This window comes from Ostrinia nubilalis, chromosome 9 (genome assembly GCF_963855985.1).
Source record: "Ostrinia nubilalis chromosome 9, ilOstNubi1.1, whole genome shotgun sequence".
Lineage (NCBI taxonomy): Eukaryota > Metazoa > Arthropoda > Insecta > Lepidoptera > Crambidae > Ostrinia > Ostrinia nubilalis.
In genome coordinates, this window is record NC_087096.1 from 8,084,048 (window position 1) to 8,194,604 (window position 110,557).

Consider the following 110,557-nt stretch of genomic DNA (forward strand, 5'->3'; position numbering starts at 1 on the left):
ATGGTAAGTGTCCATTAGGAATCATTGTTCTTACACACAGAATCGTATTATTTCGCTTTCGGGTAGTAATATGTCAAAATTGTTGGTTTTTAGGCGAACAATGTATGGAGAACGAACATTGTCCTTTGTAGATTATTCAGAAATATAAATTCAATATTTTAAATATGGTGCAAAAGGTATTATTACTAACCTGGTAAGTTATACCACCTCTCTTTATGGGAGATAATTGTAATAAAGGTTTTGAATTTTCAATAGCTTTATGTAAAACTCTTTTAGGATCCAACTCAATTTTATTTTTTTCTTCAGCTGTTGAAGCCAAATGATACCGCTCAATTTGTGTTCTTTTTATATTTTCAAAAGCTTTCTCAACAAGGCTGCGAGCCAATTGTTTTTTGCCCATTTCCATTACATGATTTATCACCTTGCTGAAAATAAAAATAAATTTACATAGTTAAAAAAACTGTTTTACTCAACATTTTAAATTAAGTTCTTGATATAGCATGATATATCATTTAGAGGATAATTATTATTATTAATTATTATTATTATGAATTTAACTCATTAAATCCAACAAGCTGACATGCCACAGGTCACAATGGAAGAGTAGGTAATCTGATTAAAATGTCAAACATTCAAGAAACAAATAAGTACGACTTGTAGAAATTCGATAATAAAACAGGATGTATCTGAAACTAACTTCACAAGTGGATCATGGTAGGCTGAACTAGTTTCATATACAGCTGGCGGCTTTACAGGAACAGCGGCCAACTTGGATAGGTCAGTACTCTCTATCAGTTTTGCTTGGTCTTCTTTTCTAAACACCGGATTTTGGAAGAAGTCTGGGAAGCTGGTGGGTCTTGAATAGAACCTGTGGTGTGATACAGCCACTCTGGAAACGTATAAAAACACTAGCGTAAAATATCAGTCCAATAATAATAACTACTTAACACAATTTTTAGGTTATCTTATTATACCTGGATAAATCTTGACTTATTTTGAAGCTATATTTTAGTATAACACGTAAGTTGTTCATTTTGCTCAATTACTTCGTATATTTACAAAAGAATTCCAAATAAATTATGAAATGTACAAAAATTCGTACATCGGCAGTTTTGACGTTGTTGACATAAGATTCTTCTTCTTCTTTTTTGTTCTTGGCAATACTCGTCGAGGCCGACTTGATTTGTGCCATTTTCATGTGAGTGTGGGACGAGTTAAGAAGAGGGACCAAGTGGGATGGGACTTGGGCTTGGGCTTGGGATATTAGGTGCGGTTGAGGTCGTATAAAATACATAAATTTAATATATAAAATAAAAGTTTAAAGTTTTATAGAGTGGTGCTTAATGAATTTAACAAGGGAATGTACATATTTTTTATTAGTAATACTTAAAATAGATGAAAGATTGCAAGGAAGGGGGGCTTTGTTTTTAATTAATATACTATGTAGGGGCAGAGAATTATATAGAGTACAGTTAAATAGAATATGTTCTATACTACCTTCCTCCAGGCCACAATCACAAATTGAGGAATCTAAAATGTGAAGTTTCGCCAAATGCGCTGGAATAGAGCAATGACCAAACCGTAAACGGGATAGAGTGGAAGTGATATCCTTGCTTAAACGGAATTTTGAGAACCAAGGCTTCAGAGAGACACTTGGTTGAAATTGGTGAAAAAATTTACCTTTGTGTTGGGAAGAACTTTCCCAATCCTGACTCCAGTCTTGTAGCATAATATAGCGCGGAATCGAAGCCAGATCCTGACAGTAAACACTCTTATTATTATAGCCTTGTCTTGAAGCAAGCTTTGCCAGTTTATCAACTGATTCATTACCTTTAATACCCGAATGACCAGGAATCCAGGCCAACTTCACACTTAACATCTGGTCACGGCATTCTCTTAATTTACATTTCACCACTAATGATAAAGGGTTATACAAATTTTTATTGAAAGGGTTTTTTTTCTATCAACCAAACTACAGCTGACTTGAGCTTTGGAGAATTTGGAATCGAGGCACAAGATAAGGTCATAGCGTACTTATTTTTTTCTTAATTTTATTAATTTTCTCTCTTTCTCTGTTACTGTTTCGCTTAGCCTCCACCTTTCGAATTTTAATGAGCGACCTATAAATTCACAATCATTCAGCAAAATTCGTTTTTAAAGAGCTAAAGGTTTCAAGAGAGATCAGCCCGGTCAGCCCCCCTGTAGGCCTAAGATGCACCCCGTGATAGGCGATTATCACGCCATTTTATCGATTTTGCCCATAAAAATTGACGTCGATAAAAGTCATCACGGCGCGCATCTTAGGCCGACTGGACAGTCTGGACAAAATGCAAAATGTAACAGTTTTTATGTAGAAAGGTGGTCGGGAAGCCTTTTTGTATGGAGTTTCAAAGTGCCATTTGTCTAGACCCACAGATTACGATTAGAAATGACGCAATGTGCATACATCTTTATAATGTGCCTAAATTACAAAACTCGGGGCTGTGATTTAACTGTCAGTAGCGCGGAAAAAAAAAATAAAAAACAAAATGTGATCAAGCAAATGTCAAAATCACTCGCGAAACAATTTAATTTCTGAGAATGCTATTGTTTATTTTGTTATTCAGTACCCATTTTATCTAAATTAAAGTTATCGATGCATTTAACAATATGTCGACAATCATAAAATTTGATCTCAAAGAATTAAGAAAACTAGCAAGTGACAAAAACTCTTGTGTTGTAGAAAAGAAAGTAACGCAGAACCTAGCATTACAACCATGGTGTCTTGGAAATCTGAAGGAATCTGTTAAGAATTTATTAGATTACAAAATTGGAAAATTTGATAAAGAGTGAGTAACTGACTATCTTTGGTATTGCGAAATGTACCACGCTGCTCAATATCTTTTAAAACCCTCTTCACATAATAACACTTTTCAATTTTTCAGATTCAATGGGATCCTGTTGAGCTATAAAAACCTACGGATATTACAAAATGTCGGATCTATTCGAAATGATAACGCTGACATACATTTTCAAGTACAAGCAGACTATTTCATATTTCGACCTCATGTTGGTGCAACATTAAAAGGTGTAGTTAACAAGAAGAGTCCTACTCATCTAGGAATTCTTGTCCACAGGTACTGTTTTATTTAATTTCTACCTCAATATTATATGTAATAGTAATGAGTAACGTGATTTATTTCTAAAGTATTTCTGTTGAATTAATTTAATTTGTTTTATTTTTTAGAGTATTTAATGTTGTTATCCCTCGTCCAACTGAAGAGCCAGGAAATAAATGGATTGGATCAAGTGTTGAAGAAGGACAACAAGTTGTTTTTCGGATAGTGGTTTTAGATTTGTATGGAGCATTGCCTTACATCAGAGGAGAATTGGATGAAAGGTAAAAAAATATTTGTGTAGTCATTGAATATGATGTCAGTATTTATAAGTTTATGTTCAATTGATTATTACCTTTAAGGTACAAGATTTGTCTGTAATATTAGTGTATCTAGAATTCTAGATACTTGACTTCTAGCAAGTATTAGGAAGTGATAAAAATAATATCTCATTATCGTTTGTTGAATTTCAGATGGCTGAAACTTGGTCCTGATGGTGATGATGAAGAAGATGAACCAACTTCTAGTCAACCAATGAATGTGTCTTACATCAACTTTGATAAAACCAAGCCGCATGTACCAAAACAAATTGGGGATGGATTACCTAACACCACTTCCAAGTCTAATAAAACGCACTCTAAATTGAATATGTCCAAGAATCAGACCAAAAGCAATTCCATGAATCCAGATAATCAACCACAAGAAAGTAAACAGAGTCCTGCCAGAACCAAAAAAGTTGAAAGTGAGATTAGTGTTGTTACAGAAAAAACGAAAAGCAAAAGACAAAGCAAAGCATTAGAACCAGATTCAAAGCAATCAGCAGACATCAATACAAGACCATCAAAGAAACATAGAAGAGAAAGTTAGAATACAATTATTTATTTGGAAAATTCACTATTTTACATTTACAAACTACTATAGTAAAGTTTACAATGTACTTTGATTTAATAAAATAATAAACTTTTATTTTCTGTTATTGACTTACTAAAACTATACATGATCAAGAAGAATCAAATATCTAACGCGTGCTCGGTACTTGCATACTAATTTGGGAAAGGAACAAAGCCGCAAAAATTAAGCTATACTCAACATCAAATAAATCGCACCTTCCGCGACGGGAACTTTAAAGATTTTCTTCTGACACAATCATGGTGGGGTCCGTGGCCGAGTCCCCCAGTGTTCGACGCACCCGTGGTCGACGCCCCCGGTCAGTTAAATTCGATTTGAAGCAATTTTTAATCAAATGTACAGTCAGGCACAAAAATGTTTATAAACAAATATTTATTAATGAAATGAAAATAATTCCTACAAAAGCTTTTTGGTTCTTACCATGAAGCTAAAGATAAAAATGGAGGGCAAAGTTGGAACAAAAACTTGAGTCAAATACCTACTTATATCTATCTCGCTCTCTGCGGCCCTACCTCTCTTTTTAGTGTGAACTGTAGTATTGCTATCTTCTGATTTAAATCTCCTTGTAAATTCTTCGAAATAGCCAATTCACTAACCAAATAAATATTTAATATTTGAAACTAAGATTACCTAGTTAAATAAAAAATCACAAAATTGTCGGCCATTTAGGCTTAATGTGTTGGCGAATCAGGGAATTACAATCCCAATGAGGATCATTTCGATTTTTAGCTGTGAATGCAGATTTATAGGGCTAAGAAATCCTTAATACACAGTCCAAAAATTTTTGTTCTACGACAAAAATTGACGAAGTTATGGCCAAATTACTAAAAAAGTTCACTGACCGCCCGGCGCGGGGACGATGACGTCATTATATCCGATCCGAACGCTGTCGGCGTACTGCGTGGATAGAAAATATTTTTTTCTAGCCAAACTATCAGTTTTAGAGAAAAACTTGTAATGACATTTATTCATTAGAATAAAGTAAGCTATCGATAGGTAATTTTTAAAAATAGAAATTGTGAAAAATTGCGCAAAAAATCCATACGCTCATACGATTCAATGGAACGCAGAGACGCGATTGGGGTCTCCGCGGTGGTATAATTATTTGGCGATTTATTCAAATAAAGTGTTCATAAGTGTTGTCTTCTTCCAAGTAAAATATAAAAATGTATAAGTATTAATTTATTTACTTCTAACAATAAGGTATAGCTGAGGCAGATACACTCTGCCTAGGCTACAAGACATTGCTATGAAGATCATTTCGATGTACACGCAATACCTACAATGAGTTAAACCTACGTATACTATTCGCCGTGCCCATGGGCGGGCCAGCTGCTGCAGGAAAGGACAGCTGCTCCCTCCTGGAAATCTATTTAATCTTAGCCTAGAAGCTGGGTATGACTCCCCCGCCCCCCCCCCCCCCCCTCTCCCCAGGTCATAAGCTGGCATGACTTCCCCCTCGGCCAGAAGTTGGGTATGATTTACCCCCCCCCCCCCCCCCAGGCCCGAAACTAAGTATGACTTGACCCCTCCCCCTCCCCCAAGGCCAGAAGCTGGGTAAGGCTTGCCCCTCCCCCAGGCCATAAGCATAAGCTGGATATGACTCCCCTTCGGCCAGAAGCTGGGTATGACACCCCCCCCCCCCATGCCAGAAATGCCGTATGACATGACCCCCCCCCCCCCCCCAGGCCAGAAGCTGGGTAAGGCTAGCCCCTCCCCCCAGCACATAAGCATAAGTTGGGTATGACTCCCCCTCGGCCAGAAGCTGGGTATTACATACCCCCCCCCCCCCCAGGCCAGAAACTGGGTATGACTTGCCCCCCCTCCTCCCAGGCCAGAAGCTGCGTAAGGCTAGCCCCTCCCCCCCGCCCATAGAAACTGGTTATGACTTGACCCCCCCTCTCCCCCAGGCCAGAAGCTGGGTAAGGCTAGCCCCTTCCCCCAGTCCATAAGCATAAGCTAGGTATGACTCCCCCTCGGCCAGAAGCTGGGTATGACTTACCCCCCCCCCCCCTGCAGGCCAGAAACTGGGTATGACTTGCCTCTCCCCCCCTCCCACCAAGGCCAGAAGCTGGGTAAGGCTTGCCCCTCCCCCCAGGCTATAAGCTGGGTATGACTTATCCCCCCCCCCCCCCCCCAGGCCAGAAACTGGGTATTATTAGCATCATTTATGTATTATTATGTTCAATACAAACAATCATTAAGTTACACTCACCCCAACCGCGTCTCCGCATTGCATCGAATCCTATGAAAATGTGGTTTTTGGACATAGCGATACTTATTTTTCACAATTTTTATTTTTAAAAATTACTGGTCGATAGGTTACTTTATTTTGATGAATAAATGTTATTAAAATTTTTTTCTAAAACTGATAGTTTAGCTGGAAAAAAATATTTTCCATCCCAATAGTACGCCGGCTGCGCTCGATTCGGATATAATGACGTCACGCGGCCCTGCGTACGTTGACTTTTAGCGGCAAAAACGGCCTATGTTTATTACTTAATATCTTCGTAAGTAATGGTCCGATTTGGATAATTCAAAAGATATATCTTTCTTCAGTCTTAAAGATTAACGTAGATACTAGTTTTATTGAATTTTCTACAACAGTACTGATCCTCATTCCTGGGTAATCGGTACCATGTGGCAACATCGGCCCAATCCGGCCCATCATGGCGGTTGTTTACTATTTTGTTTATTAAGCAGTTAATTTCGTTTGAGATTGTTTACAGGAAATAATCATTGTTTTATCACAAGAATTGGTGCAAAATTTTGTAGTGCGTGGTTGCGGTAGTACGTGGTGTCCTGGAAGTGACATAAGATTCCACGCGTAAGTGTTTATTTCGTGATTTCCGACATTGGATCATTGTAAACATTTTTCACATTTTTTACAGTAATTTCTTCCTAAAACGTTTTACCACTAATTACACTTATCATTTTTAATGATACCTATGTCAAGAAATAAAGATTTTACATTGGTTTCATCTTAGATTAATAAAACCTAGATGGATAGTCTTCATACAAACGCTTCGTCAAGAGTGAGGCAAAAATCTTATGTCATTAGTGTCAATTTTGTTGGGGAGTGTAGACAGTGAAGGCGATTTTCCCGAAAGTAGGGAAATTTTTAATACGTTTTTAATTATTTTATAATTAACAAAAACAAAACGCATCATGTACTTACTTATTTATTGAATTCAAAGAACCTACTTAATTACAATAACATAAATCGACTTAAAAGTCTCGATTTCATAAAAAAGGAAGTGTATTTGTAGGGCGAACAATTGGGAAATAAATTTTCTTGTTACTGGTATCATTCCCGTATTTAATTTTTAAAAGCCAAATTCAAGCAAAATACGCGTCGAATTGTAGTACTTACTTATGAAATGTAACACTGGTCACTTTCTTTCCTTTTTCTGATGTATTTAGACACCCTTTCACAGCCCAAACCGTCTTATTTAATTAAAATTCGTCGGACGTGTTTACCAATTTTTCACTTTGACAGTTCATGTGACGTTTACGGGTAAGCCATTCTGGCTTACTAAAAGCTGCCTCACCTTTCGTGCACTGACTATCTATCTAGGTTTTATTAATCTAAGGGTTTCATTGAATTTGAGCAATTTTATATTTTTTGTTTATTTAGAAAGAGCGAGTCTGCCCACAGAGAGCGAGATAGTGATACTTAGTTTGTGCTTCAAGTAGGTATTCGGAGTGTGGCCTCCATTTTTATCTGTAGCTTCATGGTTCTTACTACTGCTGGTTTTGGGTTAAAATTTTGCTCCCAGATTGTATAATTAGCGTCAAACATGCATAGTTCAGTATAATAATTAGCTTGTGAAACTTTTTTCGTTGACTGTACTTAGTGCAAAAGCCGAAAAAAATATGATTTAAATTTATTTAAATCGGGGGCGTTCACCACGGTGCCGCGGTGCGTCGAACACTAGGGGAATCGGCCACGGACCCTCATGGTGCCCCAACAATATTGTTGTTATTTTAAAAGCCCAAATAAATAAACTTAAAGAAAAACACACTTAATTTCTTAATAAACCATTGACATTGTAATATACCATATACAGGGTGTTAGGTAAATGGGTATATGAGTCGTCACTAGCCCATGTTAACATGGTCATATAAATGGTATGGTGAAGTCAGAAATTTGATATCATCATTTTATTTTTTTTAATTTTCATACAAAATAAATTTTATAAAATCCGATTTGTATGAAAATTAAAAAAATTAAAATGATGATATCAAATTTCTGACTTCACCATACCATTTATATGACCATGTTAACATGAGCTAGTGACGGCTCATATACCCATTTACCTAACATGATCTCACGTGTCCTCTAAAACAGATGGATAGCGAGCGTAACTAAGTATTTTTTGAAGAAGTGACTCTGGCTGGATCCTCCTAGACACATTTTTGGGGTAAAAACCTTTCCTTTAATGAAATGAAGTTTAGAACTAGGCATTTAAATGGTGCCAATATTAGTAGGAAGCATACGTTTGAAAATGCTTGTCGCGGGAGGCACATCTGTGGCGGGAGGTGAGTTTATTTATTTGATGTTCATAGTTATATTTCGGCCATGTTCCTTTCCCAAATTGTGTAGTACCAAGCTCGTTTATTCTATAGGTATGTATGGTCAATAACATAATACGTCAATGGGCCAACCATGAAGCTATAGATAACACCGGTCAACAAAAAAAAAAATTTTTTTTGCGCATGGATTTTACTTATTATATTCTGATTATATAAGCAAATGTATATAAAAAGTGCGATTACAAATCGAAAATATTTGCTTTTTAAAAAGTTATAGCGATTTGAATTTTCCATCTTCATAGTAGAATGTCTTTATAGATGCACGTCACATTCTCATTGGGATATATTTATAAATAATTATGGGGGCTTATTCGCAAGAACAAGGGGCACGCTTTCATCAAAATATAGTGGGATTTGAGAAACGACGTTACCAAGGCCAGTATACTGAAAGCATGATAGGGTTAGATTTTTATGAAAAAAATCTTCTATGGAACATGACAGGAAATTAGAACTTTTCATTTTTAATAAATATTTGGACTCTATTTTAATTTTTCTCTTGTGAGAATGAATCTTAAATGGATGTTTGTTATGTTTTAATATAATTAGAAAGAATGAATGAAAGAAAGAAAAAAAATATTTGGCAACAAATTAAATCATCTCTATGTTCATGTTTCATACATTCATTGATATGAATTTTTCTATTTTTTACACAAAAAAGCAAATTCAGAACAATTTTTTGTTGTTATTCTTGTTTCTAGGTTATAAAGCAATAAAAATAAGCTATGCATAACCCGTGCGCAAAAATACTGTAGACAGTTGTAATAATTAACTTTTAAAAAAAATAAAACCGACTTCAAATGCGTGAACACAAAAAAAAACTATAGTAGCAGAATCGTGGGACTTCACGGTATTTAAATAAAAATTAAAGTGGTTGCGTTTAGAAACGCCACAAATATTTGAGCCTTTGGAAACAAGTTCGTTACTTGTATGCAGTGGGTAGACACTTCTCATACAAAGACTAGTCTCTATATGTAGCAATTGATATACAACCTTATCCCTTAGCAATAAAGTGCATTTTGGATTGATTTCACTATAGCAGGGGAACCCGCGGATCAATACCACCATACTAAAAATAATTGTTTAGTGTCCTTATGTTGGTAGTATTGTTAGTTTGACAAATGAAAAAAAATGTCTGTCAATTGAGTTTGAGTTTTTAACCGGCGAATTGATTCGTGTGAAGTTATTTTCTCAGATTTGGTGCAATATTACTGTAAATAAACTTTTCTGTCGTTTACGTTGAGTTGATTAAGTTCCTCCGTATCGGGCGTGATAAAGTTTGCTGTTCAGTGTTATGTTTTTTGTGAGATAGAGACTCTTTTAAATAAGCTGTGTTTCAACTTCTACAGAAGTTTAAACTCTTATTTACTTTTCTGTTTAATGGGTATGTTATCTACTTACTTGAAATATTAGATCTATTACAAATCTATTTTTCATTAAAAACAACCCTATGTGATGAAAATGTAAATGTACTTTCAAAACTGGTAAATGCATGAACCAGGGCATTGACACTGGTTGGAGAGAAATTATAGGCTTTGTTTAATTAATACCTATTTCATTTTAGGCTTCTACTGATAATGGAGAGTAGAAACAACAAGAAGTGCGTTATTTGTAATAAGAGGCGAAGTCGTGGTGGATCACCCTTACTTTTGAGTAGGTTTCCTCTGGATTCTGACCGGTAAGTTTCTAATAACACTCATTTATTACAAGATAATTTTACTGATTGTGTAAACTTAAAGGCTGGGATTAATATTTTTAATCATACAGTAAATAACCATAACCAATTTTTAATTTCAGTATTTTGTTTCGTACTCTGTAAATGAATTGCATAACAATACTAAAAGAAATTAGTTGATGAATAAATTTCAGTTTGTTATTCTTTTTCTTTTCTAATAGGTATTTCTTATTTCAGTTGTCGAAGGTGGGTTAAAAATGCTGGCATAGAAGACTTAGCATATGTACCTATTGAAAAGTTACACCAACTTAAGTTTGTTTGTGGTGGGCACTTCACTCCTGAATCCTTCAATGCCAAAGGAACTCGGCTGAAGAACTCAGCTATTCCAACACTGGAATTGAGCAATCCCATCTTGCCAGATGAAGTTTTGACAGAGTTTCCTCTTCATGTAAAAGACTCCAATAAAGAAAACCTCAAGACAGGTATGATGATGACTTCAATTATTTTTTTAAATTTAATTTACTATCTATCATTTTTTCTGAATTATTTAGATGTCTTAATTAATTTTCTTTGGTTTCCAAAACAAACCAACCGAATGCAATTTAACAAGGTTCTTTCTTTGTAACCACAAACATGTGTTGTATGCTTATCAATAAATAATATATAATTTCAATTATTAATTATATCTATACTTTGTTACAGTTCTTTATGATCATTCATATTGCATTCCAAAGAAGTCAAATCCAGTTGAACGAGGTATGTTTATCTAAAATTATACTAATAATATAAAAAGGAAATATTTAATTGTTTGTTTGTATTTGATCGGCTCCGTAACTCGAAGCCAAGATAGCCTAAAGTGCGGGTTAGAACCCCACAGCTTGAATATTGTAGTAAACCCACTCGTAACACAATTTAGCTTAGAATGAGGTGTTGAGTTAGAGGGACTTTAGTAATTTGTGTAATACAAATTCTTCAAAAAAAGTACCGGACCAATTTGAAAAATTTTAGGCAATCTACATTAATTAGCCAGGTCAGCTAGTTTAATAATATTTATAAGCTAGTAATTTTTAATGTGAGCAAGACATGTACCTAGACTGATTGTACCCTAAAGTTGGGTAAGAACATGACATTTTATTACCCAATTCACATTTCATTATCTGCTTTCAGTTCCCCTTACAACCAAACAACTAAATTCAACATGTTTGGGAACTGTGGATATACCAGATTCTGGTATTTCTGCGAAAACAACTTTTGAACCTCTTCCTTCTACTTCCAATGCACCAGAACATATGACCTATAAACCCATTGCTCATGGTAAGTGTACAAACTAATTATTTACCTTCTAAAATATGCCTTCCCTCAAACTAAAGAATGCCACCCTGGATGCGTTCTGCAGTCTGCAGTCAGGTCAAAATGAACTTATATGTACAACATTCTAGGTTTCTGTACATTTTATATTAATGCGATTTGACCGTGCGGATACGAACAAAGAACGCAAAGCACACGTGACTGATTGCCTTATCACGACCACTTACAGATTGTCTTGACATACCCGCAGAACGCATCCAGAATGCAGAACATTAAAACCTCTAAATGCCTTTAATTTAATATTATGTCATTGTTATTGAAGGTGGGCCCACGCTTCATATTTTATGAGAAGAGCTATCATTATCCTGTCTTTGCATTTTTTTAAAACTTGATAATGATTGATTGATTTGGAAATAATATGTTTCATAAAACAACTAATTTGCATATTTATAATATTTCAGATGATAAAAACATTTGCCATCAAGATGCACAGGCAGAAATATTAGTCCACAGTTATAAAAGACCTAAGAAAAACATTGAAATGAAAGGTAAGATAAAACATACCTAATTTAAAAAACTAAGTAAAATTGCTGATTAATTAACCAATATTCAATTCAATTTGCTTTAATGTTGTTTTTTTACTAATGGAAATGTTTTTATTATTATTACAGACACTTCATCAACATTTACAATTAAAGAGAAGAGGCTTTGGCGACAGTTACAAAATGCAAAAAAAACAATAAGGAATATAGCGAAGTCAAGAGTGAATTTAGACAAGTTAGATTCGGAAGTGCTGACATCGTTAGTAAAGGATGTAGTGCAGAATAACAAAAAAAAGTCACAAGGAAAAAGGTGGACTTTAGCCAACAAAATATATGCTTTGGCTATATTTAAACGGTCCCCTAAAGCATACCGCTATATGCAAAAGCTGTTTACGCTACCAAGCACTAAAACGCTCCAAAGGATTTTAAAAAATATACCAATGGAGCCTGGTATAAATAAAAATATAATTGATATGTTAGAGGCAAAAGCATCAAGTATGCCAAAGGAAAATAAATATTGCTCGTTAATATTTGACGAGATGGCGTTAAAGAAACGGATAATTTATAACGAAATTGCTGATAAAGTGGATGGCTACGTGGATTATGGAGAGGGCGAGAACATGGGACGAGAAAAGAAAATTGCAGACCATGCGTTAGTGTTATGATACAGGGTGCTAAACATAAATACAAACAATATATTGCGCACTATTTTGTGGAAGGCACAATATCAACAGCAAAACTGGCAAAAATTATATCGGACATCATCAAAAAATTAAAAGAAATCGGATTTGTGGTTCTAACAACAGTTTGTGATCAGGGATCTACAAATATAGGAGCTCTTAACATGTTAAAAAGAAACTGTGGACAAGGCATAGATAGCAACTTTTTCTCTGTAAATAATGACAAAATTTTTATAATCTATGACATCCCTCACTTGTTCAAATCATTACGAAACAATTTCTTTAAAAGTGGAAATATGTCTTTCGATGGAAAAATTGCACAATGGAGGCATTTGGTAGTTGCAGAAGAACACAACAGAAATTTTTTAAATTTTAAAAAACTGAATAGTACCATTGTAAATCCAACATTCAAAACTAAGATGAGGGTGAAGTATGCTGCGCATGCTCTGAGTAATACCGTGGCAGCTATTTTAAAAATGATGGCATGGAAAGAAGTTTCTGATTGCAATGATACAGCATTTGTGATTGAACAGTTAGATAAACTATTTGATTGTACAAATGGTCCATCATCTTTAAATGACGTAAAGAAAGGGATCCGGGAAAATGTTTCCACATCAAGTAATCACATTGAGTCTTGGACCTTTTATACTGATAAGTTAAAAACCATAAAATTTATAACAGCAGAAAACACGATACTAAAAAATGTTAAATGCGTAAAGGGATATCAAATATCTATCAAATCCTTAAACGATATTTGGGAAAAGTTAAAGAATGAAGGGTTTAAATATATGAACCTTAGACAGTTTAACCAAGACTCTCTGGAAAACTTATTTGGAATCATTAGGCAACACAGTGTAACCAATAGAAATCCCACTATCACGCACTTTACTGCAGCGCTTAAAACAAGCATGGTTACTGGGCTGAAAGTGCCTCATAGCAGAAGTGCTAATTGTGAAGCAGACAACAATAAACATATGCTGGAATATAAAGACATTTTAAAAACTAATTTAAAAACAACAGAAATAAAAATTAATGTTCAAGATTCCACAGACACTGAATTTTATCCTGTGTTGTCTATCCCGGACCCTGAAAACTTAGCCCATTGAAAATTTGTGTAGCCTTGAAAACCAACCAGTAGTATATGTAAGCGGGTATTTAGCTGCCAAACTATTACAGAACAGTTCTTGTTTAATTTGTGAAGAGTGTTTGAGCGTGAAAACTCCTGTTGACAATGATTTGTATGCATATATATCTCTTCGCGAATGGTGGCATGATAAAAAAAGTCTCGTTTATCCAACAATTCAATTATGTACCACCGTAAATGAAGCTAAACAATTTTATCATGACCATATTGCCGACCAGATATATATGGAAAATGTTGGAAAATTCATTTTCTTAATGTTGAGTACAAATTGTAATTTTAGTTGGTTTAAATGTCAACAACATAATAAAGAAATTTATGATAAGATGTTTAAAATATTAAGTTACCTTTTTCTAAGAAAAAGTTGTAAAATCATTAATGACAGCTTCATAAAAAGTGAAAACAATTTTGCTGACAAAAGTAAAAAAGCACAGCAACAAAGCATTGAAAAGTAATCTTGAGGCTGAGGTTCGATCAGCTGATAAGAAAATTAAAGATGTTTATAAATAAAAATCCTATTTTTTCTTAGAAAAAGTTGTGAAAATAAAAGTTTACAAAATTATCATTTCTGTACTTTGTTATAATATTCAATAATTCCTCATGCCTACAACTGCTATGTCATGTTCAATACTTATTGTAATATACCTATTTTATTTCGAAATAAATAATTTACGTTACAAAACTTCGTTTTACTTACACATAGTATAAAATAAAAATAGTAATCATTAAAATATTGAAGGTTCCTATACTAGATATCGATATGCAATTACAACCCTAGCAAAGTATCGATAATCGATAAGTTATTACGAACGTCACTAATACTGTCAGAAAATAAGGCATTATGTTGGTAGCTCCGCCTGCAGTTTGTGCGGTTGGTAAAGATTTGCGGGTCGTTCTCTAAAATGCATATGTGTGCGTGAGCTCAAAAAATATCTATGGAGTGCCGTCTCTTACTCTTTTATGCTCTTTGCTTGTATGGGTCATTCCACAAAAATATGTCAACTCTTAGTCCGCGCCACATTTCACATGGAATATTTGTTAATATTTTATTCCAAAATTGTTAAATAACAGCTCGCAATGTGTTTTATTCATCACCCATTTATATTTTTTAAAACTATTTTTAAAACATCTTAAATTCCTTTTAAATTACCCATAACGTCATTCCCTAGACATGTCCGTACTCCAAAAGTTTGTGTTTTGGAACCCATATTTATGGAAACATCAACTTGATCCTTTGTTTTAATTAACGAATAATCTATTTAAACGTATATTACACCAAATTCTATTAATATTTAACGGTTTCAATAAACAATAATTCGATTTTATAAAGTTGAAAAAGAGTCCACAGCTTTTAACGTCATTCCCTCGCCACGCACAGATTTTATAATTTTGCGCCTTAATAAGTATTTAGAGTGAATGACATTTAGTTGAATTTAAAGTACGATACGAAGTTATCTTCAGACCATACTGACTTTGCGGCAACCGTTTTTTGAATTAGTGCAAACGTGCCAATTGTTGCGGAAACATGGTGTTGATCCAGTCACTGCGTCAGTCCCTAGTTGAGTAGCTTTATTGATTACAATAGGAAATTGTATATAAATTATTAGTATTTACGTGTGGTTTTTTGGGTATTTTCGGCACATCGTATTAAGCATCTTATAATATAAAGTTAATCTGCATTTGTCTTAAGTTTTACTCCAAATCGTCAGTCCCTAGACCGTCAGGCCCTAGCTTTTAATGGCGCTAGGGACTAAGTTACTAGTTAGGGAATGACGTTTTTTATATAGTGATAATAACAAAACAACTACATTAAGTATATTAACTTATCTATACATGTTAAGGTTATAAGTTTTATACTTTATTAAGTCATATAGGAGTAATGTAGTATGAAAAAATTGAAAGTTATAATTTCTCGAAAAGTAAAGCATAAAGTGACTGGCCCTTTTAGACACAACGTAATTAATAAATAAACTATAATTTACACTAATAAAGTATTCAAAAGCATCTTAAAAAAGTTTAGGACAAAATGACGTCGAAAATATACAGATTTTCATGGAATGACCCGTATATTAAAATATAATTTTGTTTTACCTAGCTTTTTCTTATAATAAAATATAGGTTATTAGGTACTCAATACACAAATCAGCCGGCTCCTAGTCTAAAATTCTTATAATCGAAATTAAATGATTTAAACTACAAATAAAAATGATTCAAACGCTACTAGTTTTTAGGTTCAAATTCGACTGCTCTAGTGGACGCACGGAACGGCAACGTCGCAGTCGACCCACATTATTTGAATTATTTGGCGGGAAAATAGTTTTTGGCTTTTAATTCTGAAACTAAGAGGCCTAGAGATTTGAAATTATGTCTCGTGTGTACTTTAATTATAACGAATTATTTGATCTTTAAAACGCAACTCTAACTTATACGGTTTTAATAATCCACCGTGTGTTACGTGTCACCAGCTTACACATACATATCGGTTCGTAGTTCGAAAACGGTTCGAGATAAAGCTTTGAAAGATTTGAAGTCGGGTTTTTTTATTCGACTTTAATTTATGAGATATAAAACATTGATGTAGCTTAAATATTTACGAAGATACAGATGTGTAAGCTGGAGACACGGTACTCCAGCTCGCACATAGTTTTTTGATCGTGGTTTTAACAGTATTTGAGCTAAAGTCTTGAAAATTGGAAAGCCTACTATTTGGATTCGACTGTAATTTTTGAGGTATAATACATTATCGTAGCATAAATATTTACGAAGATACAGATGTGTCAGCTGGGGACACGTGTCCTCAGCTTACACACAGAAAACAACTCATAGTTATGAAGTTCTAATGGCTCTAATTGAATGACTGAGAGGTTTGATGACTCTAATTAGGCTTTTATTGATGGTATACTTGGAATTGCTCTAGGGCCAATGAGGAAGTTGGAGACATTCAGGTTTTTATCTTTAGCTTCATGGGGCCAACCACAGATGTGTGTAGTTCCCTGTCTCATCTGTGGTGTAGTTCCAACAACTGACAGTCGGCAAAATAAATTGACTTGAGTTTACGAAATTACAAATGTCAAAAAGAAAATATTTTTGGTTATATGTTTGTGTCTAATGTGAAGAGAAGTTCCAAATAAATATAAATAATGGCTTATTTAAGATCTTTACGAAACCAATTTAAATATTTTACATACCAAAAAATGAACTTTTCACAAGAAATAACTGAACCTAAGTTTGAAACGGTATTTTCATTTCCTTCAATAAAGTATATTGCCATCATAAACAGACTTAAAATGTATCACATCTTCGGAACTTCTATTGGTATACCTGGTTGTGGAGTTTTAGAAATGGCCAATGCAGTGCCTCCTACCACTTTTTTATCTGCATCATATATTGGTAATTTGAAACCCAAAATCAATTATTTTTCTTGAATATTTGCAATAAATCATTAATAACTACGTTTCTTTAATGTTACAGGTTTGACTGGAGCAGCTCTATTGTGTTTAGCAACTTTACCATTTCGTAATATTATTGGATTCTTGTACATAAGTGAAGATAATAAATATATTAAAATATCATCTGTAAACTATTGGGGAAAAAGAGTAGACAAAGTCATACCTGCTGATGACTGGATGCCACTTCTTGATATGTCCTCAAAACCTATGGATCCAATTTACCTTTCACCGCAACTTACAGATGGAAGTACATATAAATTATTAGTCAAATTTGGCAATGTATTAAATGCAAAAAAAATGGGACAAGTTTTAGAATAATTTTAAAAGATACTTATGTAGTCATTTGTAAATATTTTTAATTAATTAAACTTAGTATGATCAAAGCTTTTGTTTCATTTTTAAAGTAAACTAACTTTGATAGTGTAGTAACTGGGGATACTATTTTAAAGCCATAAGATAGAAAGCAGCCAGACACAATGTTTGAGACTGTATATTAATTTCCACTTCAATAGACTGCATGTGTTATTGAATCTAAATCAACTTATAAAATCCGGCCCACCATCCAGTGCAAGTTGAACCTAATACATTTGTATTCATTACATTGTTTCCTTTTACAACTCTTTATTGTTAAAATAAAGCTGTGTATCATAACACAACCAGTGTGTTAAGCAAGGGCAATAAAAATCAGGATTTGTTAATGAAAAGTAAAACCATAAGATTTACTAATGTATTATTCTATTTCTTATATTATTTTTCGGAACCAAATCTTATAAATAGTAATTTTGAATAAATACAGTGAAAATTAATTGCTATAAGTCATAATAATAATTAATAAAATGGTTTGCAAACATAGTGTATTGCATCCATAAAAAAATGGTCACTATATGAAATGTAATAATATTGTTAATATTCTTATTTATTTATTTATTATCTGTTTGTATATACAAATTTATAAAACTATTAACTACATTATGTGTTTTTGCATGCTAAAATTCATTTCTGACTAATTCTGGCAGCTGGATAAAATTTACTACAAGCAAGTTTCATTCCTATTTACCCGACTGCAGAATGGAGGGTAATTTTTTTAAACTTTACATACACAAATGAACATTATTATAATTAGGTACTTCTGTTCCCAAAACAAAGTTTATATAGGTTTTATACAGAAATCAAAATAAGCAGCTTATCTTAATGGTAAATGGAACTATTTATACTTACATAAACATTATTTGAAACTTATTTTTTAATCTAGTTTCAGGACAAATATACTTGCTGAAAATAATTATCTACTTTGGGAACTTAGTATACATATAACATTTATTATTTAGGGTGTATGTATAAAATACTTCTTTTTACTGTACCTCACGGTATTAATTCAAAGAATTGTCCTACTTGTCCTAACAAATACTACTTCATTTCATTCATACAGAAATACTTAATTTTAATATTAAAATTACATTTCTAACAACATAAACTGTCATCATGGCAGGTATTTTAAATGAGGCAAGCCAGTCAACATAGATTTAAGAACTGTCAAACATTATTATTCTCTATTTTAATGATCAAGTACCTGATTTAAAAGGGTGTTTAAACTTTCTAAATTTTGATATAACAGTTAATCAACCCATGCTTGAGCAGGCTGATCTGTTGTGAATGGACTTACGCCATTACGCTCCATAGCGTCCAGAACTTCACATACATACGCAGCGACATCAGCTCGGCTCTGTTCGATACCTTTGATGAATGGGTGTTCCAACAGTCTGTTGTATTTAGGACGCTGAGTCTCTTCTTTGATCAAGCTGGAAATAAAATCATTTAATACTCAACACAAATGGCTTAACGACATTATTAAAAACACGTATAATGGCCTTGGACTTACCATGTGTTGACAAAGTTTACGAAGTTGTTGGAAAATGCATTATTAGTGTTTGTAAGACGTGGAGGATCACCCTGGACTACTTGTTGCAGCTGTTCGAAAACAGAGCCCCAACGTGGATAGGGGAAGGCACCCGTTGCCACTTCCATTAGTGTGATCCCAAGAGACCACACATCTGAACGAACATCATAACCTCGTGCTCTACCTGGGTCAATCCGCTCCGGCTGAAAATAGAAATCAATTTAATAAAAATATGTATGGTTTTAAAATGTATTAATTCAAATAAAATTTAGTAATAAGTCAATATAAGAATGCAAAGGCAAAAATGTACAAGACAAGTATGTATTTTGTAAATACAGATGACCTATTTGTTGAACGCAGAGATATTTTTAATTATCAAATAAACTTGATGTTTACTGATTAAAAGAAACAGTACTAATACAGCCAGTCTGTCAGAGCGAGTATTAACGCGCCCGCATGCCTTCCATAAACTAATCGTGTGCTACATAATAAACGAATGCTAGTAATTTCTATTATACTTACAGCCATATATGGTCTGCAACCAGCGTCGCGTGTACGCGCTATTGAATCCACCAATTTTCCTGATATTCCAAAATCACATAACTTTATATTACCCCTTCGGTCTAACAGTATGTTGGATGGTTTCACATCTCTATAATGACAGAAAAGTTTTAATTCTTACAGAATAAAAATGTATAAAAAAACATCAAGTAAACATGCAACAAATAACTAATTATTATTGTGATCGACATGTGATTAAAGGCCTAAAATAATATACTAATACATACCTATGAATAATTTTTAGCTTTTCCTTTAAATAATTTAGAGCTTTGACTGTTGCAAGTGTTATTTTAGCTAAAATGTTTTCTGGTATTCGAGTTTGCATCCGCTCACAAATGAACTTATAAAATTTGTCTAATGAAGTGTCCATTAATTCCATGCAAATCCAGCAATCACCCTAAGAAAAAAGTTTATTTTAGTAAAATGACTTTTGATGTGGATGTCATACAATATTGTTCCTTAGTACTTACTTCTTTAAACAAGGCTCCATAAAACTCTACAATGTATAAGCAATCATTACTTTTCATTACCACTTCAAGATCCATGAGTAATTGCTTTTGCTCTTTTTCGTCCACTGTGGAACGTATGCGTTTCACAGCCATTACACGGTTGGTTCTATGATAAGAAAAACATCACTTATATCTAATAATAATAATAAATACAATTTATTGCACACCAAAAAAAATAACAAAGAAAAGGAACACACAAGGTACAACTAGGCGGTCTAATGTCTAATGTGATATAACTTTATATTATTATGTATATTAGAATATGCTAACTAAATCAAATCAGCTGACTAATGGTTGAGCTTTGGTTAATTTTGTCTGTGGTTAATGAATAAATTGTTATAGGCATATTATTATGAATATGTGTATTTTATAAAATATAAATATTGCTAGATTTTATGATAAGATACATAAAAAAAAACTTACTTTCTGTGTTCCATTTTATTTACAGCCCCAAATGCTCCTCTTCCTATCTCACCCAGATCCTGCAGGTCGTCGGCTGTGAAATCATAGACTTCTGTTGCTGATAGCTGCAACTTGCCTGATGACTGCATGGACGGATAAATCCTGCATCTGTCTCTGTATACAATAGGCACAACATGAACTTATTTTATTATATTCTCATTTGATTCTGAGATTTTAAGTCTAAAAATCAATGAATACATTTACATCATTATTAATTAAAAAAAACAATAATAGAGTGTACAACAAACAACAGAACTATGTGATCTACTGATTCAATTAATAAAAAATTGACGAATATTGAGTTGCACCTATAGATTTAAGGTAATCTTTACATCATGACACTATTCTCTTAATAAATAAAAATAAATAGGTAAAATAGATAAAACAAATTGAAACACTGAACTTTATCAATAAGGAATGTTTGAAGTGTGATCTAAATTTGGATGGACAACATTACCTAGTATTTTCGGGCAACACATCTCGTATGGTACGTGAGGGCACTCGAGGTCGTTGAACTACTGCTGGATTTGCAGTAAATGGCGTAAACACAGGACTACCCCCAGCTGATGGACCACCACTTATTTGAAGATCTAACGCTTTGCGTCTTTCTGTACCAAAAAGATTCAAATCTGGTCTCGGTAATGACGGTCTACTGGAGCCTAAAATAAATTACGATTTGAATAATTAAACACAAAAGTAACACTAAAATGTAAAACATCATCATACACATCTTAGTAATATTTACTTCACGGAAGCATTACCTACCTTGATTCGATGTCACTTCGCCATTCTTCGACATTTTTAGCTCGCTAAGAAATACTCGTTTAAAATGTTTCCAACTACTCTTTGGTGTCGATAACAACTTCCAAATTATCCATTTGATATTGGTAACTAAAAATTGGTCACGTTTTCATACTAAGACACGAAATTTTATTGTAAAATCTATTCATTGTATTTATCGACAACACTTACAAAATTGACATTTTGTTTTTTTTTTCACCTCAACACTTTTTTTTCTATGTCACGGAATGTGGCAATGGGCTAATTGGGCATGACGACAACTACTAGTTAAGTGTTTCTCAGTCGCTAGTTAACCTTTTTACCGCCACGGTAATATTTTCAAGGGACACACACACAGTACAGCAATGAAGAAAAAAATGTTTCTGTTTGAGGAAATGACGCGCGAGTAGGAAGATGATATGGTTACGAACGATCCCTTTTAAGTTGGCGTGCTACGGCCTTTATGGTGATACTCGATGCTTGATACACCTCTATCTTAACTGTCAAATGACAGTGTCCCAAGCACAGTTCCAAGGCTAAAAAAATGTTTACGTCAATGTCATTTTTGTCAAACGTGTCAAAAATCAGCAGAAAGAAAAGAAACGTCAAATACACGTGTTGCATTATTTTAAAGCCGTGTTATTTTTTGTAATTTGTTCAATTTAATGACGCTGTGAAGACAACATGGGAAGCTTATTAAAGGAAGAGTAAGTATCTCATGTAATATGCTTAATTTATTAGACTAATATTTTGGACACCATTTTGATATACGAAACTGTAACAACCTATAAACTTGACCGGCCTTTCTTTCAGGTATGAGAAAACTGCCGAGTATACAGCCTTCTACACAGGAGGAGAAATAGAGTGGACTACCGATGGCGCGCACCTACTTTGCCTGTGTGATGATGTTATCAAAATTATCGATGTCAATACCCTGTCTGTGGTACTTGTAATAGGAAATGTCGAAGAAAATGTTGAGAGTGATCAAATATACACATTCAAAATGTCACATAGTAACGATACAATTATCACAGCACATAAGAGCGGTTTAATGAAGTTATGGGATAAATGTACTGGAAGTCAACTGAAAATGTGGAGATCTAGTCATAAGGGTCCTGTTGCTCGAATCGCATTTGACTGTACGGATGAAAATGTTGCATCAGGTGGTTCTGATGGCAATATAAGACTCTGGAATCTTGCCCATAATACTTGCACAAGCAGTTTAAGAGGAGCAATGGGGGTGTTTTCTGTCCTGAAATATCATCCGGACCATTCAAAACAACTTATTTTCGGAGCAGCTGATGATACCAAAATAAGATCTTGGGATTGCAAATCAGGTAAAGAACTTGTAACATATGCAGGTCATTTTAGTAAAATTACTTCCATAAATTTTACTAACGATGGAGAATATATGGTTAGTTCAGGAAGAGATCGAGTATTAATCCTTTGGAAGCTCAGTGAAAGTAAAGCTGTCAAAGTTATCCCAGTCTATGAGAGCATCGAGGCCTGTGTGATTTTGCCTCTCTCATTCAAAATACCTAACTTCAAGAAAAAGTTGGAAACTGAAGGAATTTATGTGGCTTGTGTGGGAGAAAAGGGAATAATTAAAGTTTGGAATATGCAAATGAGTCGTCTGATGTATGAGCAGTCCAACAGCCTTGTGTCCCCGGCCTCAGAGGAGGGTGGGCTAGCTGCTACCCATCTCCTATTTAATGACGCCCGCAATATGCTTTCAGTTGTAACTGCTGATCATAACATCATTATTCATGATTTAGAGTCATTTGCTTGCATGAAACAAATGGTTGGATTTACTGATGAAGTCTTAGACATCATATTTGTGGGAAAATCTGAAACACACATAGTAGTTGCTACAAACAGTAAGGATTTGAAGTATTATGAGTTGGAAAGTATGAACTGTGAAATAATAAAAGGCCATACAGACATAGTTTTGTCATTGGCATGTTTTCCAACCAGACCAGAATTATTCATTTCTTCAGCCAAAGATAATAGTGTAAGAATTTGGCTACAAATGGAAAACAAAAGCATACAATGCATTGGTGTTGGAGCAAGACATACAGCTTCTGTTGGATCTGTTTTTACTTCCCAGTCATCTGCAGAATTCTTTGCTTCTGTCAGTCAAGACAATTGTTTAAAAGTTTGGTCAGTTCCTAAAGAAACTGATAATTTAAATCAAAAAATTAAATCAACTCATACAGAAATAGCCCACCAAATGGATATTAATTGTGTCACAGTTTCACCCAATGACAAAATGATAGCAACAGGTTCTCAAGATAAAACAACAAAATTATGGACAGAAAATTTGACATTACTTGGAGTATTAAAGGGACACAGGCGGGGAGTGTGGTGTGTTCGGTTTTCACCTGTTGATCAGGTTATTTTAACTTCCTCAGCAGATTGCTCACTCAAACTGTGGTCTATACAATACTTAAGTTGTTTGAAAACTTTTGAAGGTCATGAGAGCTCAGTTTTGAAGATTGAATTTCTCACCAGAGGTCAGCAAATTCTGTCATGTGGTGCAGATGGTCTCTTAAAGCTTTGGAATATTAAAACATCAGAATGTAAAATGTCTTTGGATAATCATGATGGAAAAGTATGGTCTTTGGCTCTTAATAAAAATGAGTCCCTTGTGATCACTGGAGGGTCTGATTCCAAACTAGTCACTCTAAAAGATGTAACAGCAGAACGTCGCGAAAAAACAGCTAAAGAGAGAGAACAACTAGTTATACAAGAGCAAGAGCTTTTGAATCTATTGCATGACAAAAAAATGGTAAAGGCTTTGAAGCTCGCATTGCGAATGGAAAGACCTCTGAATGTCTTAAAAATTGTTAATGAAGTACTGAAACAGGGGAATGATAAACTTTTTGAAACACTTAAGGAAATTAATAACACTCAAAAAGAAACTTTACTTAAGTTTGCTGCTGAATGGAACACTAATAATAAAAATTGTCATGCAGCTCAACTTGTATTCAATATATTAGCACCAGAAATAATTGCTGGTAATCTTAAAGTGCCTTCACTTGCGAGTTTTATTGAAGGCTCATTGCCATATACAGAACGCCACTTTGAGCGACTTACTAGTTTATTACAAGATTTGAATTTCATTTCTTATACAGTGAACTGTATGCAACCACATTCAATAAAAAATAATTAAATACGTTCAAAGGCTTTAATTATTTACCTACTTTTAGTAATTAATATAAGACATCCCACCATCTTGGTTCATCAGTTTTAGTTGGCCGATAGTTGGGCCCGATTATAATTTGTATGAAGGATCGGCCGATACCAAATCGGTGTAATGTGCGCACTTTCATACACGTCCATACTGATTAACAGCCCGACCTAACTAAAAATCGGTGGTCTGCGCTAGGCTTAGACATATACCAGTACCCTAATTGTTTTTCGTACAAAAAAAAAGAATTAGGAATTAATGACAATGATATATACAGGGTGACTGCTATCAGTATCCAAAATAAATAAACTTATAGAATAATTTAACAATACAACTTAATCTTAATTATTTATAATCGTGGTATTTTTCGCAAAAAAAAATATTGTACTTAAATCTAATTCCATATCTTATTTTTTAAAGGTTAAGGCTTATTTTCGCGCACCATTATGTCTGTTAAGATTTGCAGTTAACTGTGTGTACTATTTTTCTATGAACGAAGCAAATTATCCACGTGTGCCAAATTTAAAACTTTAAAAATATTTATTTTCTTTAATTACGTAAATCAATTAAGTTACTGATTCTGAGTCGCTCCTAAAAATTTGGACACTGATAACAAAATCATCCTGTATATTCGTGCTCAGGTTACTGCTTAGTATATTAAATAATGTAAAGGCAGTTAGTAGTTAATTTCACTGCAAGATACATATTTAGGCACCGTCTACATTTAAAAAAAATTATAACTTGAAAAAATCGAATCGTCAAAGGTCCAAAGGTTGACTGGAAGAGAATACCACAATTATGGCATTGTGTTCACCTTTTGTGCTCTGTTACATAAAGTTTTAAATAAAAATAATCAAACCATTTTCACTATCACATAGCAAAAATATTATGCGAATAATGTTTACTAAACGAATGTAGTTCCTTAGTAAACGGTGTGATATTCAGCGAGAGGCAGGATTGTATCTAAATCTAAAACCCTATCCTTTTTCTGGAGTCACCAACTTACTGTGTTTGTCGTGACGCACATTCTACGTAATGTAAAATTTATCGCGTGCAGATTTGCATTAGGTGTATGCAAAAGCTCCCAGCCGTAGGTAAATCCAGCGCCCGCGCAGCCTTATCCGTTTTCCTCGGAGCAGCCATAGACGCTCTTGCGCACGCAGTTGTAGTGGAACGATCTCGCGCAGCGGACCGGTCTCATCCCGTGCAAGTGACATCTGCACTCGATGTTATATAGTTCATCATGAATTTAAGAACATTTTTAATTACTCATTTTATTGTTATAATCTGCAAGAATGTGGAAGGACAAAAGACACAACCGTAAGTATTTATAAATTACAATACGTTTGCGCTATCAATTTAAATGTAAATTAACTTCTATCGCTGTTTTTGTAGTAGTAAATAACTATTATAGTAACACGTTAAACGTGCACTATTTTATTAGATGTCTACATAGAAGTTCCAAACTAGGTAGAACGTAGAATTTTAATATTACTAGCATTTTACTCTAATAAACACTACAATGTAAGTAACTTTAATAATCTAATTTTTAAAACCGTTATTCTTAAACTTAGGTATTTAATAAGTAAACCACAAAATCTGAAATAGGTTGCATCGTAGATCCAGTAGGAAATAGGAACCTATTAATGATGTGTGTGCTTGCTTACACGATCCTAATGCTCCACAATGTCAAACAATAGGCAGTAAGACGTGCCTATGTGCTTGCGATATAGCACCAGTCAATGCGCAATGTTTGATAATGTCATTATCATTTTAATTCGTAAATTGAGCCTTGTCACCAAACCAAGGTACATATAACTTCTTTTCTTAAATACTTAAGTATACCTACTTACTGGTACTACCGTACCAGAACTATGCCTGAAAGAGAGCATCTCTATGTAGGTGTGTACCTACATTAGGTAACTACCTCCTATACCCTTACTACTGGAATTTTGATAGGACGATTGTGGTTCGGCGGTTAATTGATCGGATCGCTATATTTTAAAAGTAGCTCCATCATAGTAGGTACATAATATTGTCTAATATCAGGGCCTCTACCTAGTGCACCTTAGTCTTTGTGTTTACTTAGCAAAACTAAATTGACAGACTCCTACCCAGGTATCTACTTAGAGCGTGGCAAAACCGCACAAAAATCACAGAACGATTCTGAACCAAGTGCAATAATTAAAAGTTTTACTTACTGTTCTACTTACATATGAAATTGAGCTACCTATTACCTATATGTCACATAAATACTTTCTATATTAGATATCTGCAGGAACTGTAGCTCTAAGTATTTCGTTATCCGATCAATGTCCGCTTTACTAGATACTTAGGTACAGGTACCTAAGTTCGCAATGTTAGAGTAACTAACTGTACCTACCTACCTATAATTTTTTTTTTCATAACTCTATTAGATAGGTCCTTGTGTAGGTCAGTTGCTCGTAGTTAAAATTCACGTTAAAAATACACATCAACTTCATTATTTTAGATTCCCATCGTGGCAAATTAATTTTAACATCAAAATTGACTTAAGATTAAGTTCGACTTTTGTACTCCATTTTTGTGTGCAATAAAGTTTTTATATAAAAATAAAGAAATAAGTGCATGGTAGAACACAATTTTTCCTCGTGGACAAAAGAAATGATAAATTGTTAAGTACTAAACCATTTTTTGTCCTTAAAGTCATGAGCATGACGTATTATCTTGTACACAATAACCAAACTAGCAACTCTCTCGACAATCAGTCTTTCATGTTCAGAAATTATTACCCACTTTATCTGGAACTAATTTCTGCAATAATTAAGTATTTGTTAATTTCTGCTATCAGTTCGACATCTTCGTGTGTAAAATGTAGAGGCTGCCTAGATTATATGTATAAGTTAGTAAGGGTAATAAGACCTATAAAAACTAAGTTTCTATTGGATTACGCATTCGCAGCATTGCATTGTAACTGATGTAACATACAAGGTGTACAGACTTGGGTATATCAAAAGTTCTAGTTTATTTAGGTACATTAGTATTCAGTAGATATGAAGCGCCAAAATACCATAAGCTTTCTAAAAGCTAACCAGCCCATATTAAAATTACTTGATGTGAAAGTTCGTCGATTAATATGGCGCTGAAAGACTTTAGTGTAAACATTTTTTTTTTCAGAATATAATTAATTAGACAATGTTTTTAACTCTTAAATTACAATACATTCAATAATGATTAGTTTAAAACTCATATCGAGTTCAATCATTAATTGTGTATTTATTTTTAAAATTAGGGAAATTCAATTGTAATCTCACACTACAAATAAAAGCTTCTAATTCTTATTTCAGGGACCATGTGCGTTTACGTATAATACGTTTAATTACTTACTCAATTTAGTCTTTTCCAGTTCTTCCACTTACACGTTTTCCCACATTCGATATTTTCAACTTATTAAAAAATTGTCTATAGAAAATTGTATTGCTTGTTTAGTACATAATTACAATTTATTAATGTAATTAAATGTACTAAATTAAACCTACATAATATATTATACTATTATGTACAAGTATAAGCATGTGCTTTGAGTTATAGCGTATCTACATATTTTGTTTAAGATCGTGTTTGTCGTTTCCGTGTATTACTAGTGTTACATAACTCTTAACCGGTAATATTATTTCTAAAAAGTGGAGCGAATAACTTAACAAAAAAGAAGTAAAACTAAACAACATTTAACTTTTGTATGTCTTTTATATACTTTTTACAATCCTGTAACAAAAGGTTAATTTCCATTGCCATGCTTTTTGTTAAATTCGTAGTGATTAAATTTTTTACCTTTGTTTTTAATTCATTTCAAGATACTATACATACATATAGCTTTTTGGTAGAGTGCCCATAATACTATTAACTTCTCTATAGTTATACATTGACCGATCAGCTTTTATAAGTAGGTAGGTATGGGATAATAAAGTAAATTAATTTATAGAATTGTAGAAAGAATGCGAATATTTTATTCATGTTAAATTAATCCCACTTAGTCTATTTTGGTACAGAGATAATATTAATCTTTCTCATATAAAAATGCTACCTAAAAATAAGTTTTAAGTAGGGAGGCAGATAACGATTGTAAGATTATTTTGACGTCATTTTTTCATGACGTAGATCCTACCTTTAAAATCGGACATGCCATTTCAAAGATAGGACTGTAAGTAGGTATGTACCTACCTATTTCTAATAATGTGGTCACGGTATGAATAACATTTTTATAATATACGATAAACTACTTACTGACTTTTTTATCATCTCTTGTCGCAATAAGTAAATAATTTCTAAACTAAAAACACAAGTTAATAAAAAATAATGTTTCTATCCACAAATTGAATACATCGGTATAGTAATATTTATTGTGTAGTTACTATGTGTGTGCACTTAAGTCCAGCACCACAGTCCTGAGTGACGTTTCTATCGCCTACAGCTAGATGACATATAAAACTTATTAGAGTATGATTAGAACCACCAAAAAACCACTTCATTGCCTCCGTGTTTAACACAGCCCATAAAGAAAAACTTTAGAACCTGCAATATGGTCAACAAACAATAGTTAGAGGTATAAATTCGATAGACGATGCGTCTACAACATGTTTCATTATTGTAAACAAGTGGTTTTACGATGATTAATACTTCATTATTGGTAATTATATTTTTCTGATTTGTACTTTAGTAAGTACGTAATCATACCCTTTGGTTACCTACTCGTATGACTACGAGCTGATTGAAATAATAATTATAATATTAAAGTTCTTAATTACTTTCTATCATCCATTAAATACATCAAATTAATAAGAGTAAATGCAGAGATCTCTATTGTAATTTATCCTATGAGAAATAGGGGTAGATCATTGCCTATATTTCCCATCATTAAAGCTTAAGAAGAAGTATTTATTTTTCACAATTATGTGTGTATGCTTAAGTCCAAAGTTAATAACAAATATGAACTTTCCAATTTGGTGGATTCGATTGGCGACCAAATTCTTCTAAGTAGGTACTGTACCTATACTAAACTAAATTACTATCAGTGACTCGTGTTGATCCTGTTTCACATGACCAACGGCGCATGGCGAGGAAGCATTCCGACCTTTCCTCAACATTTTTTACCGCCAAAACGTGGGCGCGTCGTTTGTACGACGGCAAGTGAACACTTGATTTGTAAGAATGCACGATCGTAACTTTTCAGTATTTTTTGGTATTCAAAAGGACATTTGACAATTAGGTAGGCCTACTTAAATTTCTTTTTTACATCATATTTTAAAGAATTTAAAGCTTTAGAATTTGCCACACGGGATGCAGTATGGTCAGGTCAAAGACATTATACATTTACTTACTTGACCTGACCGCAGACTGCATCTAGTGGACAAATCCTTTAATATTTTATCTTAGATAGGTCTTATTAGAAGAGTTTAAGAAAAACCTACACGTTTTTTTTTGTTTTTTTTTTATTAGGGATATTAAGTTCCACAGCTAACAGATTTTAATGATCTTATGATCTGTGTGTTCTTTGATTTATACCTGCCGATGTTGACCTTTGTAATTTTGTTATTTTGACTGTGACTCCTTTTTGTACTTAGTAAATTTTTTGAACTTTGGCCATTTGATATTCGGAACTGATACATATACCTACATCTGCAAACTGTGGTTTTTTTGTTTTTGAACAGGTAAGTAATTGGCCAAAATGCCTGATAGGTACAATTATTTAATAACTATTACGTTAACGACGGCATGCTTCAAAAGAATCTTTTATTAATTCGTCATGCGATACGACTTTGTATAAATATACTTTACATCCTTTGTTTTTTGCTTTGCGCATTACTGGTTGAGAATGCTTAATGCATTAAGTTCGCCTTATGTTAAAATTTATTTGGCATTAAAGTTTTAAATAAATCTATCTATACTAACATAAAGAGGTAAAGTTTGTGTGTTTGTATATTTGTTAAATTGTAAGGGGTAATCTCGGGATCTACTGAACCGATTTTAAAAATTATTTCACCAATAGAAAGCCACATTATTGCTGAGTATCATAGATTATATAAAAAAATCGCAAAATTCCACGCGGGGGAAGCCGCGGGAGGAAAGCTAGTAATAAATAGATGAGGACGGTCAGTGGGTTATGTAGGACTCTCCCCGCCTGCGCCCTAAAGGCGGTGCCTGCCCACTAACCTGACGGTGTCCACAGGAGCCCAATGAATCGGAGCTATTGTCCTAGCTTAGACATTCGTCCACAGCTCCGCCTCAGGCTAGAAGCTATCGTTCACGGGCGAGCCTTTCCGGCTTCGAGAGAACCCCCAAACCCCTTCTCCAGTTTTTATAGAGGTAGCCTAGGCTAGGATGCGCGTAACGATATAACTACTAGGTAATCTTATCCGGGTATTTCATCGTTATAAATCGTCGGTAAGATTATATCGTGGCGCGCATCCTAATAGGCTGGCAGATCGGCCATTTGTTGTAAGTGGTCGCGTACCGGACTGAGTTACAATGCCAGAGGCCGAGGGTTCATTTCCCGCACAGTATAAATAATTGTGTGCGTGAACATATTTTTTGTATTGGTTCAGTTTTCTATCTATAATATTTACAAAAAAGCCTAGATAGGAAGGACCTGTGCCTTAGTCATCGTTGAGTCGGTCTCAATTATTTAATAATTTCCCTATGTGAGTCAATAGAATTTGTTCAAAAGGTAGGAATTTCAATATGGCCATGTGTAATAAATCATCATAATAAATCAGAGCATATGCGTTTTAGCTCTGACTCTTGTACAACACGTATGATTAAACGCTATTACAATGCCTAACCTTACACAACCTAAGCAATTTAACGAGAAGGCCCATTACATGACACTATTTTAACCTTTCGTTGCAAGCAATTTCATGTATTTACATAAAACAAGCTGTGCATTACGTATTATGCCCTTTATCTAAGACATAACGGCAACTATTTGTTTGTCCAGAGAATCACTTAACCAAGCATTTATTTTACACGGCTTACTTAAGTAAGTACATCAGTTCAGTTAAAAATAGAATGCAATAGACTGTGGATCGTTGGCCGTGCTTAACAGAATATTATTTTACTCTCTTTTGTGCAACGACGATATGATTGTAGTATCTTCGAGTACGGTAGCAGGTGGATACAGTATGACTGCTCAAGTAATATAGTCCTTATTATTATTACGACGCGATGATTTAAATGCAAATAGCGTCATATCATGTGAAGAATGTAAGTGTTATTGGATTGCTGTATGAATGAAGAAAACCAGTTGGCAATGTCAAAAAAAAAGTCAAAATTTCTTTATTTGTTTAGACTAATAAATAGTTCTTACAAATCGTCATATGCTCTTAAGGAGCCTCTACATGTCTCATAATCTTTTTACCCTACCAGCGCTTCGAGACCAACATTTGGCAAGTGCTGAGAAGAAGCGCCGCAACAAACTCAGTCACCACTGTCTGCCGGTTTATATAAATAAATAGAAATAGTAGTAGTAGGTACATTCGATTCAGGAGCAGTTCACTGAATTTACCATGCATTCTTGTATGGTGTATCATAAGAATGGGTATACAAGATTGCGTGGTATATTAAACAAGGTAGTGACGTGCTAATATCTAGACTTACATATTAAGGTACTAGTAGAAATGACTCGCATACATAAATTTGAATAACTTGGATTGACCAGTCCCCGAAAGCAGCGCCTGTTCACAGACATGACGAGTGAACCAGCCATCGCTTCACTCGACCATATTAGAGGGAATGTAACGACCCGCCTCACTACGCCACCACCCCAGAGACATTTTAGTGAGAATGACAATGCCAAGTTATCTCTTTAAAAAAAAAACTAATAATAAAGCTAAGTAACAGTCCAGATTGAGAAGCATGACACTATAACATTTGAGAAATTATTATTAGTTTATACAATATTACTTTTCATTTTAATTCTTTTTAGTGCGAGCATGAGAGGACCATAATCCAACTCCCAGGATGACTTATCATTAAGAAAATCTCGAGTTGTATAATAGGCTTTTTTAAGCATGTGATCTTTAACTATACCTTTAAATTTATTATACGGTAGCTCTTTATATTTATCAGGGACTTTGTTATAAAAATGGATACCTTGTCCCATAAAAGTGGCAAACACTTTATTAAGTCTAAAAGCGGGTATAGCCAATTTATTTTTATTTCTAGTGTTAATTTGGTGAATATCACTTTTCTTTTTGAATTCGTTAATATTTTGTTGAATAAATAGAATACAGTTTAAGATGTATTGTGAAGCGGCCGTGAGAATGCCAATTTCTTTAAACAATTCTCTAAGGGACGCTCTTGCTTTCATTTTATACAAGTATCTTATCGCACGTTTTTGCAAAATAAATATTGTTTCAAAATCTGCAGCTTTGCCCCATAGCATGATTCCATATGACATTAGGCTATGAAAGTAGCTAAAGTAGACTAAGCGAGCTGTTGAAACATCGGTTAATGCCCGTATCCTTTTTATTGCAAAAGCCGCTGAGCTGAGCTTTCCCGCCAGAGTTTCTATATGGGGGCCCCACTGGAGTTTTGAATCCAGGGTAATTCCCAGAAATACAGTAGAGTCTACCAGATCGATTGCATTATTATTAAGTTCTATTTGGGTACTAACTGTTTTTACGTTAGGCAAAGAGAATTTTATACATTTTGTTTTATTTGCATTGAGTTGTAAATTATTTGTAGTGAACCAACTTAAAACTCTTGTTAGTGCATTATTTACATCGTCAAAGTTATTTTTACTTCTATCAATATTAAAAATCAAAGATGTGTCATCAGCAAATAACACGATTTCGCAAGAGTCCTTAACAAAATATGGTAGATCATTAATGTATATAAGAAACAAGAATGGACCCAGAATGGACCCCTGCGGAACTCCCATTTTCACAGGTGACCCAGAAGACAAAACACCATTTATGTCAACTTTTTGAACTCTAAAGTTTAAATAGGATTGTATTAAATCCAAAGCCGAGTCCTTCACCCCATAATAGTGCAGTTTGCGAATTAGCGTTTGATGTTCTACGCAGTCAAAAGCTTTTGAGAGATCACAGAAGACCCCTAGTGCATTTTGAGAATTCTCCCAAGCCTCGAAGATATGTTTAAGTAGTGCAACCCCGGCATCGGTGGTGGAACGACCCTTGGTAAAACCATATTGTTCACTATGAAATAGTTTATTAGAGCCAAAGTGAATCATAAGTTGCTCCTGTATGATTTTTTCAAAAATCTTGCTTAGAGCGGGCAAGATAGAAATGGGTCTATAATTGCCAGGGTCGGTTTTGCTACCAGACTTAAATAATGGCATTAGTCTACTATGCTTCATGAGGTCGGGGAAGATGCCCTTCTCTATGCAATTATTGAATATTATCGCTAACTGTGGGGAAATTATATCAATAATGTGTTTGACTATCTTGACAGAGATGCCCCAGATATCAGTTGTACTCTTTACATTTAAAAGATTAAAAGTTTTAGTGATATCTAATGGAGTAATATGTTTAAAAGAGAAGTGCGAGTCACAGGGTGTCACGTGGGTTTTCAATATTTCTTCAGCCTCGGAGGGAGATGACTTTAAGTTGGCAGTTGTTGCTGAAGCTATATTACCAAAAAATTTGTCAAAAGCTTCCGCTACATCTTTATCTGCAGATATCAAATTATCGTGAACTTTGAGAGAAAAGTCATTATCTCTTGGTTTTAGTTTACCAGTCTCTCGGTTGATAACATTCCAAGTTTCTTTTATTTTATTACTGGCGTTCCCTATCTTGTCCCGAATATAAAAAGACTTAGCCATGAAGCAAACTTTCTTAAAAAATTTTGAATACTTTTTTACATGCTCAAGAAAAGATACACTATTATTATACTTTTTCATGCCATAAAGTTCATATAACGTATTTCGACTTTTGTATATTCCCTTAGTAGCCCAGTCACTAAACTTACATTTGGTATTTGGTTTTAATGGCTTTACCGTAAAAACTTTGTCATGTTCGGTTTTAATACATTCGAAAAGGTTATTGTAAAGAGCATCTGGGTCTCCTCCCTGCACATACGGGACTAAATGCAATTTATTTTCAAGATTATTTTTAAAACGTTCTAGACGACTAATGGTTACAGGTCTACATACGGCATTTTTATTACTTTTATTATTCAAATTATTACAAATAAATTCTACTTTAATACCACAGTGATCTGACGTAAGATTGTGTATGACAGCTTTATTGTCAGGGACACAGCTAGAGAAAATATTATCTAGACAAGTAGCTGTGGTTTCCGTAATTCTAGTTGGTTCCTTAAATTGACTAAACAAATTAAATGACTTAAAAAGGGAAAGTAGTCTTACAGAATATGATGATGAGCTATCTAGTAAATTGACGTTAAAATCTCCACAAACTAAGACCTTTTTGTTGCTGTTACAAGTTTTATTAAGAGCATCCTCAATAGCCGCTTCAAAAATACCAAAGTCCCCAGAAGGGGGTCTATACACACATACAATGATGTAACTCTCAAGCTCGACACAGGAAATTTCGACAATAGTAGAGGATTGACGGTCGCCGTCGACCGCTGGTCACATGACGCCGCGTGCCCTCGCCAGGTTCAAGGTACCGACCATCGCCAATTACGGCAGAGAGCCGCGATCGAAAATTAACAATCACATTTTTTTTCCAAAGTCTAATTAACTTGGTCGTTTCTTTATGAAAATTAGACAGGTAAACCTTTCACAAAACGTGATACTGTGAACATTACTGGAAAACGAGTGATCGTTTCCTCGTAACTACCTACTTACGTATTTAGCATACATTAAAATACATAGTCATCTTTAACGTTTCACTCAATTAGATGGTTGTATGTAACTGAAATAAAATTATGTACGAATTAACTTATAGCTTTAAACTATAGTCAGGAGTATATTTTGTTAGACAATATGATTTTTGCGTATTTAATCAGTAACGTTTAATTCCGCGACTTCGTACGCGTGGATCCCGTTTTACCCCCTTAGGGGTGGAGTTTCGTAAAATCCTTTCTTAGCGGATACCTACGTCATAACATCTACCTGCATGCCAAATTTCAGCCCGATACGTCTAGTGGTTTGGGCTGTGCGTTGATAGATTACTATGTCAGTCAGTCAGTCAGTCAATCACCTTTGAGTTATATATATTTAGATGTTAACAAATAGACTGATTCTGCACGACCTTTTTGGGTCACCAAACTACATCAATTTTCCGAATGGTTAGTTACTTAGTCCGAATTTCCTTCTGTAAGCTCTACAAACAAATAACGCTAAAATTTTCTTTCAATCGCACAAAACACGAATTTAATATTTGAACTACTTCTAACAAGATATTGTATTTTAATAGAGCGGACGTGTCTTCTTGACTCTACATGATGTTATCAGTGCAAAATTCCAAAGACTGCGAAAAAGTCATCATAAGTGGGTAACTTACACGCAGCACGAGCCGCAGGTGTTCTATCACACACAAAGCGAGTAACCTAGTGAGTAATGCGGTGCGATTCGCTATTCTGATGCAGATGAATGCGCTGAGCCGCCTCGCTGCCAGCCGCCTGACCTTACTAGTACTTCATCAAGACCAATTGTTATGCGCACTACTCGTAATTTATACGACTAAGTGTTTCCAAATTGAATTTCCTTTAAATCACAACCTTGTTTGTGAGCTGAATGAATGCATTTTCTCGAAGCAAGTTGCTTAATCTTATGGCGTAATGTGATGACGTACGAAATTATTATTTGCGTGCAATTATTACAGTTTAACTGGCATCAATAAATTCTCTTATCATTAATTCTTATCCTATTAATTTTAATGTCCAAAAAGCCAGAACAATAAACGTAATAAATAACTTATTTAGATTATGTATTAATGAGGTATTGACTTCTTCGTGGAATTGGTATGTCATCATTCTAAAAATAAATATCATTAACAATATAAAGGGTAGGTAGATAGTAAGTAGTAGATCGGCAGCCTGGCTGCAAAAGATAAATTAACATTTGAGAGGCAGTTGCTTAGCAGTGGTCAGATGTAGAGGCGCATTTAAAAACATCTAAGGATTATATCTAAAATGTTTGACGGGACATACTAAGAGAATAATATTTCGATCATGTGAATTCATTTGGCCTAACAACTAATATAGGTAATACAAGATAGCTGTAAATATTAAACACTGAGTGCATAGTAATTAGGCTGAGTTGCACTACCTAACTTTAACCGTAACTATAATGATAAACGGTGCTTTTTGTATGGGGCTTGACAGATTTTTAAAGTTAAAAAGAAAAATTTCCGTGCTTTTAAGCTATTTTATGAAAAACATTATTGGCAGGTGCCTCATGAGATAGGATTGTCCGTGGTGTTTATCTTTTCTTAAAGGTTACTAAACCTTTGTTTGTCACCTGTGATCCGCTTTGCAATGGAGGGAAGTCGAACCTTAAATTCGAACTTTTCCTATGTCTGATTTCGTTGCGGATCTAATTAATCAAACATAGGAAACTGTCATTGGACAGTTTAACTTTCCCCCGGGTGAAACTTGACCTTCACTGGTTGGGTTTTTATTGGCGGTCAAGCTGTAGATCCTGGCTACACAGGAGTTGCAGCGGTGAGAACGAGAGGTGGGAATAGTCCCGTTTGTTAAAGTTATAGTAAGATGGTGCAACCCAGCCTCAGATAATTTGTGCCTTAAAAATATTCGTTTATGACGTCAGTTACCTAAAATATTTATTTAACAGAAATATTAATTACGGTATGCCCTGTAGTGCTATATTTAGCCTAATCTTTATCTGCTACAATTAAATATAGTCATTTATTGTTTATTATCTATTCTGATAATGAAATGTCTGCAATATGTTTATTTTGAATGAATTATGATTAAGACAAGTATATTAATTGCATTACCGATTTCGTATAGAATGAAAAAATTATAAATCCGTAGTACCTACGTCATGCGTGTATTTATTGAGTGCAGGATATTGTAGTTTGATGAATAAACTTCACACAGGTAAAATATGGGAAGTCGTGGCCAGCAATTAACACCTAATTATGTACTCTGTGAGATTTGCGACATTATTCCTCATTAACAGAGGTTTTCGTGACTAATCGGACGTGACCAGTGCAACGGCTAGGCGACATACTTGTTTACTCCACATATTGCCATTAATTATCGAATACGTAGGAAATATGAACGTGTTTTGATTGTAATTATCTACACAACTATGTCCCATATTAGGTATGATGAGCATGGTACTTATAAACTCAATGTTATAAAAAATAAATTTTTAGCTAATATTACGTGTCCAAGTTGAAGTTGTCACCGTATGAAGTCGGGTAAAAATTATGAATTTATTTTCAGTAGGTATTTTATTAGTTAGAATGCTTATTATGATTCTAAAAAAGACAAATAAAGGTTTGACGATCTTACGGTACAAAGCTTAAAGTTTCTTCCAGCCGAGCTAACCCATCTCGTACCTACTAGAACGCCTCCAAATGGCACTATTTAATTTATTATTCATTACTGTATTTAACTAAATGTATTTATCCCTATTAGTCATTACTCAAAAGTTTACAATTATTACTTATGATTCTAAATTATTGTGGTTAATAAAAAACCAATATTAAAATAATTTCATTGACGTCGATGCGCGATGCGACATCTTTAAAACCAAACATCCAATCGATGGTGCAGTCATATTGAAATGGCATTGTACCTATGCCTGAAATACCTACACAAACTTTATTTTAAGTAAGTAATACTCTTTATTTGATTTGGGTCTTATATCCTCTTGGATATGAACCTACAGATCAAGCATCAAAAGTTGCTTGAGAAAGAGTAGATTGTCATTTCCGATTATTTTTCATCTAGCATATTTTTTTTTCAATAATGAAGCAGAAACTTCTGAAAATTAAGCCTGAAGAGTTCGTTTCTTCACGAAAACGCGCGCTGATAACGACCGACATCATGTTTTATGACGCTTTTGCAGCATCGACGCGCGGCGTTATCAAAGTTGTCTCTACAAACATACGAAGATGGATTACTTTATTATATTAACGACGTATAAAACTCAAACAACGATCGCTCTACGTAAATAAATAACAGTCATAAAATGATTCATTTCTTTACGCGAATTTCGTCCTACCTAAATATCGCATCTGACTAACGAATAGATTACTTGTGACAAAGTAGGTAAGTACAAGTACTAATAACTTTCCCTCCCTAAACAGAAATGATAACAGTAAAGCAGTATTAATTAAAATGTAAACATTACCAAATAATGTGTCAGATTAAGAAACATAATAAGGGATTACCGAACTCTAGCTACCTACCTACTTACTATGAAAGTTGTGATGTTGATTATGTTATGTACAACTCCTTAATTATAAAAAAAACTTTATTGCACAAAAATGATACAAAAGGTGGACTTAATGCTAAAAGCACCTTAGAAGGTGTAAATAGTTTTCACAATTTATTTCTGACTCATAATAAGATTGAACAGAGTACCTGAGTATAACAAATGTTCAGGAATGCTGTTAGCTAGGTTTTAGGATTAATGCTTTGAGATTTTAAACAACAGTTCTAGCTCGACCGACTAGCTCACTGCAGGAGTAAACATTAAGAGATTAATCTTTGTATCACTATTTAAATAATACGCATATTGGGTTTACTAAACATACAGATATACATTCCTAGTATTACTCGGTGGTGTTTATACTTACCACTTTGGCTGATTAATCATCGCCATAAAAGATGTAAAGTAATGGACAACACGCATAAGTTGTAATATTAAGTTAAATTATGACTTAATTTAAAGTTTAGATCACACACATTACACTAGTTTTTATTTCACCTCAATCCATCCAGTATTACCGAAGATAGAGCCTCGAGAAGTTTACGGACTTTTTAAAATTTTCAAAAATTTCCAATATTCGCGCGTGACGTCACAACATGATTTTGCAGCCCCCGCGCGTTAACCCATTGACCACTTTTTGTCTTTTTCCAACTAAAATAAAATTTTACCTAACTGACAACTGTTGTTAGTTGTCATCGTTCAATCACATTTCAAACTAGGCGCTAAAAAAGTAACCATTATTATGCCACCTATTGCCAATTTTGTGCACTATGAAGCCATTTTTACATTTATGCACTTAAATATAATTTTTCTGGAAAAATAACCAAGTTTGTGTCTCTGTGCTCAATAACGAGTAAATTGTCCAGTTATTTGTTAATTTTATTTGGAAAGTTTTCCGGAATTTTTGAAAATTGGTGAATAAATAGATTTCGCTATGTTCTTTCCGAATTTTATGACCTCGTTTATAGCCACGCGCGCGCCCGCCTTATTGAAAAAAATCCGCCTTAAAAAGGTTTTTGACAACTACTTTTTCATTTTATAATTTTTGGGACATAGACAAGCTAAGAAGCTTTGATAAATGTGATAAATTTCATGTAATGGAAGTTAAATAGATTTAGAGTTGTGAAACAGTCAAATTAATGTACCTGCTAAATTGCGAGTTCTTTTTTCTTTGGTCATGGCAGGACATGCTGCCGGGTGTCCTAAATATGCTGAAGTATAAAAAAATTCGCGTTGCTGAAGTATACATTTTTTTTTGTCTTGTTTGTTTCTACATTACATAATTGTATCCTACTAATATTATAAATGCGAAAGTTTGGATGTCTGGAAGTTTAAAATAAAGTAAAGTAATGTTTATTTCTCACCAACATAACAGATAATATTATGATAACAAGCAATCAGGAAAAACAAAAAGTAAGAATGTTGGTGGGTTGATACCTGAACTAGGAAGATTCCTGTGTCTCAGGTTTGTTCCTCTTTCACGCAAAAAGTACTCAACGGATTTTGTTGAAACTGTACAATATTATTGTTTTGTTTGTAACCCAGATTAACATATAGGCTATAATTTATGCCGATCTGTGACACTAAATTTCACGCGGGTGAAGCCGCAGGCAAAAGCTAGTCGTGAAATAAATAGGAAAGTTTAAGGTTCTGAAACGTAACGCCTCATAAGAAGGCTCAAGGTCACCCAAAGGGTGATGGAGCGGGCTATGCTCGGGGTTTCCCTGCGTGATCGAATCAGAAATGAGGAGATCTGCAGGAGAACCAAAGTGACCGACATAGCATGCAGAATTGCTAAAATCAAGTGGCAGTGGGCGGGACACATAGCTCGTAGAGACGATGGCCATTGGGGCAGAAAATTTCTTGAGTGGCAACCACGGGCTGGAAGACGTAGCGTGGGCAGGCCTCCTACTAGGTGGACCGACGATCTGGTAAAGGTCGCGGGAAGAACCTGAATGCGGGCAGCGCAGGACTGTTCATTATGAAAAACCTATGGAAAACCCAAAGGCCTCTCGCCTTTGTCCAGCAGTGAACGTCATTTGGCTGTAACGACGAAATAGGAAAGAATGTAACTATCAAAAATCTTCTCTAAGGCAGCATTTTTCCAATTTCGCAACGAGCGCGGCAATCACACTTAACTAACAGACTAACAGAGAGCATAGCGAAATCTATTTTAATCACCAATTTTCAAAACTCTCGGAACACTTTCCAGGTAACCACGTTAATTTGTACCAAACGACTGGACTATAATTAAATTGATATAAAAATTTGGGTACATCTTCTCAAAAACAAAAGAACTGGTGCTAAAAGGGTTAAGTGACGCTTTGACATTTGTAGAGGGCCTTGTAGAAGGGGAGGCTATGGTGCTGAATGTGGATTAACTCGAGTGTCATAGTAACTTATTAGACTGCTAAGCTTGATGATAAAAAGAAAAATATTTTATTCAATGTACGATGGTACGATGATAATTAGAAGTCCGAACTGCAGTTGTCACGTTGCATTGCTACGCGCCAAAGCAGATTTTCGTTGTGCTGAAAAAGTTTAGTTTATCTTTTCATTAAATGATAGGTAAATAGGTGTACCAGAATCTCATGGCAAACAAAAATATTGGAAAAGTGTGTCTTTCATATGGCAAATGTATATGGCTTTATTGTCACCTGTCAAAGTAAATCAAGTGAACTGTCAGTCGCTGCAGAAATTTTGTAATCTCTTCATGCCTATTTGTTATTTTTGTAAAAAAGTCGAAAAAGCTCAAGCAAGTCATATTGTTTTCAATGTGTATTGTAAAATAAGGCATAATTCAAAGTCAATCTTTGATTTTAAAGCGCGTCGTTGAGTTGACAGTAAGTTGGAGTGAAATTGGATACATTTAGTTTATTGCCTAACAGAAGGAGGGTTTTTTTTAAATATTATTCTTATAATATATGGTTTAAACAAAACGTGGGATTTTTTTAAATCTCAGGTCTTTTGAACGCACATCAAAAGACCTGAGATTTAAAAAAATCCCACGTTTTGTTTAAACAGTAAGCGAAAAAAAAGTGACTTGAAAATGGAATACAAAATGATAAGGTATGGTAAATGATAAGTCTTTATCAATGAAGAAGCAGAAGTTCAATTTCATGTGTCCTCCATCTAGATGTTGGAACTAAACTAAACTAGCCTAGGCTAGTTTCCATCGTCACTCAAAGTTTGGCTGCGGTCTCAAATTTGGACTTAATTGAGGTATTTTTTGGGTGAGAGACATAAGAACTAATGCCGTTTTATATCAAAAATTCATACTTAAATGTAATCAACCAGGTACAAAGTATTTCCTCGTATGTTAGTCTGCCACTCTTTAGTAAGTCCCGAAATCCCCGCTTCGGCTCCCCTACTAACCATTCTAACCATTGTACACAGATAATATCTTACATGCAGCTTTTCATGTTACTACGTCACATTTTCAAAATCCGCGCGGAAAATCGCTCCGAGCAGAAGAGCGCACTTTGAGCTTGAATATTTCAGTCATTTTTAAAGATATCAAAAAAGTAAAAATACAGTATTCATTCTAATTTTTTGTAGTTTTTTTTGGCATCTTCAGCAAAAATTGTGCGCCATGTCCATTAGTAAAATAATAATAAAATGCTTTGCTACCAACCATCTGGTAAACAAAATACAGGAGGATTTACTTTTTTCATTTTATATTATTCATTTCGTAATAACAATATACATGCACATTTTCATAAAGTTTTTTCACAGTTTTAATTAAATCAAATACTGAAGACTGATATAACTTAGTTGTACCATCTAAATCTACCCGTACTCGTTTAATCGTTGAGTCAGAAAACGTTATTCATGTAGTTACTCGTAGAGATGTATTACAGTAACACCCAAATGTTAAATTAAATATTTTTTAAATTGAGTCATAGCTAAAGAGACAACGAGAGCGATCAGTGTACCTAATATAAATATTAATAATTGGACTCTATTTAAGATCCCTATAATATGAGTTTTTTTTTCTTATAATATGAGTGAAATACTCTTAAGTTAATTTGCTAACAAATTCTAAAAAAGAAATAACAAATAAGGAACCTCACAACTTATAATGACAACGTCCGTATTTTTAATTTGGTACTTGGGCACTTAGAGAATATGATTTGTACCTACCACCTGGGTAATAAAATCCGTTGTTTGAGAAGCGGCCTCTACCGCGTGTACAAAGATAGTTCATAATTCAAGACCATGACAATAATTGGTGTATTGTTTGACTGGCGCATATATTTATATATTTATTTTTGCCAAGTGTCACATGACTTTCAACGTAGTAAATTTTATATTGGTTAATTTTCTTGGTGATTCAAATGATTACAGCTATTAACATGGGCAACTAACCACAATAGAACATTAGTCAAGTAGGTAACTGTATTATTAATTAAACAATGAGCTTTTAGACAGTGTATAATGGTTAGACATAACAAAAAATGTTTCAGTGTTATTTAATAATGCTACCAAAAAGGTACCTAAAAAAAATCAATATTTGAAAAAAAAATGGAAATTCTTTTCAGCGCCTTTAATAATACCAAATTTTTGTTTTGATGTGTACTTACTAACGGTTTTATATTAATACTAACTCAAATACTTAGTACCTACTTTTGTTTCGTTGATTAACACGTTATACTTTAATTGTGTTACGAATCTTACAAAGTTATTAGCAGTTTTGAATACTGATCACAATTTTCAGGCACCTCAGATTATCAGGCTTTAATCCGAAATCTACATGCAAGTATAGGTGTAGGTACTTGGACTTATTTAAGCAGGCTAAGGTTGAAACGAAACGGGATAAATATTTTACTTCCCTCCAATGAGCTTTATCTAGCAGAGAATTTTCTAAATGCAAACTTACTTTTGTGTAGGTCTGTTGAACGTGCACATAGTTGACGGCTTAGCAGTTAATCTAAGAGTAAATCTTTGGTATCTCAGCGAATTGGTTCATAATGTTATCAGGCAAATATTAGCATTGTTGTCGTTAGCAGCACCGCCGACCTTGCGACACACGTATGGATCCATATTTTAACCTAATAATCGCATACACCTGGTGTTGTTTTTTTACGGTGTGCAAAGGTTACTTCACTTGCTCCAAATAGGGCTAGTATGTATACATAGTATATTAAACAAACATGCCTGCCGTTTACTATGATATCTATTAGGTAATAAAATAATGCTAATCTCATTTAAGTCGATTAGGTGCACGTCATTCACCACTTTAAATAACTTCTGATTCATCTTTGATACGCACCCAATCACAATTTATCATAAGCTAGTGAAAATAGAGCTAGGTGGAAAATATCCATTACAATTAATATGTAGTGTTTGATGAATTGTAATTCTTATCTAAGGACTTTATTACAACGAAAAATAATTAATATGCGGGAAAATGCATTTTCCTCTTGTCTGAGTAATAATAATAAAACAGACAATATTCGCAAGAGTAACTTTAAGCACAGTTCTTAATTTATTAAATAAAACTTATAAGACCCATAAAAACTTAAAGGACCCGTGTATGTGGCACCCAGAATTAATATTCCTTTATGCCAAGCCCTAATATGCAATGTTTGTCTCATAAGGTAAAGCAAGTTTTTACAGATTTGCAACCGGAAAATATTAGATTTTTGAGTCATACGTGTGGGTTTCCTATAAAATACCTATATCCATCGTTTGTGTCAACAGTTTAATCGACTGTGTACTACATTTGTCTGTTGTGTCTTGTTTTAATATCCGTGATAGAATCTGGCACCGATACGAATTGCGAAGTCATAAGTGTGCTTTTTATTGAGCACTGGCTTAACCAATATCTTATTTGCCTTGGAGATTTTTTTCTACACCTATCCATTTTTTGTCCGCAAGGTCTGCGCTGGAGTGTCCGTCCTTGGACAATGGTGACAGCTACACTCAGTCCGAGTTCCTCTCGCGGCTCGCCAACGAGTGCCGCTACGACCGACTGCTGCTGCCCACCTACCAGACCCGGGACGTAGTCTACGTCCACGCCAGTGCATACGTGTACTTCATTCAACCCGCAGAGGCCCACGATTTGGTGAGATTTGCAATTTATATCGAAGTTGCAAAGCGCATGCAAAGTTGGAATCGGTAAATTATAATATTAATTGACTTTGCCATCTACAAAGATCTCATAACAACTTTCTTGTTTCATATCTTTTTCAGAATTTCAAATTGCACTTTCTTTTGCAATTGCGTTGGACCGATCCACGGTTGGCCTACACTCTATATTCGCCCGAGCGATCCAAGATCATCGGCGAGAGTGACTTGCGGCAGCGCATCTGGGTGCCGCACCTGTACATGTCCAACGAGCAGTCGTCCAGCCTCATGGGCACCGACAGCAAGGATGTGCTCATCTCCATCGCGCCAGACGGCGAGGTGCTGTTCAGCCGAAGGATGCAAGCAGTTCTCTATTGTTGGATGAACCTGCAGAAGTTTCCGTTCGACGATCAAACATGTTCAATGAATTTAGAAAGCTGTGAGTAGTACTTAATGCAGTACCTATTACAATTTTTTATTCGTATAGATCTGTTCTAAAAACGGCAGTTTCATTTCTAACATAACGACAACTGTTTTCTGAAATAGCTTGATGATCATTAATTTATTATTCATTCTAAGGGACAGTCGAATAACAACATTAACAACCCTATTGATAGTACCGTCAACTGTAATAGCCATAATGGTCTAATAATGTACGTGAAGGTCAGACATTACTAAACTTTGCTAAGTATTGTCTTAGGTAGGTACGTACCTTCTTAAGACATTTTTTTTAAATCACTATTAATACCTAGCCGATAACTAATCAGGGCTTTAGGTAGGTACTAATGGCGGCTAGATAATAAACAAGCCATTTAATGTAAACGTAAATACTATTTTTTTTTACAGGGAAATATAATGCATCGATATTACGGCTGATGTGGGAGCGAGACAACCCAGTCCGATTGTCTTCGGAGTTGCATCTTACTGAATATTCCCTAATGGATTTTTGGACAAACGAGTCCGTTGTCCGAGGAGATATTGTAAATATGCGACTCGGGGGAGGTAGATGTAATGTCATTTTCTATGTTTGTGCCGTTTTGTATTTTTTTATTGGGGCTTTCCTGATGTCACTATAACTTAAAGCCTTTAATAAAATGGTGACATTATTCCAAGCCTCTTGTAGAACATAAATTTACATAATTCGTATGTTACAGCGGGAAATTACAGCGCTCTCAAGTTCACCTTCAAACTAGGCCGAGAAGTAGGCTACTACCTCATGGATTATTTCATTCCGTCTATGATGATAGTTGCCATGTCGTGGGTCACGTTCTGGCTGCAAGCAGATGCTTCAGCACCTAGGATTACTTTAGGTAAGTTATTAAATAAATTCTATAAACCCAACAGAAATTAAAGAAGATATTTATTTTACAAGGAGAGTCCCAGATAGGTCACTTTGTTTGTGGAGGAATTTCCTTAAACCCGGGATTACGGTTTTCTAACTTACACTGTATTTCGAAAGGCATCTATCTACCTACTTGTGCGTATAAATCATTGGCAATTCAGTAAATCCAGAACTACCTGGTTGTGACAGAGTCTAAACTACGAGTACTACGAGACGAGTAAAATAGTTGAAATGCAAAGTTACCTGAAATCTGTGATCTATTTCAGGAACAAGCACCATGTTGTCGTTCATCACTTTGGCGTCTTCCCAAGCGAAGACTCTACCAAAGGTTTCATACATCAAGGCGAGTGAGATATGGTTCCTGGGATGTATTGGATTCATTTTCTCTGCACTCGTGGAATTCGCTTTTGTTAATACCATCTGGCGAAGAAAGTAAGTAAAAAAAAACAGTTCTCAGTTGAAAATTATTTGGAACAGAAAACCCAATAATTTAAAATCTGTATTGATGTAGAATGTTTTTTACACATTCAAGATACCAATGTTAGAAGTTACGTAGAAACAGGATATTTGATGAACGAATGTCATAAATTTTAATTAAAAATGATAGACGGCTTTGCTTACGTTATGCATCAGCTCGATATTAACAAATGTTTGTATACTTCAGTAAACACGAGAGTATAGGCACATGACACTGTTTACCAAGTAGTAGTGCGGTGTGGTCCTCTGCTAAGACTATCTCCGTGTGTCAAAAGTAGCCTTAATAGATCAATCACTGCTGCGCACGCGCCGCGCCGTCACATGTCTTACCTACACATGCTAGGCCTAATTGGAGTATTATATTCGTCAAGTACAACGATCTTTGCACATTCTGTCGTTATTCTCGAAACTCAATTCAAGCTGAAGGGCTATCTTGGCTGATCATACCTTTAATAAAAGTTAATCTAGAATACGGTCTTAAGTATTTCTGTCGTCTTTATATTTATTCTATTCATGCCACATTTCGTTAGAATACATATTAGGTAGGTATACACGACTAGGCTTGATTTGATTTCGTCTTACTGTAAAATGACATTAATAAACCTCATAATTGAAATTCCAGGAAAGTGGTTAACCTGAAGAAGGTGAACAGCAAGTACATTCTAAAGAGCACGCTGACACCGCGGCTGGCGCGCAAGGAGCTTCAGAAGGAACTTCAGGAGTCTTCACCACAGCTCACCAAGTCGCGCTCCTGCTCCTCGCTCAACCAGGACCACAGCTCCGACCCCGCCGGCCCGGGATACAACAACTACCTTACAGTACACGTGAGTGGAATTATGATTTTTTTTCTACCATGGAGTGTGATTTAAGTGATATCAAAATTAAAACTCGTTAATTCTTTCGGAGACCAAGATTCATTGGATTGTACAAAATAGGCAATTGTTTATTATGTTAGATACCTACATTATATTATGATTACTTATATCTTTAGAGAATTTCATGTGAGAAAATAACCCACATCTGTTTAGTTTAACTGAGTTCAATGTCCCGATGCATTTAATTACCTATGACAATAGGTATCTTCAATGTTACTTATGTCAATATGTAAGTAGATTTTGACTTGTTACACTGTAGGTTTACCATTGTTCGTATTCAAACTCAGAACTATTAATTTTTATGTCTGTGGCATAATTTTTTTAACGGCCCGGTGCGTAATTATGCTCATAAGAATCGTGCGTTAGTAATATTTTTTCCTTTGAAAGTCACCTGTAAACATGTTTACTCCGTTAGATAGCAATTTTTTATCTATCCAGCGATATTGTTAACTGTCGAAACTTTATGAACCGTAGCACTTTCCGACTGAATACTTAACCTGACAAAGTGAATCCGAGTTCCCCTGGGAAAATCGATAATTTCAATTTAAAAAAAATAGTTTAAATGCGACTCTTATTGTCTTCTCCATTCTAAACAATGTCCCCTTAATATCCCCAGAGCTTCCCATCGGCCCTGAACCTGCCGACGATCACGACGCAGAGCTTCGACGAGCTGGTGCCGAGTGGCAAGCAGCAGCCGGGCGCCGGCAGCGACAACTCGGACGAGCCGCCCAAGCACCACACCTGGACCACCATGACCCCGCAGGAGATCGCCACCTGGATTGACAAACGCTCCCGAGTCCTCTTCCCGCTTCTATTCATTTTCTTCAACATCATCTACTGGACCTTCGTCTACTGCCTATGACGAATTAACAACAAAAACCCAGCCACGTCAAGTCTTACTCGGATAGGGAGTCAGTTACTCATATAAATTGACCCGCTGTTGAACTACCTGCTGGGAATTAACTTTGAAATAATGATCGAGGAAAACAATACCGTCTTGGTTTTAACTTAGAACCGCAGTTTTGTATTGTCGACCATTGAAAAATAGGTATACTCATGCAATTACTCATATATATTTGCCTGACCATTAAAATCACTTTAATATAATTACCTACATGCGTTAACTATGCATGTAGGTAGCGAATATCTAGGTAGTACCTAATTTTCAATGGTATGATCAAACTATGAAACTTTTCGTGGCCATATTTGTATTTTTGTATTAAAGTAAACAATAAAGTTCCTCAATGTTTGAAATTGCGAGCCTTGCCTGGTAAAAGTCGATAGTCTTTGTAGTAGTTAGCATTAACCAGTAGCTCGGTTCATCTTACGATTAGAATAGTTAATTTAGATTACCCAATAATCTCTTTTCCTTATTTTTTGCGCACTAGGTAAAAAGTTGTCATTATAATGACAAAGTCTTCTCAATGTCCACAAAAACGTTTCTAGAGAGATCTAGTCCATTAAAATGTTAGGAAAATAGTAGTAGATGTCTGTTGAAAATCACTGGTAACCTAGTGACGATAAAATAGTGACGTTTTATAGTGGCGATATTCTTTAAAACAGTAGGTATTACTTTAAAAATGTTTCATAATACAATTTCAGTTAAGTAGGTGTTTACCTAAATATTTTTATTTTATTACCTACTTTAAGTTTTAACTTTACATCGAAGAGTTTTTTAATGGCAGCGTTGCATTTACATGGTTGTGCATCGGATAAGTAGAAAAAATCGGGATTTTGAAATCCCTAATATGCCTAATGAGATTATTTTTATGTAGAACAAAATAGTTATAGTTATTTATTAAGTAATTTAAGATCATGAATACTGTAATCTCATTAATACAAACATTTATTTTATTTTATTATTCTTTTTTGTCGCCATTTGAAGATGCAAGGATGTAGCTAACCTAGTAAATAATTTAAAAAAACGAAACAATTCCCAAGACCTCAAATAATTCAGCTGTTTCAGTAAGTAAATACTCTCTGTTACCATAAAGAACAACTTGGTAACACACAGTTAAGCACCCAAAGATTTTATTTATCTTATATATTTACCTAGAATAACAAGATCGATCTTGATTATTAAATATTTTCTTAAAGAGGTTTTTCAGTCAGATAAAAACATTTAAGTGGATCACATTTAATTTACTCATAAACGAACACAACAAAATTACACAGAAAAACTAATAAACAACTTTGTATATTATTGATATTCATAAGAAACAATTAAATTCACTTCCCTGCTAAGCAATGATGGGTGATCGTTACAAATAATAGAGAATATTAAAGTCATTATAGCATTATTGCTAGTAATCGGTATCGGTTAATCTTTACAGGATGAATAAAACAGTTAGGTACATATTTAATAATTTATGTAATGTCGTATTTGAATTTTTTCATAAGAAACAAAGGTCATGTTAATCTACCTAAGTTAAACGTAGCGTCTAAGACCGCATAAAACATACAGCCGATAACGATTACTTATAAGATCACCCATCGCTACTACATCACAATCTAAACTAATTGCACTATTATTGAAACTAAGACAGTGCATCATACAAATAACACCCTTCTTTTATTGTAGCGGAAGAAGCAGGCATCCACTTTTCTATCGATTATATTTTACCGAATTCTTTAATATCTCTAAACAGCAATTTATCAAATTTTAAGGTTGTCTTTTGAAAATTTCACACAAAATCGAAAATAATATATAAATAATATTCGGCCTTGCGGCCTTGTTATATTTCTTGCTACGAGACTACGATATGTCGTAGCATCGTAGCTTTGTTGTAATCGATTAATTATGTAGTTAAACCACAGTAATTGTTATTAATATTAAATGATGATAAATACATTGCAAAATCTGCAATATCATCTTCGAAAAATATGTTATTAGGCATTAGGCATTTCTTTAAGCATTCGATAATGGAGCACTCGGCAAACAAAAGTTTATAGTTAGTAGGTTTTATGCTGTTAATGGTTTGAAAGAGTTCTACATATTATATTCATTCCACAATGGTCACTCCAAATCTATCATCTTAGCGAAAAATATTCATCTTTTTTCAGGAAAAGATGGATGTTACAAAGATCAGGACAAAACTTTAATTTATAACTTTCAAGACTAGTAACCTGTTGAAAGTTATCCACTGGCAACATAGGTACAGCACGTTTATTAGAGAGAAACATAGAGATAATGTTTTCTGAGGTGCTTTCCATGGTCAACCATATCCGAATAGTTATTGACGCGTTCCGATGCGAATGCGTCGAAGGATTCAAGGCGCGGCCGCGTCGCCCGGCCGCGGGGCCACCATGACGAGGCTGTCGTCGCTCGAGTACCGCTTCATAGTCGCCGCACTGGCCTGGCTGCATAGATACACAAGAATTCAATAACAGGTATAATTAAAAGGCGTAAATGGTACGCCTATCAATAAGGAAAATAACTTTTTATTTGATTTGATTTGATTTGATTTTTTCCTCGAAAGATTTTGGCAAAGTGCGAATATACAGGTGATGCATCACAAATACATTCTTGACCGACTTTTAAAACGTCTTTAGTGGGTAGACAGACCTTGAGTATTTAAGTATTCTAAACAAGTACACTTAAAACTTTTGTATTATAAATTTTCATTCACAAGCAGTATCAAAGTAAAGGTTGCAACGCAACCTTAACTTTACCTGTCATTTACTTATTTATTCGCGCTATTCGTTTTCATATACAAACTTCGACAGTGTGGGTTAATGTTGAACGCTCGTTGGTGGTGGTTGGTAGTCTTTGAGAGAACCTTTACTTAATTTATTTCATGAAGTATGCCTCTTCTCACGGCTTTGAGTCTGTTTAGGTGTGTAAACTAACTACATTGTATTTTGAAACTCTTTCTTTCTTAACAAAAACTTAATAGGTACTTAGTATGTATGAATTTTCAGATTCGTATAAAAAATTTCACCCCTTCATCAATATTTTTGCGACAAAAAGTAACAATGTCTTTCATGAAGGCACAATAACCAATAAGAAAATTAGTTCATCAATTCGCCAAATATCAGCATAGATTATAATGTAAGCACAATATTATAAGCGTCAAATGTCCGTAAGATAGTTTAGCGAGGCGAAATGATTTATTTTGTCATGCCAATGAACCTGTATCTGGTCCTTGGGCGTGGCGTGGGCGCCAGGCGCGGCAGGCGCTCGAAGGCGAGCGTGCCGCCCGAGCCCGAGCTCGAGCCGCGCCCCGACCCGCTCGAGCTCTCCGACCACGCCAGCTCCGACATGCTACAACACCACAAAGAACCCTCGTCACTGGTGGACACAGTCAACATTCAATAGTACATAAAGGAAATTCCCTCATCAAATCTATGAGGTAAAGACGCTTTCTGAGCTCGGGAAATATTCTGTCTTTACTAATGACAGACTAATATTTTCTTATGATTTCCTTTTGTCATAGGGGTATTGTGCTTCATCGTCGTTATGTGTGTGTGACTTTATTTTGTTATGTTTCAACGATTTTGTTGAAGTTTATGTTATTGTATTCGTTTTGAAAAAATAACTCTAAAAAATAACAGTACTCCTTATTCTTGGTGCATGTAACATGAAATGCACATTCTTTCAGCTGCTCGTGAAATAACACTAATTGTACTATTGTACCTATGCACTTACTGCTATTTACCTACCTTGTTGAGATAGGCGGAAGCCTGTAGGTGGGCGTGTATACGTCGTTACTCTCTGTGTACGTAGAGGCGTGGATCTCTTGTTGGTACAGCTCATATAATTGTCCAAGCTCAGGAGGTATACCAATGCTCATTTCTGAAAAAAAAAACATACAACTTACTCATACATGTGCGAGAAAAAGACACAGAATGAATTCTTTACTAGAAATCCTAAATAACTTCGAACTTAGAAGCAAGCACGTAAATATTCACGAAATTAGTATTTTTCAACTATTCGACCACAACTCGGACTCTCGAATATCTCAAGAGTTCAGCACTGCAAGTCTAGTTGTAGAAGAGAAACCGCTCACCAGGCTATAGCATATGTAGTGATTTTGAAACGATGTTGTAAAGTCGACTGTACCTTCTTCATAGTCATCGGCACATCAGACTAGGTACCCATTTTTGTTGCATAGTTAGTAGTTGCTTTTATTATAGCTACATCAGAACTAAAGAGTTTTAGCTTGATTTGTCGTCTGTAGTTTATTTATAAGGCAACCTTCAAGCGCCCGCGCCGCTGGCGCGTGATGATCTCGTCGGAGAGGCGTCGCTGCGCGTCGCGGCGCTGCAGCGCGAGGTCGGGCACACCAGCGCCGCCAAGACAGCTAGGAGTCGGAGTGGTCCCCATGGCCGAAATCGGTCGGATGGATCATCATCATCATCATCATCATCATACCTAACATAGAGAAGTACTTGTAGTTTGTACAAAAATCAACCTTCAAGCGCCCGCCGCTGGCGCGTGATGATTTCGTCGGAGAGTCGTCGCTGCGCGTCGCGGCGCTGCAGCGCGAGGTCGCGGCGCCTCAGCTTGTGCGCGCGCGCAGCCCGCTCGCCCTGCAGCGCCAGCTTGTCCGCCTCCATTTACATTGTGTAGTCTAACGAGCTGTCGACTCTGCCTAACATAGAGAAGTACTTGTAGTTTGTACAAAAATCAACCTTCAAGCGCCCGCCGCTGGCGCGTGATGATCTCGTCGGAGAGTCGTCGCTGCGCGTCGCGGCGCTGCAGCGCGAGGTCGCGGCGCCTCAGCTCGTGCGCGCGCGCAGCCCTCTCGCCCTGCAGCGCCAGCTTGTCCGCTTCCAGCTCGTGCACGCGGCACACCAGCGCCAGAACCTCGCGCTCCGGCCCGCTGCTGATGCGCGCGGGCAGCTCCTATGCGACCAATGAATTATAGTTTAACGCACGTTGAACAGTAGCTTAAACTTCGAAATAAAAAAGGTTTATGTTTTTAGAAGCAATCGTCAAATCTTTTTAACTTAACGGATATTTTGTACCAAATAACTTAAAAGAAGAGTCACAACAAATTCATAGAGCTACCTGTTCGGTATCGAAAGAAGCAAAGTTTCAACAGTTTACAAAATACTACAAGTGTGAGTATACATACATAGAGCATAGCAAGCTACACTGAATAAATAGCACAACTGCAAAGCAAGTATTTCAAAGACTCAATGACAGTAGTAGGACTAGGTAAGCGAAGTCCGATTACCTATTACATTGACCTGCTATATTTTACTTATTACATTGTCCTAACAAGCTAGCACGGGTATTTTGAAAAAAACCTGTTAGTTTTGTAAGTACTTAGGGCGATTAAGTAATTTTTCTTCATTAAGGTTTACCTGACTTTTTATTTGTTAAAAGCTTTCAATGTACATGCTTGGCACCCTTCAAGATGTCAAGATAGGGTTGGTGTAACATGTTGGTAAATATTGTATAATTTTTCATAGCCATTTTAAAAGGTTAAGTGTCGCTATAAGTATTAGAAGCCGTTAATAACATGGTTGAGCAAGGTCACATTTTTATTTCAAATGAAAGTAAGTATAGGTGATCGGTTTTCTAGTGCTGCAGATTTCGTATAAGAGAAGGTAGGTTACTGGATTCAGAATGGTGATATCATGAAGCATTACGAGTACTTATCTGCTCGTTTTCACCATTAATCCCTAATTTTTAAGTGGCCCCTATGGAATCAAAATTCCTGTTATATGTTACCACACTTAAAAATTAGGGATTGATGGTGAAAACAGGCAATATGTCGTAAACTATTTAGCACCACCTACTCAAATTCTTTGTTTTACTCATGGTCAGCTGGAAGAGAATGCCACATGGCATTAAGCTCGCCTTTTTGTACCGATCATTTTATGTGTATGCAATAAAGTCTTTAAAGAAATAAATAAATATTTGTTACCTGCTCCAGCTGCGCGCCTCGCAAGCGCACTTGCTCGAGCTGGCGCTCGACGCGGTCGCGCTCGGAGCGCGCCGCCTCCTGCTCGCGCTCCACGGCCGCCAGCTCCGCCCACGCCTGCTCCACGGCCACCTCGGCCTCGGCGCGCTCGCTGCCGCTTGTCGACATGCCAGTGCCACCTCTGAAAAAACAAACTTAATTAGCTAAAGGATAACACTGATTCCTGATAAAGTTTTACATATCTCTTCTCTTAACTGTCTCAGTTTACCGTCCACATGACTAACCACATCTGCCAGAAATTCGTCTGCGTACCTATAACTTTGCTGGGTGCTTAATCTTGATCCAGACAAGCTAATCGGTTTGTACAGCCTATTGAACCTCGCTTCCCAGTGAGAAATAGTCGCGTGCTGTCTTTCAGCGTCCAGCGCTAAGCCCAACAAATGGCTGTCGAGCTCCATCAGACGTCGCCGCAGGCGCATCTGCTGCTTGAAAGTAGACACAATTGCGTCGCGCAAATTCTTTAGATGAGCTGCGCTTTCTTCGCTTTGCTCTTTTGTGAGCTCTTCTTCTTTGTGCTGACTTATTAGATCCTCTTTTGATCTGTTAAATTAGAACAATTTATTATTATAGGTACATGATCTAATTTCGATAACTGTTAAATAATAAAGACTCAATTCACAGCTACCTTGAACGGTCGTCTTTCATCTTAGACTTGAGCCGAGAGATCTCTTCTCGCAACTCGGTGATGACTGTGCGATATTGAGACATGTGCATTGGAGTCTCTATCAACTCACGTTCTACCTGAAAATTGACGCTTACATTATAAACTATCCATTTTACGGTGGCAAACGATGACGTTAGTATGTTACAGATTATAATTTACCCTATTAGTAATAGAAGAAGCACGCTGCGCGTAGTGCAACGTCGAGCGAGTGGTCTCCCTGTGCGCGGCGCCCGGCGCGACGTGCGCCACCATGGCCGTCCGACATCGGCCGCCCAACACCTCTCTTAGCAAACGCGTCAGCTTCGAGTCACGGTAGTTTACGTATCTAGAACCAAACCAAAACCCGTGAACTTCTAAGAGCTTTACCGTTCTACCACGAAAGTTTTGTCACGATTAACCGTGGAAAAATGATTTGATTATAGTCACAGTCAATAAACATTTGATTCAAATGTCTCTATTGTGACGCTTTAACATGCATGTGATGGGACGCCCATGCATTATAAATTAGATATCAAAATAATGAAGTGATGTTTACTGCCACCACGTGTTGGTAGGTGTTTTATTTTGTGGATTCCTTTCCTTCATGTTTCATTATTCAGATGAGTCACGGTAATAGTGTGCCCTATTATTATCACGTGATGGATCGTCATGCAATGTTAGTATAAAATCACGCCATTTTATGTTTGGAATTTGTACCTATCTTCTGATAGACATTTTATATATTGTTGTTTTTTATCAATTCGTTGCATACTTCTAAAGCCTAAAGCAACTCTTTAAGTACTAATACCATGCCTATGTCATTAGAAGTTACTGAAGAAAATTATCAAATAATATAATAATATGTATTTAGAGAATAATGTAGGTACTTTGATAAAAAAAATATGTCCATTTTTTCAATCTTCCTCCTCTGAATGTTAAAATACTTAGGAAACTATTATTTTAGTACTCGAAGTCCCTAGTTTTTTTTTAAGAAATACACATGATAACTTTGTACATACCTAGCTCCTCCCGAGAGTGCCATTATGCAGTTTCCCAGCGCCAGCAGCGAGCGGTTAATGTGCGCGCCTTCGAGCCGGCGCGCGCGCAGCCCCGCGCGCTCCGAGCCCGCCAGGTCGATCAGGAACAGCCGCCCGCGCTGCACGCCGCCCTCCACCTGGATGCTCACCGTCACACTGTCAAAAAACAAAATCAAAATCAAAAATATTTTATTCAATTTAGACCACTAGTGGCACTTATGAACGTCAAAATACAGTAAATAAAAAAAGTAGCCCTTATGGAGCACTTTACATGTCTTCTTATCTTTTGGGCCCTACCAGCGCCTCGAGACAAACATATGGCAAGTGCTGAGAGGAAACGCCGAAACAAACATGTCCAGGAGGATATGGTAAACTACGAATTTGAAATGCCAAAGCCAAAAAAAATTAAATAGTAGGTAATCATAAATAGGCTGTAGCTCAACATATACTACATCCTTAATTGCGCAAAGGAATGTGGAAAATATTTTTTTGTTTCAGTATCGTCAAAAATGAGAAGATAAAATCTTTATAGAAGCTAGTCTGGTACTCGTAGCGCGTAGAACCCTGCTACGGTTCGTAGACGTCGTAGCACACTCCAGACCAGTCTCAGATTCGGGAGTTTGCTACGAATGAAGCATGGAGCTGCTACGAGTGTCATTCCGTAGCGAGAGAATGCTACGAAACCAAAGTCGTAGCAGCCCGCCTGTGTTATCGGGACTAGGGATCGCGGATGAAAAAAATGTCGTTTAAAAATCGAAACATTCTAAACCAGTGGCAACATAGCTGCAGTGGCACGTAGCTGGAAACGAGCTAACGGACTTCTTGGTGGGAATGTGAAGCGTCATGTTAGCGGTTTTGTTTTATTTTCTAAAATTCATGTTTAGCAAATAAAACAAAACAGCGTAGCGTGATTCTTCGGATTCTCTCAAGTAGTCCATATGAAGTCTCAGTAACTCACTACAACTTTACTGAGACTCATCTATCATCCTTCATTATATCATTATTTAAACCAAGTCCCTTCCCACTTGGTCCCATTTTGTAACTCGTCTCACTTGAAACTTGAAAATGACACAAATCAAGTCGGCCTCGACGTGTATTGCCAACATCAAAAAAGAAGAAGAAGAAGAAGAACGGGCTAACTTCAGGTGTAACCAAAAACTTTTCTCAATTACTCAATGAGGGCTATCGTTTTTATACTAGTAACAGTTGGCACCCCTGGCGATTGACAGGACCTTACTCTACAGTGGCGCCATCTTGATGAGTGCAAATGCGATAGTCCTCCTACCACTTTAGCGCTCACCAGTTGGTGCCACTGTCTTCGCTACTAGCAAGTGACAGGACCTTACTCTACAGTGGCGCTAACTGGTGAGCGCTAAAACGATAGCCCTCATTGGAATATTGTCATCCTCACCTCAGCAGCGCGTGGCCCCTTGACGAATGTTCGTTGGCGTGCGTGGGCTCGGCGGTGCGCGCGCGGTCTCCCCTCGTCAACAGCTCGCTGACGTGCGCAGCGCTGGTGGCGCGCACCTCGCTCAGGCCCGCCACGACGGGCGCGCCGCTGCCGCCTTCGTCCCGCAGCTCCAGAGGACCCGCACTCGGGTTCAGCAAATCGCGAATGTTCTCATTGTAGATTTCTATGTATGACATCTTCACCTAAGACAAGAGTCAATGTTAAAAGCTTGAAACAACCACAGATTCCTTTTTACTAGGACTTTCCTAGCCTCTAGATTTATCGGTGAGTAGTAACAATCGTGAAGGCGTGTCCACTATTATCTTACTTATCTCTTAACATGTTTATTAAAGGTCAACGGAAGCTTATAAATCTTTCTTTGAATTGGATTTATAAGTAGGTACAGTCAATGAGATTTATCCAGTGGTTTTTTGACGTAGATTTAATATTTTTTTTGTGCTCGTAAAATGTGTTTACAGAAATACCTAAACCATTTCCGCTAATGTAAAAGCATAATTCTCGTACGTCATTCACATTAATCTTAAGGTTCCAACACTTAATTCCGAATTTTTACATGTACGAGCTAATATTTAAGAGAAATACCCTCTGACTTTAAACATCATTAGCGATCGCTGGGCAGCTCGTTACGGCGAGCTTGTTTAGAAGTCCTCCCCTCGCTTATTGATTCCTCATTTCCACACACTTCGACGTAGAGCAAACATCCATTTGGGCTGGGACATCAAGTCCATGACTATGAATAAAAAATGTTTAACGCTAATGGGATATACGTGTATTTACCTACCTACCTTTGTTGATGTTTTACCTAGAACTGTAGCAACATTTGTACTGGAAGCTTTACATGACCATTCTAATCGACTGATAATAACAGCGTACGGATCAATGATTGATTGCAATCGACAGCAATAAAAAACACACATTTCCACGAGTATATACTTGTACTGGTAGGTATACCAATACGATATCCTCAAACAGCGCCTATTCATTTCATACGAGCTATTTTACATAAAACAAATGCACGGTACGCTAAGAATGTGTAGGAAATCCACGAGTGTAAGCTTCCACTAGTAATCGTATGCGGTGACCGTGAATGCCTTAAATAAACCTTTTTATTTTAAAATTATATTAAAGCTCTTAATTATTAGACTTGTTCAGTTTTAAGTAAAAAATATTAACAGCATTTATCACAAAAGAAGGTTTTAAACGAGGCTTAAACAAACTGGTACATAATATAAAATTCTGTTAGAAAGGAAAACACGTTTTATTGCTTTGTAATCAATTAATTATTCAGTCAATTGACTTAAGAAAGAGAATACGAGTGACCGTTTTGACCTCTTGTAAGGAGTTCGTCAATATACTACTACCTACTTTGTAACTTCCGCATTCCACTACCCCAATTTTGCAACAAATTACTACAATGAACGGGTTTACTTATTTACTGTAAAAAGAAAACTCAATACGGTTTTTTAAGATTTAGTATTCTCCTTAAATCATCGAGAAAACTCTTGGTAGTTAACTATGATACGGTGCATATTAAATAATATAATGTGAAATATTTATTAGTTATTTACAACTGAAGACCATACAACATTTTGCTACACATTTAAAAACGAAGAAAGACCGTCGCAAGATACAGCAATAATATAACATTAGAAAAGAAAAGTTTTTCATTATTGTCCCTTTTTGTATTTGTTATGACGGTGAGCATGACGTATTAGGCTTTCAAACAAGGATTGTTTAAAAAACACATGGCTCATTGGCAGACGCAATCGGCTGTGTTTGCACTACAATAGACGCCTTTATCAAAAAGGCACGATTTCATTCAAATGCAAAGGTTACTTGAAAACGGTGACTTGCGATGAGGTGTTGAGTGACTAATAACACCAGCATGAGTTTCAGTTCAACAGCCTTGAATGGAGTTCATAAAAATTGGGTTAATGTTGCGAAGAAGGTTTAGAATTTGTTAAGAAGATAGTAAAGGTGTTGAATCGAAAAACAATAATGGTTATATTTTAAATATCCTTAATTAGGTCTTGAATGTCAACTTGTATCATTAACTGTATCTGATTGCAATCTCATAAATGATCTCCCAAAAGACAATTTTATTTAGATAGGTATATGGTAATAATTCTCTCAATAAAGATCTTTTTCACCAACCAAATTGATGTTTATTAAATTCAAAAAGACTATTTATTTAAAAAAAAATGTGCCTTGTAATTATTGGTCCATGTTGTCAAACATCAGCTAAGGTCAACTCCGGAAACACCTTTAATTTTCGTAATGTCCTCATCCTATTATTATGGAAAACACGTATACAATAACAGTAATGAGTCTATTACTTAAGACTTAGAAAATGACTTCCTGATCTACAACTACGTCAAGTGGGTATTGTTCGAGTAATGCGGCTGAAAATAATTACTTTTGAAGGAGTTGTGAAATGGGCTGGTGCATTGCGATTTCATTTCCATAAGTCGGTCGGGTTTATGGCTGTGCAGCCAGGATTACTGTAAGTAATGGTCGGTGCCGCAGGATGTTATCGGGCGCTCGTGGCCGCGCGAAGCCTTAATCGCCGACGTTATCGCGCTATCAAAATGTCGGCTGAATACAACACTCCTCACTATCTACGTTATTGATATAACAAAAACACTATTTTTACCTACTTATTATATACTTTCTAGCCACACTTTTCATTGCGTAGTACATACGTTCTTATACGAGTATAACGTATTACCTACATACTGGCAACTTATACAAACATACGTATTGATAAATTTAATTTGCGTATGCCTAATTTTGAAAAAAACTGTATTTGTTGAGCTGCCAGTAAATTATGACAAGTCTCTATATCTTTGACTGAAGAAAAACGAAAGATCTACGAAAGAACAGCGTCGTAGCATCACTGAGATGCTATGAAACCATGCTGAATGGATACCTTTTCAGTATCGTAATAATACGCGAATATAATATTTATAAATATTGAAAATTTTGTTGTTTATTATAATAATATGTGATGATGATACTGAATAAATGTTTTTTCTTTCTTTCTTTCAAAAACAGGTAATTTTCGCAATGTAGGTACCCATAAATGGCATGTGTATTAATTTTTGTACGTAACTGAATTTATCACATTATTTTTATTTAATAATTAGGTAATTCGTTTATTCTTATCCATAATAATTGAATCGTTGCTATCTCTTAACGTAAATAAAATGAGATACGCCTAATAAGTGACGATGACGAAATCATGTGTAGCACACATGCAAAGCACATGATAATCTTTGATGGTATGTAGGTATGTACTTAGACTATTGATTTTTCAATGAGGTTTCTAAATTGAAGTTCAGCATTATTACGGCACCATCACTTACGGGGGGTGTGAGGTTGGCGTGCCCGGGTAAAGGTTATAGCTGTCGCGCCGCAGTCACTACTCGCGTCAGCCGTGAATGCCTTACTTAAATTTTAACGCCCCTCTTCCAATCAAATAGGGTATTTCTGTTACGTCAAAGGATCACAATATTCAAGTGTTTCAACACTGATCTTAAAATACTTCTTCACGTTCCAATAAAGGGATACAATTTAACTTTGCATTGCATCCATATTAACCATGCCTTTTTTGTGCTTTAGGAGCTTGAAACTTTGAATTTAAATTGTAAAAATATTGTACTGATTGCGAACACCCAAGATAAATGCTTTAAACTTTTTTTTTCAAAGAAATATATATTTTAAATATTAACTTGACGGCCAAAAGAGGCTCGTAACTTTTAATCACTCAATATCAAGTAATCAATACAATTAAATAAACACGACGTTCAGTTCATTAGGTCGATGTATTCAATAGAGCCTAATAGGGCACTGACTGATGACTGAGTCCGTTTAATTACCACAAAAGTTTTGTCCTTAATACAATGGTGTTTGTAAATGGCATACTTCACCGTAAAGGCGCTAATGACGAGGCGAAAAGACGCTCAATACCCTGATGGTAGTCCCGGCGTCAATCACGCGAGGGCCGCGTGCCGACAGTGACCTTGCGGTGGTGGTACAAGGGAGGAACCACCTCCTCCCAGACACATTTGACAGTTGACAGCCATTGTCCTACAAGACAAGCCATTGACCTAAAAGTTTCAGGGTTTGTTCAGGCAAGCAAATAATAATTACCATGATATCTTTGTGTATGCCGTAAAATTAAAGAAATGTTTTTACCAATTTCCTTAATACTTACAAAGAAAGACTTTGTCCCTGAAAACTGATAAGTACCTACTGCCACAGTAAAGGACATTGTCAGAAACCGCCTAAAAAACCGCCCAAAAACATTAACCCATCATAATTATTTTCTATTTTTTTTAATACATTAAGCACCCTTTCATTCTAATGGACACTTAAGCATTGAAAAATTAAATAAATAAGTCTTTTAACGTTTATTCTATAATACTATTACAACTTCCGGACGTTTTGGTGCGTGGCATAGTCTAAAACCTATCAAGTTCCATAATTTTTGCCGATAAAATCTGTACGAGGCATTACCGTACTTTATTGCTGGGAGTCCATGTATAGTGATGTTCCTGCGGCCATCATAGACAATAAAATATCGATTTTGAAAATAAAATAAATCGATTAAACTGCTTCGAAGACTAGATTTGCGTTAAAAGCTAAAAAGATATTGACACTATTACAAGAAGATATCTAAAGTGTCCAACTGGTCGAAGGTCGTAAATAAAATAAAAATAATTAGGACCATAAACTGATATTCATGGTATCATAACTGTAAAAGTGTCAGAATCCGATGTTGAATCCAATGCCAGTTGAAGTGTGAGAAACATAATATACAACGTGTCCCAAAATTCAAGGATAAGCTGGCGCCGCAGGATGGACATAGTCATGACTACTTTAGGAAAAATAAGAAAAAAAATATATCTTAATTATTTTTTAAGTTACACAATAAATAATGAAATTCTTCGAAAATTGACACCCCTTATGATATTTTACATTACCACGACCACCATTTTTTAAATATTTCTGTTTTTTTGTTTGTATCGGCAACTTAAGTAGTGCTGCTGTCCACCCCAATTCTTAAAACCCCCAAAATCCTTGCAGTTTTTACACAAAAGTTAATCAAAATATGATATTTCCTTAAAATTTTGAACGATTTTTACTTTCACTCCACTTTGACTCGTCGTTTTGTAAAAAAAAGTATGAACACTACTGCGGCAAGTTTTTTATAAAGTTGACGCAACTATCCAAAATTCCAAAATGGTATAATACTCTAAGAAAACTAGTCGCAAAAAAGATATGCGTACCATTTTTACAAACACTTCGCTTGTTAGTTAGTGTGGGACAAATCTTGCAACTGAATTTAAGACCAGTTCTCCTCAACCAATTGAGCTAAAATTTGGTTACATTATGTAAGTACGATTACGATGCATTATTAAGGTACCATTGAGCTGGATGGAGTCTGGAAGTGTCCATAAGAACTTCTAAACGAAACGGCGGAATCGCATATAGTTTGGGTTCGTTGGATTTGTCTTGTCGAGCACTTTAGTGCTAGATGATGTCCAGAATCCTGATAATGAGTCAAGAGGTGGCCAGGAGCTGGCCAAAGGAACTCCTAAACGAAATGGCGGAAGCTTATCGAGTTTGGGTTCGTTGGATTTGACTTCCCGAGCACTTGGACCCTGAGATTGAGAAACAACTAAAAAGTGTAAAATAAAGTTATAATAAAAAAAAACTTTTTTTAAAACAAGCATTAATGCGAAATTTTAAGAAAGAATTTAACGATAAAAATAATTGTATGCAAGGTTCAAATAATTTCGAAAGCTTGTAGCGCAAACAAAAAAAAGAGGAATAAATTCCATGCGCGATTATAACTTTATTTTAAACTTTTTAGTAGTTTCTCAATCTCATGGCCCAAGTGCTCGGGAAGACAAATCCAACGAACCCAAACTCGATAAGCTTCCGCTGTTTCGTTTAGGAGTTCCTATGGCCAGCTCCTGGCCACCTCTTGACTTCATCATCAGCACCCTGGACATCATCTAGCACTAAAGTGCACGAAAAGACAAATCCAATGAATCTAAACTAGATGCAATTCCGCCGTTTCGTTTAGAAGTTCCTATGGTCAGGGTCACCTCCAGACTCCATCCAGCTCAACGATACCATAATATTGCATTGTCATCGTACTTACATAAGTATACCAAATTTCAGCTCAATTGTTTGAGGAGAACTGGTTTTCAATTCAGTTGCAAGATTTATCCCATACTAACTAACAAGCGAAGTGCTTGTAAAAATGGTACGCATATCTTTTTTGCGACTAGTTTTCTTAGAGTATTATACCATTTTGGAATCTTGGATAGTTGCGTCAACTTTATAAAAAACTTGCCGCAGTAGTGTTCATACTTTTTTTTTACAAAACTACGAGTCAAAGTTGAGTGAAAGTAAAAATCGTTAAAAATTTTAAGGAAATATCATATTTTGATTAACTTTTATGTAAAAATTGCAAGGATTCTGGGGGTTTTAAGGATTGGGGTGGACAGCAGCACTACTTAGGTTGCCGGTACAAACAAAAAAACAGAAGTATTTGAAAAATTGTGGCCGTGGTAATGTAAAATATCATAAGGGGTGTCAATTTTCGACGAATTTCATTATTTATTGTATAACTTAAAAAATAATTGAGATAGATTTTTTTTCTTATTTTTCCTAAAGTAGTCATGACTATGTCCATCCTGTGGCGCCGGCTTATCGTTGAATTTTGGGACACGTTGTATATATATTTTTTTATGTGACAGGAGGCAAACGAGCAGACGGATCACCTGATATCAACCTAGTATAGTTGCCAGTCTCTCATAATCTATGCCAATGAGGGTTTTCGCGATTGAAAAATCCGCCAGGTGGCAATACGTAGACGTGAGGTCCAAATGCTGCATGATTGGTTATTTTTGACATGACATTGACAGATATCCACCAATCATGCAGCATTTGGACCTCGCGTCTACGTATTGCCATCTCGCGGATTTTTCAATCGCGAAAACCCTCATTCATAGCACATGTATAATAATAGACCAAATGAACTTTTATAGATTGTGAAAGAGAAGATAAAGATTTTATTATTTTATTAAAATCTTGCCACGAGGTAGTTTTTCAGTAGAAACCAGGATTGGATAATCGCTACAGGCAAGTATCAGAACATTTTATAAATATTTTTAATCGATTATATCCTTGTGAATCGTTTTAATAAATTGTCATTTTACTTTTTCAATTAAAACTTTTTCAATCCCTAGTCTTGTCAAACTGTCATAATGTCAACAAATTATAAATGTCACGTCAGTTGACTCAATTTCAGTCTTCTGTGCGTTTATTGTATTTTTATTTCAATGAAATAGTGCTAAAGGGTTAGTACTAAAACTGAAAGCCTTTTTTCAGAAAGAAAACCAATGTGGTGCCCTTATGTAACTAGTATAGACGTTAATGATCCCTATCTTAATACAGCTCCTATTGTTAAATGTAATTTTTTCGTTAAGATACCATGAGCATTGTTAAAGACACAATAAAGTTATTTATTATTATTATTATTATTATTATTATTATTATTCATGCTGTTTGAAAGTTACAAGTCAGTGATACAGAGTTGCCGACATTATAACTCCGTAGTGATACCATACCAAAGAAGAAGTTTTCCTAAACACTTGTGTTGTTTTTATATGTGATCGAATAAAAAGGATTAATTCTACTGCTCAAATGGAATAACTTATCCCAAGAGACCGAATTTAAAAAAAACCTCTCCATATAAATTATCACCATCACGAGGATGTGAATTTTTTTGAGAATTTGATATTGGTCCTGTAAGAAAAGTAGTTGTATTTCAGTAGTAGAATCAACCCTTCTTGTTTCATCAGCAAGAGTAACTATAAAAACGCCCTGTAGGTAGGTATTATTAAGCTGAAGAGTTTGTTTAGTGTCAAAGACTGTCACACAGTGTAACTTAAATTGGCATATTATGATAATGAACATAAAAACTTAAATAAATATTTATGTTAATATTTTTTCTATTTATTTATTTTCCCAAAGCTTCACAGTGACAGCTGAAACAGCAATACTGTTGTAAAACTAAACTTGGAACAAACTGTTACAAATATTTTACAAATTAAAATAAAACCGCATGTTGCTTTACTTTCTCGTATAGGTAATAAATGTAATTAATGGCTAGATTATTAATGTTACTTTGTTACCCTCAATAGTGAGGAGATCTTATAAAATGGTAACCCTGATTTTTATTGTCATTCAAGTGCTCTTTCTTCGCATAGGCTTCTGTGATTTGGCCAAGGGCCACACACATTGCGATAACATTATGCGAAATTGATTTGACAGCAGCGGAGTGAAGTCTTGCGACTATGCAAAATGATACCCTGTAATCGTAGCGCATACAGACATAGACGGGGCGGGGCACATAGCTCGTAGAGCTGATGGCCGCTGGGGCAGGAAAGTTCTTGAGTGGCGACCACGAGCCGAAAGACGTAGCGTGGGCAGGCCTCCCACTAGGTGGACCGACGATCTGGTGAAGGTCGCGGGAGGTGCCTGTATGCGAGCGGTGCAGGATCGGTCTTCGTGGAAATCCTTGGGGGAGGCCTTTGTCCAGCAGTGGACGTCTTTTCGGCTGAAACGAACGAACGAACGATACGTATTACCACTATTTACCAGACATTACTATTTATTGCATACTAGCCGGATTACACGTAGGAGCACGCGCGTAACAGCTTCGGCCTTGCATTATTATAAGATCTTGTTCCGCCCTTTTACGAACTTCCTCCGTGAGGATATCCCCGCCGAATTCTATGATGAACCTATCAAAAGTCATATTCTGCAATGTCAACCCACCACAAGGTGGACCGACGACCTGATAAAGGTAGCGGGAAGGCGCTGGATGCAGGCCGCTACCAACCGTGCGATGTGGAAGTCATTGGGGGAGGCCTATGTTCAGTAGTGGACGTCCTGTGGCTGAAATGATGATGATGATGAAGAAATGAATGAAAATGACAAATCTTCGAACGTGTATAATACCGTGCCAAAGTAATCATATAATTTTGGCACCTTAATAACTATTGCCGTTTTTGTTGTAAAGATCATGCAGCGCTACTTGCGGATATTATTGGAAAGAAAACTATGTGGGCTCTAGATCTGAAGCCGCTTTAACGAACACGAAGTGCTCATACAATGCGGCGTATTTTCTTCCAGTCTTTAGTCAGGACTTTAGTCGAATTAAAACCCCGGTTGAACGTGATATAGCCGCACTAGAATACGATGCTTTTTTGCATAATCGCAAGACTTCGTTCCGGTGTCGACCGAATGTTATCATGATGTATGTGGCCCAGGGGTTACCGTAGCCGCTAAGGTTTGAAACTTCTTGCTTAAAATATTGTAGTCTTTGGCATAGACTACGATGGTAGTCATGGAGATAGGAGTTTGTTATCTCGTGTCAGATGTAAATGGTGAAAAGAAAACTCATGATTCGTGATATTTTTATGTAATATGTAGGTATTTTATAAAAGTGGAACCCCGAGTGATCTCCAAAACCCATTCTATTATTATATACGATTCGGCTTCGATATCTATAATACAATAGGAGTTTATTTCATGTGTCAGATGACAAGGGTGGAAACAACCTACGATTCATGTTGTTTATTTACGTGCAATATGTGGGCATATTATAAAAGTGGAATGCCGAGTTGTATTTCTAAAACTTGTTCTATTATTTTATACTATTTGGCTGCGACTCGGCGTGACGACAATACAAAACATTTTTCGCGAATCGGTGTTCATACATTCACACAATACATTAGACGCCATGTTGTCATAAACGACATATTATAAAATCGCTGTGATTTAATATTCTTAATCATTAATTTTATGGCAAGTGTCCATCAGGAATCATTGTTCTTACACACAGAATCGTATTATTTCGCTTTCGGGTAGTAATATGTCAAAATTGTTGGTTCTTAGGCGAACAATGTATGGAGAACGAACATTGTCCTTTGCTCTTTTTCCGTTTTAATCGCATAGTACGTCCTAAATTAGTTTTGTTTCTTGTTTTCATTTGAAAGAGAGCGAAAGTTTAAAATCTTATATGACATACAGAAGGTTTAACTGCTTAATCTTATATGAAAGAAGTTGTTAGTAATAAGTAACTAGCTAGTAATACAAAGGCAAACAAATGTTACTTAACTACATAAAATATTAAAGACATTCATAGCACAATATTAACATATGTATTATGTATGGAACTCACTTCAGTTCATTACCTACGGAGGTAACATAGATTCCGCTGCTTATTAGCTATACTCGTACATATACGTTTTCTTCAAACTATAGGCTTTGCAATATCCAACGCTCGTAAATATGCATATGGAATTAAGTAGAGGCAATTCCGGTAGGTCAAGGTCTACAGTTAAATTTACATAAAACCCCGTAGATTTAGCGCTCTGTTTTAGCAATTAATATGGCACCGAATAATTAAGCAGTGGGGTCGATAATAAAAATTGTAATTGACATCGTTTTAGTTTTAAACCGCTCGTATGACCTATTAAATAAAAATCCATTTAAAAACTTTTGCAAAAGACGAGACTGAGTCGGCTAGTCTAGTGATTTATAGTAGCGTATTACCTACATGTAGCTCTACAAATATGCCGTAAGTACTAATGTTTTGAGAATTTCATGGGTGCTAAAAATCTTAAAATAGAAATCAACACGCGCGCTAGCTCATTCTAGCTTTTAACCGCGTGTGTTGCGTGAACTGATGTAACTTGGATGCTGTTCTAGTTTTCAGCTAATAAATGTGTCGTGCTTTTTGCTAATATTTATGTTTGCTAAACATTGAAACACCACACAAAACAAGGCTTCATACATCACGAATTAGTTATATCCTTGGTACAACGACATTATTTAGCGTAAATAACATATTTCGATTTCGCGTTACTAAAAGTTATAATCCCCAATCAATTGGTAGTTATCCAATCTACTTATCTTATTATAATTAAATTAGAATTTTAAAAAGATCGGCAATGATTATTCCATATCTAATCGTTGAAAATAAAATATAATAAGTTTAGGTAGGTATTACTTATTTAGTTGCTAAAATGAAAAGTATAAAGAACCCAAAATACAAAAACGAATATAAATATTAAGTTTTGACGTAACCATAGGTACCTACTATATTTTGCGAAGGATTTGTCTGGTGATGTTCTATCGAGCATTTTTATTAATATTATGATGACCCTGAGAATCAGTCACGCACAAGAGTGATAAGAGCATGATGATAACACTTTTTCTTCCATTATAGAGCTACTTTGCATCTGATAAGATCTTATGTAATCTACTAGACCTTGACTTTCAGCTTCACTACCTAAACATGCTGTGATATTTTATTTAGAATGATATTATGATAAACTAGCGGCCGACTGTGACTACGCGACTTCGTACGCGTGGATCCCGTTTTACCCCCTTCATCTATCTTACGCGGTTTAGCTCTCTTAACTCCCGTTCCCGTGAGAATTTTGCAATATTCTGTTGTAACTAAGCTTTAAGTTTACTAAGGTACCTGCATGCCGAATTTCAAGCGTCTATCTTACGCGGTTTAGATTTTTTCATACAAATGTTTTTTCCCGCTAACTCCCGTTCCCGTGGGAATTTTGCAATATCCTGTCGTAACTAAGCTTTAAGTTTACTAAGGTACCTACATGCCAAATTTTAAGCGTCTAACTTATGCGGTTTAGATTTTTCCTACAAAAGGATTTTCCCGCTAATTCCCGTTCCCGTGGGAATTCCTAAGTATACTATAACCTGCCCAGGAGTATGAAGAATAATTGTACCAAGTTTCATTAAAATCCGTCGAGTAGTTTTTGTTTCTATAAGGAACATACAGACAGACAGACATACATACAGACAGACAGACAGACAGACAAAGTTTTACTGATTGCATTTTTGGCATCAGTATCGATCACTAATCACCCCCTGATAGTTATTTTGAAAATATATTTCATGTACAGAATTGACCTCTCTACAGATTTATTATGTATAAACACAGAATAATAATAAGTACTGTATAGATTAATGAAGATGTAAATAAGGTTAACAATATGGATATGATCCGACAATAGACGAACCTATTGATAACTTTTAAAAATATTTGGTAGAGACATTTCAGACTTCAGTGTTGAAAAATAATAATTACCTACTCGTTATCATACATGCTACGTTTGACATTTGTGCCAACCAAGTCAAATTCTAGTTATTTAAAGTTCAAATATTAGTAACCTTAACAGCCCTATCAATTTTCCTTAGTGTGTATCTAGGTTCAATCTATCGACGCGATAAAATGCGTAACATCTCTAAGTACGAGTATAACTTTTGTTTATCAAGTACTTCATAATAATATTAAACTGATAATTGTGAGACTCTTAAAAACTTTATTTAAAAAATATATAGGTTTCTAGGCAACACATTTCCAATTAATATTTCATCGCCTCCCCGACAAGCGCGAAATTACATACTATGTCGGGAAGGAGAAACGGTGTAAGGTCATTTTCTATTTCCACGGAGACGACCTCGGCGGAAGTAGACTTCGGCCGAACAAAGCCGTCCGTAGCCCACTATTCACAGAGCATTCATGCTATTAACCTTTTTGTAAGGTGCTATTGGAAAATGTACGTAGAAAGATACATAATTTTGAAGGACTTCTTTGATTGGATTAATGGAGCAATTTATGTCGTGGAGTTTGCGTTCATATCAAACGATATCATACTGAAATTTTACTGAAAAATTCGCTACATTAAGCCAGTGCTCTATTAATGATACGTGTTTTGCAATGCAATAATCATCACAGCAAATACACTTGCGCATGGTACTATTTGCTCATTAAATTACTGTACCTATGCTTTAAGTAAACACGTCGGTTGTATAAATAAAACGTCATTCAAAAACACATCCACTTCTACCATTGGGATATCGTTTCGGTGATGATGTTAAATCTCAATTAGCTAATGAACGAAAAAAAGATTTCAACGGTTCTCTAAAATATAAATGTAAACACTAAATCAGGCAGGCCTCCTACTAGGTGGACCGACGATCTGGTAAAGGTCGCGGGAAGAGCCTGGATGCGGGCAGCGCAGGACCGTTCATTGTGGAAAACCTTGGGGGAGGCCTTTGTCCAGCAGTGGACGTCATTTGGCTGAAAAGAAAGAAGAAGAAGAAAGAAACACTAAATGCGAAATAACTACATCAAATCCACAGTAATTTTAGACCGTAAAAGTTCACATCAGTAAATACTAGGTATGTTGTATTTAATATTGTGTTAGTAAAACACTTAAAGGTATTATTTTGGCCTGTAAAAAGGGTTTTATTTGAGTAATTCATCATTTTAGTTAGGTATTGTACTGAAAATGACGTAGGTTAATTATAGTCTGTCAAGAGATGTAAAACTGTATAACTAATTGCAGATTACGTAATTTTCTGTTCCGTAACCATAATAGCCGTAGCTATCCGACCAATATCGACAGCACCTGTCTTTAAAGTTAGTTATTCTGCGTGACTGTGAAATTGAAAGCGAAACGACTATATCATTGTACCTACTTAAACATGCAAATGCATTCACAATGATGTAACCCACATGTGACAAGCGAATTTAATTGGGTGGTTTACATTACATGACTGCCAACGAACAACGTACTAAAATAATACTTCAGTCCCGAAAACCTAAATTATTTTAGGTAGGTACTATAGTCTATCCAATATAGCTTGATTAGAATGACGGCTGTCAAACGAATGTGACTAGTGATGGGTATGTTTCGTACGGTTCACATAGATGTATCGATAAGTTTTCGAAAAAATGATATGAAAAAATGCACCCAATTTTTCTTCATATATCTTTATTCATAAAAATGACAATTATGATTTAAATTTAAAGACAGTAAACCTAAGTAGATGTACAACCTAAGTCGTAGTCATTATCATCAGTGTTCTTCAGTGGTTTTTTCCTCTCGCTAGAGGGCAGTGGGCATCTCTTCTAGAGCAACGGTGCTATGAATACCCAAAAAATTACCGGTGATTGATTTCCGATGTTTGATTATTTAAGAATGAAATGTTTTTTGGTTTTTAATAGTGAACATTTAGAAAAACGTATAACTTGACTTAAATATGTTAAAAAATTAGTTAGAAAAAAATTTTGTTAAATATGTTAAAAGAATAGTTTTAATTTAATATGACATTTGTCGATATGTCCCAACACTAACATTTTTGTAACTCGAGATAACCTTGTAGAGACGTCGTTAATACTCTAGCTTGATTTTTATGATTTCGAATTACTACTTATTAGTATAATTTAACGCTGCATTTACACGAAATTATCATTTTTATTGGAAGCACTGTCGTCGAAAATATTGTTTGTAGGTCAGACGTGAATTATTTCTTGTCCGCTAATATTTAGCTCTCATTGATCGCTACTACAAAGTTATGTCGTTACTTTTGATGACAGCTGTCATTCTAATCAAGCTATATTGGATAGACTATAGGTAACTAATTTGTAGGTACAAAATATGGTTATTTTTGAATTGTATGAATTGAATTGTTAAGACCAAATTAGTACCTAGGTTCCTTTATAAAATCTGCGGAGAAATAAGTGCCAACTGCCAATGAATTGGTGGAATCAATGCATTTTTTTCTTTACTTACCTCATAAGCTTTAGGGTTGTCACTTTCAGCTATGCTGGTGAATAGGTGGTTGAGGGCGCGGGACATGAGGCCGGTCATAGTGTGGGTCTTGCCCGCGCCAGTGGCACCGTAGGCGAACACGGCGCCAGCGAACCCTTGCAATGTGCCGCCTACGAGCGAGGCACACACGGCGTCGTAGACCTCCTCCTAAACGAAATTAATGTGAACACATTATTTTATGTTCCGTACTTCTATTATGTTATTCCCGTAAACGTATAAGACTTTTTTGTCACAATTGAGCGGGAGTAGGCGTATTGATCATAAAGTCATCTGTATGGACACCCTGTAAATCTATCCATTCCTGAAAATTTGCTCAATTCATAAATAACAATAGCAATAGCGAAGTAAATATGACACTCATATCGTTCGTTTCAGTGCCACCTCACTCTACATTGTCCGAGTAATGTGACGAATTTGCGTTATGCCAAGCATTGGGGAAGTAAAGATTTATGAATAGCACTGTGTATGTGCCAAGAAGTGAAGTAAAAACGGGAAGCAAACTCAAACAGAAGATAATTACTGTACTTACACAACATGATCTTATTACGTTTAGATATTTCTTTACATTTGCAGACTTACAAAATATTAAAAAAAATAAACATTCGATAGAGCGCAAGTCTCTTTAAAATAATAGCTTAGTAGTAGCCACGTACTTGGGTGCTATCCTCGCCGAAGACGCGGTCGTACACGCAGTGCTTTTCGTTCAGCCGGCGCTGGCGCAGCACGTCTCGCCTGCTGTCAGCCTCGTCCTCCAGGACTAACATCTAAAAACCATTTCGTACATTTTACCTGGTTGTTTGCTTTTAATGTGAGTAATTGTATTTTACCCAATTATGAATATTAACGTTATCAGAATTGAGAATTTCTCGCTAACGTCTTCGTAGTGTCGCTAGATCTCCCCCTTAGTCGTACAGAACAACCAGTGACAGGCTGTGCATCAAAAGTAAGTATACGCTGCACTTATTTCTAATGGTCTCGGCGAACCTTTCTGCACCAGCAGAGAAACAATCATTCTAATTCAATCCCAAAGTGAAAAAACGAGCGTTGTCCTCGCTTTGACCTTAGGTAAAGTCAGTTTCGGTGCCACTAGTTAACAATCAAAGTCAATGTCCTCATTTTGTACTTAACATAGATATAAAATCACTTGTCCTTCTTGACAGATAATAATTAATGAACGTGTAACTAGGCAAAACTACTGTGTTCAGAAAACTCAAACACTTGAGTACCAAGGTACTCAGGCCCTTTATGTAAGTAATTGCTTTTAAATGAAAACATTCATCTTCAAAACGATTGACTTCAGTTTTCTGTCAAGATTCCGTGATTCATAAATGTGTAAAATGGTGTTAATTAAGTAACTGGTAACTTCGCTCTTTGAATTAACTAAAGGACAATGTTCGTTCTCCATACATTGTTCGCCTAAGAACCAACAATTTTGACATATTACTACCCGAAAGCGAAATAATACGATTCTGTGTGTAAGAACAATGATTCCTGATGGACACTTGCCATAAAATTAATGATTAAGAATATTAAATCAAAGCGATTTTATAATATGTCGTTTATGACAACATGGCGTCTAATGTATTGTGTGAATGTATGAACACCGATTCGCGAAAAATGTTTTGTATTGTCGTCACGCCGAGTCGCAGCCAAATAGTATAAAATAATAGAACAAGTTTTAGAAATACAACTCGGCATTCCACTTTTATAATATGCCCACATATTGCACGTAAATAAACAACATGAATCGTAGGTTGTTTCCACCCTTGTCATCTGACACATGAAATAAACTCCTATTGTATTATAGATATCGAAGCCGAATCGTATATAATAATAGAATGGGTTTTGGAGATCACTCGGGGTTCCACTTTTATAAAATACCTACATATTGCATAAAAATAACACGAATCATGAGTTTTCTTTTCACCATTTACATCTGACACGAGATAACAAACTCCTATCTCCATGACTACCGTCGTAGTCTATGCCAAAGACTACAATATTTTAAGCAAGAAGTTTCAAACCTTAGCGGCTACGGTAACCCCTGGGCCACATACATCATGATAACATTCGGTCGACACCGGAACGAAGTCTTGCGATTATGCAAAAAAGCATCGTATTCTAGTGCGGCTATATCACGTTCAACCGGGGTTTTAATTCGACTAAAGTCCTGACTAAAGACTGGAAGAAAATACGCCGCATTGTACGAGTATGAGCACTTCGTGTTCGTTAAAGCGGCTTCAGATCTAGAGCCCACATAGTTTTCTTTCCAATAATATCCGCAAGTAGCGCTGCATGATCTTTACAACAAAAACGGCAATAGTTATTAAGGTGCCAAAATTATATGATTACTTTGGCACGGTATTATACACGTTCGAAGATTTGTCATTTTCATTCATTTCATCATCATCATCATCATCATTTCAGCCACAGGACGTCCACTACTGAACATAGGCCTCCCCCAATGACTTCCACATCGCACGGTTGGTAGCAGCCTGCATCCAGCGCCTTCCCGCTACCTTTATCAGGTCGTCGGTCCACCTTGTGGTGGGTTGACATTGCAGAATATGACTTTTGATAGGTTCATCATAGAATTCGGCGGGGATATCCTCACGGAGGAAGTTCGTAAAAGGGCGGAACAAGATCTTATAATAATGCAAGGCCGAAGCTGTAACGCGCGTGCTCCTACGTGTAATCCGGCGAGTATGCAATAAATAGTAATGTCTGGTAAATAGTGGTAATACGTATCGTTCGTTCGTTCGTTTCAGCCGAAAAGACGTCCACTGCTGGACAAAGGCCTTCCCCAAGGATTTTCACGAAGACCGATCCTGCACCGCTCGCATACAGGCACCTCCCGCGACCTTCACCAGATCGTCGGTCCACCTAGTGGGAGGCCTGCCCACGCTACGTCTTTCGGCTCGTGGTCGCCACTCAAGAACTTTCCTGCCCCAGCGGCCATCAGCTCTACGAGCTATGTGCCCCGCCCCGTCTATGTCTATATGCGCTACGATTACAGGGTATCATTTTGCATAGTCGCAAGACTTCACTCCGCTGCTGTCAAATCAATGTCGCATAATGTTATCGCAATGTGTGTGGCCCTTGGCCAAATCACAGAAGCCTATGCGAAGAAAGAGCACTTGAATGACAATGAAAATCAGGGTTACCATTTTATAAGATCTCCTCACTATTGAGGGTAACAAAGTAACATTAATAATCTAGCCATTAATTACATTTATTACCTATACGAGAAAGTAAAGCAACATGCGGTTTTATTTTAATTTGTAAAATATTTGTAACAGTTTGTTCCAAATTTAGTTTTACAACAGTATTGCTGTTTCAGCTGTCACTGTGAAGCTTTGGGAAAATAAATAAATAGAAAAAATATTAACATAAATATTTATTTAAGTTTTTATGTTCATTATCATAATATGCCAATTTAAGTTACACTGTGTGACAGTCTTTGACACTAAACAAACTCTTCAGCTTAATAATACCTACCTACAGGGCGTTTTTATAGTTACTCTTGCTGATGAAACAAGAAGGGTTGATTCTACTACTGAAATACAACTACTTTTCTTACAGGACCAATATCAAATTCTCAAAAAAATTCACATCCTCGTGATGGTGATAATTTCTATGGAGAGGTTTTTTTCTTATATTCGGTCTCTTGGGATAAGTTATTCCATTTGAGCAGTAGAATTAATCCTTTTTATTTGATCACTGTATAAAAATAACACAAGTGTTTAGGAAAACTTCTTCTTTGGTATGGTATCACTACGGAGTTATAATGTCGGCAACTCTGTATCACTGACTTGTAACTTTCAAACAGTATGAATAATAAGGGCACCACATTGGTTTTCTTTCTGAAAAAAGGCTTTCACTTTTAGTACTAACCCTTTAGCACTATTTCATTGAAATAAAAATACAATAAACGCACAGAAGACTGAAATTGAGTCAACTGACGTGACATTTATAATTTGTTGACATTATGACAGTTTGACAAGACTAGGGATTGAAAAAGTTTTAATTGAAAAAGTAAAATGACAATTTATTAAAACGATTCACAAGGATATAATCGATTAAAAATATTTATAAAATGTTCTGATACTTGCCTGGAGCGATTATCCAATCGTGGTTTCTACTGAAAAACTACCTCGTGGCAAGATTTTAATAAAATAATAAAATCTTTATCTTCTCTTTCACAATCTATAAAAGTTCATTTGGTCTATTATTATACATGTGCTATGAATGAGGGTTTTCGCTATTGAAAAATCCGCGAGATGGCAATACGTAGACGCGAGGTCCAAATGCTGCATGATTGGTGGATATCTGTCAATGTCATGTCAAAAATAACCAATCATGCAGCATTTGGACCTCACGTCTACGTATTGCCATCTGGCGGATTTTTCAATCGCGAAAACCCTCATTGGCATAGATTATGAGAGACTGGCAACTATACTAGGTTGATATATGTTTCTCACACTTCAACTGGCATTGGATTCAACATCGGATTCTGACACTTTTACAGTTATGATACCATGAATATCAGTTTATGGTCCTAATTATTTTTATTTTATTTACGACCTTCGACCAGTTGGACACTTTAGATAGCTTCTTGTAATAGTGTCAATATCTTTTTAGCTTTTAACGCAAATCTAGTCTTCAAAGCAGTTTAATCGATTTATTTTATTTTCAAAATCGATATTTTATTGTCTATGATGGCCGCAGGAACATCACTATACATGGACTCCCAGCAATAAAGTACGGTAATGCCTCGTACAGATTTTATCGGCAAAAATTATGGAACTTGATAGGTTTTAGACCATGCCACGCACCAAAACGTCCGGAAGTTGTAATAGTATTATAGAATAAACGTTGAAAGACTTATTAATTTAATTTTTCAATGCTTAAGTGTCCATTAGAATGAAAGGGTGCTTAATGTATTAAAAAAAATAGAAAATAATTATGATGGGTTAATGTTTTTGGGCGGTTTTTTAGGCGGTTTCTGACAATGTCCTTTTAGTAGGTACATTTCCAGTTTTTCACCAAGATGAATTCAAGACCGCTTAGCGCTTTAGATTATTTTCAGTGATGACCGTGTTTGATGCTCTAAGTACCTTTAAAATAAAATCTCTATGACCTTCATAAATCCCCCTCAGATTGCACCGGTGACATTTAACATCCTAACGTGTGAGCATATTATACTATGTTTGCATCTAGCGTATAGCTGTGACCTAGCTAGGTTTACGATCTATTAATAACACACTAAGTACACTTCCACTACACTGGTCAGTGATCACACATAATTCAACGATCGCAAAAGGATTTGTAATGGTTTAATGCCATGTTACATTATGATCATATGACCTTACTTGGCTGCTGTAACATATGTATAGTACCTGATTTACCTAAGTATAAATAATTATGATCATCATAATACCTACCGTACTAAATTATTTACACGGTCTTATTCATAATAAAATGCTAATATAGGTTTAAAACCTACATTAGCTAAAACGTTTGATAGGCTTAAAACACTCTTATAAACCTCTGATAAAAAACGTTATTCATAATCGTTTATAAACCTTTGATAACTAAAACAGAGTTTAATATTTTCTTTCCACAGACTATACAAAAAGAATGAACGAAAACAGCTTTTTTGGTGATTTAACTTGATGGACCATGTAAAATCATAGACAAATCGCAGAAAAAAAAAACAAAAAATTGGCAGCTGTGACGTTTTACTTACTGACATTGACATTTGGCACGAAAATTTAATAAAGTTTTCGGTTTTTTCGATCAACTCCCAAGTTTTATCAAACTTTTATAAAACTTGGGATTGTATGTTCTGGATTCTGTACCTCTTACCCTGTACTCTGCAATAAGCTCTTACGACGACCCGGCTAGTTACATCGGATACTAATTATGTCCATGACGAAGGAGAACAGACCGCCTAAAAGGCAACGATCAGAAAACTGGTTGGAGGAAGATAAGGTAGTACTTATTTTTAGCCTGATAAAGTGCCTACTAATTTTTGTAGCATGGTTTTATTTATGTTTGACGCCTAGTGTTTGCTTTTCAGTATTTGCTGAAAGAGTTGGTGAAAGAAAGAGTAAATGCAATCGAAAATAAAAATACAGACACTAACACGAATAAACGGAAGGTTGCGGCTTGGGCTGATTTACAAACAACGTTGGTACATCTTTTGATTTCTGCCTTCAATATAAAATTTTGCCTTTACCTGTAATTCAAAATCCTGTCATTTCTTTTTCAGGTTTAATTCAATGTGCGCTGGTATGAACCGCTCCATTACCCAGTTAAAATCGCAATGGAGCCTCATAAAAATCAGTGCGAAGAAAGACAAGACCATTGCTAGGCAGGCTCAAATTAAAACTGGCGGTGGTCCACCATTATCAGTGCCTGACGATAGGGCTGATGATATAGCATCTTGGTTGCCCAATGAATTTGTAGTCGATGTTAACAGATTTGACTCGGACTCAAATAAAAGTGAATTAATTAACATTCAAGAGGAGGAATCAACTCAAAATACGCAAGATCAGGAATTGATAAATAATGAAGAAATCCAATATGAATTGGTGGTACTTGATGAAGAAATAGAAGATACACATGCTTGTACTACTAGAGGCATATTGGAAGATAAAGAAAATAAAAAAGTAGAGGCAAAAGAAAATAAAGCAAAACCTAATTTTAAAGCACAAGCAATCAAAAAAAAAAGGAAACTGTTAAACAAAGAAGGCTTAATTGATTTAAGCAAAGTTAGGATTTCCGAAATTGCAGAAACAGAATCAAAATGCCGGATTGAACTGCATGAAGTTCAAATGGAAAACGAACGGAAGAAAGGGAGAAACTTGGATCTTGAGCATCAATTATTACAGGAAAAACTTAAATATTACACTCACATTAATAAAGAATAATAAGTCTTTTGATGTTAAAGTTTTTCAAGTACTAACAGATTCTAAATAATAAGTTAGTTCCTCCCTTACTTCTGTTTGTTTTTAATGATAGATCGCCCGGTGCTTTGTCCTGCTGGAAGCTCTTCTGGAAGGACTGGTATTTTGTTCTAAACGTCCTGCCAGAAGATTATCGCAAGTCCTGCCCGCAGTACGCAATTTGTACGTGTTTGCTTGCTGGTCCTTCCAGCAGTACGGTGACCTTCAAATTTGAACTCATCTTCACCAGAAGTAGTAAACACTTGGTTAGTGTTTATTAAATAAAAAGTCATGTCGTAGAATCATTTTGTTTAACCAGTATTTTACTTTTCTTAATATATTATAAACTTGTTTATCTTCTTTCAACTTAACTAATAGGAACTATAATAAGGAACTTTAAATTAATTACTTTGGTACGTCACTTTGTATTAGAAATTACACCTATCACTTACAAATACACTACAAATTAAAAACAAAAACAAGAAATAAATTATAAATGTTTGATTAGGCTGGAATACTTCACATTCATTATAATATTATCGCCAAAATGTTGCCGACTCCACGCCCGGCGCGTCAAAATGTGTCGCGCGAGCGCGAACGCGCTGCCCCCGTGTATACTCGTGCGCCATCGGGCTCCGACTAACGGTTAGTCGCGTTTTTCGATCTTGGGCACTATTGGGTGAAAGAGAGAGAAACACTCTATTTTTTCGTGTAAATTTGAAATTTGTACAATGTATACTTACGAAACTGTGATCTTTTAATTTTGCGTCCTACCGGAAGTACTTTAAGTCCTGCTGGCAGGACTCCGGGCGATCTATCATTAATTTGTATTTTATGCAGTTCCAATCCGCATTTTGATTGTGTTTCTGCAATATATTTAGACGGCTATGAATATGTTTACTAGTCATAACTTAATAAGAGTTTGAGATTACTATTAACTAGCTGTTGCCCACGACTCCGCCTGCGTAGACTACTATTTCTGTAACCTACAGGATCTGTGCATTTTTCCAGGATAAAAAGAAGCCTATATGTTATTCGAGACTATATAATCTATCTGTTTTAGCAATTTATTTGTTTATAAGAATTGAACTGTGATTTTTAGTAAGTAAGTTTAATAATTGTACTTAAATTAGTGATATAAAGTAAATACACATATGCCTAGTCACAAACATTCGCCTTTATAATAATAGTGTAAATTATGGTTATTTTGTTTTAAATGTAGAAGGTTGATAACCTCCGAATAGAAACGTTTATACTTAAGCAATTTCTTTGTTTTAAAGAATTGAACTGTGATTTTTAATAAGTAAGTTTGTTGAAACTAATTGTACTTAAATTAGTGATATAAAGTAATTTGTTTTGAATTTTTGCAGAATAATTGCTTTTTTAAAGAGAACTACAGGTTTTGTTTTTGTGATAGTAACAAATTGGACTGAAAATTGAAATACAGGTATTTTTCAATCAAATATTCTTTTTATTTTCATTAAGATGCCAGGAACAGTATCTGAAAAATTAAAATACAACATTTTCATGAACTCAAATGACATTACATAAAAGTAAATCGTTGGAATTTATCAAAATGTATTTTAGTACCATTCAAAAATGTTGATTTATAAAATTTTGTAGTATCAACTGCGACCTACGCCTCAACAATGAAGGTCGGTTGTCGTGAACACTGTTCTCCGTCGAAAGTTGCGGAGTTACAGGGACCTGCTCCATATGTTGTTCTGAAAAATATTATGAATTTGTCAACATTTTGTCATAAAGATTTGTATTCCTTATGTACAGTCAAATTGATAACATTTACCTAACAATGTGTCATTCATATCAATGGCTATATTATGTAATACAGCCAATGCTATGATCACAGCTTTTCCATTTTGGAGGCTTACTGGTAAGCCATGGAGTAGGCATTGGAACCGCTGCTTCCACACCCCAAAACACCTTTCAACAGTGTTCCTAGTTGAGATGTGAGCATTATTGTATGCTTCTTCTTCTGGACGACTAGGCCTTAAAATAGGTGTAAATAGATATGGCAGAAGAGGGTAGCCCGAATCGCCAATAAGGCGTCCTCTAAACTGCCTATCCTCAAATCGTTGTTTTATATTGCTCTCCATAAAAATTCGACTGTCATGTGTACTGCCTCGCCATCTAGCCACTATATCCATTATTTTGAGGTCAGCATCACAGACAACCTAAAATAAAAAAAACAGTATCCTGTAGGTAATCCATCCAATAATATAGTGTTGAATGTTGCTAAAATTTAGATCATACAAAGTAAAAATTATAGACATTATTAAAACAAATCTTTCTCTGTTGTAAACTGTATAAAATCAAAATATATTTTACCTGAACATTCAGGGAATAATAGCCTTTTCTATTAATATAGTACTGGGCCATGTCACCTCCGGTTTTTTTAATTTTAATGTGGGTGCAATCTATGGCTCCTATCACCCCAGGAAAATTTTTAATTGCTCTAAATTTGGCACTAATTCTTTCCTGCTCTCCTATAGTGATAGGCATTTTGATGAAGGAATTTGCCTTATTCGCGATTGCATGCGCGACTCTGGCGCATATCCGGCTCACTGTCGGCTGACTTAGGCCATGGAGGTCACCAGCATCATCTTGTACCTGAAAATGTATGAAAATAATTATAGCAGCCACGACAAAGGGATAAAATAAAACACTTTTTTGTGCTTACCTCACGACGTCCCCAACATCTTATGGCCACTAAAACTTGCAGTTCAGGACACGTGCCACCACCTCTAGCGCTCTGAACCAGATCATCTTCCACCAAATCTATGATGGTGCGCACTGTGTCCTTATTGAACCTATATTTTATTTTAAAATTTAGGTCCCGCAAATCGAATGGGTTGCTTCGTTGGCGGTAGAGCTTTCTACGTCGCGCTGGGTCGGCATTATTGGCTAAATGCACAATTGCATTTATAGCATTCATTTTCACAAGCAAGGATCACAGCAAGGATATTTTGAATAAATAAACCAACGAAGTGACATTCATATGAAATGACATTTATAAAAGTTAGGTTAAAATAGGTTTATTAGAGCTTTAAACAAGGCCCGAGCTCTCGATAACTTATCACACAGTTATAAGAGGATTTTAGCGCTAAATGACGATTATGAATAACAATTTTTATCAAACGTTTTATAAACCTCTAATAAGCATTTGATAAAATGTGAAAAATGATTATGAATAAGACCGATAGTAAGTAAGTAAAAAAACTAACGCATCCCTTAGTACTACTTTAGTAGAGTGATGATATTGATGCTATGTCGTCTATTTTGTGAATTTACTATTGTATTATTCGCTCATTAGAATATTTACCAGCTTTTTTGACTATTCAAGGTGAAATCTTTTTGTAGCGAACAGGAAACAGCATGTCATGTGAACTAATAAGCTACTTCCTGCAGTCGGTTATTTTATTACAGTGACCCGATTATTATAAAAGACTTTAAAAGAGACGCGGGCACCATTACATATTGTACTTAATGTAATGTAGGTATTAGGTAAGTCTACTTACTTACTAGGGGTCATCCATAAAGTACGTCACACGTAAAGAGGGGGGGGAGGGGGTTGACAAAGTGTGACATGGTGTGACAAGGGGTGGGAGGGGTCCTAAGTTTCGTGACATCACATTTCAATTGTTTCAAATATTTGATATAATGTTGATTTCATAAAAAAAGTACTTAATTTAAATGGAAATAAAACTAATATCGGAACTGCTGTTAATTTAATATTTTTTCGAAGTGAAATTGCAAAACATGTGACGTCACACTAGGGAGGGGGGGGTCTCAGAAATGTGACCACCTGTGACAAGGACGGAGGGGGGGTCAAAAAATCATGAAATTCGTGTGACGTACTTTATGGATGGCCCCCTATTTTCATAATGATCATTAAGAAATATTTTCCCATTCCAATAAAACCATTTTCCATTTCCATACAGTGCAGCGTTTCTACTTAGTTGAGAATCCTATCTGTTTTCGACTTTAATGATGATCAGTAGATAAACACTAGCGGTCTTATTCATAATAAAATGCTAATATAGGTTTAAAACCTACATTAGCTAAAACGTTTGATAGGCTTAAAACACTCTTATAAACCTCTGATAAAAAACGTTATTCATAATCGTTTATAAACCTTTGATAACTAAAACAGAGTTTAATATTTTCTTTCCACAGACTATACAAAAAGAATGAACGAAAACAGCTTTTTTGGTGATTTAACTTGATGGACCATGTAAAATCATAGACAAATCGCAGAAAAAAAAAACAAAAAATTGGCAGCTGTGACGTTTTACTTACTGACATTGACATTTGGCACGAAAATTTAATAAAGTTTTCGGTTTTTTCGATCAACTCCCAAGTTTTATCAAACTTTTATAAAACTTGGGATTGTATGTTCTGGATTCTGTACCTCTTACCCTGTACTCTGCAATAAGCTCTTACGACGACCCGGCTAGTTACATCGGATACTAATTATGTCCATGACGAAGGAGAACAGACCGCCTAAAAGGCAACGATCAGAAAACTGGTTGGAGGAAGATAAGGTAGTACTTATTTTTAGCCTGATAAAGTGCCTACTAATTTTTGTAGCATGGTTTTATTTATGTTTGACGCCTAGTGTTTGCTTTTCAGTATTTGCTGAAAGAGTTGGTGAAAGAAAGAGTAAATGCAATCGAAAATAAAAATACAGACACTAACACGAATAAACGGAAGGTTGCGGCTTGGGCTGATTTACAAACAACGTTGGTACATCTTTTGATTTCTGCCTTCAATATAAAATTTTGCCTTTACCTGTAATTCAAAATCCTGTCATTTCTTTTTCAGGTTTAATTCAATGTGCGCTGGTATGAACCGCTCCATTACCCAGTTAAAATCGCAATGGAGCCTCATAAAAATCAGTGCGAAGAAAGACAAGACCATTGCTAGGCAGGCTCAAATTAAAACTGGCGGTGGTCCACCATTATCAGTGCCTGACGATAGGGCTGATGATATAGCATCTTGGTTGCCCAATGAATTTGTAGTCGATGTTAACAGATTTGACTCGGACTCAAATAAAAGTGAATTAATTAACATTCAAGAGGAGGAATCAACTCAAAATACGCAAGATCAGGAATTGATAAATAATGAAGAAATCCAATATGAATTGGTGGTACTTGATGAAGAAATAGAAGATACACATGCTTGTACTACTAGAGGCATATTGGAAGATAAAGAAAATAAAAAAGTAGAGGCAAAAGAAAATAAAGCAAAACCTAATTTTAAAGCACCAGCAATCAAAAAAAAAAGGAAACTGTTAAACAAAGAAGGCTTAATTGATTTAAGCAAAGTTAGGATTTCCGAAATTGCAGAAACAGAATCAAAATGCCGGATTGAACTGCATGAAGTTCAAATGGAAAACGAACGGAAGAAAGGGAGAAACTTGGATCTTGAGCATCAATTATTACAGGAAAAACTTAAATATTACACTCACATTAATAAAGAATAATAAGTCTTTTGATGTTAAAGTTTTTCAAGTACTAACAGATTCTAAATAATAAGTTAGTTCCTCCCTTACTTCTGTTTGTTTTTAATTTGTATTTTATGCAGTTCCAATCCGCATTTTGATTGTGTTTCTGCAATATATTTAGACGGCTATGAATATGTTTACTAGTCATAACTTAATAAGAGTTTGAGATTACTATTAACTAGCTGTTGCCCACGACTCCGCCTGCGTAGACTACTATTTCTGTAACCTACAGGATCTGTGCATTTTTCCAGGATAAAAAGAAGCCTATATGTTATTCGAGACTATATAATCTATCTGTTTTAGCAATTTATTTGTTTATAAGAATTGAACTGTGATTTTTAGTAAGTAAGTTTAATAATTGTACTTAAATTAGTGATATAAAGTAAATACACATATGCCTAGTCACAAACATTCGCCTTTATAATAATAGTGTAAATTATGGTTATTTTGTTTTAAATGTAGAAGGTTGATAACCTCCGAATAGAAACGTTTATACTTAAGCAATTTCTTTGTTTTAAAGAATTGAACTGTGATTTTTAATAAGTAAGTTTGTTGAAACTAATTGTACTTAAATTAGTGATATAAAGTAATTTGTTTTGAATTTTTGCAGAATAATTGCTTTTTTAAAGAGAACTACAGGTTTTGTTTTTGTGATAGTAACAAATTGGACTGAAAATTGAAATACAGGTATTTTTCAATCAAATATTCTTTTTATTTTCATTAAGATGCCAGGAACAGTATCTGAAAAATTAAAATACAACATTTTCATGAACTCAAATGACATTACATAAAAGTAAATCGTTGGAATTTATCAAAATGTATTTTAGTACCATTCAAAAATGTTGATTTATAAAATTTTGTAGTATCAACTGCGACCTACGCCTCAACAATGAAGGTCGGTTGTCGTGAACACTGTTCTCCGTCGAAAGTTGCGGAGTTACAGGGACCTGCTCCATATGTTGTTCTGAAAAATATTATGAATTTGTCAACATTTTGTCATAAAGATTTGTATTCCTTATGTACAGTCAAATTGATAACATTTACCTAACAATGTGTCATTCATATCAATGGCTATATTATGTAATACAGCCAATGCTATGATCACAGCTTTTCCATTTTGGAGGCTTACTGGTAAGCCATGGAGTAGGCATTGGAACCGCTGCTTCCACACCCCAAAACACCTTTCAACAGTGTTCCTAGTTGAGATGTGAGCATTATTGTATGCTTCTTCTTCTGGACGACTAGGCCTTAAAATAGGTGTAAATAGATATGGCAGAAGAGGGTAGCCCGAATCGCCAATAAGGCGTCCTCTAAACTGCCTATCCTCAAATCGTTGTTTTATATTGCTCTCCATAAAAATTCGACTGTCATGTGTACTGCCTCGCCATCTAGCCACTATATCCATTATTTTGAGGTCAGCATCACAGACAACCTAAAATAAAAAAAACAGTATCCTGTAGGTAATCCATCCAATAATATAGTGTTGAATGTTGCTAAAATTTAGATCATACAAAGTAAAAATTATAGACATTATTAAAACAAATCTTTCTCTGTTGTAAACTGTATAAAATCAAAATATATTTTACCTGAACATTCAGGGAATAATAGCCTTTTCTATTAATATAGTACTGGGCCATGTCACCTCCGGTTTTTTTAATTTTAATGTGGGTGCAATCTATGGCTCCTATCACCCCAGGAAAATTTTTAATTGCTCTAAATTTGGCACTAATTCTTTCCTGCTCTCCTATAGTGATAGGCATTTTGATGAAGGAATTTGCCTTATTCGCGATTGCATGCGCGACTCTGGCGCATATCCGGCTCACTGTCGGCTGACTTAGGCCATGGAGGTCACCAGCATCATCTTGTACCTGAAAATGTATGAAAATAATTATAGCAGCCACGACAAAGGGATAAAATAAAACACTTTTTTGTGCTTACCTCACGACGTCCCCAACATCTTATGGCCACTAAAACTTGCAGTTCAGGACACGTGCCACCACCTCTAGCGCTCTGAACCAGATCATCTTCCACCAAATCTATGATGGTGCGCACTGTGTCCTTATTGAACCTATATTTTATTTTAAAATTTAGGTCCCGCAAATCGAATGGGTTGCTTCGTTGGCGGTAGAGCTTTCTACGTCGCGCTGGGTCGGCATTATTGGCTAAATGCACAATTGCATTTATAGCATTCATTTTCACAAGCAAGGATCACAGCAAGGATATTTTGAATAAATAAACCAACGAAGTGACATTCATATGAAATGACATTTATAAAAGTTAGGTTAAAATAGGTTTATTAGAGCTTTAAACAAGGCCCGAGCTCTCGATAACTTATCACACAGTTATAAGAGGATTTTAGCGCTAAATGACGATTATGAATAACAATTTTTATCAAACGTTTTATAAACCTCTAATAAGCATTTGATAAAATGTGAAAAATGATTATGAATAAGACCGTAGGTAGGTAGGTACCTACGCCCATGTCCCAGGATGTAAGTTTATTATAAACAAACTTAACTAGTAGGTACTTGCTTTACAATTTATGCTTAGGTAGGTAAGTATACCTACGTAATTTGATGTGCTGTTTTTTGGCGATACAATTTCATCAGATCTAGCGACACTTACCTGCCTACCAAAATTAATCAAATCTCCTGTCCTATCTAAGCGAGATATACAAAAGGCGATAAAACTGGATCACCTTATCGCTGACCACGTGCACGATGCGGGGACCTTCATCAGCGCGCAGCGGTCGCACGCGCACCGCCACCTGTGTCAGAGAGTGGGGTCATGTCATATCACACATACGACACGAGTGATCTTCCGTAGCTACAGACAGATTAGCAGAGTTCTAACATTATCAACGGTACGTCATAGTTAGATGTGTTATATCTAAGATTAATTAAAGTGTAATTATTGTCTGAAATTAACTTTTACCGCTATCGTAGTCGCAATCGTAAATGGTAATGGTAGTAACGACCACGATAAGGCAGTAAACCTTGAATCGATCAGAGGGCCTATACCTACTTGCAAAAAATTTGCTGACCACATTATGTCCACAAGTATTAAGTTAATTTAAGACTCATTTTTAATAATCTTTAACCAACCAAAATTCCAATTTTGCTGGCAATGTTATACCTACTTTAATAAATTAATATTTCCAAAATAACAAGTACCTACCTACCTTATCATCGTTAATTAATTAATTAAAACACGTTTTTCTCTAATGAAACGGAAGTGGGTAGGTACCTAAATGTTTTATTTTTTTATGAAATCTGCTATTGTAGAGCTGACTGAATTTACTTAATTGAAATTAGGTAGGTATAGGTACGTCCTACTGGATGACCAAACTGTTAGTGAATTAGGTAAATGAGAATCTTAGGACCTGCTCGAGAGATCTTTACTTCTTGGCATGGTGCCAAAAATTAGATTTGCTTGCAGTTCGTTGATATCGTCGTTTTGGCCTCAAATGAAGATGATGTTCGATAAAAGACATCTAAGTTAGTAAGCTGAATGCTAATCACGTTGATTTACGTACTCTTGAGTATACAGGGTGTTATTCGTATTGTATTATTTGGAATCGGTGCAATTCCTGGTTCTCAATCGGGTGCTTAATTGGTATGTAAGTTACTTAATTAAGAATGCAGAGAGTACAAAAAAAATATTACCATAAGTTTCTCCTCTGAAACAGTACGCACTCCATGCTGCCTGTCGGGAGTAGTCAGATTGCTCTGAGTCATGGCATCACTAGTTTAGTCCACACTAACTTGATAGCACTTTCACCATGAAACTATCACGAGGATAATACGAAAACTTTATCACTCGGAAATTTTATACTAAAGCGTAAGAGTAATCAATCATTCTAAAAAATGAAGAGGTCAAGTCAGAACTTGACAGAAGTTGTAAGTGCGTTAATTAATTGACCATAATAACGGACTGGTTGAAACGGTCTTCACCTTCGTGTCTTCACGTGGACTGAGCGTTGGTCAAAATACAACCTTCGCTTTGGGCGGTCGCTGGGGCAACAGCTAATCATCACAAATAAAACTTACATGCGCCCCTGTAGCACTCACTACGTTATTAAAGACATAAAAGATGCAATTAATTAGGGATCTCTTATTACTTTTTGTGGCACTGTTTCAAATAATTTAGCCATGATGAAACCCGAATTATGTGCCTACTCTTATTTGCGTGAACTCTATTTAACTACATTTCTAAGTCAACAGCACATCAAACTATACATTTTTGTAACAAAATAGCCTGTATTACCATGAGATAAGACATAACTAACCTATTATTGCGTCGTCAGAGCGCCAGTTTTAATCGTGTAAAATAGTTTTATTGGTAGGTATGTTACTCTACTATAAGGAAGGGAGGTAAGGAAGTTTATATTGGAGGTTATTGTAAATTATTACATAATGTAACTATTTTAAAACGAGCTGATTTATAATTATGGTAGTTTAATGTCATAGGTCATCTTTGAAACACAAATCCTGTGGCTGTATATTAAGGAGAGTAGGTAAGGAAAAAACACATATTTTATATAACTTTAAATTTATTTAACAATATTTATGCAAATTACACTTTGATAAAAACAAAAAACTTCCAAAATCAGACTGTACCTGGAGCAAATAATTTTACTCCTCTATCAAAGAGTTTAAACAAATATTTAACAGATCTTTGCTCTAGTGTAAACATATGTTCATCCTCAAATTTCATTCCTGGGTACCTTATTATTAAATGGCCTGATACATCTGCACTTAGACCTGAAGGTAAATTTTCTATTTCCATTACAGTGTTTGCTTTATGAGATAATAAATTAGCCATTAAATACGTCACATCATCTTCACTTGATATATTACAATGAAATAATACACAAGAGTTTTCTATGGTTCTACTTAGCTTGATAATATTGTTACTAAAACTATTCACATCATTAAGAGAAAAATTAAGATCAAATAAATGTGATATTCCATCAAAAACAATATTAGTTACACTAGAAATTTCTTGCAACTTTTCTATCATCTGTTGCAACTTCATAAAGTGATTTTGTAGTGTATTCTGTTCATTGCTCATTAAGCCTGAGACAACTTCTTCCCCTAAATTGTAAAATAATACAGTGCCAGCGTCTACATATTTTTGTAGATTATAATTCATCTTTAGGCCTACTAGTTGATAGTGTCTTAAGGAATTATGGGTTGATATAATAATTACAACATTTTTATGCTTGATCCAGTGGCCCAAGAAAGAACTTACAATAAAAGAACTGTCACAGTGGTTGATTTCTTTCACCGCAATAATTTTATTAGGCGAATTTGTAACCAATCGAAGACTTGACAATAGATCTGAAGACATTCTGAAACAATATTAGGCACACCTATTAATAAGTCTAATTTTAATATAATATAGACTGAAACGACCGTTATACGTCACGCTCTCAATATGGACATTAAAAAAATGTGTCGCGTAATTTGCAGATAAACTCGCTGTGCCGTTCAGTCGGTCTTCGACTTCAGAGTTATAAGCATTTCCGTGAATATTGCATAAGTGATTAAATGAAGTTCTGTTAAATTAGTTTTAAAAAATCATCCGCGTTTTAACAAAGGTAATAAAGTTTTTTTCTGCCTGTCTAGATTTCATAATAAACGAATCTAAAAAACTGTGTGAACTACTACAACTTTTAAAAATAAGTTACCTGTTTATCGAGAACTTTAGCACGTTCTCCTCTTTTTATAGAAAGATCAAATTAAATCGAACTTGTTTTAATTCTTGTTGTGTTGTATTCCTTTCACATGTTAAATGGAAGAAAATAACTAATTTTTCGAGGTTAAAAATTAACCAACCAAAATAACTTCATGCTGATGATGACGTTCATGACATGTGGATGACATCTGTCAGTCTTGTCATAATATGCATAGACTTGTTAACCTATGGACTGATTGATTATACCTAAAATAACTAAAATATAATCTAGTTGGAATATAAAATGGCTGCCATCCATGTAGTTTTCCAATTTTAGAGTTAACTTTCCAAGTTTGTTGCTATATTTAACAAGAAATGAACAAAAATATTTCGGTGAGCATCGCTGATGACGTCACATGTAGAGATGGGTAGTGGGTAAAAACCCATTTCACCCGATTGGGTTTAAACTGGGTGATTTGGGTAAAAACCCGGTTTTTACCCATTATCACCCATTCTGGTGGGTGAAAACAAAAATAGCGTTTTTTTAAAGTGAGAAGTGGTATTTGTTGCTAAGGGGGCGTTCTAGTGTTACGTAATGCAATCTGGGGGGAGAGGAGGTCTTGAAAAACGTTACAATGCGTTACAGTGGCGGAAGGGCGGTTCGATTTCAAGTTTTTAAGCAGAAGTACTTTGTAGTTGGTGTTGTTATTTGTAACTTTATACCGTAATGTCATCAAAGAGAGAGTTTGGCATCTTTGGCATCCCCCCCTCCATGTCCTTGCCATGATCACAAATTATTGTGTTCCTACTAAATTTCTTCTAAATCGGTTCAACGATTCTTGAAATAACACCATTTTATAAAATAATTGGTCACATCATCATAACGTGATCAATTTTACGATTTGGCCACGATATAAATGCATATTAGTGTTAAATTTGACTTATTACTTATTAATCAATAAACTTAAATGAGAAAAATTCAATAAAAATAAAGAAAAGATACCAATTAAAATAATTATAAAATTATTTGTTTTCACCCGGTGTAAACACCCACGGGTGGAATGAAACGGGTTTTTATTGGGTTTTTACCCTCATGTGGGTTTTTACCCGGGTGGAAACCCATCTCTAGTCACATGACATCATGTCAAGAGTAATGATAATGACTGAGGAAACAATAATCTAACGCTGAGTTGCACACTTGCACCACCTAACTTTAACGGTAACCATGACGATAACCGGTGTTTTTTGTATGGAGTTTGACAGATTTTTGACGTTTGTCAAAGTTAAAATAAGATGGTGCATCCATGAAGCAATAGATAGCTTCATGGGTGCAATGCAACCCAGCTTAAATCTTTTTTCCATGGAAACACCATCGGTTAGTAAAAAGAAACAAAGATCCTGTTTGTCATTAATATTTATCCAATAAAATTGCATAAGCATTAGATCAGTAGGGCTTGTATTAATCGGCATAACTTAAACGTGCTCGGTACGTCGGTACATACATTACGCACACACTTACACTCATTCATTATAAATACACTCAGGCAATCAGCTGACAGGTTGTTGTGTGTATGTGTGTGTAGTTGTCAGCTGATTGCGGCCATTTTGTTTTCTTAAATCTTGTATGTATAGTTCCAAAATACTTAACTGTCCTATGCATGACATTGACAGTGAGGCGCCACCGTCAATACCGGATCGCTAGTTTCGATTTTTTCCATGTTGGAAACCATAAAGCTGAACGATGGTAGCGCCCCCCTGTCATTGAGTTTGGCGGGACAGTTCAGCGTGGGTCATCTATACTCGGCACAAGTCAGGTAGTTAGTGACGTTTCATGAAAATGTTGCCAGAATGAGTTCTGACCTGCAAACATTATCTATAATTTTTTTCATACGTCACCATGGGTAAGTTAGAAAGAGATAAACAGCTGTTTGTCATTAATTTGTCGATTTAATATTTATTTGTTCAAGCAATTTTTGTATACATCAATATTTTCACTTTCAAGTACCTCCATGGTTTGAGTGTGTCAAAAATCGCATGCCTACTACCTGAGCCCCGATTACGGTAATTTTTAACGTCTCCAATCCAGACACGCTTCTCGATTCTGCGATACGATTGGTCGTTCAACAGCGTACGTCAGCTGTTTTGACCAATCGTATCGCAGAATCAGAAGCGCGTCTGGATTGGAAACGTTAAAAGTTACCGTAATCGGGGCTCTGAAGCTGTACCTATTTTTATTTTCCTCATACAAGTTCCGATAATTGGAGGCGTTTGGCCGAAAATAACGCTAGTAAGAAAAAATATGGCCTTTTAGCGGTAAATGCTATCACTGCTAAAAAATGTATGGGAAATTACTAAGGCTGAAATTCATTCATTTTTCATCCCCACCCCACTGTTTTTTTGACTTGACTTGGCTAATTTCCGCGCAGTGTAAATCCGCCATAACAAGCGCTATTTTCGGCCAAACGCACGCAGCCATTAATTAATATAATCTGTCAAGACGATGAAAATATTGAATTGAAAGACGAAAGTTAAAACAAAAAAAAAGAAAATTGAGACCATGAATGAATGAATTCATTAATAATTCATGAGTACCTATTTTTTATCATAGATCCATTGATGAAGAATACGCATACATGACCACTTCGTCGGAAATCGACTCGAATGCATGTGGTTTTATGAATGAGATAGTAAAACTAGTTGGTTGGCGCACAGCCGCGCGGGTGTAGTGAATTTTAGTGGTCGGGCTGGTTGGTATTTATTTAATTGTGATAAAAAATTAAGTGTATGACTTAGCTATTAATAATTACTTGCAATGTCAGTAGCATGGTTTACCTTACATTTAATAATAATTTTAAGTTCTTTTAAGCCTAATTAATGGAACTTTGTTTATGTTGTTGGATGGTTTATGAATGGATTATGTTGTTTAATTAGACAGGCTTCGATGAAATTCTTACTTTATTATCGTTTATTGACTAATCCACTACCTACCTTATTGGATTTTATTAAACATTTTTCTTTGTTACAAAAATTAAAGCAAATAAATATTTATAGCTAAGATTATTAAAAAGTGTTACATTTTACAAGTTAACAAATATTTAGTTTAACTCATGTGATAATAAACCACAAACCATTATGATAATGTAGTGTAGAGTACATGTAGGTAAGTAAGTAGGCACTTATCATTATACCTACTTATCTTTAATCACATCCATTGTTTCAGTGTCATGGGTAAGGATAAAGAAGTGAGGATTTCACGATGGTACTTTGGAGGCCTGGCATCAGCTGGGGCTGCATGCATCACCCATCCCTTGGATTTGCTAAAAGTCCAAATGCAAACACAAAAAGGAAAAAATATTTCTATGCTGAAATTGACTGGAATAGTTATCAAAAATCAAGGTGAGACAAATGATTTCAAATAAAAACAAAATAGGATATCATGTACAGATGACAGCATGCCTGTTAACACTATGGCATCATAATTAGGTCTATTTCACTTTGATCACCCAGGTGATCAAAGTGGACTCCAAGTGACAATTTGGTGTCCTTTGATTACCCATGGAAAAGTTGACCTGGGTGATCAAAGTGGAACGTTTATGCTCAGAATGCCAACTTCTCAAAATGCCAACCGCTCGCAAAATGACAACTTCGCAGAATGCCAACTTCTCGAAATGCCAACTTCGCGAAATGCCAACTTCTCAAAATGACAACTTCTCGAAATGCCAACTTCTCGAAATGACAACTTCTCATAATGACAACTTACAATTATAATGAATGCAGGAGCAGTGAGTGCTACCACAAATAATAAAAATAGTTAAAAAGTCCAAATATTTACATTATCTCAATATCTTTATTTGTTACTATACAATCAATCAATACACTAGGGTCGTATCGCATCAATCTCTCATCTCAAATGTCGATTGAATGACATACACCTATATAATTGTTACAATCATTGTCAAAATCGGATAAACAAAACCAGATAAGGTCACAGTACACTTTAAATCATAAAATAGTGTATGGCGAAAATAATGTTACGTTATGAGGGTAGTTTTAAAAAATGCACAAGTTATACTTGTCAAAACTATATCGCCCTTGTAATGTGTTAATTTATCTAGTAAAATAATTGTTTTGCTGTTACAGACCGTACCTGGTTTTTGTTTATCTGATTTTGACAATGATTGTAACAATTATACAGGGTGTTACTTTGCATTCTTGCCATATTTACAGAGGTAACTATATTACTGATACAGAACACAAATCCGTTAAAAAATAATGCCCGAAAATTTTATTTTTAAATCTTGAATATTTTATTTTATCGACAATCTGTTAAACACATCACTAATTATCGTAACGCATGCACATCACTTGTTGGCGATGGTGATGAAGACTTTTTTACTTTTTATTGTATTTTTAAATAATCTATTGCAATCTTTATTGTCTTTAAAATGTCTTTTTGACACTTTTGTAAAAAACTGAGAAATCCATCAATCACAAATCACGTTATAAATAATACAAAAATGACTGAAGTGTATTCAAACAACGAATAATTTATCAAAATGGTGCTTGGAGTGTCGACGACATGCTTGATGACGTACCCTTAGCGTTACACCAAATGCTCTACTACCAGCAGGATGGTGCTTCCCCACAATAAGGACGTCAAGTGCGCGAATAATACGTTTGGTGAACAGTGGATTGGACGAGGGGGTCCAGTAGCTTGGCCACCACGACCCTCGGACCTAACATCAATGGACTAAGAGTGACTTGAAACGACTGGTATGCGCAGAAGAGATAAACAGTGTAAACGTGTTACATGAAAGGATTGTTTCAGCGAAACTGTGAGACAAAACGTTTATGTGTTGTGAAAACTAAAGCGAAATACCAACGCTTCGCCGTGCTAGACTGTGCCTTCATCAGAACGGAGGACACTTCGAACATTTGCTTCTCAGTACGCAAACTTTGTAAGTAGGAACTTATAAATAAATAATTAATTGTGAATAAGGTGATTTCATTTCATACTTAATTTATTAATTTGCAAAAATAGGGAAAAATGTTATAAATTAATTAAAACCCTAATAATTATTACGTATTTTTGACGGTCATAAGCCCGTAAAGTAGAAAGGCAAATCTGAAATCAACCGAAGAGTATTTTAAAATAATTATTATGACTGGATAAAAAGGCTGGTACCTAGAGCCATAAAACATCACAGATTAATAAGAACTAGGCCACGCCCACTAGGTTTATTCCAATTGCACCTGTAGAACGTGCGAGACAAAATTGGTTTATTCCAATTTGTACTGAAAAACTAAATTTACTAAAAACTTAGTGTACTTTCTTTATGGGAGTCTCTTGTTTATCTTAAATAATAGGTATTGTTCCCTACTTTTATCTCTGTGAATATGGCAAGAATGCAAAGTAACACGGTGTATAAGTGTATGTCATTCAATAGACATTTGAGATGAGAGATTGATGATCGCATCAATCTCTCATCTCAAATGTCTATTGATTATGTATTCGACCCTAGTGTTTTGATTGATTGTATAGTAACAAATAAAGATATTGAGATAATGTAAATATATGGACTTTTAAATTATTTTTATTATTTGTGGTAGCATTCACTGCTCCTGCATTCATTATAATTGTAAGTTGTCATTATGCGAAGTTGTCATTTCGAGAAGTTGGCATTAAGAGAAGTTGTCATTTTGAGAAGTTGGCATTTCGCGAAGTTGGCATTTCGAGAAGTTGGCATTCTGCGAAGTTGTCATTTTGCGAGCGGTTGGCATTTTGAGAAGTTGGCATTCTGAGCATAAACGAAGTGGAATAGACCCTTATTTGTGTGCAATTTTGCAACAAAAATGTCTGATGTGCTGGTGAATGGACTTTAATTTTTATTAAATATCAAAATATAAACTTAAAATCATTATTTCATTGCAATATCTAATTAACTTTAATTATTTGAAGGTGTCATGGGACTTTATAATGGCATATCAGCATCTCTACTGCGGCAGCTAACATATTCAACTGCCAGATTTGGAATATATGAAATGGCTAAACAAAAACTTGCACCAAAAGATGTAAGATTTTTTAAAATTATTAAACCCCTATACACATAAGTGATTTAATACATTCAGTACCAATGTACCAATTTGGTTGGAGATAGCAGAATCATATTTAAAGACTTGACTTACTTGACTTATGTTCCTATGTCCCCTAGATGGGGCAGAGGGCATCCACAACAGTCCTCCATCCATATTTAAAGGCAGTTATGTTATTATCTGGTGTGGTAAATATAATATGAATCATATGAATTCATAATATTGTATATTTACCACACCAGAAAATAAAATATGCCTTTAAATATGATTCTGCTATCTCTAACCAAATCATATTTTATAAGCACACTTCATTTCAATTACTTTTAAAACTCATCCATTAACTCAAATATTCACCACACATATTGTGCACTGTGTGAAACAAATGAAACTTTGAATCTTTGAATAAAATTGAAGATGTTGATTGATTTTTGTTTTGTGGAACGTAGTATTAAACAAGGGCACGGTGTGGTATTGTGGTGATATTCAACTTGGGACTTTAACTTTATTAAATACGAAACTCTGCTAACTATTTCAGGGTACTTCTATGCCATTTTATATGTCAGCGTTCCTAGCGGGATTAGGCGGATTTGCTGGAGGATTTGTGGGAAACCCAGCTGACTTGGTAAATGTGCGAATGCAAAATGATGTCAAGCTACCTCGTGAGCAACGAAGGAAGTAAGTTAAAAATTATTGTAAATATTGTTTAAGCATGAATCATACATTTAAGGCTTCGGCAGACCAAACGCGGGGCAGTAGCAGCGCTGTTGGAATGCGGGCCCGCGCAATTTGTAATACAAGAAACTCTTTGTAGTGTATCACACCAAATTAGAACGCGGGCCCGCGCTCCTACCGCTCCGCGCCGCGCCGCACTGCTACGGGCCCGCGCTGTTGTATTACTATGGCGGCCATATTAACATGACTCACCGGAGGCAGGGCGGTAGCAGTGCAGCGCAATGCGTTGAAAGCGGTTTACGAATATTGTATTTTTTTTTAACCGCCCGCGTTGCAACACTTGCAACTGCTTTGAAACTGCCGCTGCCTTCAGTGTGCCTATTGCCGCGCTGCAACTGACCCGCACTGCTTCTGACCCGCGTTTGGTCTGTGGAAGCCTTAAAAGGGAACACTTTTATAGTGACGTTCTGCAACCACTTTGAAGAATAACTTATTGATATATTCTACTTGTAAAGCGGACATTGTCATAAACCACTTTTCTTTTCAATAATTTTTCAGCTATAAAAATGCTGTCCATGGATTATGGCGCGTCGCAGCCGATGAAGGCGTGTTACGGCTCTGGGCAGGCGCGTCCATGACTTGCAGTCGCGCCGTGCTTATGACCATTGGGCAACTATCGTTCTACGACAAAATCAAAGAACTTCTACTTACTACCTCATATTTTAGTGACAATGTGGTGACGCACTTTACATCGAGTTTATTGGCTGTAAGGATCGCCCTTTTAGCAAAAACAAGGCATTTTATTTTCTGTATCAACTGCACTGCTTTAATACCTACACATATCTTTTCTTTTTGCATTTTTAGGGAGCTATCGCGACCACCATGACTCAACCCGTTGATGTGCTGAAGACTAGAGCAATGAATGCTAAGCCAGGTGAGATCAAGAGCATATTTAAGCTGATAAAGAGCACCGCTAAAGAAAGTCCATTAGCATTTTTCAAAGGATACATTCCAGCATTTGCGAGACTCGCGCCTCATACTATTTTAACATTTGTGTTCCTAGAACAACTTAGAATGAATTTTGGTATAGTTAAATTGGAATTAGTTCAATAAATGTTATAATAGTATAATACTGCTTACTAGTTACAACATTTAGTTGCATTTAGGAAAAATATATTATTATGTAAGATTGTTAGGAAGTTAAGATATTAACTTATCCTTGTTGTTTGTTAACTTTTAGACCAGAATTAACTTTGTAGACAATACAATAACATACTCATTCTAGAAAACTAATTTATTGGAAGAATTTAACTCTGACTAGGTCATCATCATAGGCGTTATTTATTAGTTTTTTTAGTCTTATTATTATACCATTTCAAACATTGATAGTTACTGTTATTTGCAGTAAATAAGTGTAATAGTATTTTGATATTTTTTACATCAACAAGTGACTAATATTATTTTATTTACATAAATCTTGACATTTTTAATCTGTTATTACAGTCTTCCAATCCAATGTTCAATAATATACAGCTAAAAATGGTTCATCGAAATAATTTCATAACCATGCTACAATATTGTCCTGCCCGTATTCAGATTTTTTACATAAGATCACAAAATAAAGGTGTCAGTGGAATACTATTACTTATTGTATAAAAAGTTTATTTGATTACCTGAGGGTAAATTAAAATCGTACATTTAGGTACTTTAAAATGCTTTCTATAAAAAAGAAGTAGTTCAATTTCAATAACAAAAAAAAAACATCTATCACTCCTTAACATAATTTAACAGACTACTACCACTTTATGCATCCTTTTGTTCTCGTATTCTGTGCCAAAAACATACTACCTACCTATTATATTTTTTAACAATCTCAACCTACAGTATTTAAACAATTTGCAAAAAGGTGATATGTAAAAACAGTTTACATTCCTACATAAGCTACATAATATGTATATTTTTGTATCTAATACGGTTTTAAGAAAGATTCATGTACTAAGTTGATTTATCTTAAACTGATCAAAATGTTTAAATAGGTATTGTTATCGGTGTTCAATAAATAAGTGTACTATGGCTAGATCTGTATGTATCTTGTACGCAGCCTTTATAATATGTAGGTACGTGGACTTTTTAGATACATTTGTGTAAGTGGTATTCGTTGGTAGGAATGTTTATTTACACTTACATCTTAAAACTTCATAATTATTTAGAAAACCTAATCCGAATGGTATATGCCGTAAACAAGCGATCAATGTTTTTTGGTTCTGTTTTATGAAGGATTAGATAAAATCATTATAAATTCTTGCCTAATTTGACAACTAAATATGTACAAACGTTTCCCCCGATTGTTATAGTTCTAATATTGTTTATTTATTTCAACTCATTCATACATCTACTTATTACTAAGCTTAGAAGTTACACGCGGCGAAATATACTAATAATACTGATCTGGTCATTGATTTCGCGAGCTTTTGCTGTGGTTTACGGGTTAATTATTTTAAATTTAAAACAATTTGCAATCTAAACTCAAGTAAAACAATTTAACCATGTGACTTCTAAGCATAGTTGAGTACTAGAGATAGGTTAAAATATAAAACAAAATTTAAGTCAAAATATATTTTATTTTAAAATAGGTACTTTTATAAACCACACATGATTACAAACACGTTGGCCTAAAAGCATAGTTTATCTACAGTACTATAACTTTAAAATATTTGTAGGTTGTTTGAGATCTTTAATAAGTTTATATTGTTAAAACCATGATACCTAAATGTTGATGATGTGTATGTTTTTTCTATTACTTTGGGTATGAATACAATTATCGAATTATTATTTTTTATCAGTTTATTTCTGTGATTTTAAAATAAGTAAAACGTATTTATGTACGAATTTTTCAACCACATAGTGGTTAAGTGTTACCTGTCACAGTAATTTAAAACATTGTGTAATATAAAAATAACTGTTACATTCGAAGTAATTACAGAATTCCATGTTTTGTTAAAGTAATATGGTTATGTAATACATAATATAAATTGTTGAAGAATAATTGCTACTATATTTTTAAACTCCCCTAAGCTGTACGCTAAAGCTTGCGCGGTGCCCGCCTATTCTTGCGCCGCTAGTATACCTTAGTTCTTTAGAAATTTCCCTAAATGTAAACAAATATGGCCAACTGACATTGACGAATTTTTAGTCTATGTCAGTTGATCTACTAGTGATGCGACAAAATCTCTCGTTAATCGCAATTCTGTAAATGTCATTTACGGACTGCAACAGACGATTATTAGATTTTTAAAGATCGTTTGTATAATTATTAAGATCAATCCCTCTTCTGATTGATATTGAGATAAGTAATGTGATCGTCAAAATAGGATCTTCTTAATCAAAGAAAATTTAATTTTCCCTTTTTTATTTGTTTAGGAAATATAATTTAAATTATACTAGACAAACTGCACAATAAAATCGTAAACCAGTCGAAAAGTGGTCGAAAGGCCTTTTTTATGTGACACTCGTCTGTATAATAAAGCTGAATTCAAAGACTTCTTCGCAAAGTGTGTCATTCAATGAAGAAAAAATACATTGTTGAATATACTCCGTTTATATTTTATTTTAAATTAATATTATCAAAGTAATTGGTAATTGAAATAATTGAATACTTGAAATAAAATCGATAAAATTTACAGATTATTATCTATGAATATTGTCTATGACTTACAGATTTTCCAAAGATAGGACCTAAATTTAAACGTCAAATGTCGATTTGACATTTTAACATGAAGCACAAATTTTCACCATCCAAATATTTTGTTAAAATATTTTGTTTTCAATGTTAGATTTCATATTTGTTTCATCATGAGAATTTGGTTTCATGAGCTTGTGAAATAATGTGTATGATATTAAGAAAACGTGAGTATTATAGTGTAATTGTGTGCACAAGTGTGTGTTTACATCGATGGAAAATTCTAAAGAATTTAGGATTACACTATTACCGCCCCCACCTCGCAAGTGGAAACCCGTCACACGCGTCTGCGCTACACTGCGCCATTATACCTATTATACCTACACTTTTTTCGATCCAGGTACGCATGTGTACGCCCGCGCAAGTTTTAGCGTAGGTCCTTTTTGTAACTATTAGTCATCGGATATTTGGAAGTCTACACTGAATACACGGAATCTGCATTGTGAGTGCCAAAAAGGTAGGCTATAATATTTAATACCACATCCACATAGAAAAACAGAGTTAATTGGGCCCTAAATCCTACACAGTGGGCAAGAGTGCACAGTAGCGGGACACGAACGCGACGTTAGTTTGGCATACTTTGGCAGCTCAAATTATCAATTTAGCGCGGCATCAAATTATAATAAATGCTACAATATCCTTAACGCTGCATCCATGTCGGCTATGGTGGCTAAAAAAGTTCTCATGTGCGTTTATCTCAGAGAATAGTAAAATTCAAACCCGTAAACATTCGAACATTATGCAATTATAATGTAGTTTTACAATAATGTGACCCTAAAAGGATGATACTCATGCGATAAAATTTGTAAGTACTTACATAAATAGAATAAATTAATATACATATTATTATGTAATCCATTACCTAAAATATTTAAAAAGCCGTTCATCTTCGGTTTTGGAAATTTAAAAAACACCGATCGTCTTTTCAGAATAGTTTGTGAAATTATTAGCCATTTGACACCACTACATATTCGATTATCTGACATAAGTAAGAGATTTCGTAGAGACCTATGACGTCACTTTACTTGAATGAAATACTTAATTTTTACATAAAAGTTGTGCCCAACTACGGCCGCCCGTGAGTGTGCGAGCGCGACAACAATATAATTACCCGCGAGCGGGATAGGTAGTTTGGGGTCATTGTACGAAATCCTATCTTCTCGGCGACCGGACTTTACACATTACTAGTAAGTGGTGTCAATTACCCAACTGCTGAGATTCAAAGTACCCTCGCTGGTGGGCGCGTCGCTCAGAGCGCGGCGCGGGCGGGCGCGGCGCGCAGCACGCGGCACTGGCCGGCGCGCGCCACGCGCACCGTGGCCGGGCCCTGCATCCACGGCTCGCCGTCCACCTGCATCGCGCACGTGCCGTTCAGCTCGATCTGCAATGAGGATGGTTTGTTGTGTTTACATGGAAATAAAACAGATCTTAAGGCCCTCGCCCACGACTCGCTACTAACGCGCGTTAGTCTCATTTGCAACGCACTATAGAAGTGATTCCAACGCGCTACAGCAGCGCGACTGCATCGCTACAAAAAGTGGCCCGGTTCCTGAAACCCGGTCGAGTTAACTGCGACTCTCCCTCGCACTCACCCGCACGTGTCCCAGAGCGTCGATGTAACGTCACATCCGCCAGGTGCGCAGTTAACTCGATCAGGTTAAACGAAAGCCGAGATAGAAATGATGTATTTTGAATAACTTGTCAGATTTCCGAATCGAAGCTGAGTGAAGATAAGTGGGAACAACGAACGGGGATTGGTTAAAACATCTCCTGTCGTCTCCTCCCCTTTCCACTTTGGCGAAAAGCAGATTACAGACATAGCTGGCGAATACAATCCAAATACATTTTTATCTATTGTACCAACACCATTTTCATTAAAAGCAGAATCTACTGAAGCGGATAGCAGTAGTGGACCTGCAAGAACCAAGCGAATATTTTGCACCACCACGCTATCTTATGTTAATTCCAATCCGAATATTGAACATCTTTACCTTCACTTTCGACCCTTGTGTAAAGCGATATGGTTCCGCCAAACCACACTGGAGTCGCGCAATATGGATAGATGAAGAGATACCCACTACCTGCAAACAAAATATGTACGTAAGTACTTAGTCAGTAGCATCTATCAACATAATAAAAACGCAATGATTTTATTAATTAGCAAATACCTCAATTTTTCCATCATCAATCCTTTGAGGCTCCACTTCTCCCTCGTTTCCCATACCTGAAAGTAGGTAAATAAGAATAATTTTCTAACTTTCATGAAGTTGCTACACAGTTTCCTTTATGAGTTTGTTGAGAAAGTATTTTATCCAACCGCAGTAAAAACCGGTGAGGTATGCTGCCTGTGTAAGAGTTAGCCTAAGCGCAGCGCAGGATGCAGACCCCCGACTTTTAGTTGGTCGATAAATTAGTTGGGCCCGATTCTAATTTGTAGGATACCAAATCGATGTAATGTGCGCACTTTCATACATGCTGATTACTGATTAAAAGTCGGTGGTCTGCGCCTAGGCTCAGTGAGAGAGTTACGAACTCCAGAGGTCGACGCCAGCGCCCCAGGAGGGTATGTTGAGCACGACGAGCGCCTGAAGCGGCGGCAGCGCCAGCTCGGCGCCGTCCACGCGCGCCGCCAGCCGCCGCTCTAATGCGTCGCACGCGCCCGCGTCCCACGCGCGTGTTGCGCCCAGCCACGCGTACGCCACCTGTAGGTACATCGAGTTTATTACTTTTGGGTCTGAAGACAAGGCAGTAAAGTATGTTTTTAGTTCGTTACTGCCTGCTTAAGGTACTCATTCCTAACTACATACAGGACTCTATGGTCACTAAATTGGCTCTGTGTAACAAAATAATGTTCAATCGAATTAATTCGACAATCTCACTAACATATTGGGGCATAATTTTTCTTTAGACTTCGCTCTCCGTTTGTTACTCTATTTCAAAAATAGTAAAAATGCCTATTAACTTATGTATGCAAAAAAACTAAAGTAATAAATTAATAATAAAGCACATAGCTCGCAGAGCTGATGCCCGCTGGGGCAAGAAACTTCTCGAGTGGCAACCACAAGCCGGAAGACGTAGTGGGCAGGCCTCCTAGGTGGACCGACGATCTAGTGAGGGCGCGGAAAGTGCCTGAATGCGGGCGGCGCAGGACCGGTCTTTGTGGAAATCCTTGATCCAAACCTTTGTCCAGCAGTGGACGTCATTCGGCTGAAATGAACGAAAGTAAGGTCGCCTTCACATTAGGGCGTCAGAAGCGCGAAAGCATTGCGGCAGCGGCGTTTTTTTAGTGTGAAGACAGGCATCCGCTGTCATAATAGTATGAAATTATTCGGCAACGCGTCTGTCGCGCGTTTGTCGCGCTGCAAAGTCGCCTAAAAATGTGAAAGCGCTCTAATAAATTAGGCAGCGACGTACATAGTTGAGCATCCGGCTGGCGTACCGGTGCAGGAACTGCGAGCGCGCGCGGTGGAAGTCGAGCGCGACCTGCGCGTCCACGCCGATGCTGGCGTAGTTGTACGCGAACACCACGCGCTCGCGCGCGCGCCCCAGCCGCCCGCGCCGCGGCGTGATCGTCACCTTCCATCTGCCATTGTTTGTAACAAAGTAACCAAATCCTGAGGGCTTGTGAGTTTACACCAAACGTCCTCACTAGTGAGCGCGTTAAAAAAATATTTGAAAATTTTAGTTCTTGAATGTTTCCGCTAGGGGCGCTGTACAACCCGTCATACATTTAATGTAATTTTTTTCTAGTGAGCGCGTTGTCACATTTGATTTAAACTCACACTAAGTCTTCAGATTCTTCATTAGTCTGCGGGCACGAAACTGGCGACGGGCCGAGCGATAGCGACAGCAGAGCGGCGCGGGCGGGGCGATGCATACAACAACATGACAGTTTATGGTGACGCGCACGAAACGAGCGGCGGCGATCGCTATATTATTCCGTCGCCCCGCCCATCGCTCGCCCGTTGCCAGTTTCGTACCCGCAGACTTAGTGTGGAGGCCCTCTTCAGCGCCGTATTATAGTATTTTTGTTATTTTGCACTTAGTAGATATCAGCCGAAAGAAAATTTAAATTATTGATTAAATTAAAGATTGACTGCCCTGTGAAATTTCCTTCAATGAATATGAATATTAATCATCATATTCAGTTATTTTACGACAAATCGAAGTGATAACGCCCAATGGTGTGGCCGAATCGAGATAGGAGGAACGCGGTTTCGAACCCCGCCGCTAGATTATTGTGGTGAAAACCACTGTAACACAAGCATAACTATTTAGCTTGCTACGAGTAGTTAATGGGACTTAAAAAAACGTATGAGCTTTTCGTCTACTAACGATAATGCGTTTTATTTATTAAATTGTATAAATCATTTTTTTTTATTACCTAGTTGCATAACTTGCCATGTTTCAAAGTTTCACACAAATTTTAGGTAAGAATAAAATCTCTAGGATATAAATAATAATTAACTGAAGAAGGAACATACAAACCTGTCTAAAACTTGTTCATTGGCTTGCTTAATACTAGTTATAATGGAATGTGCGTCTAAATGCGAGCCACAGCCCGGCCCCCAGCCCAGCACTCGCGACAAGTCGTTACCGGTCCCCATCGGCAGAATGCCCACAGCCGCCTGCAAAAAAATATTCCATACCGTCAAATATCTATTATTTTCATTTCTTGTGAAAAAGTAAAAGCAAGCTCAAGGTAAAGCATTCAAATTCAAAGCACTGGATACAAGTCGAAACTACGACATAATATTATGGAACTACCACACTGAATGCGTTCTGCGGTCTGCAGTCAGGTCAAAGTGAATGCAGCCCGCATCCAGTCGGTTTGCGTTCTTTGCTCCTGCCAGGCTGCAGCTGCCAGCACGGTCAGATCACATCAATGCAAAATTTAATACTAACGCCCGTATTCATAAACGATACTTCCTTATGTGAAGCAACAAATCACAGCGTCGAACAGAGCTGTGATTGGTTCACGTGTCGTCCTGTGCGTCCACGCGCACTGTGAGACCTCATAGTGATGTTTGTGAATACGGGCGTTAGAGACCGACAATGTAGTTCATAGATGTTGCGAGCTGCGTTCACTTTGTGTCCAGTGTGGCAAATCCTTTTAAGCCATAATGATGGCAATGATAAGTACTTACTCCCATATGTCCCGCGGCGAGGAGACTGTTGAGGATCCAGGCGACGGTGCCGTCCCCCCCGGCGGCCAGGATGCGGCAGCGCGGCGGCAGCCATCGCACCACGCTCTCTGGGCTTGTGGTGCTAATATCCACCACCTATCAACAACACAAACAATACACCAAATAACTTAATCGTTTAATTTAGTAATCAACACTTGAAATGGACATTTGTAACGAACAATCGATGTTCAAAGTGCGGGTAAGGCTGCCGCCGGAAGCTGAGATGAAAACGACACAACAGAGTAGAAAAATCAAGAAGCGATAGCGATGTTCAACACATGTGACATGTGAAGAAAATAAACATTCGAATTTTAATGTAGATTCTCCACCTTATTTCCTTGATGCTGCTTTACTGTTCTGCTCTGCACTACGTCGCAACGCTTACGCTATACGCAACCTGGTTTAAAGACAATTTCATAAAGAAATACAGTAAAAATATTGTTTACATTGGTTTCAATCAAATTAAACTTATTAGGTACCTGAATTGGATTGAGCAATCCTCTAAAGAGTGACAGGACTTCATCACTTCTGTTGCTACCGGACTTCCGGTTTGCTAAAAAACAAAAACATCATATTATTATACAGAACACATAAATGAATAACAGAAAAAAATTTTGTTATCAGCACATTCTTAAAGTTTTTTGGCTGGCAGAGGTGGAACAAATAATAACCTTATTACTAAGTTACCAAACAGACTGAATACTTATTAAACTTATCATAAAAGCTATAATTGGACAATTTATAAACAATACATACTTGTAATTTATAACAATATTAATAATAGGAAAATATTTTTATAAATGATTGTATTAATTTTAACGCACCAAATATAATTAGAGGTTCCCAATTGTCATCTAATAGAGGCTTAATACTTGTAATTGCTCCTTTTTCTACTTGGACACATGTAGGTGGTATAATTATGTCTCTATATCTGTGAAAGTTACATTCCTGTAACATAAAAACATAATTAAATGTCTTGCTGTTAATAGCAACCAGCAAATAAAATATAAAATTACCTCAGTTTCACTAAGTGCATTAAGATAAGATAATTTTATTTTCTGACACCAGCAGCAAAAAAATTTATTGGGACCATTTTCACTATTATCTGCATTTTGTGTTCGGAAGGAGCCAACTGTAATTAATAAATAAATTGTTGTTAACAATAATCATAAAATTAATTTACTGTCAATAAGAACTCTACAAGAAAACTGACCATCAACCCAATGATGATAAAATGCTTTGTCACTGGGCCAAGTAATTGCTTTGCATCTGAACCTCTTATCAACTGCACGGCAGCAACTTTTACAAGCACTTACACCACAACATTCACAAAAGAGACCATCTTGATGTAGCATCAGTTTACCACAGGCGGTGCACTGAAATTAATAAAAAATACAATTTCAGTAACTTGTTAGCTTATTATTTTAAATTAATAATAATTTTATTAGATATAAAAAGTACTAAAATTAGTGTTATTTTATTTTTCTTTTGTAAAGTTCATATACGTAACGAAAATGCTTAGTTAAGCATGTAACATTGAGCATAAAAAATATTTGGTACTTACGTAAATATTGTAAGGTATCGATTTATTACATAGAATACTCCTCCAAGTATGACCCCTACTTTTATAATTTATTTGAATGTAATTATTATTATTGAAAAGTACATAAAATATTTTGTAAACTAAATAACTCAAGAACAAGCCACCTATCAAAAAATAACAATTAAAGAAAACATCATTTAGGTTCACTATGTTTTCCATGATGATGTGGGTTATGATGAGCCCTCAAAGGTTTACAAACAAAAATTTAATTATTGGATACATTTTGGATATCGTAACACATTTAAAAAAAGGCTGGCTCAATCTTAAATTTTAGAAAGATTTCAGATTAATTCAGTTCAAATAATTTCAAATTTTCGTTTTTATCGAAACGTCAGTCAGGCAATCGTCAATCAACTTCAAGGAGTTTTGACCATAGAGAAAAGTAATACATAGGAAATAGAGAACCCTCTCTGTCAAATTTTTGAGCCTACTAATTGACAGCCTGGTGTTAAATTCCCTGTACTTAACCTACGTACGTAACGCTCACATACATACATAGTACACGCACACATACATACATAAAGTCCACGCACACATACACACAGTTCACGCACACATAGGCCCTCATAACCTTCAAAGAATTATTGTTTTTATGATGTACAATGTAGAATTTTTTCAAATCCATTATTTTGAAAATATTTATCTTTATGGTGTACGTATTGTATTATTTTCAAAACAATGGATTTGGAAAAATTCTACATTGCACATGGAAATGCAAATAAGTAAACAAAAACTTTGGAATTTAATAATTTTACTTTATTTATGAACACACATAATATTATACACCAAAAGCGTCTTTTCGCAAAGTTTTCAACAACACTAAAAAAGCATTTGCACATTGAGAAAACTCAGATCACTTGTGAACATAACAGAAAGTTTCTTCGCGATTCACGAAGGAACGAACAAAACTCCGATGAACCAGAACAGCAGCAGGTACGAAGGAATGAACTTGAATTTGACTCGACGACTCTTCAATACTTTAATAGGGCCACAGAAAACTTAAATGATGGCTAAGAAAACAAGAATGCATTTAACATAACAAAAACAACACCGGCCATTTTGGAGGAAAAACAAAGTTGCCATATGTTAAATAGTAATTTCTACTACTCTATTATGTAAATTATAACAAAAATGTCAATGTTCAGTTTTAAATTAAAATAAATTAATTTCATTTAAAAAAAGTTTTCACATTGTAATAAACAATATTCTCAAATATATTTTAATTAAGAAAAAAATGAAAATATGATGGAAACAGGAGCAGCGACATCTAGAGCGTTTTAGGGTAGTTAAAAAGTATTTGAATTTATTCACCGATGTCGCTGTTTGGAAGCAAGTTTCACTTCGATGACCGTTGTATGGAAGTTTCCACACCCTGGTTTTGACACTTGTAGCTTTTTTTTTTCATAGAAGTTGACACTTTCTAGTATTTAACTCATGGACTTGGCGTAACTTTAAAATAAACGCACATGGCCGCATTATTAAATTAATAATTATATCCTAAACTTAAGTCTATGTAAATAGCTTTGTATTTTTATATATATACATAATTTAACTAACCTATCAATTTACTTTCCTGAGCCCCGATTACGGTCACAGATTAGAGAGTAATTTTTAACGTCAACAATCCAGACACGCTTCTCGATTCTGCGATACGATTGGTCGTTCAACAGCGTACGTCAGCTGTTTTGACCAATCGTATCGCAGAATCAGAAACGCGTCTGGATTGTAGACGTTATAAAAGTTACCGTAATCGGGGCTCTGATCTATCCTTTTTCCAAATTCCGATTTCCGTTCCTTGTTTTCCATAGAGTTATTAACCAACCTCTATGTTGTTTTCCTAATTTCACGTTTCCTCGTTTTATGGGGGAATAAAAAAAACTTGATATTGACAAATGCGCAAGCCGCGCGAACCATAAAAAAGAAAAAGCGCGGGAAACGTCGGTTTGTTCGGTCGTCCTTTTTTTGCTCTTTTTGAAACTTAATTATTTAAATAGTATATTGTATAGGATCAGTTGTAAAATAGTGTGTATATTAATTATCTGTATATATTTAATATAATTAGTGTAAAAATTCCTGTACATTGGTAAGTTTTTCACTTTTTTAAAGTTTCATGGATGAGTCCGATGATCCTGGCGGGACCAGCGTCCCCCAGGTATCTAATTTTGTTACCATATTATCACAATGTTCTGAAACCGAAGGATCTCAAAGAGACACTGATTGTTCGGATGCTGGTCAATCTAGCTCTTCTCGGAAACGTTCTATAAACCGTAAATATTGTAAACATTGCAACAAAAAGAGGAAACATAGGTCAAATTCATCGAATGAAAATAATAGCTGTTTATGTGACAGTGAAAGT

General features: G+C 35.6%; 14 protein-coding genes across 20 annotated transcripts in view; 7 read left to right on the top strand and 7 right to left on the bottom strand.

The window, feature by feature from the left end:
- LOC135074540 (small ribosomal subunit protein uS7m) overlaps window positions 1–1,145 on the bottom strand; it is a 5,106-nt gene extending 3,961 nt beyond the window's left edge. Inside the window, exons 1-3 of the mRNA XM_063968863.1 lie at window positions 975–1,145; window positions 698–889; window positions 191–425 (exon numbers count right to left, since the gene is read on the bottom strand). Of these exons, the coding sequence (XP_063824933.1) occupies window positions 191–425; window positions 698–889; window positions 975–1,033 (486 nt within the window). The 5' untranslated portion in view covers window positions 1,034–1,145. The remainder of the gene's footprint in view (window positions 1–190; window positions 426–697; window positions 890–974) is intronic.
- Window positions 1,146–2,514: 1,369 nt separating this feature from the next.
- LOC135074973 (DNA-directed RNA polymerase I subunit RPA43) lies at window positions 2,515–4,061 on the top strand. The gene is made up of 4 exons (XM_063969339.1): window positions 2,515–2,828; window positions 2,925–3,116; window positions 3,227–3,379; window positions 3,569–4,061. The coding sequence occupies exons 1-4, from the start codon at window positions 2,650–2,652 to the stop codon at window positions 3,960–3,962; spliced, it is 918 nt and encodes a 305-aa protein (XP_063825409.1). The 5' UTR covers window positions 2,515–2,649; the 3' UTR covers window positions 3,963–4,061.
- A 5,475-nt stretch (window positions 4,062–9,536) lies between these two features.
- Window positions 9,537–15,017, top strand: LOC135074541 (uncharacterized). The gene is made up of 6 exons (XM_063968864.1): window positions 9,537–10,275; window positions 10,510–10,754; window positions 10,975–11,028; window positions 11,440–11,586; window positions 12,042–12,128; window positions 12,252–15,017. The coding sequence occupies exons 1-6, from the start codon at window positions 10,175–10,177 to the stop codon at window positions 12,785–12,787; spliced, it is 1,170 nt and encodes a 389-aa protein (XP_063824934.1). The 5' UTR covers window positions 9,537–10,174; the 3' UTR covers window positions 12,788–15,017.
- Window positions 15,018–16,949: 1,932 nt separating this feature from the next.
- LOC135074544 (transmembrane protein 186) lies at window positions 16,950–17,775 on the top strand. Its single transcript, XM_063968866.1, has 2 exons — window positions 16,950–17,333; window positions 17,415–17,775. The coding sequence occupies exons 1-2, from the start codon at window positions 17,084–17,086 to the stop codon at window positions 17,708–17,710; spliced, it is 546 nt and encodes a 181-aa protein (XP_063824936.1). The 5' UTR covers window positions 16,950–17,083; the 3' UTR covers window positions 17,711–17,775.
- A 330-nt stretch (window positions 17,776–18,105) lies between these two features.
- LOC135074542 (dual specificity mitogen-activated protein kinase kinase 4) lies at window positions 18,106–21,828 on the bottom strand. The gene is made up of 8 exons (XM_063968865.1): window positions 21,587–21,828; window positions 21,279–21,480; window positions 20,783–20,935; window positions 20,321–20,465; window positions 20,078–20,247; window positions 19,812–19,941; window positions 19,272–19,492; window positions 18,106–19,191 (listed from the first exon to the last, which is right to left on the bottom strand). The coding sequence occupies exons 1-8, from the start codon at window positions 21,618–21,620 to the stop codon at window positions 19,008–19,010; spliced, it is 1,239 nt and encodes a 412-aa protein (XP_063824935.1). The 5' UTR covers window positions 21,621–21,828; the 3' UTR covers window positions 18,106–19,007.
- Window positions 21,829–22,178: 350 nt separating this feature from the next.
- On the top strand, window positions 22,179–24,784 carry LOC135074545 (transducin beta-like protein 3). The gene is made up of 2 exons (XM_063968867.1): window positions 22,179–22,308; window positions 22,415–24,784. The coding sequence occupies exons 1-2, from the start codon at window positions 22,286–22,288 to the stop codon at window positions 24,771–24,773; spliced, it is 2,382 nt and encodes a 793-aa protein (XP_063824937.1). The 5' UTR covers window positions 22,179–22,285; the 3' UTR covers window positions 24,774–24,784.
- A 1,138-nt stretch (window positions 24,785–25,922) lies between these two features.
- LOC135074557 (pH-sensitive chloride channel 2-like) lies at window positions 25,923–49,787 on the top strand. 2 transcript variants are annotated; one of them, XM_063968883.1, is made up of 8 exons: window positions 25,923–26,111; window positions 45,046–45,232; window positions 45,361–45,673; window positions 46,081–46,242; window positions 46,389–46,544; window positions 46,843–47,008; window positions 47,676–47,877; window positions 48,545–49,787. In XM_063968883.1, exons 1-8 carry the CDS (start codon window positions 26,035–26,037, stop codon window positions 48,788–48,790), a joined length of 1,509 nt encoding a protein of 502 aa, XP_063824953.1. In that variant the 5' UTR covers window positions 25,923–26,034; the 3' UTR covers window positions 48,791–49,787. The 2 variants fall into 2 exon arrangements, with proteins under 2 accessions (XP_063824953.1, XP_063824954.1); XM_063968884.1 differs by having other exon boundaries at window positions 46,081–46,236.
- A 90-nt stretch (window positions 49,788–49,877) lies between these two features.
- Window positions 49,878–89,705, bottom strand: LOC135074553 (kinesin-like protein KIF19). Its single transcript, XM_063968876.1, has 13 exons — window positions 88,895–89,705; window positions 87,928–87,996; window positions 73,409–73,519; window positions 72,717–72,902; window positions 57,955–58,196; window positions 56,526–56,699; window positions 55,687–55,852; window positions 55,489–55,604; window positions 55,116–55,403; window positions 54,807–54,984; window positions 53,563–53,776; window positions 52,591–52,723; window positions 49,878–51,288 (listed from the first exon to the last, which is right to left on the bottom strand). Exons 1-13 carry the CDS (start codon window positions 88,964–88,966, stop codon window positions 51,198–51,200), a joined length of 2,040 nt encoding a protein of 679 aa, XP_063824946.1. The 5' UTR covers window positions 88,967–89,705; the 3' UTR covers window positions 49,878–51,197.
- LOC135074560 (mitochondrial dicarboxylate carrier) lies at window positions 73,540–99,452 on the top strand. 4 transcript variants are annotated; one of them, XM_063968893.1, is made up of 6 exons: window positions 73,540–73,563; window positions 94,129–94,304; window positions 96,868–96,980; window positions 97,537–97,676; window positions 98,232–98,439; window positions 98,538–99,452. In XM_063968893.1, exons 2-6 carry the CDS (start codon window positions 94,133–94,135, stop codon window positions 98,784–98,786), a joined length of 882 nt encoding a protein of 293 aa, XP_063824963.1. In that variant the 5' UTR covers window positions 73,540–73,563; window positions 94,129–94,132; the 3' UTR covers window positions 98,787–99,452. The 4 variants fall into 4 exon arrangements, with proteins under 4 accessions (XP_063824963.1, XP_063824962.1, XP_063824959.1 ...); XM_063968892.1 differs by lacking the exon at window positions 73,540–73,563 and adding an exon at window positions 87,989–88,092; XM_063968889.1 differs by lacking the exon at window positions 73,540–73,563 and adding an exon at window positions 90,640–90,831.
- LOC135074974 (putative nuclease HARBI1) lies at window positions 81,173–82,922 on the bottom strand. 2 transcript variants are annotated; one of them, XM_063969341.1, is made up of 5 exons: window positions 82,404–82,922; window positions 82,052–82,333; window positions 81,510–81,897; window positions 81,296–81,429; window positions 81,173–81,206 (listed from the first exon to the last, which is right to left on the bottom strand). In XM_063969341.1, exons 1-4 carry the CDS (start codon window positions 82,656–82,658, stop codon window positions 81,299–81,301), a joined length of 1,056 nt encoding a protein of 351 aa, XP_063825411.1. In that variant the 5' UTR covers window positions 82,659–82,922; the 3' UTR covers window positions 81,173–81,206; window positions 81,296–81,298. The 2 variants fall into 2 exon arrangements, with proteins under 2 accessions (XP_063825411.1, XP_063825410.1); XM_063969340.1 differs by having other exon boundaries at window positions 81,186–81,429.
- LOC135074975 (uncharacterized) lies at window positions 83,733–85,724 on the top strand. The gene is made up of 3 exons (XM_063969342.1): window positions 83,733–84,267; window positions 84,356–84,465; window positions 84,548–85,724. The coding sequence occupies exons 1-3, from the start codon at window positions 84,199–84,201 to the stop codon at window positions 85,206–85,208; spliced, it is 840 nt and encodes a 279-aa protein (XP_063825412.1). The 5' UTR covers window positions 83,733–84,198; the 3' UTR covers window positions 85,209–85,724.
- Window positions 85,937–87,683, bottom strand: LOC135074976 (putative nuclease HARBI1). Of its 2 annotated transcripts, XM_063969344.1 has the most exons (5): window positions 87,168–87,683; window positions 86,816–87,097; window positions 86,274–86,661; window positions 86,060–86,193; window positions 85,937–85,970 (listed from the first exon to the last, which is right to left on the bottom strand). In XM_063969344.1, the coding sequence occupies exons 1-4, from the start codon at window positions 87,420–87,422 to the stop codon at window positions 86,063–86,065; spliced, it is 1,056 nt and encodes a 351-aa protein (XP_063825414.1). In that variant the 5' UTR covers window positions 87,423–87,683; the 3' UTR covers window positions 85,937–85,970; window positions 86,060–86,062. The 2 variants fall into 2 exon arrangements, with proteins under 2 accessions (XP_063825414.1, XP_063825413.1); XM_063969343.1 differs by lacking the exon at window positions 85,937–85,970 and having other exon boundaries at window positions 85,982–86,193.
- LOC135074561 (elongator complex protein 6-like) lies at window positions 89,764–91,304 on the bottom strand. The gene is made up of 2 exons (XM_063968894.1): window positions 90,922–91,304; window positions 89,764–90,582 (listed from the first exon to the last, which is right to left on the bottom strand). Exon 2 carries the CDS (start codon window positions 90,579–90,581, stop codon window positions 89,838–89,840), a length of 744 nt encoding a protein of 247 aa, XP_063824964.1. The 5' UTR covers window position 90,582; window positions 90,922–91,304; the 3' UTR covers window positions 89,764–89,837.
- Window positions 99,453–101,657: 2,205 nt separating the features above from the next.
- LOC135074555 (diacylglycerol kinase epsilon) lies at window positions 101,658–108,566 on the bottom strand. Its single transcript, XM_063968879.1, has 12 exons — window positions 108,163–108,566; window positions 107,812–107,974; window positions 107,615–107,730; window positions 107,423–107,546; window positions 107,078–107,151; window positions 106,560–106,694; window positions 105,901–106,040; window positions 104,827–104,995; window positions 103,946–104,114; window positions 103,581–103,636; window positions 103,404–103,493; window positions 101,658–102,793 (listed from the first exon to the last, which is right to left on the bottom strand). The coding sequence occupies exons 1-12, from the start codon at window positions 108,358–108,360 to the stop codon at window positions 102,662–102,664; spliced, it is 1,566 nt and encodes a 521-aa protein (XP_063824949.1). The 5' UTR covers window positions 108,361–108,566; the 3' UTR covers window positions 101,658–102,661.
- Window positions 108,567–110,557: the final 1,991 nt, after the last annotated feature.

What these genes read in the sequence shown, in the direction of transcription:
- LOC135074973 (XM_063969339.1), top strand. Translation starts at nt 2,650, where the DNA reads ATGTCGACAATCATAAAATTTGATCTCAAAGAATTAAGAAAACTAGCA. An exon ending in CTAGGAATTCTTGTCCACAG is followed by an intron (nt 3,117 to 3,226) that starts GTACTGTTTTAT and finishes TTTATTTTTTAG; the next exon opens with AGTATTTAATGTTGTTATCC. An exon ending in AGAGGAGAATTGGATGAAAG is followed by an intron (nt 3,380 to 3,568) that starts GTAAAAAAATAT and finishes GTTGAATTTCAG; the next exon opens with ATGGCTGAAACTTGGTCCTG.
- LOC135074541 (XM_063968864.1), top strand. Translation starts at nt 10,175, where the DNA reads ATGGAGAGTAGAAACAACAAGAAGTGCGTTATTTGTAATAAGAGGCGA. An exon ending in GTCAAATCCAGTTGAACGAG is followed by an intron (nt 11,029 to 11,439) that starts GTATGTTTATCT and finishes ATCTGCTTTCAG; the next exon opens with TTCCCCTTACAACCAAACAA. An exon ending in CTATAAACCCATTGCTCATG is followed by an intron (nt 11,587 to 12,041) that starts GTAAGTGTACAA and finishes ATAATATTTCAG; the next exon opens with ATGATAAAAACATTTGCCAT.
- LOC135074544 (XM_063968866.1), top strand. Translation starts at nt 17,084, where the DNA reads ATGGCTTATTTAAGATCTTTACGAAACCAATTTAAATATTTTACATAC. An exon ending in TTTATCTGCATCATATATTG is followed by an intron (nt 17,334 to 17,414) that starts GTAATTTGAAAC and finishes TTAATGTTACAG; the next exon opens with GTTTGACTGGAGCAGCTCTA.
- LOC135074542 (XM_063968865.1), bottom strand. Translation starts at nt 21,620, where the DNA reads ATGTCGAAGAATGGCGAAGTGACATCGAATCAAG. An exon ending in ATGGAGCCTTGTTTAAAGAA is followed by an intron (nt 20,248 to 20,320) that starts GTAAGTACTAAG and finishes CTTTTTTCTTAG; the next exon opens with GGTGATTGCTGGATTTGCAT. An exon ending in GTTGCAGACCATATATGGCT is followed by an intron (nt 19,493 to 19,811) that starts GTAAGTATAATA and finishes TTCTATTTTCAG; the next exon opens with CCGGAGCGGATTGACCCAGG.
- LOC135074545 (XM_063968867.1), top strand. Translation starts at nt 22,286, where the DNA reads ATGGGAAGCTTATTAAAGGAAGA. An exon ending in GGAAGCTTATTAAAGGAAGA is followed by an intron (nt 22,309 to 22,414) that starts GTAAGTATCTCA and finishes CCTTTCTTTCAG; the next exon opens with GTATGAGAAAACTGCCGAGT.
- LOC135074557 (XM_063968883.1), top strand. Translation starts at nt 26,035, where the DNA reads ATGAATTTAAGAACATTTTTAATTACTCATTTTATTGTTATAATCTGC. An exon ending in GCGACTCGGGGGAGGTAGAT is followed by an intron (nt 46,243 to 46,388) that starts GTAATGTCATTT and finishes CGTATGTTACAG; the next exon opens with CGGGAAATTACAGCGCTCTC. An exon ending in ACAACTACCTTACAGTACAC is followed by an intron (nt 47,878 to 48,544) that starts GTGAGTGGAATT and finishes TAATATCCCCAG; the next exon opens with AGCTTCCCATCGGCCCTGAA.
- LOC135074974 (XM_063969341.1), bottom strand. Translation starts at nt 82,658, where the DNA reads ATGAATGCTATAAATGCAATTGTGCATTTAGCCAATAATGCCGACCCA. An exon ending in GATGTTGGGGACGTCGTGAG is followed by an intron (nt 82,334 to 82,403) that starts GTAAGCACAAAA and finishes ATACATTTTCAG; the next exon opens with GTACAAGATGATGCTGGTGA. An exon ending in TATGAATGACACATTGTTAG is followed by an intron (nt 81,430 to 81,509) that starts GTAAATGTTATC and finishes AATATTTTTCAG; the next exon opens with AACAACATATGGAGCAGGTC.
- LOC135074975 (XM_063969342.1), top strand. Translation starts at nt 84,199, where the DNA reads ATGTCCATGACGAAGGAGAACAGACCGCCTAAAAGGCAACGATCAGAA. An exon ending in ACTGGTTGGAGGAAGATAAG is followed by an intron (nt 84,268 to 84,355) that starts GTAGTACTTATT and finishes TTTGCTTTTCAG; the next exon opens with TATTTGCTGAAAGAGTTGGT. An exon ending in TGGGCTGATTTACAAACAAC is followed by an intron (nt 84,466 to 84,547) that starts GTTGGTACATCT and finishes TTTCTTTTTCAG; the next exon opens with GTTTAATTCAATGTGCGCTG.
- LOC135074976 (XM_063969344.1), bottom strand. Translation starts at nt 87,422, where the DNA reads ATGAATGCTATAAATGCAATTGTGCATTTAGCCAATAATGCCGACCCA. An exon ending in ATTATTCCCTGAATGTTCAG is followed by an intron (nt 86,662 to 86,815) that starts GTAAAATATATT and finishes TTTTTATTTTAG; the next exon opens with GTTGTCTGTGATGCTGACCT. An exon ending in TATGAATGACACATTGTTAG is followed by an intron (nt 86,194 to 86,273) that starts GTAAATGTTATC and finishes AATATTTTTCAG; the next exon opens with AACAACATATGGAGCAGGTC.
- LOC135074553 (XM_063968876.1), bottom strand. Translation starts at nt 88,966, where the DNA reads ATGACTCAGAGCAATCTGACTACTCCCGACAGGCAGCATGGAGTGCGT. An exon ending in ATGAAAGACGACCGTTCAAG is followed by an intron (nt 55,404 to 55,488) that starts GTAGCTGTGAAT and finishes CTAATTTAACAG; the next exon opens with ATCAAAAGAGGATCTAATAA. An exon ending in CTTCCGCCTATCTCAACAAG is followed by an intron (nt 51,289 to 52,590) that starts GTAGGTAAATAG and finishes GTATCTATGCAG; the next exon opens with CCAGGCCAGTGCGGCGACTA.
- LOC135074561 (XM_063968894.1), bottom strand. Translation starts at nt 90,581, where the DNA reads ATGTCTTCAGATCTATTGTCAAGTCTTCGATTGGTTACAAATTCGCCT.
- LOC135074560 (XM_063968893.1), top strand. Translation starts at nt 94,133, where the DNA reads ATGGGTAAGGATAAAGAAGTGAGGATTTCACGATGGTACTTTGGAGGC. An exon ending in AATAGTTATCAAAAATCAAG is followed by an intron (nt 94,305 to 96,867) that starts GTGAGACAAATG and finishes AATTATTTGAAG; the next exon opens with GTGTCATGGGACTTTATAAT. An exon ending in TTACATCGAGTTTATTGGCT is followed by an intron (nt 98,440 to 98,537) that starts GTAAGGATCGCC and finishes TTGCATTTTTAG; the next exon opens with GGAGCTATCGCGACCACCAT.
- LOC135074555 (XM_063968879.1), bottom strand. Translation starts at nt 108,360, where the DNA reads ATGGAAAACATAGTGAACCTAAATGATGTTTTCTTTAATTGTTATTTT. An exon ending in CGCTGGCGTCGACCTCTGGA is followed by an intron (nt 103,637 to 103,945) that starts GTTCGTAACTCT and finishes ACCTACTTTCAG; the next exon opens with GTATGGGAAACGAGGGAGAA. An exon ending in TTGATGATGGAAAAATTGAG is followed by an intron (nt 103,494 to 103,580) that starts GTATTTGCTAAT and finishes TTTTGTTTGCAG; the next exon opens with GTAGTGGGTATCTCTTCATC.